The 144,179-nt window shown below is 46.3% G+C and overlaps 1 protein-coding gene and 1 non-coding gene across 4 annotated transcripts; both read right to left on the bottom strand.

The window, feature by feature from the left end:
* Positions 1-1,697: 1,697 nt before the first annotated feature.
* On the bottom strand, positions 1,698-1,835 carry LOC114817764. Its single transcript, XR_003765616.1, has one exon. It is a non-coding gene; the product is annotated as a small nucleolar RNA SNORA7 (small nucleolar RNA).
* A 47,912-nt stretch (positions 1,836-49,747) lies between these two features.
* On the bottom strand, positions 49,748-141,749 carry ATL2 (atlastin GTPase 2). 3 transcript variants are annotated; one of them, XM_029061301.2, is made up of 14 exons: positions 141,548-141,749; positions 90,087-90,322; positions 67,382-67,516; positions 66,088-66,192; positions 62,952-63,002; positions 62,583-62,639; positions 59,878-59,970; positions 59,618-59,756; positions 58,575-58,702; positions 57,640-57,696; positions 56,162-56,233; positions 54,351-54,782; positions 52,297-52,311; positions 49,748-52,206 (listed from the first exon to the last, which is right to left on the bottom strand). In XM_029061301.2, exons 1-14 carry the CDS (start codon positions 141,708-141,710, stop codon positions 52,099-52,101), a joined length of 1,791 nt encoding a protein of 596 aa, XP_028917134.1. In that variant the 5' UTR covers positions 141,711-141,749; the 3' UTR covers positions 49,748-52,098. The 3 variants fall into 3 exon arrangements, with proteins under 3 accessions (XP_028917134.1, XP_039768183.1, XP_028917141.1); XM_039912249.1 differs by lacking the exon at positions 52,297-52,311; XM_029061308.2 differs by lacking the exon at positions 52,297-52,311 and having other exon boundaries at positions 49,748-51,640.
* Positions 141,750-144,179: the final 2,430 nt, after the last annotated feature.

Genomic DNA, 144,179 nt, shown 5'->3' with positions numbered 1-144,179 from the left:
AAAAAAAAAATCCAGAGCATCAGGGGAATGGTCACTTCACTTCCCATGCAAGGTCCAACATGTGTGATTTTATCAGCAAGAGGGGCCCAGCTGAAGAAGTCCCAAAGTGGTGTGGCCAGTGGCTTCAGGTCACCATGAAGATATGCTGGGACAGCGATGGAGAGCCAACTCCGCATCTCAGCGTCCATCCCATAGGTCAGACAAACAGTTTATCCCTCATGGTTCATCAGCTAATGCAGGTTGGCTTTAGGGGCCACTGAAAACACCCAAAAGCCCCAGACACGGAGACCCACGAGATGTCATGCAAGTACAGGCACGGGACAGCCACGTACGCTTAGGAGTCAGCAGGCCCACTGATGGATTGGTATTTCTTGAGCGCTCACTTGGTGCAGAGCGCTGTACAGAGAAGATAATCAGGTCGGACACAGTCCCTGTTCTATATAATAGTAATAATAACGTTGGTATTTGTTAAGCTCTTACTCTATGCAGAGCACTGTTCTAAGCGCTGGGGGAGATACAGGGTAATCAGGTTGTCCCACGTGAGGCTCACAGTCTTCATCCCCATTTTACAGATGAGGTAACTGAGGCACAGAGCAGTGAAGTGACTTGCCCACAGTCACACAGCTGACAAGTGGCAGAGTCGGAATTCGAACCCATGACCTCTGACTTCCAAGCCCGGGCTCTTTCCACTGAGCCACGCTGCTTCTCTTGAGCCACACTGCTTCTCTATGAGGCTCACAGTCTAAAGTTCCTAGGGGGTAGGACTGTCTATTAATTCTATTCTACTCTATTTTACTCTCCCAAGTGATTAGTACAGTCCTCTACACTCATTAGGCATTCAATACATACTATTGATTAGTCAAATGATTGAGAAAGTATGGGGGGTGGGGGAATGTGTGTGTGTGTGTAACCTAGATACTGCTATAGTAGTTTCCAAAAAAGGCTGAAAACTCCTGCTTGAAACATCAGACCACATGGAAACAAGACTCTCCCTGTGATTTTCAATTGCTAAATCCTATTATTCCAACTGACGGCATCTCCTCCCAGAAGAAGTCGGAAACATCATGGCCTAGTGGAAAGAGCACGGGCCTGGGAGTCAGAGAACCTGGGTTCTAATCCCGGCTCTACCGCTTGTCTGCTCTGAGACCTTGGGCAAATCACTTCACTTCTCTGTGCTTCAGTTCCCTCATCTGCAAAATGGGGATGCAATGCCGGTTCTCCCTCCTACTTAGACTGTGAGTCCCATGTGGGAAACGTGGTATCTACCCCAGCGCTTAGTACAATGCTTGGCACATATAAGCGCTTAACAAATACCATTACTATTATTATTATTTATACACCTGTGCATACCCATTGGCTATTTGGCCTCCATTCTAGTGCTCCACATAACTTCCTTTTCCCACTCCCTTCTTCTTCACCCTAATTTGCTCCCTTCATTCACAGTCCCTCAGCCCCACAGCACTTGTGCCTTGTCTTGTGTTATGCCGTCAAGTCATGTCCAACCCACTGGGACTCCATAGACACATTTCTCCCCGAACGCCCCATCTCCATCTGCAATCGTTCTGGTAGTGGATCCAGAGATTTTCCTTGGTCAAAATATGGAAGCGGTTTACCACTGCCTTCTTCCATGTAGTAAATTTGAGTCTCCACCCTTGACTCTCTCCCATGCCGCCGCTGCCCAGCACGGGTGAGTTTTGACTTGTAGCACATTGCCTTCCACTCGCTAGCCACTGCCCGAGCTAGGAATGGAATGGGGAGGCCTCTGCCTGACTTTCCCTCCCACAGCCAAAGCTGGTAGAGTACCAGAAACTCTCCCAGTATGATCCTGAGAAGTTACAGTACTTGTGCTCAATAAACATGATCAATCAATTGATTCACTGATAGCAAATCATCAGATTGCTGCCAGAGTGGAGGAGTTCAGTCTTAGCTGGGCATAGGAGAAATGCTAGAAAAGGTTTCTTCTAAGCACAGAGTAAGCACTTAGTGCAAAGACAGATTATTACCAACAGAGTAAGTACTTAGTGCAAAGACAGATTATTACCAATCAGTGGTATTTTCTGAGCCCTTCCTTTGCGTAGAACATTGTGCTAAGCACTTATTGTTATCATTATCACTAGAAACGCCCAGCACGCCTTGCCCGATGAGAACATCGAAATGACAGCTCCATCTGTGTTCGCCTTTTCCAAAGCCGATCCAGTGGCCAATCCTAGACTAAGAAGTCCATAACGTAGAAGTTCCAACAACTGATATTAGCGTGGCCTAGTGGACAGAACACAGGCCTTGGAGTCAGAAAGACCTGGATTTGAATCTTAGCTCCTCCATTTGTCTGTTGTGGGACCTTGGGCAAGTAATTTCACTTCTCTGGATCTCAGTTACCACATCTATAAAATGGGGGTTAAGACAGGAGCCCCATGTGGGATAGGGACAGTGTCCAACCCGATTTGCTTGTACCACTCCAACGCATTTAGGTGTTTGATAAATATTGTTACTATTCTCTGGGATTGGAGGATGTGGATAATCGGGGGTAAAGTTATATTGTACTCTCTCAAGCACTTAGGACAGTGCTCTACATAGAGAAATCACTCAATAAATACTACTGATTTACTAATAAAGTTGGGCCAGCCTTTCGAACAAGCTTAAAAGCCTTCTTCTGAGGATCTCCCAGCTTTTCCCTGGCTAGAAAAACTCCCAAAGCTCCCCCAGTCCTGCAAGATGGAGGGTGGGCAGAAGTTAAGCAGACTGATCTAAGCCTTTGACCACTGGACTACCATCATGGACCTCCAGGGCCACATTCTCTCTAGGGAAGCAGCAAAGCTTAGTAGTGAGCAAGAGTGAATCCAACTTATAACGCAGCAGTCAAAGTGACTGTCCTTTGACCCCGTGAACAATGATATCAAAGGTGGAATTTGAGGAAGAACTGAATTGCTGAGAAAACTGAGGAGGAACTGAATTGCCTTTCTGTCAGGCAATTCAGGAGAAAGACAGACGGATGCTTCTTGCAAAGATAACTCGGGGGGTGGGGACGGAGGGGAGGGGTCACCGCCTCCCTGGCTTTACCCTGGAAATGGCTTGAGACAACAGACAATTGGGGCAGCAAATCAGGACCCCCGCTCTGATCCCTCCTCCCCCACCCCCCCAAAACAACAGCCATGGCTGGTTAAAAGGGGGAAAGAACCGGCACCTGGCCTGCGGCAAAACCACTGCAATGAGATGCCTACAGTGGCTGCTGGAAAACACCTAAGACCTGAGCCAGGATGATGTGCTGCGGGCAACCAGGCTCTTTGAACTTCTCAGACTGGGACCATCTTCAAGGACTTGGGGCAAACAGTCGGATGGGTAGCTATGTTCTTTGTAATAGAGTGTGTTTGTGTGAGCGTGTATGTACACAGTTACCTCTTCTAATTAGATTAAGCATGGAATAAAAAATTTCCGCTGTATACAGTGGTGGTTTGGTTTCACTTTTAACTTGTCACTGAGAACCTGAAAGCGTTCGGCTCCGTGGTAGAGGACGATGTGGGAGGGCAATCCGCAGAGACAGACTCACAAAAGTGGGTGCCTGATAATAGGAGGAGGTAAACCCCCAGAGATGGGCTCATAATTTGAGAGCCTGATAATAGGGGGAGGTGAATCCCCAGAGATGGGCTCATGACAGATAGCTCATGGGCTTGGGAGTCAGAAGGACCTGGGTTCTAATCCCAGTTCCACCACATGTCTGCTGCGTGATGCTGAAAAAGTCACTTTGCTTCTCTGGGCCTCATCTGGAAAATGGGGATTAAAAGTATAAACCCAGTGCAGGACAGGGACTGTGTCCAACCTGCTTAACTTGTAACTAGCCCAGTGCTTAGAACAGTACTGGGCATATAGTAAGCGCTCAGCAAGTACCATAATTATTACTGTTATCTTGTTCCCTACCTGTCCGAAGAGAGAGTGGGCCAAAGTCTAATCAACCTCATATCATTGTGCCAAAAATAAAGAATCAATGGTATTTATTGAGCGTTTACTAGGTGCAGAGCACTGTAATAATAATGTTGGTATTTGTTAAGTGCTTACTGTGTGCAGAGCACTGTTCTAAGCACTGGGGTAGACAGAGGGGAATCAGGTTGTCCCACGTGGGGCTCACAATCTTAATCTCCATTTTACAGATGAGGTAACTGAGGCACAGAGAAGTTAAGTGACTTGCCCACAGTCACACAGCTGACAAGTGGCAGAGCTGGGATTCGAACTCATGACCTCTGACTCCAAAGCCCATGCTCTTTCCACTGAGCTAAGCGCTTGGGGGAGTACGATACAAAAGAGTTGGAAGACATGCCCAAAATGAGCATACTGCCAAGTCGGGGGACAGACATTACTATAAATCGTGGCTCAGTGGAAAGAGCACAGGCTTTGGAGTCAGAGTTCATGGGTTCGAATCCCGGCTCGGCCACTTGTCAGCTGTGTGACTTTGGGCAAGTCACTTAACTTCTCTGTGCCTCAGTTACCTCATCTGTAAAATGGGGATTAAGACTGTGAGCCCCACGTGGGACAACCTGATTCCCCTGTGTCTACACCGGCCCTTAGAACAGTGCTCGGCACATAGTGAGCGCTTAACAAATACCAACATTATTATTAGTATAAATGAGATATATATAAATATATATAATATATAATTTATATAGCATATAATTTATATAATATATAATTTGAAGACAGGTACTCAAGTGCTGGGGTTTGCAGGCGGGGAGAATATCAAACACCCAAAGATCACAGATCCATGTGCATAGATGACATGGATGGGAGAGGAAGCCAGGGAAAAGAGTTGCCGAATAGTATTTTCCAAGAGCTTTAAGTTCAGTGCTTTGTGCAGAGCACACAGTAAGTGCTCAATAAATACGACTGAATGAATTAATGAGTGAATGAAAAGAGGGCTTAAATGGGGAAGGCCTTTTGGAGAAGATGTGAACTTAACAGTGCTTTGAAGATGGGAAGAGTGGAATTGTACAGGAAGGAAATGTTCTAATGTTCAGTGGATAAAAGGCAGCCATCCTGGTTTCATTTGACTCTCTTACTGTGTTGTTGGATCATGACTGATGGCCCAATTTTAAATGCACAGGGGTGAAATGATCTCTGTGTTTATTTTCTCATTCATTCATTCATTCAATAGTATTTATTGAGCGCTTACTATGTGCAGAGCACTGTACTAAGTGCTTGGAATGTACAAATCGGTAACAGAGACAGTCCCTGCCCTTTGACGGGCTTACGGTCTAATCGGGGGAACACTGCTAGCAAAGGTCCCATGTTTCAAGGGGGTGTGACCCAGGCAGAGTCTTACACACATTCTCAGAGTCACAGACAGAGCCACTCAAGCGGGGAGGGATTGTCTGTATATATGAAATTTATCCCACCTCCGATCCTCTTTTTAATTTTTTTTAATTGGTATTGTTAGGCCTCACTATGTGCTTGGCACTGTAGTGAGCACTGGGGTAGAGTGAAGCTCACTCAGGTTGGACTCAATCCCTGTCTCACATGGGGCTCACGGTTTAAACCCCATTTTACGGAGGAGCAACTGAGGCACAGAGAAGTGAAGCGCCTCCACCAGTCGCCCTGTAGACAAGTGGTGGAGTTGAGATTAGAACCCAGGTGCTCTGACTCCCAGGCCTGTGCTCTTTCAACTAAGCCACGCTGCTTCCAACTTCCTCACGTCCTAGTTGCCCCAGCCAACCCCCGCTTGGGAGCTTTTTCTCAGCCAGAGTGCACAATGGCTGCAAGAAATACTCTGGAAGGCAGGGACCGCATCTAATTTATTTTGCTGTAATCCAATGCTCGGCCAAAGTGGACCCTCTATAAATACTCCATCCATCACCCTTTCTCCAAAGGGTTCATTAAAAAAAATACTCTGATCATGCAGCTGTTCGCGTAGCTTTGCTCTAATGTAACCATCAAAAGATTTGAATGTATTACTTATATCATCTGATTCCCAGTCTCTCCCAGGGGATTCCAGTCAGGCCTGCATTCAAGTGGTTGTGATGTAACGGCACACCGTGGCTCAGGTTTGAAAATACAGCACTCGGGGCAAGTGATTTTTGCCACCTGGAAAGAGTTATCATGTCCTGAAAAATACTTGCACTGAAATGTTCAGAGCGTCTCTCTGTCTTACACAAAGACCCTTGTTCTCTGGAGATTGTAAGTGAGATTAGCAACCTCTTGACTTTGATGGGAATTTATAGGGCCCTGTGGAGTCAGAGAAGGTGATCTGAGAAGCAGACTGAGAAGCAGAGTGGCCTAGTGAATAGTTTGCTGGCCTGGGAGTCGAAGGGCCTGCGTACTAATCCAAGCTCTTCCATTTGGCTTCTGAGTGACCTTGGACAAGTCACTTCTCTGTGCCTCATTTTCTTTCTTGAATGGAGATTCAATACCTGCCCTTTCTCCAATTTAGACTGTGAGCCTCACGTGAGACGGACTGTCCCCGATCTGATTACCCTCTATCCTAGAGCTTGGTACATAGTAACAAAAACCACAAAAATTACTATCTGATCCCACAGAAAGGCAGGTGAGGACCTGAAATTTCAAAGCCTAGTATGATGCTATTAATGGTCATGTGGTCCCTTCCCAGCCTGTATCTGACCCAGAGAATTTTGCCCTGCTGCCGATGCAGTCAGTTTGGACAATCAGGTGAGTGGGGAGTGAGGGAAAGAGGAAGAAGAGTGAAGGAGACACCTGAGAAGGTTTAGAGGCAAAAATCTCCAAGGGGGCCAGGAAGTAAGGCGGCTCTTAATGGTGCTCAAGAATATCAGACACAAGGACGTGCATGACATCACATCAGTTACACCGGGCCTGCCGGGTGATGTAATTTGCTGTTTTGTGGGAGCGAAGCCGAGCCTGCCCAAACCTAGATCCTCTCTCTGCGGGATCTTTGATCCAGTTCCCAACTTACTCCAAGGCTCTTACATCCCCTACCTGCATCCGTCTAAACACGAGCATTACTGCCAACCTGAAGAACATGACCGCAGGAGCCATACGGGAGGGAGGCCGTGTCACTTGAAATAAAAATAGTGGACTTCTGCTTTCAGTGCCCTGTTTGTCCTGGATATGGGGCAGAACAACAGATAACTGGACTGTCCAGTAGAAAATGTGTCCGTTAGATTGCTACATTGTACTTTCCCAGGCATTTATTACAGTGTCCTGCACAAAATAAGTATTCAATAAATATGTCTGAATGACTGACAAACTGACTGACTGAAAAGCTGGCCATCCTACCAGGAAGTCTTGGGTGGCAGCGGGGGCTGAAGCGGGGTCGGGGGCTTCATGGGCGGATGGAGGGAGAGCCAGGAAGGTCGACAACCAACCAAGGAAAAATTGAACAGAGACAAAAAAAAGATGCACATCCGTGGGCAGGAAGAGGAAAGGGAAGAAATGCTGAGAATGCAAACTCTTTGTGTGATTCAACTTACAATAACTTATCAGACCACTGGTTGTTAACCGTTCCAAATCACAGTGCCCTGAGATTTCAAGTACAGAGAAGTGAGGGAAGAAGAAGAAGGCTCAGGAGTGAAGCCTTGAGCTTCAATCCCACATAAGATTCTTCATCTACACTAGGACTGAGCTGAGAGACCAGGTCTCTACCACTAAAACCCAAAAGGAGGTGCCTGTCCCAGCTCCTTCTCTCCAGAGGAGAAGCAGCGTGGTTTCATGGAAAGAGCCCGGGCTTGAGAGTCAGAGTCAGAGGTCATGGGCTCTAATCCCGACTCCACCACTTGTCTGCTGTGTGACCCTGGGCAAGTCACTTCACTTCTCTGTGACTCAGTTCCCTCATGGGGATTAAAACTGTGAGCCCCATATGGGACAACCTGATTACCTTATATCTACCCAGTGCTTAGAACAGTGCTTGGCACATAGTAAGCACTTAACAAATACCATCTTATAATTCTTTCCCACCCTGCATCCTTCAAGGGCTTGGTGCGTCATATAGTTAAGACACTCACAACCATTGAAGCACAGTGGCCTAATGGATAGAGTGTGGGTCTGGGAGCCAGAAAGCTGGGTTCTTGTCCTCAGTCTGCCACTTTCCCACTGTGTGATCTTGGGCAAGACATTGAACTTTTTTGTGCCTCCATTTCTTCGACTGCATAATGGGGAGTCAATACTTATTCTCCCCACTACTCAGACTGTGAGTCCAATGTGGGACAGGGACTGACCTGTTTAACTTGCATCTACTCCAGCACTTAAAATAGTGCTTGACACATAGTAAGCACTTAACAAATGCCATTTTAAAAAAAGAATGACTTGCAACAAAAGATTCCCCACCGTAAGCATTGGGAGTCTTCTGATTCTCCAAAGATCAATGAGGAGAGGAAATAATTAGGACACCCTCTGTAGCCTTACAGATCTCTTTCTGACACCTTTGGAGACCTCTCAGTTGCAGGAGACCTCTCAGTTGCAGGAGACCTTCCAGGGAAGTAATAATAATAATTATAATTGTGGTATTTGTTAACCGCTTATTATGTACCAGGCATATTATTGGGGTGGCACTGGGGTGGATACAAGCAAACTGGGTTAGACTGTAAGCCCGGTGTGGGCCAGGATTGTCTCTCTTTACTGCTGAATTGTACTTTCCAAGCACTTAGTACAGTGCTCTGCACACAGTAAGCGCTCAATAAATACTACTGAATGTCCCATTTGAGCTCGCAGTCTCAATCCCTATTTTACAGATGGACACTGAGGCACAGAGAAGAGGAGTGACTTGGCCAAGGTCACACAGCAGACAAATGGCGGAGCTGGGATTAGAACCCATGACCTTCTGACTCCCAGGCCTGTGCTCTATCCGCTACACCATGCTGCAAAAAAAGCATGATTATCTAGACCAAGGTGCGCTAGCTGGAGAGCTTTCGGGAGCACTAATAATCTCTCCCTGCCTCTCAGAAACGTTACGCTATGCTTTAAGAGCTCCCACACACCTCAGCTTCTGCCAAAATATATAAACTTCTTTCAATTTCGCTCCTTCACTTCCAGAAGCAGCTGACTGCAGTTGGATATAATTTTCCTTTGTTTGTTTTCACTTGCAGACGACCTAAAATGCTGCTGCTTTGTTTGGGTTTTTTAGCTTTCTTTTTTTTGTTCTTTGTTTTCTTAATTTCTATGAGAGATTCCCCTCTGTATTTTCAGCTTTTGTTCTCTGGAAATTTTAAATAAGAATGGCTGCGGCTAGGGCCAGATCTTAAGGGGAACTGAACGCAGAAAAGGTCATTAAGGACATTCTCTGACTCACGGTCGGATAATAAATCTCTCTCGATGCTGGGGAAGAGAGGATTCTGGTTGGTTCTTCCAGAGGCTGGTGGGTCTCATACCAAGATGACAGCCGCCATAAAGGACATGCGATTTGAGGAATAGAGAAGCGAAGCCAAAAGCCGTAAACACATCTTTTCATCTTGCAGCCAACACCTGTTATTTTGCAAACTTAGCAAATGGAGAGGATCAGCTCTTCCCAAAGAATGCATTCCCAAGAAAACATCTGTGCTGAGTGCTTGTCACATAGGCAGACTGAGGGGACTTTCTCCTCCCCCCTAATTAGAAGGCAGCTTTCTGCTGAGGTGTCCCCCTAAAAGGGCTAATTTTACCACAGCCTTTCTATTCTGAGTGGAAACATCATCGACTCTGTCCTGTTCTCTCAACTTCAAAACATTTAACCGTACCAGACGTCACCTCTCGCACCCTACTCTCTTCGATCCAGAAAGGGAAAGGGAAAATGTGACTCCCTTCTGAGCTTTCTGGTTCTGAGAGACTTTTGGGAGGAGACGCGGAGGTTAGGTGGGAAGTGAAATGGTGGTTGGGGTCTGAGTCTCTGTCATGTCAGCACCCCCAGACTCGCTTTGTGGGATGCTACCTGGGATGCTCTGAGGGGTTGTGAATGAACGTGGACCTGGAAATTTGGGTACCTTGTTTCTAGCTCCTGCTCTGTCATCTGGCCTGCTGGATGACCTGAGGCCAATCCTTTAAACTCTCCGGGCCTTATTTTACCCCTCTGCAAAATGCAGATAATAATGCCTTTGCTACCAAGTAGGGATGTTGTTCAGGCAAAAAGAGAAAGTTGAAGCAGCCTGCCCTAGAGGAAAAAGCAGGGGACAGGAGTCAGAGGACTTGAGTTCTAATCCTGCTTCCTCCACTTGTCTGCTGTGGGAACTTGGGTAAGTCACTTCACTTCTCTGGGTCTCAGTTTCCTTATTCATAAAATGGGGATCAGATACCTGTTCTCCCTCTTATTTGGACTCACATGTGAGACAGGGACTGTGTCCAACCTGATTATCTGGTATCTACCCCAGTGCTTAGTACAGTGCATGGCACATAGTAAGTGCTAAACAAGTACCATAAAAAGATTTGCTGTGAAAAGACCTCTACAGTGATGAAGGATTTGATGTCAAGAAGGCTACTGTCACATGATTTCTCTGAATCCCCTGCTGCCCGTGTTCCAGAGAGAATATCGGGCTGGGTGGACCAGTGGTCTGACAGTAATATCTTTGCGTATGTTCCGATGTTCTCTTGATTTCCCGATAGACACCTTCACACAATAGAGAGCAACCAACTCTATGCACCACATACGTGGCAAAGTGTTCAGAAAATGAAAAAATTAGTGTTGTCAGGACAATCTGTGAAACAGATGATAATCTAAAATGCACATGCAGAGTATGTTTTATGTGGTTCTTTAATGGAAACAAAGATTTCGTTCCTGTCCCTCAAAGGCTCTGTTTATTGTAATGCTTAACAAATGGACTTCTTGGAATAAACATTTTAAAACCAAAAAAAAAAAAAAGGCTCCATGTGGAACCTTGTAGAGCTCAAGTTATAATTAGATCCTGGCCCCGTAGATCAGGTGTGAGAGCATAGCAAAATGTATTCATTCCTGGAAAGTCAACTTCTGCCTTTCACTTTTGAGGCCACTGGGATTTCTCTGGTGAGGGTGGAAAGGAAAAGGGACAAAGATTTTCACTGAGACCCCTGATCCCCTGCCCCCTGCCAAACCTCAGCTCTAGCACCCATAAACCAATTCAAAACTCCTTGTGGGAAATGGAAACTCTCCTGCCTTCAAGTCTTGAAAAACAAAGTAAAGATGGAAATTCAACAGCTCATCCTCATCCTGTCCACTAGACTCTTACCTCCTAGAGGGGAGAGAACATGTGTTAAACTCTGTTATACCTTCTCAGATGTCTAATACAGTGCTGTGCACTCAATATGTCCAGTTGGTTGAAAAGTGGGATGGTATGATTCTAAACGAGTATCAGGTGGCCAGCCCTTGTGGCTGGAGGGTCTACTCTTTCCAGCCCTCAAGGGTGTCTTCCATGCTTGGCTGGCAGGAACAAACGGGATTGGATGGATGAGAGGGTTATTATCATGGGATTTGTTAAACACTTACTAAATGTCAAACATTGCTCAAAGCCCTGGGATAAGTATAAGTTAATCAGGATAGACACAGTCCCTATCCCACTTGGGGCTCACAGTCTAAGTAGGAGGGAGTGGAATTGCCTGTTTACTTGTTTTGTTTTGCTGTCTGTCTCCCCCTTTTAGACCGCAAGCCCATTGTTGGGCAGGGATTGTCTCTGTTGCCGAATTGTCCATTCCAAGCTCTTAGTACAGTGCTCTGCACACAGTAAGTGCTCAATAAGTACGATTGAATGAATGAATGAATTTAATACCTATTTTAGAGATGAAATTCAGGCACAGAGAAGTGAAGTGACTCGCCCAGACAAGTGGTAGAGTAGGGTTTAGAACCCAGGTCCTCTGACTCCTAGCCCGGTGCTCTTTCTAACCAGGCCATGTCTAGTAAAGGGTGGGAGTAAACTGGGCTGGCAGATCAGGGAATGGGTGCAGTCTGGGGCTGAGGAACTACTCATGTACCCTCTTGGCAGAAGGAACTGCTGTACCCTTATTCTGTTCACATACCATTGTTGAGTGACACCCGTGCCCTGTGTCAATCACTGGGGTGTTCACATGATTCAGAGCTTTGTCAGTTCTTTCAGAAGGAATGGCATATTTGCCTTGAAATGGAAAACAGCATCTCCAAGGCCCAAAGGTTTTCAATTCTGCTTAGGAGGAGGTGATGTCTACCCCTAGACTGAATCATCTCTATTCTGGGATTGATGCTACCTGGAAGCAGGGCAGAGGAAGGCCAGGAAAAGGACACGGTAAAACAAGTCTCAGGCTATGCTGCATCCACGACGAAAACTGGAAGTGAGTTGTGGATGATAGACCAGCGTGGAGTAGAGTTAATCGAGGCAGGAGAGGCTCTTTTTGAGCAAAAGTGAAAAGTGAAAGTTCTCCTGGTTCTGCAAACATTTAAAAATGACTCTCCCCCTCTAACGTGTAAATTCGTTGTGAGCAAGGAATGTGTCTAACAACAGTGTTATATTTTGCTCTCCCAAGCACTTAATAAGTGCTCAATAAATATGATTGATTGATTGGCTGGAATGTGCCACCCAACTCTGTTACATTGTATTCTCCCAAGAGCTTAGTTACAATGTTCTGCACACAGTAAGAGCTCAGTAAATACAATTGATTGGTTGATTGATTGATGACAACATATCAAGGGACAACATTTTTGGGTGCACAGTACAGCCAGGGGGTCCCAAGTTGGTCTTTTCAACCCCCTGATAACATCAAGCTTATTGTGGGCAGGGAATGTGTCTGTTAACTGTTATATTGTACTCTCCTAAGTGCTTAGTATAGTGCTCTGCACACAGTAAGCACTCAATAAATACGATTAAATGAATGAATGAGTTTACAGGTGAATTTCACCCTCAGCGTGGCTCAGTGGAAAGAGCCTGGGTTTTGGAGTCAGAGGTCGTGGGTTCGAATCCCAGCTCTGCCACTTGTCAGCTGTGTGACTGTGGGCAAGTCACTTAACTTCTCTGTGCCTCAGTTACCTCATCTTTAAAATGGGGACTAACTGTGAGCCTCACGTGGGACAACCTGATGACCCTGTATCTACCCCGCGCTTAGAACAGTGCTCGGCACATAGTAAGCGCTTAACAAATACGAACGTTCTTTGAATCCGAAGTTTAACTAGATCTACGTATAATAGAAATACCTGCCACTGATTGAGTTTTCCTCCATGCCTGAGATATGATACATTTTGCTTCCATTTTTTGTATCACCTCAATCCTGGGGATCATTTTTTCCATCAAGAATTTGACCCCTTTTTGTACAAATTCCCATTAATTTCCTCTTCCACAAATGCTCCAACCCCATTAGAGTGTGAGCTCCTTATGGGCAGGGCATGTATTCCTTAATGTTGGTATTTGTTAAGCGCTTACTATGTGCAGAGCACTGTTCTAAGCGCTGGGGTAGACACAAGGGAATCAGGTTGTCCCACGTGGGGCTCACAGTCTTAATCCTCATTTTACAGATGAGGTAACTGAGGCACAGAGAAGTTAAGTGACTTGCCCACAGTCACACAGCTGACAAGTGGCAGAGCTGGGATTGGCTATTCTGTTCCCCCAACTGTCTAGTACAGTGCCCCGCACCAATAAATACCTCAATAAATACCTCTACTACTGCACCTCTCTCGTTCCCCTGTATTTTAGAGCATATTTAAAGTTTTACCCTGTCCCGTTCGTCAGCCCTGAATCCTACCCTTGAGATCCCATTGCCTCGGGCCAATGAGATGAGCTTCTGTTGGTCAGGACTTTGCTTGTTTTTCCCAGGCCCCTGACTCTGTAGCTTGCCAAGCCTCCTTGCCCAGCCTGCTCCTCCTTTTCATCCCTCCTCCCAGCCCCACAGCACTTATGTAAATATCTGTAATTTATTTATTTATTTCGATGTCTGTCTCCCGCTTTAACTGCTGCCATGCTAATTCAATCACTTACCCTGTCCCTCCTGGATTCCTGGAGCAGCCTTCCTTGCTGTCCTCCCGGCCTCCTGTCTCTCCCCACTCCAGTTCATACTTCATGACGCTGCCCAGATCCTTTTTCTACAAAAACGTACAGGCTACGTTTCCCCCCTCCTCAAAAAACTCCAGTGGTTGCCCAACCACCTCTGCATCAAACAAAAACTCCTCAGTGTTGGCTTTAAAGCACCCAATCACCTTTCCCCTCCTACCTCACCTCACTCCTCTCCTACTACAACCCAGCCCGTACACATCGCTCCTTTAGTGCAAACCTTCTTACTGTGCCTCGGTCTCACCTATCTCGCCAGGGAACCCCAATCTACATCCTGCCTGTGGCCTAGAACGCCCTCCCTCCTCAAATCCAACAGACAATTACTTTCTCCCGCTTCAAAGCTTTATTGAAGGTATATCTCCTCCACGAGGCCTTCCCTAAGACCTCGTTTCCTGTTCTTCCTCTCCCCTCTGCATCACCCTGACTTTCTCCCTTCATTCATCCCTCTTCCAGCCCTAAAGCACTTATGTACATATCTATTTATTTATTTATTAATAAATAAATATTTATTTCTGTCTCCCCCTCTAGACAGTAAGTTCACTGTGTGCAGGGAACGTGTCTGTTACATTGTCGTCCACTCCCAAGCGCTTAGTAAATACAATGGACTGACTGCTCTGCACGGGGTATATGCTCAACAAATGCCAATGATTGCTTGATTTTGTATTCTACTCTCCCAAACATTTAGTATAGTGTCCTGCACACAGAAAGTACTCAGTAAATACCATGTATTGTTGACTGAGAAGCAGCATGTCCTAGTGAAAAGAGCAGGGGCCTAGCAGTCAGAGGACTTGGGTTCTAATCTCAGCTCAGCATGTTTGCTGTGTGATCTCAGGCAAGTCATTTCACTTCTCTGGGCCTGGGCTACCTCATCTGTAAAATGGAGATTAAATCCTTCTCACTCTGATTTAGCCAGTGGGCCCTATGTGGGGCAGGGACTCTGTCCAACTTGATTATTTTGTATCAACCCCAGCACATAGAATAGTGTTTAACACACAATGATTGCTTAACAAATACCATAAAAAGTTATTAGTGTATTTGTTAAGCGCTTACTATGTGCCAAGCACTGTTCTAAGTGCTAGTGTAGATAGAAGCTCATCAGCTTGTCCCATGTGCGGTTTATAGTCTTAATCTCCATTTTACAGATGAAGGAACTGAGGCACAGAGAAGTGAAGAGGCTTGCTTAAGGTTACACAGCAGACAAGTGGCAGAACGGGGATTAGAACCCACTTCCTCTGACTCTCAGACCCATGCTCTTTCCACTAAGCCAAACTGCTTCTCCTTGGAGTTCTCCTTGAAGCTGAAGCTTGGCAGCTCAATCTCCTTGCTCCTCACCTCCCCAAATCAGGGCCCCCTCCCCAGATGGCAGTGCCCAAGCTAGACCTATTTCTTCCAGCATCCTTGGTGATGCCAAGGGCATAGAGGTTCATTTCTTAGCAATCTCAGGCCCAGTAGGCAAGGCTGGATACACATCTGGATCTCTTCTAAGGGTGGAAGCAAGGGAGTGATGCTGATCCTCCCCCAAGCAACATTGGGGAAGACAGAATTCAGTCATAATTACTGAGTACTTACTGTGTGCAGAGCTCTGTACTAAGTGCCTGTCTCCAGCTGAAGACTGTAAACTGCCTGTGGGCACATCTACCAACTTGAATATATTGTACTCTCTGCTGAGGTAGAGACAAGCTAATCAGGCTGGACATCATCCTTGTCCCGCATGGGGCTGACAGTTTTAATCCCCATTTTGCAGACGAGGGAACTGAGGCCCAAAGAAGTTAAGTGATTTGCCCAAGGTCATACAGCAGACTAGTGGCAGAGCTGCAATTAAAACCCGGGTCCTTCTGACTCCACCTCTCAGGGTCGCACCTGCAGAGTTTCCAGTACTCTACTAGTCTCAGCTATGAGAGGGAGAGTCAAGCAGAGGCCTACCCGTTCCATTCCTAGCTTGGCCAGTGGCTAGCCAGTGGAAGATAAAAGTCAAAACTCACCGTGCTGTGCAGCAGCGGCACGGGAGAGAATCGAGGGTGGAGTCCCAGGTTTACCGCGCGGAAGGCGGCAGTGATCAACCACTTCTATATTTTGACCAAGAAAACTCTGTGGATCCACTACCAGAGCGACTGCAGATGGAGATGGGGCGTTCGGGGAGAGCTGTGTCCCCGGCGTCGCTATGGGTCGGAGACCACTCGACAGTACAAGACAACAACAACACCCTTCTGACTCCCAGGCCCCGAGCTCTATTCACTAGGCCAAGCTGCTTTCCCTGGAACCAGTCAGTCAGTCGGTCAGTGGTATTTATTGAGTGCTTACCGTGTGCAGAGCACTGTACTATGCGCTCGGGAGAGTACATAGAAGCAGCGTGGCTCAGTGGAAAGAGCCCGGGCTTGGGAGCCAGAGGTCATGGGTTCGTATCCCAGATCTGCCACGTGTCAGCTGTGTGACTGTGGGCAAGTCACTTAACTTCTCTGTGCCTCAGTTACCTCATCTGTAAAATGGGGATGAAGACTGTGAGCCTCGCGTGGGACAACCTGATTACGCTGTATCTACCCCAGCGCTTAGAACAGTGCTCTGCACACAGTAAGCGCTTAACAAATACCAACATTACAATACGGGCCCCTGCTCTCAGCATGCTCTGTGCTCACTGAGCCAGGGATAAAAGCTGCTCCCACACATCCTCAGACTCTCCCACCCACGGAGACTTTGAGTCTATTACGTGTTTTTGTCTGTGCTGTGTTTTAATGTTTCATCACTCCTGTTGCGTCTGTCTGCAATCCCTTCTCCCAACTTGTACTTATAGATTGTGAGCCTCTTGTCTATTCCCCCCTAAATATTTTCCCCTGGCATATGTAGAGTGCTCTGCACCCAGTGAGAGCTTAATAAATGCTATTATTGCTATTGCTATTACTTCTACCAGTACTAGCAGCATGACTCAATGGAAAGAGCCCAGGCTGGGAAGTTAGAGGTCATGGGTTCGAATCCTGTCTCTGCCACTTGTCAGCTGTGTGACTGTGGGCAAGTCACTTCACTTTTCTGGGCCTCAGTTTCCTCATCTGTCAAATGGGATTAAGACTGTGAGTCTCATGTGGGACAACCTGATGACCCAGTATCTTCCCCAGTGCTTAGAACAGTGCTCCGCACATAGTAAGCGCTAACAAATACCAACATTATTATTATTATTCTTAGCAGTAGCAGTATTAAGCACTTACTATGTGCAGTACCCTGTAGTAAATTCTTGGTGACTCTTCAGTCAAAAATCCTTCAACCACCCCCCACAGCCCCAGCAGATGGTCCCCTACATTCATAGCCAGGACTAGACACTCTAGACTGCGAGCTCCTTATGGACAGGGAACATGTCTACCAGCTTAATTATAGTGTCCTCTTCCAAGCGCTTAGTACAGTGCTCTGAGCTAGCAAGCGCTCAATAAATGCCACTGATTGATAGAACCCAGGCCTCTCGATCCCCAAAGCTGTGCTCTTTCAGAAAGAGAAGCAGCGTGGCCTAGTGGATAGAGCATGAGCCTGGGAGTCAGAGGGTCATGGGTTCTAATGTCGGCTCCACCACTGGTCTGCTGTATGACCTAGGGCAAGTCACTTAACTTATCTGTGCCTCCGTTCCCTTAACTGTAAAATGGAGATTAAGACTGTGAGCCCTGTGGGGGACAGGGACTGTGTCCAACCAGATTATACTGTATCTACCCCAGTGCTTAGAACAGTTCCTGGCACATCGTAAGTGCTTAACAAGTAGCATCATTATTATCATTATTATATCCTAGCCCAAGCCCCCTGGCCCCCCAGCAACGTTTGGCTGAGATCAAGTGCTTGTACAGTGCTCTGCACACAGTAGGGAGACTGTAAACCCGTCGATTAGACTGTAAGCCCGTCAATGGGCAGAGATTGTCTCTATCTGTTGCTGAATTGTACATTCCAAGCGCTTAGTACAGTGCTCTGCACATAGTAAGTGCTCAATAAATACTATTGAATGAATAAATACGATTGAATGAATGAATGAATGAGATGGGCTAACTAAGAAGTTGGAGGAAGGTGTTTCCAGGGGAGAGAAAACGGGGGGGAGGCTGTCATTCATTCAATAGTATTTATTGAGCGCTTACTATGTGCAGAGCACTGTACTAAGCGCTTGGGATGAACAAGTTGGCAACAGATACAGTCCCTGCCGTTTGACGGGCTTACGGTCTAATCGGGGGAGATGGACAGACAAGAACGATGGGAATAAATAGAGCCGAGGGGAAGAACATCTCGTAAAAAACAATGGCAACTAAATAGAATCGAGGCGATGTACCATTCATTAACAAAATAAATAGGGTAATGAAAATATATACAGTTGAGCGGACGAGTACAGTGCTGTGGGGATGGGAAGGGAGAGGTGGAGGAGCAGAGGGAAAAGGGGAAAAAGAGGGTTTAGCTGCGGAGAGGTAAAGGGGGGGTGGCAGAGGGAGTAGAGGGAGAAGAGGAGCTCAGTCTGGGAAGGCCTCTTGGAGGAGGTGAGTTTTAAGTAGGGTTTTGAAGAGGGAAAGAGAATCCCCAAAATGGATGAAGATTTCATTTTTCCCAGTTTTCTTGTCATCAGGGATTATTGTCGCCTCCTGACTGGGTCTCTTAGAGCAGAGATGTCAGCAAAGAATTAGTCTCATCTCACCAGGCTAACGAGGATGTTTCCTCACCCTGTCATGGATTTCCCCAAAGTTGAAGATTTCTCATCCCGGCAGAAAGTCATAATGTTTAGACAGAGATATTTTCATTGAGAAAGCAAGAGGCATTCACATCTCATTTATCATGAATGTGAGTTGCTGGGATGGCGTGTGTGTGTGTATGTGTGTGTACACGCGAAGCAGCATGACTGCTGTGTGACCTTGGGTAAGTCACTTCACTTCTCTGGGTCTCAGTTCCCTCATCTATAAAACGGAGATTGAGACAGTGAGCCCCACATGGGACAGGGACTGTGTCCAAGCCGATTTGCTCATATCCACCCCAGAGCTTAGTATGACCCCAGCACATAGTAAGCGCTTAACAAATACCATTACTTTTTTTTCTGGTAGCCATCATCTGTGTATCCCACAGAACTCCTCAGGGGAGTGACAATTCCCACATGAATCCCTATTGCCCATTAGACTGCAAGCTCATTAGGGGCTGGGAATGTGTCTGCTAATTCTGTTGTACTCTCCCAAATGCTTAGAACACTGCTCTGCACATAATAAATGCTCAATAAATACAATCCAGTGAATGAGTGAGTGAGGAAGATGCTGGGGTGTTCTGACATGGTTGGTGAGTGGTGGGAGAGAAGCAGTATGGCCTAATGGAAAGAGCATGCTCTAGAGAGTCAGAAGGATCTGGGTTCTGATTCTGGCTCCGCCACTTGCCTGCTTGTGAACACAGGCAAGTCACTTCACTTCTCTGGGCCTCAGTTACCTCATCTGTAAAATGAGGATTAACACTATAAGACCCATGGGGGACAGAGAGTGTATCCAACCTGATTACCTTGAATCTATCCCAGCAGTGCTTGACACATAGTAAGTGTTTTACAAATACCATCGTCTTCATCCCTTGAGAAGCCAAGGGAATTGGGCCTCTGATGATGCTTTCCATGATGCTGGCTTTTCCTTGGTCAAGTCACTTCACTTCTCTGGGCCTCAGTAACCTCATCTATACAATAGAGATTAAGACTGAGTCCCATGTGGAACAGGGACTCAGCATGGCACAATGGACAGAGTATGGGTCTGGGAGTCAGAAGGTCATGGGTTCAGACTCCGCCACTTGTCTACTGTGGGACTTCAAGCAAGTCACTTCACTTCTCTGTGCCTCAGTTACCTCCCCTGCCAAATGGGGATTAAAACTGTGAGCTCCATGTGGAACGGGGACTGTGTCCAATCTGTTTACCTTGAATCTATCACAGCGCTTAGACCAGTGCTTGGCACATAGTAAGTACTTAACAAGTACCGTAATTATTACTCCAGCTAATATAGACTGTGTAGGGTGCCACGGGAAGGCAGTGCTGACTGATCTCTTTTCCCCAAGAATGTGTTTTTCTCTCTCGATAATCAAAGATGGGTTAGAACAAATGCAAGTCTCGAGCGCAAGGCGGAGGGAGCTGAGAGCCAGCTGTTAACTGGCTTCCCTGGCTTTCCTCAGGCCTGGGGCATCTCCTAGTGGTGACCAGCCCAAAGCAGAGCATCTGTGCTCCCCTCTCAGAAATAGGCTCTTGGCAAGGACTTGGAGTAGAGGGAGGCTGGCAGATATCAAGGAGGCTCTAAGAGGCCTAGGCTTTTGATGCTGGGCTCATGCGCTTCCTCAAGTGAGCCAGGTGACTGGAAAATGATCAACTGAAAGGGAGGTTTCCAGTCAGTCAAACAGTCACTTGTATTTATTGAGCATTTACCATGTACAGAGCACAGTGTTTGGCACATATTAGGTGCTTAACAAATACCAATATTATTATTACTGATCGCTTGGGAGAGTACGATACAACAATAAACAGACACATTCCCTGCCTACAACAAGAATAATAATAACAATAATTGTGTTTGTCAAGCACTTATTATGTGTCAAGCAATTTTCTAATCACATTCTTAATCCCCATTTAACATGAGGTAACTGAGGCCCAGAGAAGTGAAGTGATTTGCCAAGGTCACACAGATGATAAACGGCAGAGCCGGGATTAGAACCCCCGACCTTCTGACTCCCAGGCCCGTGCTCTATCCATCCAGCCACAGCCACCAGTGACCCCAGGGGTTTGTGGAGGCTTCATGCCGTGGGTGGGTGAGGGAGGAACTTTTATCCACGGGCCTGTGGGCATAGACCATGCGGGGAGCTGGACCTTTGGTGAACAGAAAGAAGATGACAATTACCTTGGATGCTTTTCTCGGCAGCGATTGCAGAGTCTAAGCGCACCTAGGAGCATGACTTTTATCCCTGGCCCAGCGGATACAGAGCATGCTGGAAGCAGGAACTTCGCTGGTGGAAGGGAAGGCGCCAATACCATGGATGCTTTTCTTGGCGGCCCTGGAGGGATCTGAGAGCACATGGGAGTAGCTTTTATCCCTGGCCCAGTGGGCATGGAACACAAGGACCGACTACACGATCAGTTGCCTGCCAAGACCCAACCATGTGGTTGGAGGATCAGCTCGGGTAAGGTTCTGGCTTCCGTAAGGCCATCGGTCTCTGGAATGGCTGAAATTTCAGTAGGGGAGGCAGGTGGAGAGTTCATTCTTTTAAATTGTATACAGTTGCTACTCAAGCAGCATGGCTTCGTGGTTGGAACTCGGGTTTGGGAGTCAGAAGGACGTGGGTTCTAATCCCACCTCTGCCACATGCACCAAATCTGCCGTGTGACTTTGGGTAAGTCACTTCACTCCTCTGAGTTTCAGTTACCACATCTGAAAAATGGGGATTAAGAGTGCGAGCCCCATGTGGGACAGACTGTGGTCAACCTGATTGACTTGTGTCTAATCCAGGGCTTAAAACAGTGCTTAGCACATAATAAGCACTTAAGAAATACCATTATTATTATTATTACTATTTCATAGTGCCAACTAAACAGTTTTAGGACCTCACTACCTCCCAGACCCTCCCCTGTAATGAGCACGGCACAGTTAAGATGCCTGCAGAGGAAGCCCGTTTCACATTTGTTGTTAATAATAATAAAAATAATTTTGGCATTTGCTAAGCACATACTATCTGCCAAGGATTATAATAAACTCTGGGGTAGATACAAAATAATCAGGTCGGCACAGTTCCTGTCTTAAAAGGAGCTCAGAGTCTAAGTGCTACTATTATTGTTGGTTCTGACTTTTGTCACGGGCTGACGCTGGGCCAGACTTGAACTGAGGGCTGGGAAAAAATAAAATCATAAGATGATGTGCAATGCCTTGACTGAGTCAGTCCAATGTCCCATCCAGTCCAGGACTCTATCTCTGGCAAGATACTTGGAGGAAGCCATATGTCAATTTTGCTCTTGGACACCCATCGACACGGTTATCGATGGACCGTTTAATAGCACTGACTTTTCCCTTCTGCTCTCTTAATATTTCCTCTTCTAAGCCATTATATGGACCACTCATCAATCAATTTATTGAGAGCTTACTATGTGCAGAGCACTGTATTAAACACCCGGAGAGTACAATACGATAATAAACAGATGCATTCCCTGCCCACAATGAGCTTTTGAACTGATCCACATTTTCAGGCTGCACAACTCTTTTGGGAAACAAATTCCACATTTCTTAGCCAAGTTCAACAGAAAGACATGATGTCTTTTGTGTGTTTCAAACCTGATATTTTCAAGCTTCGGTAGATGTCCCGTTAGTCATGGGGTTCTGAGATTTGGTGTACAACAATGCTATTTTCGACCAGTCAGCCCGTTTCATGATTTCCTAAATCTCAATAAAAGTCTGCTCTCAGCCTTTATCTTCCCATGCTGAAGCTTCCTATTTCAGTCTTTCCTCATTCATTCGATCATGTTTATTGTGTGCTTGCTCTGTGCAGAGCATTCCACTAAAAGCTTAGGAGAGTACAACACAACAATAAAAAAATGTTTTGCCAAATTTCATTATGGGCAAGGAACATCTGCTAATTCTACAGTATACGTACTCTCCCAAGGACTTAGTACTGTACTCTGCACTTAGTAAGCGCTCAGTAAATACCATCGATTGATGGATTGATTGATTGATTGGAAGCTTCTCTGCCTCTCTGAGAAATGCAGGAGAAGGACAGGGTTTGGGTGAGAATGGGAGGGAAGATGAGTCTGTTTTGGTCTTATTAAGTTTGAGAAGATGTCAGGACATCCAATAGAGATGTCTTGAAGACAGGAGGAAATGCGAGCCTGCAGAGAGGGAGAGAGATGAGGGCTGGAGATGTAGATTTGGGAAACATTCACATAGAGGTGGTAGTTGAAGCTCATTTGGAAACAAATGAGTTCTCCAATGAAGTGGGTGTAGACAGAGAATAGAAGGGGACCAAAAACTGAACCTTAAGGGACACTCACAGTTAGGAGGTGGGAGGCAGAGGAGGAGCCTGTGAAAGAAACTGAGAATGAGTAGCCAGAGAGATAGGAGGAGAAGACAGGGTCAGTGAGGCCAAGATTGGATTATGTTTCCAGGTGAAGGGAATAGTCGACAGTGACGAGGGCAGCTGAGAGGTTGGGGAGGATTAGGATAGAGTAGAGGCCACATGGGGCTCACAGTTTTCATCCCCATTTTACAAAGGGGGGAACCGAGGCAGAGTACAATGTAAGAATAAACAGACACACATTCCCTGTCCACAACAATAATAATGTTGGTATTTGTTAAGCGCTTACTATGTGCAGAGCACTGTTCTAAGTGCTGGGGTAGATACAGGGTAATCAGGTTGTCCCATGTGAGGCTCACAGTTAATCCTCATTTTACAGGTGAGGTAACTGAGGCACAGAGAAGTGAAGTGACTTGCCCACATTCACACAGCTGACAAGTGGCAGAGCTGGGAGTCGAACCCATGACCCCTGCCTCCGAAGCCCAGGCTCTTTCCACTGTGCCACAAGCTTACAGTCTAGACCTTTAGCCTACAAACCTGCAGTAAATTCCTCCTGCTCTGGCTCATCAGTGAAGGAACAGACCTCACAGACTTCTCAGGCCTGTCGTTCTCCAAGCCAATTACCCCCGTGCTGTTGGGATACAGATAAAAAAGGCATCTTTTTCTCCCATTGAGTCCTTTGGGCTGTAAGATACCGGAGGTCAGAGGTAATCTATCAGAGGTCATGGGTTCTAATCCTAACTCCACCACTTAAACCTGCTGTGTGACCTTGGATAAGTCTTTTAACCTCTCTGCCTCAGTTCCCTTATCCGCAAATACGGGGATTCAATACCTGTTCTCCCTCCTACTTAGACTGTGAGCCCTGTGTAAGACCTAATTATCTTGTATCTACCCCAGCACTTAGTACAGTGCTTGGCACATAGTAAGTGTTTAACAAATATCACAATTTAGTATTAGTAATAGTAGTAGTATTAATAACAATAATAACAATAATGATGACATTTGTAAAGCGCTTACCATGTGCAAAGCACTGTTCTAAGCACTGGGGAGGATACAAGGTGATCAGGTTGTCCCACATGAGGCTCACAGTCTTAATGCCCATTTTACAGATGAGGTAACTGAGACACAAAGAAGAAGAAGAATGGTGGTATTTGTTAAGCGCTTACTATGTGCAAAGCACTATTCATTCATTCAATAGTATTTATTGAGCGCTTGCTATGTGCAGAGCACTGTACTAAGCGCTTGGAATGGACAAATCGGCAACAGATAGAGACAGTCCCTGCCCTTTGACAGGCTTACAGTTTAATCGGGGGAGACGGACAGACAAAAACAATAGCAATAAATAGAATCGAGGGGATGAACATCTCATTAAAACAATAGCAAATAAATAGAATCAGGGTGATGTACATCTTACTAACAAAATAAATAGGGTAATGAAAATATATACAGTTGAGCGGATGAGTACAGTGCTGAGGGGAGGGGATGGAAGAGGGGGAGGAGCAGAGGGAAAGGGGGGAAAAGAGGGCTTAGCTGAGGAGAGGTGAAGGGGGGGTAGAGGGGGAACAGAGGGAGCAGAGGGAAAAGGGGGAGCTCAGTCTGGGAAGGCCTCTTGGAGGAGGTGAGCTCTAAGTAGGGTTTTAAAGAGGGGAAGAGAATTAGTTTTGTTCCAATATCTCTTCCTAAGAGCTGGGGGGATACAAGGTAATCAGATTGTCCCACGTGGGGCTCACAGTTTTAATCCCCATTTTACAGATGAGGTAACTGAGGCACAGAGAAGTTAAGCGACTTGCCCAAAGTCACACAGCTGGCAAGCGGTGGAGTCCGGATTTGAACTCATGACCTCTGACTCTCAAGCCCGGGCTCTTTCCACTGAACCCCGCTGCTTAAGTGACTTGCCCAAAGTCACACAGCTGATAAGCAGCGGAGCAGAGATTTGAACCCATAACCTCTGACTCCCAAGCCCGGGCTCTTTCCACTGAGCCACGCTGCTTCTCTAACCAGTAGTGGTAGTAGTATAATACTTAATACAGTGCTCAGTGCACAAAAGGTACTTAAGTTCCACAATTATTATTTTGAACACTTTCAGGCTTGCAGTTTAGGCTGGCATTTTTATACTTACTTTCTCTTCCTAGAGAGCTGTATAGAGATAAATATCCCATCAGTCAGTCCTACCAATGTGTCATTATGAAGCTTGGGGTAGAAATAACCTGGTGTGAACCTAGTGGATGATTTAGGAACCGGGTGGAAAGAGCAGGGGCCTGGAAGTCAGAAGGACCTGGCTTTTAATCCCAGCTCTGCCACTTGACTGCTGTGTGACCTTGGGCCGGTTGCTTCACTTTTCTGGGCCTCAGTTACCTCATCTGTAAAATGGGGGTTAAGACTGTGAGCCCCATGTAGGACATGGGCTGTGTCCCACATTATTACTTTATATTTACCCCCGCATTGTTAAGCCTCCCCATGTGTCAAACACTGTTTAACTGCTGGAGTGGATACAAGTTAATCAGGTTTCACAGTCCTTGTCTCACATGGCCACAGTCTAAATAGGAGGGAGAACCGGCATTGAATCCCAGTTTTACAGATAAAGAAACTGAGGTCCGTAGAAGTTAAGTGACTTGCCCAGGGTCTCTCAGCGGGCAACTGGCATAAACAGGATTAAGATCCAGGTCCTGTGACTCACAGGCCCATGCCCTTTTCACTAGGCCATGCTTCTTCTCAGTATCTATGTAGCAAGGAATCAGTCGATCGATAGGATTACTATGAGCAGAGTGCTGATTCATGTACTAATCTCGGCTCCTCCACTTCTCAGCTGTGTGACCTTGGGCAAGTCACTTCACCTCTCTGGGCCTCAGTTACCTCATCTGTAAAATAAGGATTAAAATGTGAGCCCCATGTGGGACAGAGACTGGGTCCATCCTGATTTACTTGTATCCACACCAGTGCTTAGTACAGTGTCCAACCCACTTTTTAATGGCATCTGTTAAGCACTTACTATATGCCAGGCCCTGTTCTAAGCACTAAACAGTCATTCATTCATTCAATCATAATTATGGAGTGCTTACTGTGTGCAGAACACTGTACTAAGATCTTAAGCACATAATAAGCGCTTAACACCCCTCTCAGGGTCGCACCAGCAGTGTACTAAGCTCTTAAGCACATAATAAGCGCTTAACACCCCTCTCAGGGTCGCACCTGGAGAGTTTCCAGTAAGCTATCAGTCTTAACTACGAGAGGGAGAGTCAAGCAGGGGCATATCCATTCCATTCCTAGCTTGGGCAGTGGCTAATGAATGGAAGGCAATCTGCTACAAGTCAAAACTCCCCTGTGCTGGACAGCAGTGGCATGGGAGAGAGTTGAGAGCGGAGACGCAAGTATACTGCGTGGAAGGAGTCAGTGGTAAATCACTTCTGTATTTTTACCCAGAAAATTCTATGGATCCACCTCCATAACGATTGCAGATGGAGAGTGGGGCGTTCTGGGGGAGATGTGTCCATCCGCTATGGGTCGGAGACGACTCGATGGCATAAAACAAGCGGTTAACAAATACCATTATTATTATTATTGTGATTACTTGGGAAAGTACAGTACAAGACAGTTGGTAGATGTGATCCCTCCCCACAGAGAGCCTCCACTCTACAGGAACTCTCTTTAATTTGAAAGGATTATTGGCCATGCACTGATATTTCTCATTCACACTGATGCTCAACAATCCACTCTCATGGTCAGTTGCACCATTTCCAAAACTGAAGCTCCCAACAAAGGAAAGTAAATGCTGCTAGTAAATAACTGGACATCAAGGCAAGTTCTTGAGGGATGACACCTCTTTTGTCCCTGTGACTGAGGAATTGGGTGACTCTGAACATATTTGGTTTATTAAAACAGCCGCTGAGATGCCAAAAAGAAAAAGAAGATGGAAATATCGTTTGACGCCAGGAGCCACAATAAAATTCCTATCCATCCCCGCAATGAAATGTGCTTGGGCTGCCCAAATCAGTAATCATAATAAGGAAGCATCTGTTATCATTCTGTCCCTACCAGCCCAGCTGATGAAATCTAAATAGAACTGGACGGAAATCATCCATTTAACACCTCATTTATTCAATATTCACACCATGGATGCAGACAACTACCATGACAAAACAAAATGAACATCTACAAGAAAAAAAACAAATCAAAATTAACTCAAATAGGCCATCTTTATCCAAGCTGAATCCTGTGAGTTGTAGCATTGATTTTTATTGGATTTGAACGATTTCCTTTTGGAAGGCCAATTTAATCTAAGCATTGCTTATCTCTGATTAGCAGAGCTACCTGTCTAATCATATTAGAAAATTGACAAACATGGAACAGAGTATCTTATGGATTTCTGTGGCTGAAATTGCACTCCAGGTTTGAAGCATGTGGAATACGCTGTTTGTTTACAAGACTCAATTTAAAATTTCCAAAAAGGCTCTGATGCAGTTCAAAATCGCGTAAGGAACAGAAATTTCAGACTGAGGAATCATTTAGTAATTGTGGTATTTATTAAGCAGGCACTGGGGTAGATACAGCAAATCAGGTTGACACAGTCCCTGTCCCATGTGGAGCTCACAGTCACAATCCCCATTTTAATGAGGTAACTGAGTCCCAGAGAAGTGAAGTGACTTGTCCAAGGCCACACAACAGACAAATGACTGAGCCGGAAATAGAACCCATAACCTTCTGACTCCCAGGCCAATGCTCTACCCATTACACCATGCTGCTTCCCATTTATACCTTTTCTAGTACTTAAGATCTAAACTTGTAATCATATATAGCTGTACATCACTGGAGCAATTCTCTCTTTCGAGACTGTAAGATCATCCTCTAGAGTGTAAGTTTGTTGTGGGAATGTGGCTGTTTTATGTTGTATTCTACTGAGCGCTTAGTACAGTGCTCTGCACACAGAAAGCACTCAATAAATATTGATATTTAATATTCAATGAAGATTGAATGACCTTCCAGGTTCAGTCAGCCAGTAAATCGTGTCACATTTTCCTTGACACAAGCTTCAGACTCTGCCTCTGCCTGTCCATCCCAACTGCCATCGTCCTGGTTTAAGCATTCGTCACCTCCTGACTCGATTACTGCATTCAGCCTCTTCACAGACGTCCAACCTCCAGCCTCTCCCCTCTCAGGTCCACATTTCATTCTGCTGCCCGGATCATTTTTCTAAAACATTTCCTACAGCTCCCCACCCCTCAGAAGCCTCCAATAGTTGCTCATTCCTCTCCACGTTGAGCAGAAATTCTGAGCATTGGCTTTAAAGTGGTCAATCAACTCTCTCGCCTCTATTTATCCTTGCTCCCCTCTCGCCACGCTTCAGCTCGTCCACTTAGTTCCTCTCAAGCCAAACTATTCACTTTGCCTTTTTCTCATCTCTCGACACCAACCTCTTGCTCACAACCTTCCTCCTATCTGGAACTTCCTCCCCCTTAACACTGAGCACACTACTCCTCTCCACATCTTCAAACCCCATCTCCTCCTGGAGGCCTTCCTGATTAATCTCTCATCACCCCCCATTTCCCACACTCTCTGCCACTTCAGGACTTCGCCATGATCTAGGCACTTGGGTGTTCACACCCTACTCTCCCACAGTACTTACGCACATTTTTTATCTATTACATTGTTCATTCACTCATTCATTCAGTCGTATTTATTGAGCGCTTACTGTGTGCAGAGCACAGTACTAAGCACTTGGAAAATACAATTTGGCAACAGAGACAATCCCTACCCAATGATGGGCTCACAGTCTAGAAGGGGGAGACACACAACAAAACAAAACAAGTAGACAGGCATCAGTACCATCAAAATAGATAAATAGAAGTATAGATATATACACTTCATTGACAAGATCAATAGTAATAAACAATATATAAAAATAAACCCAAGTGCTATGGGGAGGGAAAGGGGGTAGAGCAGAGGGAGAGAGTAGGGGAGCGGGAGGGGAGGAGGAGCAGAGGAAAAAGGGGAGGAGGGTCAGTCTGAGAAGGCCTCCTGGAGGAGGTGAGCTCTCAATAGGGCTTTGAAAGGGGAAGAGAGCTAGTTTGGCAGATGTAAGGAGCAAGGGCATTCCAGGCTAGTGGTAGGACGTGGACCAGGGGTCGAAGGCAGGATAGGCGAGAACAAGGCACAGTGAGGAGTTTAGTGGCAGAGGAGCTGAGTGTGGGAGTTTGGCTATAGACAGAGAGAAAGGAAGTGAGGTAAGAGGGGGCACGGTGATGGGGAGCTTTGAAGCCAAGAGTGAGGAGTTTTTGCTTCATGCGAAGGTTGATAGGCAACCACTGGAGGTTTTTGTGGAGGGGAGTGACATGCCCAGAGCATTTCTGTAGGAAGATGATCCGGGCAGCGGAATGAAGAATAGACGAGTGGGGAGAGACAGGAGGAAAGGAGATCAGAGAGGAGGCTGATGCAGTAATCCAGTCGGGATACGATGAGAGATTTTACCAGCAAGGAAGCAGTTTGGGTAGAGAGGAAAGGGCGGATCTTGGTGATGTTGTGAAAGTGAGACCGGGAGGTTTTGGTGACAGATTGGATGTGTGGAGTGAATGAGAGAGCGGAGTCAAGGCTGACACCAAGGTTGTGGGCTCATGAGACAGGAAGGATGGTAGTGCCGTCCACAGTGATGGGAAAGTCAGGGAGAGGACAGGGTTTGGAGGGAAGGTAGGGAGCTCAGCCTTGGACGTCTTGATTTTCAGGTGGTGGGCAGACATCCAAGTGGAGATGTCCCGAAGGCAGGAGGAGATATGAGCCTAAGGGAGGGAGAGAGAACAGGGTGGAGATGTAGATTTGGGTGTCATCTGCGTAGAGATGATAGTTGAAGCCGTGGGAGGGAATAAGTTCACCAAGGGAGTGAGTATAAATGGAGAACAGTAGGGGACCAAGAGCTGACTTTTGAGGAACCCCTACATTTAGGGGATGGGAGGGGGAGAAGGAGCCCAAAAAGGAGACCAAGAATGAACAGCCAGAGAGATAAGAGGAGAACCAGAAGAGGACAAAGTCCATGAAGCCAAGCCATTGCTGGTCCCTACTTGTATTTTATTCATTCAATAGTATTTATTGAGCACTTACTATGTGCAGAGCACTGTACTAAGCACTTGGAATGTACAAATCGGTAACAGATACAGTCCCTGCTCTTTGACGGGCTTACAGTCTAATAGGGGGAGAAGGACAGACAAGAACAATAGCAATAAATCGAATCAAGGGGATGAACATCTCCTTAAAACAATAGCAAATAAATAGAATCAAGGAGATGATGATTTTATCCGTGTCTGTCTCACAACTAGGCTCATAAGCTCCTTGAGAGCAGGGATCATATAATGCTATTGTATTCTCTTAAGTGCTTAATGCAATGCTCTGCACAAAGTAAGCTTCAATAAATACTACTGATTGATCGATTGATTGATTATAGGTCCAAAGGGAAGCCGTACTGCCTCGTGGAAGAAGCACGGGCCTGGGTGACAGAAGACCTGGCTTCTAATCCTGGCTCCATCATTTCTCTGCTGTGTGACGTTGTGAAAGTCTCTCACTTCTCTGACCCTCCATTTCCTCAACTATGAAATTAAATTCAATACCTGTTCTCTCTCCTACTTAGACTGCGAGCCCCAGGGGGAACAGGGATTGTGTCCAACCTGATTGATTTGTATCTATCCTACACTTAGAATAGCGTTTCATACATAGGTAAGTACTTTATAAATGACACAATAAAGGAAGTAAATTCTTAAACCCTAATTATCCCAAGTTTCATTATCCTTTCAGCGGACTTAAAATTCATGTTTCTATATCCATCCTCAGTATTTGTGTCTGCTTGATGTTTCTCTGTCTGCTCCCCCTTGGAATGTAAGCTCCCTTTGGGCAGGAAATATATCTTGTACTTCCCAAGTGTTTAGTATAGTGTAATGCACCCAGTGGGAATTCAATAATGCCATTATACTTTTATTACTTCTACTTCTATTACACAGGCAGTTCTTTGATCAGTGTTTATTTATGTCAAATGCCCGGATGAAAGAACTGGGAAAAACATTATTTCTATCAATTATTAGAAGGTATTCTTATTATTATTAGTCATATTAGAAGCAGTGTGGTTTTACTGAAAAGAGCCCGGGCTTGGGAGTCAGAGGTCATGGGTTCTAATCCCGGATCCACCACTTGTCAGCTGTGTGACTTTGGGCAAGTCACTTAATTTCCCTGTGCCTCAGTTACCTCCCATGCAAAATGGGGATTAAGACTGTGAGCCCCACATGGGACAACCTGATTACCGTGTATCTACTCTAGTGCCTAGAAGAGTGCTTGGCACATAGTAAGCACTTAATAAATGCCATCATTATTATTTATTTATTTAGTCAAAGATTTCTGGTCTATGCATGTTGCGGCAAAGCTCTTTCCTGCAAAATGTTGAGTCCCTGGTCCTTCAGAGTAAGTGGTTGGGGCCCAATAGAACCAACTGGGGAGAAACACTTAGTACAGTGCTGTGCACACAGTTATGGTAATTATTAAGCACTTACTATCTTCCAGGCACTCTACTAAGCGCTGAGGCAGATCATCAGGTCAGATTCAGTCCATGTCCTAGACACAGTCCATGTGCTACAGGGTCTCACAGCTTTCATCCCCATTTTATAGATGAGATAACTGAGGCACAGAGAAGTGAAGCGACTTGTCCAAGGTCACAGAGCAGACATGTGGCAGAGCCAGGGCTAGAACCCAAGTCCTCTGACTCCCAGGCCTGGTCTCTTTCCACAAGACCACACTGCTTCTCCAAATAAGCACCAGTACAAACCATTGACTGGTTAACTGGAAAAGGTGGCGTGGAAAAGTGGATAGAGAGAAAAGCTGGAGGGAGAGCTCTAGGAGGCTTCAGGGCAGGACATCAAAGGCTCGGGATGGGTTTAAGATCGGAAGGACTTGAAATGAGAAACTATGTGTGTGTCATGCCCACCTCTGGTTCAAATGGACATGCATGGCTCCTGGCATAGAGTTGCCCCCAGAATAAGTTTCCCTTTATTTTATGGTATTTGTTAAGCACCTACTTTGTGTCAGACACTGTGCTAAGTGCTGGAGTAGATGCAAGCCAATTGGTCTGGACACAGTCTGTGTCCCACATGGGACTCACAGAATTAATTCCCATTTTAGAGGTGAGGGAATTGAGGCACAGAGAAGTGAAGTGACTTGCCCAGTACCACACAGCAGACTAGTGGCAGAGCTGGGATTAGAACCTGGGACCTCCTGACTCTCAGACCAGTGCTCTGTCCACTAAGCCACTCTGTGTCATGCTGCTTCTCTGTCACACAGATCTGCTCTGGCATATTGAAGCATGAAGTGCTGGCCCTGGTTTCATTCATGACCAAGACCAAGAGGCAATTAGGCAAGCTGGAGAAAAATCAGCCTCGCTGGGTCAGGTTGTTTGGTCATATGAGTCAATTCCAGGTCCTTTCAAAATTATAATAATAACATTGGTATTAGTTAAGCGCTTACTATGTGCCGAGCACTGTTCTAAGCGCTGGGGGAGATACAGGGTCATCATGTTGTCCCACGTGAGGCTCACGGTCTTAATCCCCATTTGACAGATGAGGTTACTGAGGCACCAAGAAGTCAAGTGACTTGCCCAGAGTCACACAGCTGACAGGTAGCGGAGCTGAGATTAGAACCCATGACCTCTGACTCCTAAACCCAAACTCTTTCCACTGAGCCACGCCTTTCTGGATTACTCAAGCCATAGTGTTTTCCCAGATGTTAACTGGTGACCGGGATGAGGACAATCAATCAATCAATCAGTGACACATATCGAGGGTTTACTGTGTACATTGATAATAATAATTGGGATATTTGTTATTTGGGATATGGTCATTTTATGCCCAAACACAGTACTAAGCACTGGGTTAGACACAAGATAACCAGGTTCTACACGGGGCTTACAAACTAAGTAGGAGGGAGAATAGGCATTGAATTCCCAGTTTACAGATGAGAGACCTGAAGTATAGAGAAAAAAAATAGTAATTCATGATGAGGGTATTTGTTAAGCGCTTACTATGTGTCAGGCAGTGTACTAACCACTGGGTTGGATACAAACAAATCGGGTTGGGCATAGTCACTGTCCCACTTGGGGCTCACAGTCTCAATCCCCATTTTACAGATTAGGTCACTGAGGCACAGAGAAGTGAAATGACTTCCCCAAGGTCACACAGCAGTCAAGTGGCGAAGCTGGGATTAGAACCCACGACCTTCTGACTCCCAGGCCTATGCTCTACCCACTACACTGTGCTAAGAATAATAATAATAATAATTGTGGTATTTGTTAAGTGCTTACTGTGTGCCAGGCACTGTACTAAGCGCTGGGGTAGTTACAAGCAAATCAGGTTGGACACAGTCCCTGTCCCACATGGGGCTCACAGTCTCAATCTCCAGTTTACAGATGAGGTCACTGAGGCCCAGAGAAGTAAAGCGACTTACCCACGGTCACACAGCAGACAAGCAGCAGAGCCGGGATTAGAACCTCTGACCTTCTGACTGCTTCTCACTGCACCATGCTGCTTCTCAGAAGTTAAGTGACTTAACCAAAGTCACACAGCAGACTAGTGGCAGAACTGGTATCAGGTTCTCTGACTCCCAGGCCTGTGTTCTTTACACTAGGCCATGCTGCTTCTCTGCTTCTGGGCTGTAGAGCACTGTAGAAAGCCATTGGAAGCATTGCGGCTCAGTGGAAAGAGCACGCAATTAGGAGTCAGATTCTATTTATTTACTACTGTTTCAATGAGATGTTCTTCCCCTTGATTCTATTTATTGCCATCGTTCTTGTCTGTCCGTCTCCCCCGATTAGACCGTGAGCCCGTCAAAGGGCAGGGACTGTCTCTATCTGTTACCGATTTGTGCATTCCAAGTGCTTGGTACAGTGCTCTGCACATAGTAAGCGCTCAATAAATACTATTGACTGAATGAATGAGTCAGAGGTCATGGGTTCTAATCCTGACTCCGACACTTGTCAGCTTTGTGACTTTGAGCAAGTCACTTAACTTCTCTGTGTCTCAGTTACCTCATCTGTAAAATGGGGATTAAGACTGTGAGCTTCATGTGGGACAACCTGAGTACCTTGTCTCTACCCCAGTGCTTAGAACACTGCTTGTCACATAGTAAGCGTTTAACCAATGACATTATTATGGTTATTATGATTATTATTACTATTATTTGGAAAGTACAATATGAGTTAGTAGATATGATTGCTGCCCACAAGGAACTTACAGTCTACAGGGAGAGATGGGCATTAAAATAAATTACAGGTAGGGGAAAGAGTAAGGTATAATTGCCTCCCCCTTTTAGACTGTGAGACCGTTGTTGGGCAGGAACTGTCCCTATCTGTACATTCCAAGTACTTAGTACAGTGCTCTGCACACAGTAAGCGCTCAATAAATACGATTGAATGAGTGAATGAATAAGGACTGTGGGGCTGGGACGAGTATCAGAGCGCTTAAGCGGCACACAGCCAAGGGCAGAGTCAATGCAGAAGAGAGAGTGGAGAGGGGAAATGAGGGCTCAATCAGGGAAGGCCTCTTGGAGGAGATGTGATATCAGGAGGGCTTTGAAGGTGGTGGATTGTCAAATATGAAACGGGGAGGGAGTTCCAGGCCTGAGGGAGGATGTGGGCCCTTGCAAGGCCTGAGCCATTCATTCATTCAATAGTATTTATTGAGCGCTTACTATGTGCAGAGCACTGGACTAAGCGCTTGGAATGTACAAATCGGTAACAGATAGAGACAGTCCCTGCCCTTTGACGGGCTTACGGTCTAATCGGGGGAGATGGACAGACAAGAACGATAGCAATAAATACAATCAAGTTAAATAGAATCAAGGCCCATGACCTCCTGCCCCAGGGCCCAGGTTTCCAGCTACTCACATCCTGTCACTGTCTCCTCGCCACTTAGAGGAAGTGAACTGGGACTTGACCAAAGCTGTGGAGAGGAGGCTGCAGCAACAGCAGCAGGAACCACCACCACTGGAAACTTTCCGAGAACAAGTTTGCGGAGACCGGAGCTCAGGCCAAGGTCAGCGGGTTTGGCCCCGTGGGGTGCCAACCAAAGAGGACATGGGTGAAAACAAAGGAGAAAGGGGCTTCTGGGAAGCACCATGGCCTAGTGGAGAGGCCATGAATCCATTGTTGGGTAGGGGTTGTCTCTACCTGTTGCCGAACTGTACTTTCCAATCGCTTAGTACAGTGTTCTGCACACAGTAAGTGCTCAATAAATACGACCGAAAAATGAATGAATGAGCCCGGGCCTGGGAGTCAAATGGATTCTAATCCTGGCTCTGCCATTTGCGTGATGTCTTACCTTGGGCAAGTCACTTCACTTCTCTGTGCCTCAGTTTCCTCATCTGTAAAATGGAGACTAAGACTGTGAGCCCCAGGTGGGACAGGATTGGGTCCGATCTGAAAAGCTTGTACCTATCCCAGAACTTGGCACATAGTAAGCACTTAACAAATACCCTAAAAACAAATGCCACCTTACCAACAAGCAAAAGAATTCCATGCAAGTCTAGCAGTGTGACCTTGTGGATAGAGAATGGGAGTCAGAAAGATCTGGTTCTAATCCCAGCTTTGCCACTTGCCTGCTGTGCGATCTTGGGCAAGTCACTTCACTTCTCTGTAACTCAGTTACCTCAGCTGGGGATTAAGACTGTGATGGGATGTGGAACGGGAACTGTGTCCAACCTGATTACCTTGTATCTACCCCAGTGCTCAGTTCAGTGTCTGACATATAGTAAAGCCCCTAACAAATATAATTTAAGAAAAATTAAAAAACAAAAACCCTGGGTCCAGTCAATCATCCTAGTTAGTGAGCTGTCATGGAGAAAATCCAGTCAATCATTCTAGGTAATGAGCTATCATGGAGGAAATAAAGGGTAAAATCCATGAAGGGGTTTGGAAGAACTCTGTCTGCCTTCTCCAGTTTGGCACTGACCAGACCAAAATATGCATTGCATGAAGTTGGGAAATCAAATTTCTGAATTTCACACTTTAGTCTGGACTTGCTGAAGGTCAGCCCAAGCTCAGAATTGGTTGACAGAATTCCCTCTCCTTCCAGGAGAACGCAGACTCTCTTGGGGTCCGTCTTCTGCTTTTCAGCATCTGTGGCTTCTGATCACCACACCGATTCTTCGTTTTAAGACCAACAGCTGAAGTTCCTGCTCTCCAACTTGAGGAGGGAGGAGTTGACAGACAGCAAACCCATAAATGGCTCAGTAGAACGGGGGTAACGCCACAAAGCAAGGATGGCTGTTGAATTCAAATACTTTCACCCCACACGATGCCATTCACTCAAATTCAGTAGCTAGATTTGCAACACCGTTTCCCTTTTTGGTTTAACCAGTGTTGGTCTGAATAGGATTTGCAGAGGCCTGTAAATGCAGTCAAATCACTGGGAAAAGTTCGTATCTAAAGAGCCCTTAAAGAGCATTCCAAATCATCCCCCAAACCCCGAGTCCCTGAGCACTAGAAGCTGGGGAGTAATGAGCTTGGTTTATTGCCCAAAACATCAAGCTCCTATGAACATATCCCCTTAACAATTAAAAAAGTTAATAGAAGAGACATCCTACATCCCTAAGGAAATCTGACTTGGATTCGGACTAGATCATTCGGACAACATTTTGGTTTTTAAGGGTTGGTAACAAGCAGTGTTTTCTGGGAAAACTGGAAAAATAAATCCACTTTCACTTCCTATCCAGATTGGGCAACTGGATTTGAATCAGGCTGGCCAAAACTATTGAGACAGTGATATGGAAAGGTAGTGAATCAGTGAGAACCAGAGAGGTCCCGAACTCTCCATCCAAATGGCCATCACCCAGGTCCAGGCACTTTTCATATATCCCAGCCTAACTAGCCCATCAGCCTCCTCACTGGCTTCTCTGCCTCCATTCAGCCTCTCTCCTCTCCAGCCCATACTCCACTCTGCTGCTTAGATCAAAAACTCAATTAATCAGTGGTATTTATTGAGTAATTATTGTGTGCAGAGCCCTCTACTAAGCGTTTGTGAGTGTAGGATACAACAGAGTTGGTAGATATGCTCAATGGCTCCCCGAGGAACAATTCTATTGTCATTATTATTATCATTATTATCATCATTAGCTGCTAACACTATTATCATTATCATTAGCTCCACACGTGTTAATACTATTAGTATTGTTTTTGTCCATCTGTCTCCCCCGATTAGACTGTAAGCCCGTCACTGGGCAGGGACTGACTCTATCTGTTGCCGATTTGTACATTCCAAGCGCTTAGTACAGTGCTCTGCACATAGTAAGCGCTCAATAAATACTATTGAATGAATGAATATGCTCCCTGCCCACAACGAGCTTACGATCTAGAGGACAAGCTTTTAGTTTAGAGGATTCAGATCATTCTAAAATGTCATTCTGCAGATATTGCTCCTTTCCTCAAAAATATTCCACCTTTACTCAATCTTCTCCCCAAGAAGCAGCATGGCCTAGTGAATAGACCACAGGCCTGGGAGTCAGAAGGCCTTGGGTTCTAACCCCAGCTCCTTCACTGGTCTGCTGTGTGACCTTGGGCAAGTCACTTCACTTCTCTGTGCCTCAGTGACTTCATCTGTAAAGTGTGGATTGAGTCTGTGAGCCCCACGTGGGAGAGGGGACTCTGTCCAATCTGGTAAGCTTGTACTTACCCCGACACTTAGTTCAGTATGTGGCACATTAGTAAGTGCTTAACAAATATCATCATTATTAAACACAACTCACTATGATCTTTAAAGTCTCTCATCAGCTCACTTCCCCTTACCTAACCACTCTCTGCTCCCTCACCCCAGCTTGCAATCACCATTCCTTCCGAATTCACCTTTCCCCTGTGCCCCTTTCTCAACTCTTCCACCTCTGACCCCAGTTCATTCTCTTCCTCCTCCCTGGAACTCCCTCCCCTCCTTCAAGGGGCTTACAGTCTAGAAAATTACCAAGGAAGATCTTTGGCTATGTGAAGATATTTCTTATTGCCAGTCTACAGAGTCTGGCTAATGCCACAGAGCAGTTTACAAATCTGCCAGACCTTGGCTTTCCCCATCTTCAAAGCCCTTCTGAAATCCCACCTCCTCTATGAAGTTTTATTATCATCATTAGTAGTAGAAATAATAATTCTACTTATTATTATAAGCACTTACTATGTGCCAAGCACTGTACTAAGCCCTGGAGGAGATACAAGTTTAGCAGATGGGAACTTGCCCTGCATCACATAGGGTTCCCAGTCTAAGTAAGAAGGAGAACAAGCATTTAATTCTTATTTTACAGATGAGGAAATTGAGGCCCAGAGAAGTTAAATGACTTGCCCAAGATCACATAGCAAGTAAGCAACAGATGTGAGATGAGAACTCAGATCCTCTGGCTCCTAGACCCATGCTCTTTCTACTAGGCCACGTGACTTCCTAAATTAATTTTTCTCCTCAGGCAACATCCTCCCAACTATCATCTCGCTACCTCCTTATGCACTTTCTTCAGACTGATGTATGTTAATTACTATTTAAGCAACCCTTCCTTTATCAGTCAATCATTCGATGGTATTTATGGAGTATTTACCATGTACAGAGCATTGTACAGAGCACTCGAGAGAGTACGCTCTAACAGAATTGATAGACAGGTTTCCTGCCCCCAAGGAGCGTTCAATCAAGAAGGAAGGCGGGCTTAAAATAAATTAAGGATGTATATGTAAGTGCATGTGGGGCTAAGGGTGGGGTGAATATCGTGTGCTTAAAGGGGACAGATCCCAGTACAGAGGTGATGCAGAAGGGAGAGGGAGAGTAGGGAAAATACAGGCTTAGCCAGGAAAGGCCTTTTGGAGGAGATGTGATTTTAATAAGGCTTTGAAGGTGAGAAGAGTGGTAGTCTGTGAATTTTCATGTGTATGTCTCTTACATTAGATTATAATCTCCTTGTGAGCAGAGATCGTATATTCTTCAATTGTGGTACTCTCCTAAACACACATAAACCTCTGAACACAGAAGGCACTCAATAAATACTATCGACTGATTGACCGAAGCAGCCAAGCAGTAAGGCAGAGAGTCACGGAAGCAGTTAGACAAGTGAGTCCGCCCTGAACAAGTGAAATTTGGAGTCTAGAATTATTGGGTCACCAGGTCTTCGGGCAGTTTTGTCCCTCCTTTTACCATGAGCATCTCTGTCCTTAGAGTCGGATTCGCTTTGGGGTAATTCTGAAAACCCATTTGGAGAAAATGAATCTGTGAGAAATCATGTGGTAGTGATGCCCCCGGCTGGCCATATCAGGTTCTTACTGAGCTAAGGCCTGGCAGCCACCGTCAGGATAAATCATATAATAATAATTACAATTATGGTACTTATTAAGCGCTTACTATGGGCCAAGCACTTTACTAAACACCGGGGTAGATACAAGGCAACCAGGTAAGATACAACATGTTCTACATTCCCCTGTGGGTCCCTAATTCCATCGAAGGTGGAAGCCAAGGCCGGTCCCCCCTCTACCCACCTGCCTCCTTGTCTCCTTGTTCCCCCCGCCCCCCCAGAGGGGCAAAGCAATGTGGCTGTTCACCTTTAGCCACATTGTGAGGGAGGTAATAATAATAATAATAATAATGTTGGTATTTGTTAAGCGCTTACTATGTGTCGAGCACTGTTCTAAGCGCTGGGGTAGACACAAGGGAATCAGGTTGTCCCAGGTGGGGCTCACAGTCTTAATCCCCATTTTACAGATGAGGTCACTGAGGCACCGAGAAGTGAAGTGACTTTGCCCAAAGTCACACAGCTGACAAGTGGCCAAGCCGGCATTTGAACCCATGACCTCTGACTCCAAAGCCCGTACTCTTTCCATGTCAGCAGGGTGATTTATCGTTATTCGATTTCCTTTTATGGGCCAGAAGCAACAAAATGTAATTTTGTTCTTGCTTTCCAACCGGAGAGCAGACAGAGACTTAGGCCTCACTGACCCTGAACGTGCAGGAACCCCAGGAAGTGACCATTATAACAGACCCCACTGAACCTCAGTAGTGCAGTGTGGTCTAGTGGAAAAAGCACAGGCCTGGGTTCTAATCCCAGCAATGCCGCTTATCTGCTGCGTGTCCTTGGGTAAATCACAGCTTTTCTGGGCTTCAGTTTCCTCAACTGTAAACTGGGGATTAAATACCTGTTCTTCTTCCTACTTAGACTGTGAGCCCCATGTGGGACAGGGACTGTATCTGATTTGTTTATTTTGTATCTACTCTAGTTTTTAGAATAGTACTTGATATACAGTAAGTAGCAGCGTGGCTAAGTGGCAACAGCCCAGGCATGGGAGTCAGAGGGTTCGAATCCCAGCTCTGCCTCTTCTCAGCTGTGTGACTGTGGGCAAGTCACTTCACTTCTCTGTGCCTCAGTTACCTCATCTGTAAAATGGGGATTAAGACCGTGAACCTCACGTGGGACAACCTGATGACCCTGTATCTACCCCAACGCTTAGAACAGTGCTCTGCACTAAGTAAGCGCTTAACAAATACCAACATTATTATTACCTAAACAGCACGGTCAGGATAATGCATTTGTTTTGAAAGGTCCTAGTATTAGTGAGGGCCCAAAGTCCCAGTGTGAGCACGGGTTTGGGAGTCAGAAGGTCGTGGGTTCTAATCCTGACTCCGCCACATGTCTGCTGTGTGATCTTTACCTGTACCCACCCTAGAGCTTAGTATAGTGCCTGGCATATAGTAAGGGCTTAACAAATGTTATTGTTATTATTATTATTATTGTTACCTTGCATCTACCCCAGGGCTTAAAACAACGTTCGGAGCACAGTAAGCGCTTAACAAATTAAACCATTTTTTTAAGGTATTTGTTAAGCACTTACTGCGGACCGGGCACTGTACTAAACACTGGAGTAGATACAGATCAATCAGGTTGGGCCCAGGGCTCACAGTCTCAAACCCCGTTTTCCAGATGAGGTAACGGTGGCCCAGAGCAGCGAAGTGACTTGTGCCAGGTCCCGCAGCAGACAAGGGGCAGAGCTGGGACTGGAATCCAGGTGCTCTATCCACTAGGCCAAACTGTTTCTGTTTCTCATAGGACAGTGGTGTCTGCACACAGTAAGTGCTTAATAAATAGACTGAATGAATGAGAATGAATGAACAAAGGAACTTCCCTGCAAAGGCCCGGGAAGGGGGGTGAGGAGGGGTGGCGGGCCAGCTGCCGTTCCCGTCCTGGCCGCGAGGGGGCACAGTGAAGCGCTCCCGCTCCGGCAGGGCTGAGCTGCCCGGGATGACCGGCAGGGGGCGCTCCGCGCGCGGCCATCGCAGGGGCGGGGGGGGGGGCGGGGAGAGGAGGAGAAGGGAGAAAGGGAGGGATGGAGGAGGAGGAGGAGGAGGAGGAGGAGGAGGAGGAGGAGGGGAGAGAAGAGGGAGGAAGGGGGAGAGTGAGGAGAGGAGGAGGGAGAGAGTGAGGAGGAGAGATGGAGGGGAGGGGGACAGGAGGGAAGAGGGAGGAAGGGGAAAGTGAGGAGGAGGGGGGAGAGGAGAGGGGAGAGGAGAGGAGGAGGAGGAAAGGGGAGATTGGGGGAGGGGAGGGAGAGGAGGAGGAGGGGGGAGAGAGGAGGTGGAGGATGGGGGGAGAGGAAGAAGGAAGGGGAAGAGGAGGAGGGGGGGAGAGGAGGGGGGGAGAGAGGAGGAGGGAGGTGAGAGGAGGGGAGGGGAAAAGAAGGAGGGGAGGGGGAGAGGAGAAGGGGGGAGAGAGAAGGAGGAGGGAGAGAGGAGAAGGGGGAGAGAGAAGGAGGAGGGAGAGAGGAGGAAGGGGGAGAGAGGAGGTGGAGGGAAAGAGGAGGAGGTGGAGGGAAAGAGGAGGAGGGAAGGGGAAGAGGAGGAGGAGGGAGAGAGGAGGAGGGGAGGGGAAGAGAAGGAGGAGGGGGAGAGGAAGAGGGAGAGAGGAGAAGGGGAAGAGAAGGAGGGGAGGGGAGGGGAAGAGAAGGAGGGAGGGGAAGAGAAGGAGGAGGGGGAGAGGAGGAGGAGGGGGAGGAGAGAGGAGGGGGAGGGGGAGAAGGAAGGGGGAGAGAGAGAGGAGGAGGGGAGGGGGAGAGGAAGGAAGAGGGAGGAAGGGAGAGGGAGGAGGAGGAAAGGGGAGAGTGGGGGGCGGGGGGGGAGGGGAGGGAGAGAGGAGGAGGTAAGGAGAAGGGGAGGGGGGAGGAGGAGGGGAAGAGGAAGGGAGGGGGCACCGGGGAAACCCTCATCCACTAGAGCTCCGATGCCCCTGCAGCCACAGGGATGGGAAATGGGACCAAAAGACTTAGATGAGGGATAGAGCACAGGCCTGGGAGTCAGGGGACCTCGCTTCTGATGTCAACTCTGCTCCTTGTCTGCTGTGTTGGCGAGTCACCTCACTTCTCTGCGCCTCGATTCTCTGTAAAACGGAGGTTAAGACCGTGAGCCCCACATGGGACAGGGACGGTGTTCGACTCAATTTGGACCCACCCCAGCACTTAGTACAGTGCCTGGCACATTATAAGTGCTTAACAGATACCATGTAAAGAATAAATAAATAAGCTCAGAGGCAAAAAGCTTCCCGCTCTGGGCATGGATGGGGAAGATCTTTCTTTCCCTCCCTCCTCCTTCTCCCTCCTCCCCATCCCTACCCTAGAAAGAAAGCAGTGTATTAAAATAAGTCAGGGTCTCTGCCCTCCTCCCCAAGTCCTCGTGCACTCACGCAGCAGCCGGGGTAAAGAGCGGATGAACAAATCGGTCATTCAGGCCTACTTACTCAGCTCTTACCGTGCGCTGCACACTTCACTAAGCACGTGGGAGCGTATGACATAACAGAGTTGATGAACACGCTCCCAAATTGGCCCAGCACACGACTTGGGTTTGTTAGAGGGGTGAAAGCCCAACCCCCCACACTGACTCCCCTTCCCCACCCCCCACCCCCCAAGACACTGCTCTGGCGGCTTCTCTGTTGACCCCCCACCCCCACCCCCGTCCCCCCCACAAGACCTTCTCTGGTAGAGAAGCAGCGTGGTTCAGTGGAAAGAGCCTGGGCTTCGGAGTCAGAGGTCACGGGTTCGAATCCCAACTCTGCCACTTGTCAGCTGGGTGACTGTGGGCAAGGCGCTTCGCTTCTCTGTGCCTCAGTGACCTCATCTGTAAAATGGGGATTCACTGGGAGCCTCACGTGGAACAACCTGATGACCCTGTATCTACCCCAGCGCTTAGAACGGCGCTTTGTACATAGTGAGCCCGTTAGACTGTAAGCCCGTCAATGGGCAGGGATTGTCTCTATCTGTTGCCGATTTCTACATTCCAAGCGCTTAGTACTGTGCTCTGCACATAGTAAGCGCTCAATAAATGCTATTGAATGAATGAATAGTAAGCGCTTAAACAAATGCCATCATTATTATTATCATTATACAAAGTAATCAGGTTGTCTCAATCCCCATTTTACAGATGAGGTCACTGAGGCACAGAGGAAGTGAAGTGACTTGCCCAAGGTCACTCAGCAGACAAGTGGCAGATTCAGGATTAGAACCCATGACCTCTGACTCTCAAGCCCACGCTCTTGTCACTAGGCCATGCGATCTCTGCTTCTGTGTGAGGAACCAGCCTGGGGAACATCCCCCACCCTCCCCCCTCCTGCTACCCCCTTTGCCACAGGATGAAGAGATATGGTCACTGCAGCGTGAGAGGCAGTGTTGCATAGTGGATAGAACACGGACCTAGGAGTCAGAAGGACCTGGGTTCTAATCCCGGCTCCTCCACGTGTCTGCTGTGTGACCTTGGGCAAGTCACTTCATTTCTCTCAGTTCCCTCATCTGTAAAATGGGGATTAGGTTTGTGAGCTTCATGTGGAAGACGGACTGTGTCCAACCTGATTGATTTGTATCTACCCCAGCACTTAGAACAGGGCTTGGCACATAGTAAGGGCTTAACAAGTACCATTATTATTATTATTAGATTCCTGCCTTGGTCCAGTCATGGAAAATTCAAACATTCATATTTATTGAGTGCTTACTATGTGCAGAGCACTGTCCTAACTGCCTGGGAGAGTACTACAATGTAATAAAGATGGTTAGACACATTCCCTGCTCACAGTGAGTTTACAGTGTAATAATAATAATAATGTTGGTATTTGTTAAGCGTTTACTATGTGCAGAGCACCTTTCTAAGCGCTGAGGTAGATACAGCGTAATCAGGTTGTCCCACGTGAAGTTCACAGTCTTAATCCCCATTTTGCAGATGAGGTAACTGAGGCACAGAGAAGTGACTTACCTACAGTCACACGGCTGACAAGTGGCAGAGCCGGGACCTCTGACTCCCCAAGGCCGGGCTCTTTCCACTGAGGCACTCTGCAGTGTACAGAGGGAGACAGACATTAATATAAATAAATGACAGATACATACACAAGTGCTGTGGGGACTGAGAGGGGTAAAAAACTAGGGTACAAATCCAAGTGCAAGAGTGATGCAAAAGGGGAAATGGGCTTCAGTCAGGAAGGGCCTCTTGGAGAAGATAATAATAATGTTGGCATTTGTTAAGCACTTACTATGTGCAGAGCACTGTTCTAAGCGCTGGGGTAGATACAGGGTCATCAGGTTGTCCCAAGTGAGGCTCCCAGTTAATCCCCATTTTACAGACGAGGTAACTGAGGCCCAGAGAAGTTAAGTGACTTGCCCACGGTCACACAGCTGACAAGTGGCAGAGCCGGGAGTCGAACTCATGACCTCTGACTCCGAAACCCAGGCTCTTTCCATATGACTTCAGTAAGGCTTATTAGGTAGGGAAGCTGATCGTCTGTTGGATATGAAGAGGGAGGGCATCCCAAGCCAGAGGCAGGATGTGGGTGAGAGATTGGCGGCAAGATAGGTGAGATTGAGGTACAGTGAGAAGGTTGGCATGAGAGGAGCAAACCGTGTATTCCTGGGCGGGCTGGGTTACAGTCGGAAAGCAGCAAGGTGCGGTAGGCGGGGGCAAGGTGATTGAATGCTTCAAAGCCAGTGGTAAAGAGTTTCTGTTTGATGCAGAGGTGGATAGGCAACCACTGAAGGTTAGAATTAAGATTACAGACAGAGGAAAGAATAGAGTCTTGTCTTGTCCCGTCTACTACTGTCGAGTCGTCCCCACCCATAGCGACGCCATGGCACATCTCTCCCAGATCGCCCCACCTCCAACTGAAATTGTTCTGGTAGTGGATCCGTAGTTTTCCCGATAAAAACACAGAAGTGGTCGACCAGTGCCTTCTTCCACGCAGTAAACTGGACTCTCTCCCTTGCTGCTGCTGCCCAGCACTGACTGATGGGAGTCAGAGGATGGGAGTTCTAAACCCGCCTCTGCAACTTGTCTTGCCGTGTGACTTTGGGCAAGTCACCTAACTTCTCTGTGTCTCAGTCACATCATCTTGATTCCATTTATTGCCATTGTTCTTGTCTGTCCGTCTCCCCCGATTAGACTGTAAGCCCGTCAGAGGACAGGGACTGTCTCTGTTACCGATTTGTACCATTCTAAGCGCTTAGTACAGTGCTCTGCACATAGTAAGCGCTCAATAAATACTACTGAATGAATGAATGACTCTGTAAAAAGGGGATTAAGATGATGATCCCCATTTGGGGCAGGGACTCTGTCCAGCTTGATTAGCTCGTATCAGCCCCAGTGCTTAGTACAGTACCTGGCACATAGTAAGTGCTTAACAAAAAAAAAAAGTGCGAAGGAAGGGGTGAGCCGATTGAGTGCTTTACAGCCAGTGGTAAGAAGTTTCTGTTTGATGCAGAAATGGATAGACAGTCATTGAAGGGTCTTGAGGAATGGGGAGATATAGACTGAACACATAATATAGAATAGTGACCCGTGTAGCAGAGTGAAGTATGGACTGGAATGGGAAGGGACAGGAGGCAGGGAGGTCAGCGAGGAGGCGGATGCAGCAGTTAAGGCGGGATAGGATAAGTGTTTGGATCAGCTTGGCAGCAGTATGGATGGAAAGGGTAGATTCTAGCAATGTTGTGAAAATAGAACCAACGCGATTTGGTGACAGGTTGAATATGTGGGTGTAATGAGGGAGGTGAGTCAAGGATAACACCAAAGTCACAGGCTTGTGAAAGATGGTGGTTTTGTCTACAGTGATGGGGAAAAGAGGGAGGACAGGGTTCGGGTGAGAAGACGAATTATTTTGGACATGTTTAGTTTGAGGCGTCCTCTAGACTAAGTTTTTTCTGTAGACCGTAAACTCACTGTTTATTGTCATACAAGTGCTTAGTACAGTGCTCTGCACACAGTAAGTGCGCAATAAATCTAATTGAATGAATGAATGAAGGTGTTGGTGGGATATCCAGATAGAGACACGTCCAGAAGGCAGGAGGAAATGTGAGACTACAGGGATGGAAAGACTTGGGAATCGCCCGCAATAGGGGTAATAGTTGAAAGCATGAGAGCAAATGAGTTCTTCAAGGGAGTTGGTGTGGTTAGAGAATAAAAGGTCAATCCATCTCTGAGTATCTACAAGTCAAGAGTATCTACAAAGTTGTCAGAGTGGAGAGCAGAGCTGAAGAGGCTATTTGTTAACAAACCGCTCTTTTCCTTTCTGTAAAAGGTGCAGAGTCATAAAAAGATGAGAAGATGGTTGACAAACTTCATGTGCTCTAGTGCACCTTTCTCAATCTAGTTCCTTGGCCCCACTCCCTCCTCTGAGTTGTAACATCATCTCATTCCGACCAACTGGTTCTCCAGCCCTGATCTCTCTCCCTCTCTGCAGTCTCGCATTTCCTCCTGCCTTCAAGACATCTCTACTTGGATGTCCTGCCGTCACCTCGAACTTAACATGTCCCAAACAGAACTTTTTATCTTTCCACCCAAACGCTGTCCTTCCCCTGAATTTCCCACCACTGTAGATGGCACCACCATCCTGCCTTTCTCACAAGCCCGCAACCTTGGTGTTATCCTTGATTCAACCCTCTCATTCAATCTCTCACTAAATCCTGTCAGCTCAGCCTTCACGACATCGCTAAAATCTGCCCTTTCCTCATCATACAAACTGTTACCACATTAGTCCAAGCACTTATCCTATCCCGCCTTGATTACTCTATCGGCCTCCTTGCTGACCTTCCTGCCTCTCGTCTCTCCCCCCTCCAGTCCATACTTTACTCTGCTGCCCAAAATCATTTTTCTACAGAATAGTTGAGGCCATGTTTCCCCATTCCTCAAGAATCTCCAGTGGTTGCCCATCCACTTCCACATCAAACAGAACCTCCTTACCATTGTGATCACCTTGCCCCTCTTACCACAACCCAGCCCGCACACTTCGCTCTTCTAATGCTGACCTCACTGTACTTCAATCTCATCTATCTCACCAATCTCTGATTCACATCCTGCCTCTGGCCCGAACACCTTCCCTCTTCATTTCCACTGGACAATTTCTCTTCCCCACTTCAAAGCCTTATTGAAGGAACATCTCCTCCAAGAGGCCTTTCCTGGCTAAGCTCTCTTTTCCCTCTTCTACTCCCTCTTGCATCACCTGACTTATTCCCTTTATTCATCCCCCCTCCCAGTCCCACAGCCCTTTCATACATATATTTTTATTTATTTACATTAATATCTGCCTCCCCCTCTAGACTGTAAGCTCACTGTGGGCAGGGAATGCGTCTGTTTATTGTTATAGTATACTCTCCCAAGCATACACCCAGTAAGTCCTCGATAAATGATTGGCTGACTACTCAAGATCTCCCTAAAACCCATTGCTTCAGATCAGAAAATTTAGTTTGCTATTTTATTATTAATGATAACGACAATTGTGGTAATTGTTAGGTACTTACTATGAGTCCAAACATTCATTCATTCATTCAATAGTATTTATTGAGCGCTTACTATGTGCAGAGCACTGTACTAAGCGCTTGGAATGTACAAATCAGTAACAGATAGAGACAGTCCCTGCCCTTTGACGGGCTTACAGTCTAATCGGGGGAGTTACAAGAGGGTTCTACAACTTTCTCCCAGAAACCCATTTCAAAATTCCTCCTTTAGTTTCTAACCTACATCATCCACACTTGAACTTTGGTACTCTTTTTCTTGTCAACACTTCCTTCTTTCCTTTTCTTTGCATCTAACCTAGAAGATGTTTGTAAGTTTTTCTTACAACCACCTCAATATGTAGACCCTTAAATGGCTAAATCACCTTGCGGGTTCCAAGAGTTCCAAAATGGAGTTAAATACTCAGTCCTTTCCCACACAATGGACAGAGCCAAACCAAGGCTAAAGTATGATGGACTTCAAATCAGTTGTCCTTTACTTTGGCAAAGGTTCAATCAGAGAAGGACAATTGAGAGTATCAGTGGAATGGAACACAAGGTAAAGTGATCAGGCCCCTTCAGTTTGATAGACAAAGTTTGAGAGAATACTTGAATGAATGCCACAAAATTATGAACGTTGTGAAAAGGGTAGATAGAGACTGTTTGCTCTACCTGCTAGAGTAGATCCAAGATCATCAGGTCTCACACATAGGGCTCTCAGGCTAAATAGGGGAACAATCAATCAATTATATTTACGGAGCACTTACTGTGAGCAGAGCACTGTAGTAGGAAAGTAGAGGTGAAGTAGGAGGGGGTAAGACAATTGAGTACTTTAAAGCCAATGCTAAGAAGTTTCTATTTAATGTGGAGGCGGATGATCAGCCATTGGAGGTTCTTGAGATGGGAAATACGACCTATGCAGTTTTGTAGAAAAATGATCCGGGCAGCAGAGTGAAGTGTGGACTGGAGTGAAGAGGGAAAGGAGGCTGATACAGTAATCAAGGCAGGATAAGATAAGTGCTTGGATTAAAGTGATACTTTGAAAGGAGAAGGGCCATGAAGGTTAAACTGACAGGATTTAGTAAGAGCTTGAATATGTGGGTTAAATGAGAGGAGTAGAGGATAACACCACGGTAACGGGCTTGTGAGACAGGAAGGACGGTGGTGCTGTCTACAGTGTTGGGAAAGTCAGAACTAGGACAGGGTTTGCATGGGAAGATGAGTTCTGTTTTGGATATGTAAAGTCTGAGGCGAAGGGAGGATATCCAAGAAGCAACACGGGTTAGTGGATAGAGCAGTGACCTAGGAGTCAGAAGGACTTGGGTTCTAATCCCTTCTCCGCCACATGTCTGCTGTGTGAGCTTGGGCAAGTGACCTCACCTCTTTACCTTATCTCACCTGTAAAAGGGGGATGAGTGTGAGCCCCATGCGGGACAGGGACCATGTCCAACAGATTATCTTGTATCTACCCCAGCTCTTAGAATAGTGCTTGGCACATAGTGCTTGACAAGTACCATGATTATCATTGAATATCTTAACAAATACCATGATTATTAATACTCTTATTAAGTGGAGATGTCTTGAAGGCAGGAGGAACTGTGAAACTGCAGAGAGACAGAGGGATCAGGGGTTGAATCCCCATTTTTTCTCTCAACATCTGAGCAATAGTGTCCCACACGCCTATTTGTTGGGGCAAACTAACATCTAGACCGTAAGTTCATTAGGGACAGGGAACATGTCTACCAACTCTGCTAAACTGTACTCTCCCAAGTGTTTCACACGGTACTCTGCACACAGTAAGCTCTCAATAAATTTGAATGAGAGACCCTGAGACTTACGGGATAGTTTCCAAGGCAAAAATGTTATGTAGCTCGGTTTATTTTCTTTGATTTAATCTTCCCACATCAAACTTCCAACCCCATCTTGCTTAAATGCTTTGTTCTTGAACAAGAAAGGCTTTGAAGAGACTTAAGTCGCCTTCGCCGGGTGAAACTACCTCTAAGAATGGACTCTTTACGAGCTCCCAAGTCCAGACTCAAAAACCCTGAACCGTTTTCATTTGGAAAAAGGTGAGATGCAGCATCCCTTGATTTTGAAAGCTTTGCTTTATACAGCAAATTTTTATTTTTCTCCATCATTCATGAACAATCCATATCACAGACAAAGTGATAAAAGAAAAAAAATCATCAAGGTAAAGTCTGTTTCTGGGAAGGGGGAGTTGGCTGCTATTAATTTAATATATAGGAAATTAATACAAACCATAACCAAATTTTGGTGAGGGGGCGGTGGGGAGGGTGTACAGATCAAGGCAGGTTTGGAAACGTCACAGATGCCACAATCCCCACATTCTCTTCATTTAAACACTAAGCAGGATGCTCACAAGAATCATCACACAACGCCAGCCTTAAGGCATACCACCAGAAACAAACCCCAGACAGGAAAACACAACTCCCAAAGACAGTTAAACCATCAAGACGGAGTTCTGAGAACAGACGGACACACAGGGAAGAATAGTTGGACTATTCTTTCCCCGACTTGGCTTCTTTCCAGAGTACAGCACCTCTATGCTGTCCCTCAGAGAGGTGATTCCTGTTCACAGTCCTTTCAGGAGAAACACCGTTTATGTAGGGGAATACATACTTGATGAGTTCCTTGAAAAAGAATCACGAGTTTGGTTTCATAGATACACAACCCATTTTAATAAGGAACTGAAAATAAATTACAGGAAAGAACTTTAAAATGCCAACGGAGGGCAAAGTTTCACGACAAACATTCCCGCTGATTTCCCGAGGGGGAGGAGGGGTGAGATCGCAGGGCTCAAGGCAGGTAGATATCACAAATATATCAAAAACTTCAAATCGTTTAATGCATTCACACACTTAGAGGAGCCACAGACGGTCCTTTACAGGGACTGTACTTAGCCTACCACAGAACCAGATTTTGCCATAAACTACAAAACTTTTGATACAAAATTGTATTTATATATTTATATTTCATATACATGCCCTATCTGTGATTGTAGAAAATAAAAGCTACACACTGTACAGACGATCCTAACTCATAGCTGTAGGCAACATTTCTGGATGGAAATCTTTCTCCCCCGATAAAATTAATGGCATATTTTTTATGTACATGAAGGCTAAACTGCAGAAAAGACAGTTCAGGTTCCCAGATATGCACCTCCTTTTAGGGCAGGTTGGTGAATTTAAAAAGGCAAGACAAATGTGCGCTTTAGAATCACTTCCCTAGCTACAATAAAGTCTAATGTCATTTCTGTAAGGATCTGATACATGCATTCGTGTAACACTGGTGTCAAAGGCAGGAAAGCAATATATACTTGTAACTGGTGATGAAGTGGCTCATAAAGGCTGCTGCCTCGATTCGATTCTAGATACAGTGATTCATCGATACACCAGAAATTAAAAAAAAAAACACGCAAAGGGACATTGGGTTTACATTCTGTTAAAAGATTCTCTCGAGTCGATTTCTCGAAATACGATTTCCCTGGAATATCCCTTCACTGAGGACAAATTTCTAAGACAGGCCAGAGAATGATTAAAAATGAAAAACAACCAAAAACGGGAGAACACGACACGGCACAAGATGTGCACGATGACCTGGGGCTCCATTTAAGACCCCTCTGCCGACAGCCTCCAGGGCACTAGCTTGGCTGAGAAGCACATGCGGAAGAGAATGCTCAAAACCCAACAAGCTATGTTCACGCCGAGCCGCGGCCCTCCGTGAAGCCAGCTGCACTTAAACTACATCTACAGTTGATTGTAAACTTTGGTTTATTTTATTGAAGTTCTCATTGTATACAGCGAGCGTGAACACGAAGGCAGAGCCGCGAAGAGGAGTGTCAGTCTGTCTTTAACCTCGCGTGATGAGACACCTGGTCGGTCAGGCCTGCTACGATAGAGTTTGTTACAGACTGCCTTATGTTTTCCTCCATTATATATTCCCCCAGAGGCTTCAATACCTGTGGCATGAGAAGTGTGCAAAACAAGACAAAAATATAAAATGAACGTGAGGGAGGCGGGGAAAAAAAAAATTAAAGTCACATAAAGAAATATACAGCTAAAAATTCAAAGGAAATAGACACAAAAGTGGATTTATGGAAAACGAAAAAAAAAAAAGATGAGCTAACGGCAGGGAAGTTAAGCTGCTACAAATGATGCGGTTATTTTACAAAGGAACGAAAAAGGAACGAAAATGAGCTTTATCTTCCTTCTATGCAGTAAGATTTCATCGAGTTCAAACCCCTTTAAAGTTCCTACAAGATGGACGTAGCATTCCATACCCTATATGCAGCATTCTGGTATGTATACAGCGTTTACGCAGACCGGCCCAGACGGTCCAGCTTACTGTCCTACATGTAAGTGTCAACACTTCAGATACAGGAGGGAGGGGAAAAAAAAAAAAAGGTAAAAATACTGTCTAATTTTTCTTCTTGTTATTGTTGGAGGAAAGTCTCTGTCGCTGAGCCGAAGAGAAAGCATGCTGGGTCACGCGGCGTCTAATAACTTCGAACAGTTTGGAAAACACCTAGAACATGGAGGGAGTCGTTAGGAAAGGGGTTCAGAGGGACACCCGGTTGAAAGAGTTTAAGAAAACTAAGAGTTGGGGTCTCCTCACCTTCCTGGGACTCCTCTGAAGCAAAGGAAAAAAAAAACAAAGACATGAAAGCAAGATCTGTTAACAGCACCGTCCGTTCGTGTTCTCTCTCAAGCATCAACTCGGCCTGAGAACCCGAAACCCATTTAATCGGCCATTTAAACATCCGCAGTGACCTGGCTGTTTTCCTGGCAGTACAAGGTTACAGCTACGATGGGACGGATGCTCCACAACTAGCAGAGGAAGTGAAATGACGATTGAGGCTGACGACTAGAGAAAACAAAATCCTGGGGTTATCACAGCTTCCAGGATCAAAGCTGAACTGAGTACGATGCTGAGAGACAAACACACACATACACACACACAATCAGTAAACAACAGACATGAAAAGGGAAGGTTGGGGTCAGTTCAGGGAGCTGACCAATGAGTCCTCGTGGAAATATCCAAGGACCAGGAGATAAGTTTGGAAACTTGGAAACAGGTCAGAATTACGAACAGGCATCGTTGTACCAACAGACACTCCCCCAAATCAGCACCAAACATGTAAAGCGGTTTCTGGGAAAAGGTCGAGGTTTGGTCTTGATCCATACGGTGACTCGTTGAAACGAGGCGCTCGCTCTCCCAGGTGGTATTCTCGCAATCGCGGCAATGAAAACCATGTCGGTTCTTTTCTTTGCCGGAAGACGAATTGATTTCTTTGGGCTCTGTGCATGAGGCGGAAGCTCGTGACGGCTTCAGAGTGGCTGAGGGGTCAGGCAAGGGCCGGAACTGGCATGGGCAAGGACCACCCTAATTTCCTCCTGTGCCCAAGCAATGGTGCCTAGTTCCTGGCATGGGACTTCGCTTATCTAATGAAAGCTTTCTTTTGCAATTCACAGTCCCTAGACATTTTGTGCCTTGATTTCTCATTCTCAACTAGTCCATAAGTGATACGGTGACGGCAGAACTTGTCCCTCATTATAAAAGGTATTCACTGCTTGTCGCTTGCCTTGTAGAGCCTGGGACAACTTCCTAACTCCCAAATCCACACAGCCATGGGTTGAGAATGGCTTATTGTTTAGGGATTTTTTCTTTCCCCAGAGATAATTCATTGACACTTGCTTTGGCCAGAGAACTAGCATTTGACTCTTGAATTTTTCCTTGCAGCTCTCCAGATAAGCCGGGGGCGCTGAGGGAACTGCAGAAAATCACTGGGAAGAAGCAAGTCTAGTGAATAGAGCATAGGCCTGGGAGTCAGAAGGACCCAGGTTCTAATCCCAGCTCCACCACTTCCCTGCTGGGTGATCTTGGGCAAGTCACGTCAATTCTCTGGGCCTCAGTTCCCTCATCTGTAAAAAGGGGATTAAGACTCATCTGGCTTTTCAATGCCATAAAAAAAAAAGTTGTGCCGTTTGGCCACAATTTACCACAAAATCACAATCCAGGGAATGGGCAGGGTGATCAACTATTTGTGCTTGACTGAGGTAAAAATCCATTTATTCCTGTGTCACTCCACTCAGGCTTCTTGAAATGACTATTGCACTTACCTTCAGAAATGCTTTCCTAGCCTTAGAAACACCAACAGCACCTGTGTCCTCCACAGCTCTCTTGGGGAAAGAGCCAACTAGTTCGTCAAGTCCTCTTTGGTCTATGGGCCCAATTCCCTCTCCCTGCTCTGGTGAGTCTCGAGAAAAGTCCCGGGGCTGCCGCCTCAGTTTGAGGGCTTGGTGTGACTTGCTTTTTCAATCCACGATCCACCATGACATCTTGACTACATCCACTGGCCGACCGACAGGCACGGCAACTCTCAATCGGTGGCAGATCGCCTCAAGGGGAGGAGAAAATGGCCCCGGAATCGATGATTATGAAGGGCTGGGGTTGTGGGGCTTGGGCGATTTAAGGATGGAACAATGGCACCAGCCGATATTTCCTTCTTTAAACACACCCCGTCGCCCCCTTCCCAGGGAACCAATGGCCCCGCGTCGCATGCCAGGCCCTGGATTTCCCCGGGGTTCTGTGGCACCCTTTAGAGCTTCTGGGAAGAAGAACACCTTGATCAAATAGGGGCAGATCAACCACGAGAGAGAGATACCAACCTGTTCCCATAGCATTTCGGCAATTTGATCGATCATTGTTCCGATTTCTCTGAACTCCCCAGAGTACTTTATATACGCCCAAAGACAGAAGGAAACCAGCGCTAACCCCATGACCACATTACAGAAGAGAGCTAGTGAGCTCAGGCCAATGAAGCTAGTCAGTCCTGCGATGATATACATTGCGAACATGATGGCGAACAGCGTGGCCGGGGTGCGGGCGGCGTAGAAGATGTTTTTGCCGTCGTTGTGCTTTATGAAATTTGCATAGGTGTCTTCGATCTCCGCTTCGAGCTGGTCTTGATAACGGCGGCAGAACTCATCTCCTCCCATTTTTTTCACGGAACAGAACTGCTTGACGGCCACCTCCTTGAGACGCAGGTGTTTCCTCTCCAAGTCCGAAGGTGCGATATACGGCTTATCTCCACCACAGACCTGGGAACAGAGAGTTGGGGCAGGATCAGTTTAAAGTGCCAGAGAGGGAAAAAAACACCGAGTGAGAAAAGGATCATGCTCTTTCTTAATGGGAGCTGATACCAAGACACGGCCGTTTCCCTTACCTCCACCCCATCCGGAGTATGTATCTGTACGTATATATGATGTATATGTGAGTATGTTCTCTTCATCTATGGCACTCCTGGACCATGGGATTTCACTCACATGCCCAAGTGATGTCACTTAAAGGGCAGTCACCACTGCAGTTAATACCTTCTCAGCTGCATTCTGAGAAGCAGTGTGGCCTAGAGCGTAGAGCACCAGCCTGTGAGTCTGAAGGATCTGGTTTCTTAACTCCAGCTTTGCCACTTAACTGCCGAGTGACCTTGGGCAAGTCGCTTGCTTCCCTGGGCTTCAGTTACCTCAACTATAAATGAGGATTAAGATTGTGAGCCCTTTAGGGGACAGGGACCATCCGACTAGCTTGTACCTATGTCAGCTCTGAGTACAGCACCCGACACGTGGTAAGTACTTAATACCATATAAATAATAATAATAGTGGTATTTGTTAAGTGCTTACTATGTGCCAAGCACTGAACTAAGCGCTAGAGTAAATACAAGTTAATCAGTTCCCATAAGGGGCTCACTATCTAAGCAGGAGGGAGAACAGGTATTGAATTCCCATTTCATAGGTGAGGGAACTGAGGCTCACTGAAGTCACAGTCAAAGAGCAGTAAGTGGCAGAGCCGGGATTAGAACCCAGGTCCCCCGTCACCCAGGCCCGTACTCTTTCCACTAGACGACGCTGCTGCTTCACAAGATAATGGGGCATACCTGCCTAGTCCCTTGCCCCGTGAGAATGGTATTCCGTTAGAGACGACAGTAAGAAGACTGGCAGAGACTGCAGTTTAAGAACATCACTCTGAGTAAGGCTTCCCTTCGATTTCAATCTGGAGATAAGGCTGGAAGGTGTTTACCCTCTATTAGGATCCTTTATATCAAAGGGTTTTCCTGGTGAAAACCACTGAAGTTCGCTTTGCCAAGCTATTTGCTACCAGATCTTTTTTCCCCTTCCCGGTATTTTACACACTATCTCTGTAATAGGGCTGAATTCCAGTGGACATAAAGGAGGGGAAGACAGGCCTGCTGGGACACCTGGGTTAAGGGGCAGAAAGTAGCTCAATTATAGACACCCCTTACCGTAAAACCACGGAAGGAGACACACGTTGTGGTGGGGGTGGGAAGGTGGGGTGGGGAAACGATTCTACCAACTCTTTTCTGCCATACACTCCCAAGCGCTTAGCACAGTGCTCGGCACCCATTAAGCACTCAATCGATACAACTGCTTGGTCTGTAGAATATTCCGGTGAGATACCAACCTGTTCCATTCCCTTGCTGTAGCTGTCTCTTGCTCCTGCAACTGCGGCCAGGTTGTTGGCTTCAGCCGTTGCCTTCAGAAAGAAAGTTCACTCAGCCTTAGACAGAAATGCCTCAGGACGCGCCATCCCCCCAACCAACCCTGGTCTCTAGGCCATGTAAATCCAAATCTGGGACAAGGACTGGTTTGTCATCTAGTATTGGAGCGTGAGCAAAGCGAGCAAGCAGAGGCCTAAACATCTACCACAATCTGCAGGTCTGTGTTCTCAGACTGGTCTAACAAGACATAAACCCAAGCTCCTCTATATCCCAAGCTTCCAAATGGAACAGCCTTCCTGGGAAAAGTCACCCATAGGGATCTTCAGGAAGAGAGAAAGGTGGGTCAAAGCAACTAATCCTCGTGAGATAAAATGGATCTCAAATCCAATTGTTCTGAAATCCCCAGATGATCCTAGTCCTACAAAAGCAGCTCAGGATCATTAATGCCCAGAGCAAACAGCCAAGCTTTCTCATTTTATAGGCTTCCTTCCCATAGCTCCATGCCCCCTACTTGTCCTCCACACTCCAACCAAAAGAATGGGGATGTGGGAAGAACATATGATCTCCAAGAAACAGTACCTTCTCTTTAGGAAAAAAGGGGAGACCAACCAGTGTTACTAAGGGGGAGGGAGGAGGCTAGGCAAATATAACACCTCCCCACCAACCACTGCTGGAATTCCGTTTTTAATTTTTTATTTGTGTGTGTGTTTGTTTTTTAATGGCATTATGTTCAGAGCTTACTGTGTGCCAGGCACTGTACCAAGCACTGGGGTAGATACAAGCTAATCAGGTTGGACACGGTCCATGTCCCACATGGGGCTCACCATCTTAATCCCCATTTTACACACGAGATAACGGGCACAGAGAAGTGATGTGACTTGTCCAAGATCACGGAACAGACAGGTGTTGGAGCTGGGATTAAAATCCCGGTCCTCTGACTCCCATACCCGTGCACTATCCACTAAGCCTCGCTGCTTCTCATTGTTTCATGCTTCGCACGGCTCCTTCGACTCCGCCACGATCCAACCCAGGGAGACCATCTAAAAGTCTCATCTAAAAGGCAGGCTCTTAAACTAAAAGACTCAGTGTGGATTTATATGCTTCGAGAAACTCTTCATTCCTTTAGCATTATACCTCAAGTGGTCCTAATCGACCAAGCCCCAAGACTCTAAACTGCAGAGAGTCAGAGGGCAGGATCTGCATCTTCCAGGACTACTTTGGGCAAAACACGGGTTGCTCACCTTTGCAATACGTTCACGACAATGACCCACGGTAACCTCCACCCTCCAATAATCATAATCAAGAATGCACTCGAAAAGGCTCCAGAAGCCCAAATTCAGTACAGAGTGTTTGTCCCCCCAAGTGACAATCACGACGGTCCTCAACCACCCCCACCAAGAAAGATCTAGAACAGGATATGAATTTTAAAATGCCCCACTACCTGAAGCATTGACTTGGGATGTGGCAGCTCCTCTCCTTGATAGATTTTAATGTAAGCCTAAACACACAGAAACAGCTTGATTACTTTTAATACTTTTAAAAACCCAGAGACAAGATAATGAGAGATAAGTTCAAAAACATGGCTTTTTGTCGCCTCGACTACTGAATGTGAGGGGGACTCAAGTGTGGTTAATTTTGGAAAACCTGTTATTAATCCTTCCATCCCCCTGGCACTCAGCACTTTGGCTTGTACGATACATCACAGTCAAACGTATTTAAAAAGTTAGTGTTACTGAATAGGAACTCATTGGCCGAGGACACCGAATACCGATCCTCCAGTTTATTTTTAAAATGACATTTTACCTAAGGCTTATTTGTACCGAGAGATCCTGGTATTTTTTAGAATGATATTTCCTTAAAGATCCCACCCTCACTGGTACTCCAGGAAAAAGGACAGTACAGGCAATTCTAAGAAAATTTATGAGGACAGTGAGGGAGGATCCAAGGGGAGACTACTAAGCACCAATTCTTGGGATCGGAGATGGGGAGAGAGATCTGAAAACACATTTCACATACAAGATGTTAAGACTACATTACTAATGTGCACGAGTATAGTGACAGACATGCTGGTTTAAGAGACTACTTCACAGATAAACAGCTGCTTCAGGGAAGAAAACCACAGCTTTATCACCCACTATGTACTAGATGTGATTGCATAGGAGACTTGAGCTTCAGCCTTTTGAGGCCGACGTCTGTAGCACACTCTACACAAACATCTAAGAACCTGATTTTTGTCCTTCTTAGGTTATTACTTTTTGGAAAAAGGGGTGTCTCTTATGCAAATCCACACAGCAGTACACCCCACTCGAGTGAGCTATCGCTTCTAATTTAGGAAATTAGGTTTTTAACACTTCAATGAAATTGATCTTTGCCTACCTTAAAGTATTCTACAAGGCCTCTACAAGTCACTTTGGATCCACTTATCTTTTTCTCTACCAACTTTTCAGGGGCAAGCAGTAATGGAATCAGATTTCGCAGCTCTTTTTTAAAGTCTTCATCAATATCTAGTAGAGATGGAATTAGTCAACACTGAATTAGTTACAAAGGAAAAGGCAGTAAGTCCCCACTGGCGCAAAGGTTTCATTCGGTAGCTCTTTTGAAAGGGAATACATGAACAGAAATAGCCCCATTAATGTGACAAAGTTTCTTCATGAAGACCCATGGTATTCCACATGCTCTTTAGGAATATTCCCTTCAAATTTTCTGATAAAGAATTAGGGGCCTATAAAAATAGGTATCGATTTTCTGTTAGAACTGGTTCCACATTTTAAATTTAACATGACTATCCCTATAGTGCACGATTTATTTTCTGTAAAAGACAAAGGATTACAGCAAACTTGTGTTTTCTTTATTGATGACTAGTGCCCTTTCAGTGCTCCTAAGAGTTAATTTCTCCAAAATCCAAATCTCTGCCTTCCTCTTCAAACAGGGCAAGGTACCATCTCCTCCAAGGGCTGGGGTGGGGAGGGAGGGAGGGAAGGAGCCACCCCAAGTCTCCATCTGTTAGTACATTAATTTGATAAAGCTTTTAGTGCATTATAAGTAATCTTTAAACAAACTGTACTTCACCTTTAAAATAAACCCTTCACAGTATTAACTCAGCAACAAGACCACATCATACACAAATACAAAGTTTTGACTATTTCATCTAAACCAACAAAAACACGGACAACATACAGGATGGCCAAATCAATCCCCTTTTACTATACTTAGCAACCAAAAACTAACAAGGCATACGATCCGAGTTTCTAATTAATCCTCCCACAGGAAACTAGAAAACCCAAATTAATCTTCTATGCTTAGGAGATTTTTAAAAAATGGCTCTCCCCCCACCCACCCCCAACCCCACTCCCCCCACCCCCAACCCCACTCCCCTGCCAAAAAGCCCTCTAACATGAATAAGAACAGGAAATTCTTACCATTCAATCTCCCATCAAAATTTGGATTAGTCGCAACTTTAAGACCAGGATGTGGCAACAGGAAACAGTCAAGATTAGAAAAACAAGAGTGAATGTGCTTCCTTACGTTTTGGAGCTCTTCGTGTTGGTTCTGTTTTATCTGCGGATCGGGATTGGGGGGTGGGGAGAGGAGGCAGGGTGGAGAGAGAGGAATCCAAGTGAGTGACAGTGTGAAATATGAGCCAAGATCAAACTCAAAGCAAAAGAAAGCCCAGACTCACCTGCAATCTCTTTTCAAGGAATTGTTTGCCTCCGTTCAGCCCATATGCATGTTCATAAGGGTAGCTCCAATCTCTAATCAAGAACATTAGTGTCTACACAGGAAGTAAAAACTGTCAGCTTACAAATCACTCTTTCCTTGAGCCCCTCTCCAGTACCTCCCTTCCCTCCTCTCGTACAGCTCATATAATAATAATTATGGTATTTGTTATGCACTTACTCTGAGCCGATCACTCTACTAAGCACTGGGATAGATGCAAGCAGATCGGGTTGGACACAGTCCCTGTCCCCTGTGGGGCTCAGGCTCAAACCCCATTTTACAGATGAGGGAACTGAGGCCCAGAGAAGTGACGTGACTTGCTCAAGGTCACACAGCAGACAGGTGGCAGAGCTGGGATTAGAACCCATAACCTTCTGACTCTGAGGCCTGTGCTCTCCGCAGCTGCCCAGCTAAGAATAGCCCCTCTCTAGCTCAAGGGGGGACTGGATCGGTGTGGCAAGCTACATTCCTGCAGGCATGTTACTGAACTTCAGAGGAGCGGGGGTGCCCCTCCACTGCTTCTAACAATATTTAAAATGAGCTTCCCATCCTGGCATGGTGGGGAGAAGAGGGTGGATGGAGGACATCCTCTCTGAGCATGAGCATCAGGAAGGTGGGAGGGACGGGGCATTCTCTCAACCCCCCAGTGCTCAGGATTTTAGACCACTTGGAGCTATGAAAGACACTATAGAACCAAACCGCCCCACCTTCCACCACTTGAAGCTTTATCACAGCCCGGCTTCCACCTAGAGCAGAAGTCCCTAAGTACGGTCGAGGGAATCACACATGGCCCTTAATTTTGGTGCAGCCTTGAGTAAAATAACCAGATGATCTTTGACCAGAATGTCAAATGACCAGATGCGTTTGACAGTCACGCCACTCTCTTATCCCACAGACCTTATGCATGTATCTTTAAATTAAACATTATTTATAACTTCGGCTGTAAGTTTGTTATAGGCAGGGATCGTGTCTGCTATTCTATTACTCTCCCAAGTACTTAGTACGGGTCTCTGCACATAGGAAGCGTTCAATAAATACCAATGATTGATTGATGACCTGTATTTTAAACTTTCTGAAGGGCTAGATGTTTTTCATTTAAGGTTCTGTCATTATTAGACGGGTTACAAATTGGGTAGCCCCAAAAATGTTGGGGGCAGGGGGAGGGGTCATGGGAGCATCTAAGTCAAATAGTCTGAGAACCACTGCTCTGGAGGAGGCAACTTTTGGAGGGGATTTCATGAGGACATGAAGTATATTCCATATATAATACTACATTATGGCTACAACAGATTTAGTAAGTTAATAAATTCAGCTAATCTGTTCTAAAGCTAAGTGACTGAAGAATGATTAGAGTTTAAAACAGATACCCCACTAAATCTAATAAGAATTGTATAAGCTGTAAATCAAATAATAATAATTACAGTACTTAGTGCTTACTTCTGTTGTCAAATTGTACTTCCCAAGCGCTTAGTACAGTGCTCTGCACACAATAAATGTTCAATAAATACGATCGAATGAATGAATGAATACATGCCAAGCACTGTTCTAAGTGCTGAAGTAGATACAAGTCAATCAGGTTGGACACAGTCCCTGTCCCAAATGAAACTCACATTCTTAATCCCCATTTTTACAGGTAAAGTAACTGAGGCCCAGAGAAACTGGCCAAGGTCACACAGCACACATGAGGCGGAACCGGGATTAGAATCCGGGACCTTTTGACTCCCAGGCCTGTGCTCTATCCACTAAGCCGCACTGCTTCTCTAAACAAATCCAATGCCTTTATTTTACACTAGCCTGAAATTCAAGTGTGAAATGAGCAAACACGTTCCTGAAATTCTGTTTCGCTCTGATAAGAAGATAATGAACTATGCCTTCATTCAGAAGTTCTGGGATCCATGAGGTTATGGTTACATTCACACTAGTAGATGGACTCCTAACTACAAAGAAATGAAACCCCATTGGGTTGGAATAGGTTGAACAGATATAAACAACCTAAAACAAACTTACTAACAAACAACTCAGTTTTTGAACTCTGCTAGCTGCATCTGAACAAAAAAGAATCAAGAACTGAAAAGTCTTGCTATTTACCAGTCACCTGAATGATATCCAATTCTATTCTGAGCATATTAAAAAAGATCATTAAACCTGGAAATTGGGGTATTTGCATAATTTCTGCAAGAGAACATTTCTTAAAGCTCATCTGTCTCTGAGTATTTGAAATCAATAGTAATTGAGTGCTTACTGTGTGCAGAGCACTGAACTACACATTTTAGGGAGTACAATTCAACAGATTTGGTAGACACATTTCCTGTACATAAGTATTAGGAGGAGGAGGAGTAAAGGTATTTACTGAGGTCCCACTGGGCGCAATGCATCTTACTAAGCACTTGGGAAAGTAAAATAGAAGCATGAGACACATTCCCTGCCCATAAGGACATTACGCCCTGAGGGGGAAGGCAGGCATAAAGAGAGGTAAATAGTTAAAAGTAGAGATAATTATTTGCTATTGTTTCAACTCCAGAGAATCTGATGCTATAAACAAATCAGCTTGCTCCAGTAGTACTAGGAAAGTCAAGCTAAGGAAACACTCTCCATAAATGCAAGCTAAAACAAGCTGACAAATTTTAAACAGAGAGGCCTAGTTACTTTTTAAGTAATGTATGTTACCTGAAACGGCTTTTGGTAGATTTCTTCCATTGCAAGTCTTCCGTACTCTGTAAACAACTATGGAATCAGATTATTACAAATGAAGCCATAATAAGGTGCAGGAATTGGGTCCTGTTTAGGCAAGAATCCCAATATAGTCAGGATTTTGGCTTACAAAAGCTGAGCAGTGGTTTTTTCCAAACAAGTTCTCTATATTGAAATTTACTCCATTTAAGAATCAAGTTTAGACTGGATTAAAACTGCATTTACAAAATATAATACTTGGGCACCGGCACAATGTGGTGCTTTTCTTCCACTGAGTTCACAAAAGATCAAGGAAAGGACAATACAGTAAGAGCAGTTGAGCATAAAATTCTTCCTTGTACATACCTGCAAATGCTGCAGATCATCTTCTTGAATGTTCTGAGACAAATTGTATACCTGTTTAGATGGAATAATTTTTTACATGGATTTTAATTTTTCCACAACACTTTTTATCTTTTTTAACCGTAATACCAAAGACTTCACTTATCTATTCCACAGAACAAGCGATTCGCCACTTTCTTTACCCAGCTATTCTGCACCACTACCTTAAGCAGCCGAGCTGTAGGCAAACAACTTGCTCTTGTACAAATTTGTGACTTTTCAACCTACTGAAGTGCAGTGGGTTGTACGTCCACAGAAAGGCAGCTCCAGTAGATAGACTCTAACCTCATTACGGGCAGGGAACGTGTCTGCTAATTCCATTGTATTGTACTCTCCCAAATGCTTAGTATAGTGCTCTGCACAAAGTAAGGTTTGGTTAATTCCGGATTGGTTGATCGAATAGGTGAAATTTGCTGACAATTCTAGCTGCAAAAATCAGGCCATGGGAGTATATATAAAGATGTGTTCTTATTATAACTCGTTGTTGTTTTGTGATTGGAAGGCGAGCTGCCTAATCAAAGTTCAGTGTTTGCTCTATTCTCACCCAGTCTTTACAGGTTACAGATTCATAAGAGGATGGAGGAATGATTTAAGGTGGCAGGCTCAAGGTATCAGTTCACTTTGTTAGGGCTTCTGGTCTCCAAGTGGAGACGTGGGTTCGAGTCCCACTTCCGACCCTTCTTTACATAAGCAGTATGGTCTAGTGGATAGAGCATAGGCCTAGAAGTCAGAAGGATCCAGGCTCTAATCCCAGCTCTGCCACTTGTCTGCTGTGTGACCCGATATCTCAATTCTCTGTGCTTCAGTTACCTCATCTGTAAGACCAAACCCCATGTGGAACTGGACTGTGTCCAACCTGATTTACTTGCATCTACTCCAGAGTTTAGTATAGTGGCTGGCACATAAGTGCTTAAAAACTTGAATTACTATTATTATTATAATTACATGGACATTTCTCCAATACCCCGATATCTTCATCATCTATGGTATTTATTAAGTGCTTATGGTGTGCACAGCACTGTACTAACTACTTGGGAGAGTAAAATACAATAGAGTTGGTAGATATGCTCCCTGCCCACAACAATCTTACAGTCTAGAGGGTCTGTATCTTGGTTGTGTTTCTCCAGCTCTAGCGTGTACTTCCAAAAAGGTGGCAAACAGAACAGTATTCATGATTCCAGATCTGGAAATACCACTTTTTTATTAAATGATAGGCTCTACCTAGTGTTTCATTCTCTATCCCCTTTGGTGCGCTTTTTGGGGATTTAACACATCCATCAATCACCGGCAGCTTTCTTGAGTGGTGACCAATAGCTCAGAATCATCGTGGTGCAGTTGTAATTTGGATTTCTTTTCCCTAAGGGCATATCCTAGCACTTCCTTACAGTGTGATCCATCTAGCATTTTTCAGTCCGTAGGCTTCCTCAGGGCTGGGGATCATGCCTGCTATCATGTTCTTCCCAAGTGCTTAGTGCAGTGCTCTACATACTCTAAGGTGCTCAAAATTCCTCATGATTAAACCATTCACTCAGTCTTTTTGCAGTTTGGCCTCATTCGCATGTCACTGCATCACCTGAATTTGGTGCTCTCTGTTCACCTGGTATTTCAAAATACACTCTCTCAGTCAATCGATGGTATTTACTGAGCACGCGTACTGTGTGCAGAGCCCTGTACTAAGTGCTTGGGAGAGTTCAATATAGGAGAGTGGGCAGACACTTTCCTTGGCCCACGAAGAGCTTACTCTTCAGTATAAGTAAGATGACCCTTTGGCCCAAGCACCGGCTCTGGGGAACCCCATGACAGACAGAACATGATGGTTCTTTTTTTAAAGCCTTTGATAGGGAAGCTTGTCAGCAGCTTTGTAAAAGAAAAAAATCTAAATATTTTATGTCCATTGGTTTCCCCTCTATTCGCTTGTCTACTGACCCCTTCACAGAACATCAATATCCTGCCTTTGAAGAGGTTATAATCTAGAGAAGCAACGTGGCTCAGTGGAAAGAGCTTGGGCTTTGGAGTCAGAGGTCATGGGTCCGAATCCCGGCTCTGCCACTTGTCAGCTGTGTGACTGTGGGCAAGTCACTTAACTTCTCGGCCTCAGTTACCTCATCTGTAAAATGGGGATTGAAATTGTGAGCCTCACGGGGGACAACCTGATTACCCTGTATCCAACCCAGCGGTTAGAACAGGAGCAGCGTGGCTCAGTGGAAAGCGCCCGGGCTTTGGAGTCAGAGGTCATGAGTTCGAATCCCAGCTCTGCCACTTGTCAGCTGTGTGACTGTGGGCAAGTCACTTAACTTCTCTGTGCCTCAGTTACCTCATCTGTAAAATGGGGATTGAAATTGTGAGCCCCACGTGGGACATCCTGATTCCCCTGTGTCTACCCCAGCGCTTAGAACAGTGCTCGGCACATAGTAAGCGCTTAACAAATACCAACATTATTATTATTATTACACATAGTAAGCGCTTAACAAATACAGACATTATTATTATTATTATTATTACTAGAGATAGACAGTAAACATGCAAAACTGGTAATAAAATGGTAACAAAGTGTGTCTTCTCCCCAGATGAGGTAGGATGGGGCAAAAGTTAAATCAGTTTTTCTATTTCCTTAGCATCACTGGTGACAGCGGAGTAAGCAAGTTGAAATCAATAGTCAGAATAAGACTGGGATCATGTAGATTTTGTGTCTCCACGCTCAGACGTTCTTTAAGGCAGATCAAGAGTTAGCTATAACAGTAAGGAAAACCATGAAGGCCTCCGATGCTAAAAGCTTTATTCTCCTCCAAAGGAGTAAAACTTAGAGATGTATAGCCAATTCTGATTCAGACTACCAGACATTACCATCTACCCATATAAGCTTAGCAGCATGACTAGGGATTTTAGGATAAGCCTAGCTGCCTTCAAGGTAATCACAAAGTCTGGGACTTCCCAGTATGGGGTATAAAGTGGGAAACAGAAGAGTTTAAGGGCTGTACATATGAATTTCCACACTTGAAATTCTTTCTTTTACAAAAGTGCATGCAAAATGAGAATGAAATGAAAAGACCCTGGGGGCACACCGAGAGGAGGTTACTACTACTTTGCGATAGCGGCTCACCTGTACAGAACTTGTCATGGTGCTCAAAGCAAACACCGTTGCACAGTCTTTAATAGTTGATTGGCTATCAAAAGCACCTTGGGTATCCATTAGCAGCACAGCAACCTAGAGATGTAAAAGGCCAGAGTTTTAATTTCAGTAAAATTATATCGAGGTACTGAACGATAAAAGCCACTCAAAAACCATGACGACTATCTGGACTAGCAGCCAATCAAATCAACTTTGCTCCTTTCTGGGTCTTCCATTACCATGGGCATTTCTACCTACCTAACCTCAAAAATCTTTGGTGCTTCCCTGGAATCATACCACTCTGACAAGCAATTGCAAGACCAGACTGATAGACTTAAACAAGGAGTCATACTTGGAATTAATTCACTCATTCAGTCGTATTTCTTGAGCACTTACTTTGTGCAAAGCACTGTAGTAAGCACTTGAGATAGTACAGTACAACAACAAACTGACATAGTCCCTTCTCACAACGAGCTCACGGTCTAGAGGAATCAACCTGAACATTTATATGGCTAAATTATTTGTTTTCTCCTATGGGTGGATTAAAAAAAATAAAATACAGTGGTGACCAACAAAATTCAGGACACAAGAATCTTTTTAGTATTCAACTAAGCCACCAACAAGCGAGCACTACAAACTGTATAACCCAGCCAATAACACTGTCAGTGTCCCCTTGAGTATCTGGCAGAGCAAAATAATATTACCAGCCAAGATTACTGTGGGAATGGCACGAGGAAAGCACCCTGTTCTTTAAGAGACCGAAATCTCTGTTGCCAGCCACGACTGCTCACTTCTCTGACAAAAACGGAGTTACAAGTCGATACGGAGCCAGCATTAGAGCCCCAAGGAGTCATCTGGACCATTCAGAAGATATTGAATTTATCTGAGTTTTTCCAGAAACACCTGCAATCGCGTAGAGGGCACTTTCAATGAAACTCCCTCACTAATGGACTTCGCACATCCACACCACCTTTATGGTGCATTATGAGCACAATCAGAAGGGGATTACGAGGCTGTTGAGAAAAGGCAATAATGTGTCTTCAGTCGTTCATTTATTTATTCAGTCGTATGTACTGAGTTCTTACTGTGTGCAGAGCACTGTACTAAGTGCTTAGAAGAGTACAATACAACAGTAAACAGTCACATTCCCTGCCCTCGACGAGCTTACAGTCTAGAGAAGTTGTGTTCCAGAATGCTTGGGAAGGAAGAGGAAAGGTAGGAGCAGGACCTCGCCGGAGGCGAAAAGGGAGAGTGAACAGAAGATGGCTTGTGTTTGCTTTTTTACCTTCGTTCCATCAGGCTTTTCGATTACAAACACTTCACTCCAGACCTGAATGCCGGTTGTTTCTCTCTCACAGCCACCTCGCCACGTAAAGCCGGTTAATGGTTCGTCAATTCCACCAATCCAGCAAGAGGAGTCCTAGGGAAGCGGTGTAAATTTAGTCCCCCGAACAAGTACAAGTAGCACTGGCCTGCTAAGAATAGTCTTAGCCTACAACATTTTAGCTGGGTGCTATACTGATCTAAAAAAGGAAAGCTTAGCATCAAAATAAAGTACTATGAATTTGGAAAGCCAAGACACCACTTAAGTTCACAGCATTTTGCAAACCCTGCCTGTTTGGAAGAACCACTTTTTCCCAGAGAACACTTGTTTGACAATACATCAAATTTAGTCCAAGGTTGGGTCATTTCAGAATACAGTGTAAGCTCCCTGTGGCCAGGAAACCAGCCTATCAACTCTGGTCTACTGTACTCCCCCAAGGGCTTAGTACAGTGTTCTGCACAACAGTAAGCACTCTTTATCATCAATCAATCGTATTTACTATCTGTACAGCACTGTACTAAGCGCTTGGGAGAGTACAAAAGAATTACCAGTCACGTTCCCTGCCCTTAACGAGCTTATGGTCTAGATGGGGAGGATCATCACCAATGGCACTTATTGAGGGCTTACTGTGTGTAGAGCACTATATTAAGGGCTTAGGAAACTACAATAAAACAGAGTCGGTAGACATATTCCCTGCCCATAACAAGCAATAAACGTAACTAACCAGTGGATTGATGGGAGGCTGCTCCATTACGACACCCACTTCTACTGGAAATAGGGAGCAGGAAAGGGGCGGGGTGGGGAGGGTTTAAGAAACAGAAGAATCCATACTTCAGTCCATCATGGCTCTTGACTCCAATGAACTCCCTAACCAATGGTGTCCACTCCCCAGGGGCAGTGGTCTCCTCAACTTCGAGTCGGCCTCCTGGCCTTGCTCATCCCATGTCTCAACAAGACTGATGTGTTTCCCAAGGTGGACGCTTTGGGGCCTATTATCTCCTTGAAGACCTCCCTCTTCCACTCATTCTCCCTGCCTCCTTTTTGCCCCCAAACTCAAAATGGAAGGTTGGACCCCTTGAGCTCAGTCCCTTCCCACTATCACTTCAACAGCAGCGGAAACTAGATCTAGATCCTTACTCCTTCCTGTTATTGTGGAGACAAGAACAAAAATACACAGGTAATATTTTTCACAATTAAGAAAAAAAAAATAGTTCTGGCCAGGACACGTTTTCATCATGTGTTTCTCATACAAGAAGACAGGAGATTTGGAGGGTGTTCTTCTGACAACTTGCTTGGCTAAATATCGCACGACGTAGTGTTGGAAGAAACAGTTGGATGAATGTGCCCGGTGATGGACAGAAGAAAAGACCGCAGCCCAATCCTCTTGGTAGAGAACTAGGTGTAACCTTTATTAACTATCACCATATTAGAATTGGCTCCTAATCCCGGCTCTGCCGTTTGAATGTGTGTGACCTTGAACAAGTCACAATTTCTCTGGGTCTCATTTACCTCATCTGTAAAATGGGAATGAAGACTGTGAGTCTCATATGGGACAGGGACTGTGTCCAGCCCAATCTGCTTGTATCCACCCCAGTGCTTAGTACAGTGCCTGGCACGTAGTAAGCACTTAACAAATGTCATAATTATCGTTATTATTACAACAAAAAATCTTCACACATTCAATTGCGTTAACGGCTGTGATGGAACAAAGGCAGACAACATACAGATTCTACCAGTTAGCCCAACCAAAAAAGCCAGGATCAGTGTAGTCCCAAAGAGATCCTTGTTCTTCAGGATAGGACAAAATCCCCTGTAGCCTACTGAAGCAATAGTTTGGTTAGTTTCATTTAATTTTTATTTGATTTCATTTTACTTCTAGAAAAGACAGATTACTTTCTTCCTTAAATCCTCAGCTAAGAAATGGTTCTAATGCTGACTGATGATGTGAGAAAGGGTTAAAGTGCTGAAGTTATGAGAAGCAGCATAGCCTAGTGGAAAGAGTCAGAGGACCTGGGTTCTAGTCCTGGCTCTGCCACCTGTCTACTGTGCGATCTTGGGTAAGTCATGACTGTGCCTCAGTTTCCTCATCTTCAAAATAAGGATTCAATACTTGTTCTTTCACCTTAGACCTTGAGCCCCATGTGGGACCTGATTATCTTGTACAGTAGTTGCATGTAGTAAGCGCTTAACAAAGACCATACTTCTTCTTACGAGGGAATTCCCCTTTATACTTTTGCTTATTGCAATAATCTCCCAGCCAGTGAGTTCAAAGTTTTGGCTACAGGGAAATTAAAGAGGAACCAGAGAAGGGACAAAAATCATTCAAGGGACAGGAAATGAGGTTTCTGCAGACAAATTCAAGTATTAAAACAGTTTGTTTAGTCTGGAGAAGTGGCGGCTATGGGTGACAATTTCACAATTTCAAGTATATTAAGAGGAAGATGTGGTTGAGTTTTTTCTCCATGACCTTTTAGAACTGAAAAAGAGGAAGGTGTTCAATAGCGTTGACGATGGGAACTTCTTGACCGGGCAGATGATCAACTACTAGAAGAGGAGCTGGAGGGTGGGTTTGCTCAGTAGGGTACGTCATTAAAAATACCTTTCTAATTACACTAGTGAGGTGCAGCCAGTACCCCAAAAGTGAGGGGGCTTAAGTTCTCGATGAAGCCTTCGTTGAGGAAGACTTGTGTCTGGATATTCATGCTTGGGCCGATGTTTGGCACACGTGAAAATTATCTTCTTATGATGTCACTAGTGGATGGAAAGTACTGGGCTAAAATAGTTTGACCAAGTAGATCTCATGCTTGTTGTGGGCAGGGAATGTATCTTCCAACTCTGTGCACTGTACTCAACAAAGCGCTTAGTACAGTGCTCTGCACACAGCGAGCACTCAACAAATACCACTGATGCCGATGACGTTGCTTATATTCCTACATTCACTTCCTACCTTAATTGCCCCTTTGCTGTTTATAAAAACACCAGCAGTTTACGAATATGAGTATACTTCCGAACAGCTTTAAGACCCCATGCTGGTAGCCTCCTTAAATTTATGAACCTTTTTTTGAAAATGAAGGTTTCCAAAGCTAAACTGAATCTGCCTTAGTATAAGGCTTTCCGATCAACAATCCCACAGTGGTTAGTGGTTCACTAAAACTAGAGTTGAGGAGAAACTACTGAATAAACAATGGGGCTGTTAAACATCATATTCTTTCCCTTCAGAGAGGGCCTCGATCACTTGAAGCCACTTCAATGAAAAGTCATCTGGAAAGACAAAAGCACCTAGGACGTAATTCCCAAATTACTGCAGACAGCAATTACATCTCCTGGTGTAATATACATTCAGAAGTGGCACTCTAAGAAGGTGATATTTAGTCAGAGCTTTGAATTTCCTATATTCCTACTACGTTATGACACCTAAATTAAGTGTTTAGAAACCCTAGTTAAAAAATAAAAGCGGCAATAACTCTTTTGCTTTTGAAATTTAGAAGCATAAACTTTTAGACTGTAAGCTTGCTGTGGGCAGGGAACATGTCTACCAACTCTTATATCATAATCTCCCAACACTTAGTACAATGTTCTGCATCCAGTAAGCGCTAAATAAATACAACTGAATGCCTGAACTTCTAAGAGGGAACGTGGCCTAGTACAGCAGGGGCCGTACTACAGGGAACCCATTTCTATTAAAGTTGCCAGCACTTCCAGATAAAAAGCAACTGCAGGAGATTTGACAGTTTGCAGTGTTTGGGATATGGAATTATTCAAATAATAATAATTATTAATAATCCTGTCCCTCGGGACGTGGTTTGAACAAACTGATCAGACTTTGCTCCCTAAGTCAGAAAGACTAGACCTGCCTGGATCAACAGGGCAGACTCCAAAGCTGAAAATAATCAACCCACGGATTTTCCCCCAGCTCTTCTATAACACACGCTAAGGCAGGACAGTGATTTTGAATTTTTAGATGGATTCCTTAGGGAGCGAATCAGTTCAAGATGCAAATGAGAGTTTAAAAGTGAAGCCAAATGAAGAACGTGAGAAATTGTATTACTGGCCTAGGCCCATGGTCTGCCCAGTCAAAATATCTCTAATGGGGGCACCAAAAAAAAAAAAAAATCCAGGAAGTGGGATAATTTCCCACCATCATCATCGATAGCTTTTAAGGATCATTCATTTTGTGCACAGCACTGTGAGAACATACACCAGAAATAAAGTCATGAACCCTGTCTTCAAGGCGCTTACAACCTTACGGTGGAGTTGGTAAGGAGGGAGTGAGGACAAACAAATTGCCAAACACCAGGACCTGGGCACTAATCTCAACCCTCACCTGCCTGAAATCTCTCTGTGCCTCAGTTTCTTCATCTGTAAAACTAGGTTTCAATACCTACTCTCCATCCTGCTTAGACTGTGAGCTCACAAGGGATAGGAACTGTGTGTGTCCAGTCTGATTATTTCGTATCAACCATCCCAGCGCTTTGCACAGACAAAGCACACAGGCACCACTATTATTTTTTAAAAGGCACGTGGGGCATAAATGATAACAAAATTAAACTGACATATACATAACTCTTGTGGCTGATGGGGTGTCCAGATTTCCTGAGCATTTATTCTAATTACCTTTCTCATCTTATTAAAGATAATATCTCTCTCTTATCTCTCTTATTAAAGAGAAACATTTAATGAAAGCTAGCAAACACTCTTTCTAGATCTCATCAACGCAAAGAGAAACAAAAAAAGGTATATTTGATCAAAGTCCAATGGAAATGTTTTAACCAACCTGAGAAGTTATCAAAACTCCCTTTAGTTCAAAGGTATTTGAGCTCCTAAGCGCTTGGAACAGAGTTGATAAATGTTTCCTGCTCACAACAAGCTTGTGGTTCAGAGTTGATCTGAAGTTTGGAAACCAAGGCAACTGTCAGGACAGCTAACTCCCTGATTGGAAAGATAACCGTGACCTGTTCTAGGCTTCCCAAAATCTGCAGAGGACTTGAAAATTGTAGAACATAATAGCTAACGAATTCCTTCTCATCCCATTTCCTCCAAGGGGTCTTTCCTGACTGAGTGCTCATCTCCCCAATCCACCCTCCCCTCATCCTCAATTATGCACTTGGCTGTGGACCCCTTAAGCACTTTCATAACTCAACTTCACATCACTTAGATATCCTTACTCTAAAAAAAGTTACAGATGGGAGAAAATAGTTGTCTGTCTCCCCCTGTGGATTGTATGTTCCTTGAGGGAGGAACAAGTCTCATCTCTATTATACTGTACTTCCCCCAAGCACTTAGTACAGTGTTCTGTACACAATAAGCACCCAAATACCACTGAGTACAGAATCAGAACTTGCCTTCAGGATGCTGGATATGCCCAATTTTCAAGCAGTATGGCCTAGTGAAAAAAACACGAGCCTGGGAGTCAGAAGAACCTGGGTTTAATGATGATGGTATTTGTTAAGCGCTTTTACTATGTGTCAGGCACTGTACTATTCCTACTCCAGCTCCGCCACTTGTCTGCTGTGGGACCTTGGGCAAATCACTTCACTTCTCAGTACCCTTCTGTCATCTATAAAATGGGGATTAAGACTGTAAGACCCATCTGGTCAACCTGATTAGTTTGTTTACCCCAGTGGTGGGTACAGTGCCTGGCACATAGTAAGTGCTTAAATTCCATAAAAGAAAAAAAAAAGCTGAACAGATTTTAGAATGCAGGAAAGCCTGGGGCAATCTGTCACCATGGACTGCTTTTGCCTGGAGCAGGGAAGTTCCCAAAGACCCTTCCTCTCTTCACCTTAATTGTTCTACTAGTAATTTTGTAACTTCTGACTTTTAACTTGTTTTATTTTAACTGGCTTAATCTGACATTCGAAAGATCTTATTGCTCTATCTGTCCTTCCCTTAGATTTATGAAGCTCCTTAAAGACCAAGGTTTATGGCAATAGATTTTCATGTAATAAACCTCCAGCATTTAATATGGTGCTTTGCAAGTTGCAAGCAACTAATATGTGTCAAGAAGAAGAAGAATGTGTCAAGAATGTGTCAAGGAGAAGGAGTGTGAGGTCTAACAGGTGTTAAGTAGGGTTCTCATGTTTTTAGTTGCCAAAAAAGGAAAAAAAAAAGGTCACAGAAGGCTCTTTTCTGCTTTTGCTCCACCTCCAAAAAATTGTGGGATCCAAATACTTACTTTACTTACTTATTACTTATACTCATTTATCTCAGAGCTAATATATTACTGAATACTAGTCCAATCGTGACAATCAGATTACAATCCGATCATGCCCAATCATGGCAATCAAATGGAAAATAGACGATAAATTGAGCTTTATGCTATAGTTGAGGTACTGCATAATGTCTTCCTTCAAGGGGCACAATGATTTCAGGATCAAAGACTCAGAATTTTGGAAAGTGAAGCACAGTGCTGGGTTCTTAATGGCAGTCTACAGAGAAACATTGCCAAAGTTATTCTGAACTCTTAAAATAGAAAATTGTTAAGCTAGTTTCAAGCATATCCAGTTCAACACCCCAGTATTTTCCATTAATTTCTCTTCCTAGTATAAACAGACATTCCACTTTCCCTAAACCCTGAAATTCTCAGAGCCAACCAATACTGTCTCAACAGTTTGTGTAATCTGGGCAAGGAACACTCTTGCCGTTAGCGTGCATGTTTTGCTTTCAGTGAAAACAGGGTTGAGTTACCCGTGACTCCGTTGAGCCATTCAAGATGGAGAATGCCCTTCACCAGGACAAATGCAGTAGCCATTTAAGGACCTGAAGGAAAGAAATTCCTCGGTAGCGAAGGAATCCAGCAACTCAGCGCAGCCTGCTTAAGCTTGATATCATTCCTACTTCACTGACAGCAAATTCCACCGTGTAAGCCAAAGCTGGGGCCTTTCCAGGCTGAGAAAACCTTTGTGAGCCATCTTACAAGAACTAAGACAACTGAGTAAAGAGAATCTCTGACCAACTGTCCTAAGCCTGTTCTAAAGCTTTAATAATCCATGTGCGGCAGTCACCTCACACACTTAAATCACAAATGCATTTAACTTCTGCCATATTGGTTTATGGCAATTTAAAACTGCATAATCATGGAATATAAAAACAAACATAATTAAATGAAAATTAGTCACTGCAATCCTTGGCACCCAACCTTTTGGGGGGTGCTTTATAATAATTATGGTATATGTTAGATGCTTACTATGTGTCAATCACTGTCCTAAGCGCTGGAGTAGATACAAGGTAATCAGGTTGGACACGATCCCTGTCCCACAGAAGGCTCCGAGTCTTAATTCCCATTTTACAGATGAAGTAACTGAGGCACAGAAAAGTTGAGTGACTTGCCCAAGGTCAAACAGCAGACAACTGGTGGAGCTGAAATTAGACTCCACATCCTCTGACTCCCAAGCCCGTGGTCTTGCCACTAGACCATGCTGCTTTCCAAGATAATATCCACGATAATATAAGAACCTTCTGACTTCTGGTCTGTAAAAAAGAGAGGCAGTTTCAAAAAAATTCATAAAGTTTGTGAACTTGTCCCTTCTTGATTTGGTGGACCAAAACTATGTAACTTTCATTAGTTGCAGTATTTCCTGCTACATCATTTTCCATTAGAAATATATCGATAGCAGCTTTCACGGAGATAAAATTGGGCTCTGCCGTTTCCCTTCCAAAATATTTGGTCTAGCAAGTTTGACGGACAACGGATAAAATCCCTCACAGGCTTTTGATCAATCTAGGTTTTTCCTCCATCCAAGTAACTCCAGGCCAGAGAGCAGAAATATTTATATTTGCCATAAAATATGCGAAGTTCACTTTCTGTTTAGCAGACATAAGACTCTCCCCTGGTAATTTTGTCTCTCGTCAGTCAATCAATGGTACTTATCGAGCGCTTACTGTGTGTACAGCACTACACTAAGCACTTGGGAAAAGTACAATATAACAAGAGTTAGTATGGATATTCCCAGTCCACAACAAGTTTATAGTCTAGAGAGGGGGTCAGTTCTATTTAACAGTGCTTGGCACATAGTAAGCGCTTAACAAATACCATTATTATCATTATTATGGCAATGTATGTCCCTGGACACAGCACGACATGAAATTGGTAGAAATGTTTTTGCGTATTTAGGTGGCAGTGAATAAAATGTGAGTTTTCTGTAACGTGAAGGTTCTGTAGGAATAAAAGTCATGAATAAGGAATAAAAGTCCACACCTCCCTGTTAAACTACAAAACCTGAATCCCTCAGAATTTAACAGATCTTACTACCCCGTTTCCACTGTTTGCATTCTCTAAGGTCAAGAGTAACATCCTTTTATCGATTGATCACATTTATTGAGTGCTTACTGTGTGCAATTCACAGTACTAAGCACTTGAGTGAGTACGATATAACAGGTGGAGGACATGTTCCCTGCCCTCAAGGAACACAGGCATTAAAACAAATTAATTATTGAGAGGTCCAAAGGGCAATACTCTGTCCTAATCCTCCTCGGCCAGTCTTCCCTCCTCATCTTCCTTGAAACCCTATCAGGCCTTGGTTTTGCTGACCCTATTAGCCTGATTCTCCTCCTACTTCCCTGACTGCACTTTTACTGCTCTTGTATTGATCGATCATATTTATTGAGTGTTTACTGTGTGCAGACTACTGTACTAAGCGCTCAATAAATGTGAGTGCAATATAACAGGTGGAGGACATGTTCCCTGCCCTCAAGGAACACACAATCTAAATAATAATGTTGGTATTTGTTAAGCGCTTGCTTTGTGCCGAGTAATAATAATTATGGTATTTGTAAAGCACTTACTACGTGCAGAGTACTGTTCTAAGCTCTGAGGTAGATACAGGGTAGTCAGATTGTTCCATGTGGGGCTCACATTTTTTAATCCCCATTTTTACAGATGAGGTAACTGAGGCACAGAGAAGTTAAGTGACTTGCCCAAGGTCACAGAGCTGACAAGTGGCGGAACCGGAATTAGAACCCACGAGCTCTGACTAAACCCGGGCTCTTTCCACTGAGCCACGCTGCTTCTTAAGGGGAAGACAGGCAATCAAAAAAAACTACTTGCAGAGCGGATATTCTGTCCTAATCCTCCTCGACCATTCTTCCCTCCTCATCTTCCTTGAAACCGTATCAGGCCTTGGTTTTGCTGACCCTACTAACTTGATTCTCCTTCTTCTTCCCTTACTGCTCTTTTACTGCCCTTTTATTCATTGGCTCTTCATCTACCTCTCATCCCCTTACTGTGGACATTCTGCAAGGAGATAATAATAATGATAACAATAACGATGATGGTAATAATAATGATAAAATAATCTGTTAAAGTGCTTACTCTGTGCCAGGCGCCATCCTAAGCACTGGGGTAAATACAGGATAATCGAGTTGGACACAAAGACCCTGTTTCACACAGGACTCCCAGTCTTAATCTCCATTTTATTCGTTCGTTCACTCAGTTGTATTTATTGATCACTTACTCTTGGGAGAATTCTACAAATACTACTGAATGAATAAATACAACCGACACATTCTCTTACAGATAAGGCAACTGAGGCACAGAGAAGTTAAGTGACTTGCCCAAGGTCACACAACAGACACCTAGCAGAGCTGGGATAAAAATAATAATAATGATGGTATTTGTTAAGCACTTACTACGTGCCAAGCACTGTTCTAAGCACTGGGGTAGATACAAGGTAATTGAGTTGTCCCACGTGGGGCTCACAGTCTTAATCCCCATTTTATAGAGGAGGTAATTGAGGCACAGAGAAGTTAAGTGACTTGCCCACAGTCACACAGCTAAGTGGCGGAGCTGGGATTAGAACCCAGGTTCTCTGACTCCCAGGCCCAGGCTCTTTCCACTAGGCCACACTGCTTTGAGTCTCCTTCTCTACAATCACTCGAGTTCATTCATTTATTCATTCATTCAGTCAGTCATATTTACTGAGCACTTACTGTGTGCAGAGCATTTACTGAGCACTTACTGTGTGCAGAGCACTGTACTAAGTGCTTGGGAGAGCACAATACAGCAGTAAACAGTCACATTCCCTACCCACGACGGGCTTACAGGCTAGAGTTGGGGAGACAGACAATACAAATAAATTAAATGACAGATTTATACGTAAATGCTGTGGGGCTGGGAGCGGGGAAGAGCAAAGGGAGCAAGTCAGGGCGATGCAGAAGGGAGTGGAAAGTGAGGAAACTGAGTTCCCTGCCATCTCTACACAGACGACTCCCATATCTACCTCTCTAACCCTGATCTCTCTTCTAGCCTCTCCTCTGGCCTCTAGGACATCCCTGCCTAGATGTTCTGTTGGGGCCTTAAACTCAGTGTCTAAAACAAACCAATCTTCCTCCTATGTTTCCTCATCTTGAAAATATAGAATATCTTTTCCCTCTCCCTCAGACTGAGCCCGACGAGGGATGGAGCAGCATGAGAAGCGGTATGGACTAGTGGTTAGGGCAGGGGCCTGGGAGTCAGAAGGACCCGGATTCTAATCCCACCTCTGCCACCTGCTGCTGAGGGACCTTGGGAAAGTCACTTCACTTCTCTGGGCTTCAGTTACTTCATCTGTAAAATGAGAATTAAGAGCGTGAGCCCCATGTGGGACAGAGACTGTAGCCAATCTGATTAACTTCTATCTACCCCAGTAATAGTAATAATAATGTTGGTATTTGTTAAGCGCTTACTATGTGCAGAGCACTGTTCTAAGCGCTGGGGGTAGATACAGGGTAATCAGGTTGTCCCATTTGGGGCTCACAGTTAATCCCCATTTTACAGATGAGGTAACTGAGGCACAGAGAAGTTAAGTGACTTGCCCACAGTCACACAGCTGACAAGTGGCAGAGCGGGGATTCAAACCCATGACCTCTGACTCCCAAGCCCGGGCTCTTTCCACTGAGCCACGCTGCTTCATAAACTTCGAACAGTGATTGACACATAGTAAGCACTTAACAAGTACCATAATTCTTAAAATTATTATGGGGATTCTGATCATATTTCACCTACCTTCACACAGCATTTTGTACACAGTAAGCACTTAATGCTTTATTCTTTTTATTATTTTCTGAGTTTTGGAAGTGCATAGGGTAACCTTCACAGGCTTTTGAAAGATGCAAGACACCAGTCACTAGAAGGCAAAGAAGAAGTGTTGAGCTCACAGGAGTGCTTTTTATCTACAAAAATAGAACTCAGAACTGTTGACTTCCCTCAGCAAGTAGAGGTGGGAGGTCAGAAGGGCTGGTGAGGACAGGACTACACCCTGCTGGTCCTACAGAAGTAGGGGGTGGGGAAGAGAAACCTCTGAAAATCTTTCTGCCTTAGCAGGTACAGTTTGCCTTTCTTTTTTTAAAAAAACTGTCCAATCAGGGATATTTATATTTATTCAGCGATTACTCTGTGGCGAGCACCGTACTAAACGTTTGGGAAAAGCCAATACAGCAGAGTTGACAGACCCATTCCCTGCACACACACGCTTAGTCCGGGAGGCGGGGGGAGCGGAGACTAACATTCATATAAATAACTTACTATTTATAATTTAGATACGTACCTAACTCCCTCCTGCTTTACTGACACTTCTGTCTCACTCTTCCCCTAGAAAAGATTATTCTTTTCTTGTGCCTTTGTACAACCCCACTCCTTATATAAACACAGAGATTTATCTACAGTAATATTAACCTAGGCTTTTATGTCATTATATCTTTCTGAAGATTGTCAGCTACGGTTGCCGGATTTCCCAAATACGCAAGATCGTTCCTTTCAATTCGCTGCCTTATTCCACTGCCTGGAAAGGTGTAAATGAATATTAGAAGGATCGAGTATGTCATTTATTTCTTATTCTTCCGGTTTTATAATGCTGCATAACAGTTTCTGAAATCACCCCACTACCAGATAATCAGTGTTCCCATGATTGCAATGAGGCAGAAACCAGAATTCTCAAAACTTACGGCCAGCATCCCTAGCTGTCAATACTTTAATTACTAAAAACTCATCAAACGCATAAACTTGGAATATCCTGATCAAGGTTCACCTGAATAAGAAACTGTCCAACCCCTAACCAATAAACTGATATCCTCGTAATTCCATATTATTCTCAAATTACTTTTGCCTCTTCTTCCAAAATCTGAGGTCATTCTTTATGTTAAATATTTCTTGGGCACTGAAAAGATACAGAATTTTTTTTTTAAAGAATGTAATCCTCTGCCCCACAGGACACCTCATTTACTCACAGGACACCTCATCTGCTCACAGGACACCTCATTTGCTCACAGCCAACTAAATTACCCAGAAAATGGAGATAACACAGACTACAAAGTCATTCAGTCAGTAGTTTTTATAGATTAAGTACAGAGAACTGATACCAGGCCTGTGGAGAGTACAGTAAAATGAACAAACACATTATCTGCCCTTTAATGGAGACAGGCACACACACTGTATACAAAGAAAAATTGATAAAGCAGAAATATGGAAAACATGCTCTGCTGCTTGCCAGCTGTGTGACTTTGGTCAAGTCACTTCACTTCTCTGTGCCTCAGTTCCCTCATCGGTAAAATTTTTATTTAAAAGTTAAAAAATTAAAGTTTTTTTAATCCTGTGATCCCCACATGGGAAAACCTGATCACCTTGTGTTCCCCCCCAGTGCTTAGAAAAGTGCTTTGTACATAGTAAGCGCTTAACAATTACCACCATTATTCTTATGATTATGAATAGACAAATTAAGCAACCAATCAGTGGTATTTATTGAGCACCATGTGCAGAGCACTGAACTAAGCCCTTGGGAAAATAAAATACAGCAGAATTAGCAATATTTTCTGCTAATCTTCCCTGCCCATAGTGAGTTTACAGTCTAAAGGGGGAGACAGGCATTAATATAAATAAATTAGCTAATGAAAAAGTAGCTTAAATACATGGAAAAGGTAAGTGAGTTTATAAATGAATGCTGAGGGTGGGGCTGGGATGAAATGACGTGGGGGAGGTGGTAATTAGTTGGGGAAAGCCTCCTGAAGAAGGTGGTTATTCAGGAGGACCTTGAAAATGGGGAGGGGCGGGCTCTGATGAAACAGAAGCAGGGGGCGGATGATGGGAAGGGCCCAGACACTGAGTCAGGGAAGAAAGAGTCGAAACCAAGGGACAATAAGCAAGTTGGCTCAGGAGGGCAGAAGGGTGTGAGCTGAGATGTAGCAGGAACAGACTCCAGCCCCACAGCACTTATGTACATATCTATAAATTACTTATTTACACGTCTGTCTTCCCCTCTAGACTGTAAGCTCACTGTGGGCAGAGAACGGGTCTACCAGCTCTGTTGTATTATATTCTCCAAAGTTCTTAGCACAGTGGTCTGTGTACAAGAGGCACTCAAATACCATGGATTGGTGGAATAATAGACAGCCTGACTCTTCCTCTGTTTCCCACCCTCTACCTGCGGGAGTCTCTCAAGGCTCACTTCTGGATCTCCTTCTACTCTCCATCTATACCCACTCCTTTCATGTGGTGATTCCCAAATCTACATCTTCAAATCTGACCTACCTCTTTTTTTCTTAATGTATTTAAGTATTTACTATGCGTCCAGCACTGTTTGAAGTGCTGGGGTAGATACAAGTTAATCAGATTGGAGAGATCGTCCCTGTAGCACATGGGGCTCAGAGTCTAAGTAGGAGGAAGATCAGGTATTGAATCCCCATTTTTCAGACAAGGAAACTGAGGCACAGACAAGTTAAGTGACTCGCCCAAGGTCACAGAGCAAATTGGCAGAGCTGGGATTGGAATCCAGGACTGCACTCTTTCCATTAGGCCACAATGCATCCTTGCCCCCTCTTTCTCTGTAGTTTCTTATCTCCTCCTGCCTTCTGGACAATCTTTACCTGGATGTCCCATCAACACCTCAAACTTAACATGTCTAAAACAGAACTCCTCATCTTCCCATCCAAACCCTGTCCTCCCCCAACTTCCCTAACACTGCAGACAATAACTTCATCCTCCCCATCTCACAAGCCCGTAACCTGGGCACCGATCTGTCACTAAATCTTATCGGGTTTACCTCCACGACATATCTAGAATCCATCCTGTCCTCTCGATCCAAATGGCTATTAGGCTTGCTGACCTCCCTGCCTCCTGTCTCTCCCCTCTACAGTCCTTACTTCACTCTGATGCCCAGATCATTTTTCTAGAAATCATTCAGTTCACATCTCCCCACTCCTCAGAGAAACCTCCAGTGGTTGTCCACCCACTTTCTCATCAAAACTAATGCCTTACCATCTCCTTTAAAGCACTCAATCAGCTCACCCTCTCCTACTTGATCTCGCTGATTTCCAATTACAACCCAGACCATCCACTTCATTCCTCTAATGCCATCTTAGTCGCTGTACCTCGGTCATCTCATCTCACCGTTCACCTCTTGCCCAAATCTTCCCTCTGGCCTGGATCTCTGTCTCCTTTCACATATGATTGCCCACCTTCAAAGCCATATTAAAAGCATATCTCCAAGAGGCCTTCGGCAACTAAGCCTTCATTTTCCCTCCTCCCTCTCCCTTCAGTGTCACCTTTGTGCTTGGATCTGTACCTTTTAAGCACTTGTTATACACTCCACCCTCAGTCCCACAGTAATAATAATAATAATGATGATGGTATTTAAGCCCTTACTATGTGCGAAGGACTTGTGCACACAGCCGTAATTTATTGATTTCTATCAATGCCTGTCTCCCACCAGACTGTGAGCTCCTGAAGGGCAGAGAATATGTCTACCAACTCTGTTCTACTGTACCCTCCCAAGCACTTAGGCCAGTGCTTGGCACACAGTAATAGCTCAATGAATACCACTGATCGTCTAAGATTCACTTGGCCTAATCAGCAGAAAATGCTAAAAAGTTATCTACTTCTGTAGCTTAGTACAGTGCTTGACATAAATACCAGAAAGATCCTTTCTCTTTTAATACAGAAGACTGTGATAGCATGAGTAGGGGAATTCTGCCCTTCAAACCAAAGAGGACGAACCATATATATTTATAGACCATTAGCTTTATTTACAGTATTGGAGTACTGGTCTGCTCACCAAAAAAAAAAAAAGTTTTTATTCAGTCGTATTTATTGAGTGCTTACTGTGTGTGAAGCACTGTATTAAGTGCTGGATAGAACCTGTGTCTTCGTGACTCAATGGAGAGAGGAAAAGGCCAAGTTTAGGAAACAGTTAACCACCTCACGCTTAAGCAAAATAATGGTTTCTTTTGTAGTGGAACCATGAACCAAGCCTTCGGCTCCACAAACTGACATCTTTGCTTAATCTACTATCTAATTGTGGAACTATGAATATATTTTAGGGAGAGTGGAGGCTCTGGCAAATTCAGCAGTCATCATTTTGAATATCATCTCTCAAAATATCGATTGCCCTCGTCACCTCATAAAGTATTAAACGAATTCGCAAACAATTGGTTCCACTTTCAGAAGCTATAAAACAAAGTGTCTCTTTTTAGACACACGCCATTGGAAGAAAACCTCTGTTTAAACAGAGTGCTCCAATTTTTCTGCACTTCCTTTGCTCACTCTGGAAAGCAGGATTTTCAGTTCCAAAGATCTGGGTTTGGGTTTTACACAGGCCAATTAAAGAGTTTCTCGCAAGTGCTGACATTTCTTTATTTGGGTAACTTTTGCAAAATCCATAGGAAGACTCAGAAATGACCATCTTCAATGCAAGGCTTGCAGTTCCAACCAACCTCACTTCTTAAATAAATGTCTCTGGTTATGGAAGATAAAATAAAGCATATTACTCTAAGAAAACATGGCATAGTGGATAGAGCACTGGGAGTCAGAGGGTTATGGGTTCTAATCTCAGCTTTGCCACTTGACTGCTGTGTGATCTTGGGCAAGTTATTTCACTTCTCTGTGCCTCAGTTTCCTCAGCTGTAAAAAATGAGAATTAAGACTGAGCCCCATGTGGGACAGGGACTTTGTCCAACCTCATTTGCTTTTATCCACCCCAGTGCCTAATAGAGTGTCTGACACAAAGCACTTAGATACTAGAATTATAATTATTATTAATAATAATTATTAAAATCTGTTTTTTCAAGCATTTTCTAACCTATGAAACTTGCACATTGCCCCTGCTCTACTGTGTTAATTTTTTTAATATGAGGGTAATATCATGACTAAGCTTTCATATTATAGAGGAACCCCTTCATTTTCAGTTGACAACTTTTACAAAGTCATTTGACTCCCACATCCCTTTTTGATTTTCCATTAGTCCAAATAAATAAACTTCAGCACCTCCCCTCAAGCGGTTCAGAGATGTAGCCAGAAAGACGACTCCTGGGTTCTTTCTTTTTCCAAACCTAGGAGAGGTTTCCAGGGACCACCCAACCTGTGCACAGGGGGCTGGTGGGGGGCAGGGAGGAGGTAGTCTCTCTTGCCAAGCAGCCTTATATCCAGGGAAAAGAGGGGAAGAGGAAAGGATGGATGAGAGAAACAGCTAAACTTAAGTTTTATGATCTAGAAATACCCTACCAATTTCTTAAAAGAATAATTTCTAGAAAGAGAAGCAGCAGGGCCTGGTGGAAAGAGCATGAGTCTGGCAGTCAAAGGAACCTATGTTCTTATCCCAGCATGGAGCTCACAGTCTAAATAGATGGAAATATAGGTATTTAATCCCCATTTTATAGTTGAAAAAACTGAGGCACCAAAAAGTTACTTACCCAAGATGACAAAGCAAGCAATTGGCAGAGCCAAGATTAGAACCCATAATAGTAATAATAATAATAATAATAATAATAATGATGGTATTTGTTAAGTGCTTACTACGTGCAAAGCACTGTTCTAAGCGCTGGGGGGATACAAGGTGATCAGGTTTCCCCTCGTGGGGCTCACAGTCTAATCCCCATTTTACAAATATGGTAACTGAGGCACAGAGAAGTGAAGTGACTTCTTCACTGATTCTCTTTCCCTCTTCAATTCTCTTTCCCTCTTCAAAACCCTACTTAAAACTCACCTCCTCCATGAGGCCTTCCCAGACTGAGCTCCTCTTCTCCCTCTACTTCCTCTGCCACCCCCCCTTTACCTCTTCGCAGCTTAACCCTCTTTTTCCCCTTTTCCCTCTGCTCCTCCACCTCTCCCTCCCCATCCCCACAGCACTGTACTCGTCCGCTCAACTGTATATATTTTCATTACCCTATTTATTTTGTTAATGAATTGTACATCGCCTCGATTCTACTTAGTTGCCATTGTTTTTATGAGCTGTTCTTCCCCTCGACTCTATTTATCGCCATCGTTCTTGTCTGTCCATCTCCCCCGATTAGACTGTAAGCCCGTCAAACGGCAGGGACTGTCTCTATCTGTTGCCGACTTGTTCATCCCAAGCGCTTAGTACAGTGCTCTGCACATAGTAAGCGCTCAATAAATACTATTGAATGAATGAATGAATGAAAGTGACTTGCCCAAAGTCACACAGCTGACAAGCAGCAAAACCGGGATTAGAACCCATGAACTCTGACTCCCAAGCCCGGGCTCTTTCCACTGAGCCATGCTGCTTCTCTATATTTGTCCTATTCCCTGCTCTCCCTTTTCCCCAGAAATGAAATGAAATGAAACTTGAATGTTTCCACTTCGGTTAAAATCTATTTATGTTTTTCAAAACAAGGCTAAGTCTTCCAACAGGAAGGCACTTTCTTTCAGAGAGAAAAAAACACACATTTCTCCGAATGGGAAATAGGAAATAAATTCACAGCTGTCTCAGTTTTGCAAACGTAATGACAACTCAATTGAGTTGCAGCAAAATCCCCTGCATTCAGCCTCACCTAATCGTGATTTAAACTGCACGTATGCCTTCCTTACTTATTCAACTATTCGATTACGTTGTCATTTTTTCCATGGGTGTAAAATAAAAGACCAACTTATACACAATCTGGGCAACTAGAAATTGGAGCCATTCGGAAATAAAGTAGAAGGATCTACGGGTAAATTTCTAAACCTCGTATTATTATTGATATGTGTTAATTGCTTATTATGCATCAAGTACTGGGGAGGTGTAAGTTTATCAGTTCAGACACAGTCCCTGTCCTACATGGGGCTCAGGGACTAAGTAAGAGGCAGTAACAGGCACTTAACATTTGAGGGAACTGAGGCCCAGAGAAGTTAAGCGACTTGCCCGAAGTCACACACCGGGCAAATAAATAGCAGAGCTGATATTAGAACCCAGCTTCTCTGTCTCCCAGGCCCACACTATTTCCATTAATCCTCATGTTTAACCTGTTTTAAGTGGCAGGAGTAGGTTTCTATACTCATTCCTCAAGTAAAAATTAAGAAACCAGAAATGCCCAGTGTGTTAACAGTATGTTAAAATAAAGCAGTTTTTTTACCAGTTTCTGTCCTGGGAAGGGTCGGTGTTGTACCACCCCTATGCTACCCAGCGTGGCTCAGTGGAAAGAGCCCGGGCTTTGGAGCCAGAGGTCATGAGTTCGAATCCCAGCTCTGCCACTTGTCAGCTGTGTGACTGTGGGCAAGTCACTTCACTTCTCTGGGCCTCAATTACCTCATCTGTAAAATGGGGATTAAGACTGTGAGCCCCACGTGGGACATCCTGATTCCCCTGTGTCTACCCCAGCGCTTAGAACAGTGCTCGGCACATAGTAAGCGCTTAACAAATACCAACATTATTACCCAGAGTGCACCCTATTCTCAATGGGGGAAACCAATCAATGGCATTTACTGAACGCCTAATGTGTCCAGAGCACTGTACTAAGCGCTTGGGAGAATACAGTACAACAGAATTGGTAGGCATGTGCCCTGCCCACAGGGAGATTACAATCTAGACACTGAGTTTATACACTAGATGCGCAGAGATGGGGAATGCTCAGAGGACAGGAAGAAAGTATGAAGGCAATGGGATGGGAGTGTGCCCTGTTAGTCGAACTGGAGGGCCGGGGGGAAAGGGGGTCCCAAGGCACCATCCCAAACTTCTGATAGCCTACCAGCGTGGCTCAGTGGAAAGAGCCCGGGCTTGGGAGTCAGAGGTCATGAGTTTGAATCCCGGCTCTGCCACTTGTCAGCTGTGTGACTGTGGGCAAGTCACTTCACTTCTGTGCCTCAGTTCCCTTATCTGTAAAATGGGGATGAAGACTGTGAGCCTCAAGTGGGACAACCTGATTACGCTGTATCTACCCCAGCGCTTAGAACAGTGCTCCGCACTGCTTAACAAATACCAACGTTATTATTACCAGGTTGCTGCTGCTGTGCAGACAACCTGTCAAGTGTTCAGGTCAATGAGGTCAAGTTCCTGGACCCAAACAATAATAATAACAATAATAACAACTGTGGCATTTGTTATGCATTTACTATGCATCAGGCACTCTTCTAAGCGCTGGCGTAGATACAAGCAAATTGGGTTGGACACAGTCCCTGTCCCATATTGGGTTGGACACAGTCTCAATCCCCATTTTACAGATGAGGTAACCGAGGCAGAGAAGTGACGTGTCTTGCCCAAGATCACACAGCAGACAAGTGGTGGAGTCGGGATTAGAATCCATCACCTTTTGACTCCCAGGCCCCTACCTCTATCCACTAGGCCACGCTGCACTTGGGGCTCACAGTCTTCAGCCCCATTTTACAGATGAGGTAACCGAGACCCAGAGAAGTGACCTGGCTTGCCCATGGTCACACAGCAGACATGTGGCTGAGCCGGGATTAGAACCCAGGTTCTTCTGACTCTCAGACTCTCGTTGCTTCTGTTTTTAGACCCTAGTGACTGAAGCTCTTCTGGGCCATGCCCAGCTTCCTCATAGCCCTTCTCTGCTTTCAAGGCAGCTCTGGAGAGGACAACTGGATGAAACATCAGAATGAGAGTTTATGGAGGGGGCAAAGCATTCCTTTCAGCTTGGCAAAAAAGGAATGGGGATGAATTCTGGGCTGTTCTGGTTATTTAAGTCTTCGGGGCTCTAACGCACATAAATCAGAAGCTCCTAGAATAAACGGGCTGGAAAGAACCTGGAAACACAATCTGGAATCAGGGTCGCCCGAGATCCTCTTCCCCACTGGGCCCAAAGTAGCTCACCCACCTAGCTCTGCCACTGGCTTTGCCCAATACACTACAGCAGTTTCATCTGGGCTGCGCAAAAAGCAACACCTGCTGCCACTACTATAGACTGTTTTAAAAATAATGGTTTCTGCCTTGAGTGATTTAATTAAACGGTGCTTTATGTTTTGATACTGCTAAAGGAAAGCTCAAATGAGTCTACCGTAAGGAGGCAAAGAGTTAATGGCAAAGTCCCGTCTTATTTGCTCTAAATGGTGGTACGCTAAGACACTTCAGAGATAATTATTTGCTCCAGGTCCAGAGGGGTTGTAACCAATTGGGATTAATACTAAACTGTAATTCAAGCGGTCAGCTTCCAGCAGGATGGATGGCATTTGTGGTAAATACTCTGCAAACAGTAAGCACTCAATAAATACACCGCTTGATTTTTGACTGTCAGATTAATAAAACTGTAGGCTTAAAAATGACGGCTTCTGACTCTATTTAAACTATGTTTTATGTTATTTTTTATAATACGAAAGGAAAGCTCAAATGAGCCTATTGTGAGGCGACAAAAAGTTAATGGCAAAGACATGCCTTTAATTGCTCTAAACGGTGCTAAAGACATTTTAGAGACAATTATTTGCTCTAGTTCCAGGGGAGTTGTAACCAAATGGGATTAATACTAAATTATAATTCAAGTGATCTAACTTTCAACAGGATGGCATCTGTGGTAATTTCTTGACTGTCAGTATAATAAACTTTGGAACAGGCTACCAAGGAAGGTGGTAGAGTGCTTCATCCCTTGAGATCTTAATTTTAATAAAAAAAAATCTATTTCCTGGAGAGTTTAATCAGATGAAATGGCTTCTTAAGATTCCTTTCCAGTATTATTTCTCTAAGAGGCAATGATTTACACTTGTTACAGCCCTGAGGACTGAATAGCCAGAACCATTTAGAATTAAATGTCATTGAGAATTGAATGCATTACTGCTGAAGTCAGTTCTATCCCCCCCTTGGCTACCGCATTAGCCTCCTCACTGACCTCCCTGCCTCCAGTCTCTCTGAACTCCAGTCCATTACTTCACTCTGCTGCCCTGATGGTTCTTCTAAAAAAAGTTCAGTCCATGTTTCCCCCACTCCTCAAGAACCGCCACATCAAATAGATCCTCCTTCAGCTTTACAGAAATCACTTCACTGATTTCCTACTTCTACCCAGCCCACACACATCACTCCTTTAGCGGCCAGCTTGTTCACCGTACCTCGATCCCATCTATCTCACCGTTGACCCCATCTCCACATCCTCTCTCTGACCTGGAACTCCCTCCCCTTCTAAATATGACAGACCATCACTCTTCCTACCTTATTAAAATCTCATCTACTCCAAGAGGCCTTCCCCAGTTAAGCCCTCTCATTTCCCGGCTCTGCCACTTGTCAGCTGTGTGACCGTGGGCAAGTCACTTCACTTCTCTGGGCCTCAGTTAACTCATCTGCAAAATGGGGATTAACTGTGAGCCTCACGTGGGACAACCTGATGACCCTGTATCTACCCCGGCGCTTAGAACAGTGCTCTGCATTCATTCAATAGTATTTATTGAGCGCTTACTATGTGCAGAGCACTGTACTAAGCGCTTGGAATGAACAAGTCGGCAACAGATAGAGACAGTCCCTGCCGTTTGACGGGCTTACAGTCTAATCGAGGGAGAGAGACAGACAAGAACAATGGCAATAAATAGAGTCAAAGGGAAGAATATCTCGTAAAAACAATGGCAACTAAACAGAATCAAGGCTCTGCACATAGTAAGTGCTTATTATTACTATTATTTCCCCTATTTCACTGTGCACTATACCCTTTAAAACACTTAATTTTCACCTGACCCTCAGCCCCATCGGCACTTGGGTTCATATCCATAATTTATACTGATGTTGGTCTCCTCTTCTTGTGCTGACCAGCTTGATTAAAGGCTTCAAGGCCCACACAAACTTTCATGCCTAAGAAATAGGAGCATGTGTTCTAAGTCTTCTGAACTCAACCAGTGCTCTGCATACAGCAGGGGGTCAATAGGGCTATTGATTGATTTCCCAGGCCTTTCTTCCCCGCAGATTAGGCAACACCCAGCATAACAAATCCTGTTCCAGGAGTTTGGGCAATCCGGTTAGGCAAGCACATTTGGGTGAAACTGGATTAGATTCATTTTCCCTGAGGGCACACACACTCAAGTACATATTCATTCTTCTTCTGTCCCATTTTGACTTTTTCTCAGAAGTCCACCAATTGAATAATAATAATGATGGTATTTGTTAAGCACTTACTATGTGCCAAGCTCTGGGATAGATACAAGGTTATCGGGTTGGATGCAGTCCCTGTCCCACATGGGGCTGACAGTCTCAGCCCCCACTTAACAGATGAGGTACTGAGGCACAAAGAAATGAAGTGACTTGTCCAAGGTCACACAGCAGACAACTGGCGGAGCCAGGATTAGAACCCAGGTCCTTGTGGTTGCCGGGCCCGTGCTCTAATCTCTAGGCCACACTTCTTCTCAACTGAAGAACAATGACAGAGGCTGGAGAAGTTCCGGGGAGGGAGAGAGTGCATTCACCAAGAATCCCAGGCGGTGACTGACTGAATACACGTTCTTAAGAGTCAGCAACACTTTATGTATTGAGTAAATGGGGCTCAACTGAAGAGAAACACTCCTCACCTGGTTGTACATATATCGAAGCATGAAATCCAGTAGGAAAGATTTCCCTTTTCGAAATGCTCCTGCCACAGACACCACAACAATGTTGAGATCCCGTAAGTGCTCCTGTAGTAAAATGTCTTCCAAAGCCTTTTCATCTAGTTCAAAGTCATGGTCATCTTCATGTGCAAGGACAATCTGAACTGGATATGGCTTCTTCATAACCTCGGCAGAATTCACCAGGTCATCCTCCTCTCCTAGTAACAGAAGAAAAATCAATTATTTCTTCCCCCCTCGGGCTACTTACTGAAGCACAAATTCAATATGATTAAATGTCTGCTAGTGGTGACTCTGCAGTTATTGGAGATCATCTGAGGCTAGTTATATAAAGCCACGCTCTCCGTTACTTGCTGATTTCCCACTCCCTAAAACAGCAGGGTCACTTCTCCAGTAAACTAGACGAATTTTCCACAACTACGCACAATGCACTTGCAAACTGCACCTAAAGAAGCACAAGTACCACACCTGGGTCATGTTTATATTAAGAGTGAGATTCCTAAATATTCTTCGTAGATGTTATTAAACTTAAGCTGTACTATAATGGCACTTTATATTTTTGATATAAAAGGTAACAAGAGAGTGTGAGGGGGAGGAGGGGAAGGGAAGGAAGAGGAGAGAAGGAAAATTGAACAGTGACATTTCAGTAAGGATTTACTTCCCCAACCTATTCAGAGAGTTGTTCTAGACCTCCCACATTTGAAGGATTGAAGGATTCATTTAGTTGGTCAGTGAGCAACTGGTCTAGTGGATTTTTCAAAGTTGCACTAGTATACTAGGAAATTGTGACTTTTACTGCCAACCTATAATTCCAGCACCAAACAAGAACCAAACTGAAACATCAGATTCTGGGGTGTTCTCAAATTTCAAGGGAGTTTGGGAACAGTTGACATTGAAATCAAATAGATTTCCAAGGGTTTTTAGGGTCACTTGCTCTGTGGTTTTGACTTAATCACCTAATTAGCCACTAGTGTGGCTTTCCCAGCTAGGAGTCTGAGTTTAGACATCTCTGAAAATGGTGACAGTGCAATATAAAAAGCAATTTACAGTGCTTAAAAATAGAAATCTTTAGTTTTCATATTGATTGTTTTTAGTCTCAAAAGGCAATGTTCCCCTCCTACAAGTTAAACTTTCCTTGGACAGTATAAGCTCCATCGACCTGTGCTTTGGCAAAGTCCCGAGGAAAGTATTTTTGAAAATCCCCTTTAGAATTGAGGCAAAAAGGGGTTTTAGGAAATTATACCTTTTGGGACCAGTACAGGGAGCCTTCTCTCGCTCCCTCGGCAGGATGACAAGAGTGACAGCAGGGAAGTTGGAATTCCTCACGTCTTTCTGGGCCATATAGCTCTCACGGGTGGACCAATAAGCATGTGTGAATTACTTAGCAGCATGCTCCAAATAGGAGTCCAGAAATCCACATCCTCACCCAACATCCCAAGATCCCTTTGCTTACATTAGCCCTCCCAGGACTGGATTAGTTGGCACCAAGAGGGCACAGTCCACCTTTAGGGATGGAGATGATTCAACATGTCCAAAACACAAATCAAACCTTGCCCTTACCATCACTGTATAAAATGCTACTGTATACTGACAACCCCATAATCTTGGCAAGGTCCTTTACTCATCTCCTTCACATAGCACGCATATTCAACCCGTCACCAAATCCTGTCAGTTCTACCTTCACATCACTAAAATCGGCCCTTTCCTCTTCATCCAAACTGCTATTACTTTAACTACTGGATCAGCCTCCTGTCACCTTATACTTCTCTCTGCTGCCCAAGTCATTTTTCTGAAAAACTGTTCAGTCAATGTTTGTCCCACTCCTCAAGAACCTCAAGTGGTTGGCCATCCACCTCCCCATCAAACAGAAACTCCTCACCATGGGCTTTAGGGCACTCAAATCACCTTGCCCCCTCCTACCCTGCCTTACTGATGTATTATAGTCCAGCCCGTAAACTTGGCTCCTCTAGTGCCAGCTTGCTGCCTCAATCTCATCTACCTCACCGTCGACTCCTTTCCTACATCCTCCTTCTGGCCTGGAACTCCCTCCCCTTCTATATACGCCAGACCACTGCTTTCCCCTCCTTCAAAACCTTAAGATCACATCTCCATCAAGAGGTCTTCCCCGATTATCACTCTTTCCACACCCTCTCCTTCTGCAGCACTTGAATTTTTGCCCTTGGGACATTGGTATTCACCCCATCTTCGGCCCCATGGCACTTACTAAAATATCCGTAATTTATTTTAATGCCTGTCTCCCCATCTAGACTATACCAGGAACATGTCCACCTCTGTTGTACTGTACTCTCCCAAGTTCTTTGTAGACAATAAGTGCTCAATAAATACCACTGATTGATTGATTGAAAGAAGGGGAATCAGTACCTGCTATCATTGCCATTTCCAGTACAGGAAAAGATGAGAGACCTAGTTATCCCGCTTCAGTTTCACCCCTAGGTACAATAACAATTGGGACAACGGGGAAAGTTTATACCATGGCAGTTCTGCCTAGGAATATTCAGAACTTCATTTCAGCAGGATAATTTTTCAGTACTTCAGTTTAAGCCTGAAGAGTCAAAAGCCCCCATTTCATGTACAATATTTACTCAACTAATTGCCTCTGTCCATATAAATGCCCCATTCAGATTCTCGGGGAGGAAATAGATTTTTTTTCTGGGTTGTCAGATAGGGGCCCACACTGGGAGGAAGAGAGGGGTCAGAACAAGACAATGCAAACCTTCTCTAGCGCCAGCTTATCCACCGGGTCCTGATTTCGACTATTTGGTCATTGAGCCCTTTTCCACATCCTCTCCCTAGCCTGAAACTCCCTCCCCCTCCACATATGCTAGACTACCACTCTCTTCACCTTCACAGCATTATTAAAAGTCACATCTTCTCCAAGAGGTCTCCCCCAATTAAGCCCTCTTTTTCCCAGCTCATTCTCCGTTCTGTGTCATCTAGGCACTTCAATCTATGACCTTTGGACACTATTTGCCAACCTCACAGCACTTATGTTCATATCTTTGAAGTGTAAATTATAAATTGCTTATATATTCACAGTTATGTCTGTCACTTCCTCAAGATGCAGAAACAGGGTGGCCTAGTGGATAGAGCATGGACCTGGGAATCAGAGAGATCTGGTTTCCAATCCCATCTCTGCCACTTGTCTGAGCGACTCTGGGCAAGTCATTTAACTTCTCTGTGCCTCAGTTACCTCATCTGTAAAATGGGGATTAAGACTGTGAGTCGCATGTGGGACAGGAACTGGGTCCAATCTGATTATCTTGTTTATCTTGATTATCCCAGGGCTTAGTACACTGCCTGGCACATAGTAAGCACTTATCAAATATTATTTTTAAAAATGCAAGTCCGTTATAGACAGGTAATATGTGTGCTAATTCTGCTGTATTGTGCTCTCCCAAGCACTCAGTACAGTGCTCGGCACTTAGTAAGTGTTCAGTAAGTACCACTGATCGAATAAGAAGGGGAATTTTCTACCAGATCTCATGCTGAAGCTGCTGTGGCATTAGTGGAGGTGGTTTGCCTAGAGTCATCCACATTCTCTTGGCCAACCCTCGCAAACACCTAATGGCCTGCACTGTTTAAGACCAGGAGAACAGGTGCAGTTTACGATCTCTGACTGGAATCTCTTTACCACCTGACCAGCAGCAGTCACCACAATACCCTCTCACTTCTAAGCCACGGTTGAGTAGGATACTCAGAACAATAAAGGGGAAATGCAAAAACAAGACATGAAAACTAAACAACAAACAGGAAAAAAAAACCACACTTGTCCTCTGCACAGATCAAAGCCAGAATAATACTAATCCTGGTACTCACAAAGCACTACACGCCAAGCACTCTTCCAAGCTATATGGCAGAACAATCAATGGTATTTATTCAGCACTTACTATATGCAGAGCACTGCATTAAGCACTGGGGAGAATTGGCAGGCACATTCCTTGCCCACAGCCACTGTACAGTACAAGTTAATCAGGTTGGACACAGTCCCTGTTCCACATGGAGCTCATAATATAAATAAGGCGAAAGCAGAAACATCAGAACGGAGCACATGCAGGCAAGGGTGGTGGCTTTGGAGATCTGCAGGGAGACGACGGACTTCTACCCCTGGAAAGATGTGGATGGCAATGGTCGCCTCCTTTGACTGTAAAACCACTCTCCTATTAACTAATAAAATTTACTGAGCACCTAATGTGGGTGGAGCGTTTCATGAAGTGCTTGGAGAGCACTAACTCTGTTGCGGACACGGTTCTTGTCTTCAAGGAGGTGACATTCACTGTCAACAGATTATTCATTCATTCAATAGTATTTGAGTGCTTACTATGTGCAGAGCACTGTATTAAGTGCTTGGAATATACAATTACACTCTGTGCTCAATATATACCACTGATTGAGTAAGGTGGTAACTGAAGCCATTGGTGTGGGAGAGGGATAGCATGAGAGGGTAGCTATCATTCTGATAACTGTATTAATTGTGGTCTTTAAGTGCCTACTATGTGCTGAGCACTGCATCGAGCATTAGGGTAGATAAAAGGTATTCTGGTTGGACACAACCTTTGCCCCAACCAGGGTTCACATTCCAAGTATGAGGGAAAACGGGCACTGAATCTCCATTTCACAGATGAGGAAACTGGGCACAGAGGAGTTAAGCAACTTGCCCAGGGTCACACCGCGCACAAGTGGCCAAGCCAAGATTAGAAGCAGTGTCCTCTGATTCCCAGGGCCTTCCTCTTTCCACCAGGTCACACAGTATTCTGAAGATGGAAAGAGTTCCCTAAAAAAAAGCTGCCTCCAGACAAAAGTGATAGTAACAGTGGTGTTTCTGGACTTACTATGTGCCAAGCACTGTACTAAGCACTGGGGTAGGTACAAGATAATCAGGTTGGTTGCAGTCCCTGTTCCACTTTGGGCTCCCAGATTAAGTTCTTCTATTCTTCACTCCGCTGCCCGGCTCATCTTCCTGCAGAAACGCTCTGGGCATATCACTCCCCTTCTTAAACACCTCCAGTGGTTGCCTATCAACCTCCGCTCCAAACAAAAACTCCTCACTCTGGGCTTCAAGGCTCTCCATCACCTTGCCCCTTCCTACCTCTCCTCCCTTCTCTCTTTCTACCGCCCATCCCGCACGCTCCGCTCCTCCGCCGCCCACCTCCTCACCGTCCCTCGGTCTCGCCTATCCCGCCGTCGACCCCCGGGCCACGTCCTCCCGCGGTCCCGGAATGCCCTCCCTCCTCACCTCCGCCAGGCTAATTCTCTTCCCTCTTCAAAACCCTACTTAAAACTCACCTCCTCCAAGAGGCCTTCCCAGACTGAGCTCCCCTTCTCCCTCTACTGCCCCCCCTTCACCTCTCCGCAGCTTAACCCTCTTTTCCCCCCATCTCCCTCTGCTCCTCCCCCCTCCCTTCCCATCCCCTCAGCACTGTACTCGTTTGCTCAACTGTATATATTTTCATTACCCTATTTATTTTGTTAATGAAATGTACATCGCCTCGATTCTATTTAGTTGCCATTGTTTTTACGAGATGTTCTTCCCCTCGACTCTATTTATTGCCATTGTTCTTGTCGGTCCGTCTCCCCCGATTAGATCGTAAGCCCGTCAGACGGCAAGGACTGTCTCTATCTGTTGCCGACTTGTTCATTCCAAGCGCTTAGTACAGTGCTCTGCACATAGTAAGCGCTCAATAAATACTATTGAATGAATGAATGAAAGTTGGAGGGAGAGAAGAGGAAGAGCCATCCATCCCCCATCAGACTGCAGGACTCCCTCAGTGCAGGGATATCAACATCACACTTGTCAGGGGACGACAGACTTTCTAGGTGATGAGGTCTCATCACGTGACATAGTGTGGGAAGGACATGTGTCCATTTATCATTGTATTATATTCTCCCAAGCGCTTAGCACAGTGCTCTGCACACAGGAAGTGCTCAGTACAATTGACTGAGCCCTCCATTCAGAGGGGTGCAATCTCAAAGTGATACTTGCAAAAAGTGATGAGCCCAGACTGAACACAGTTGATTTTCTTCTACTTCAGTACTTAGGCTTGAAGTGCTCCAAATATATATGTATATATATTTTTTAAAAAGAGAGTAGGATGGGAAAGGTTAAAATATTTGTTTGAGCAAGCCCCCTTCTCTAATTTCTCAACTTGGATTCTGGCAAATGAATATAAAACATCACATACTTCGTTATATTTAACTATTTAAGGAACTTCAATTAAACATGTAAGATTTCCAACAGAAGAATGTTTTAAGTGTGTGACTCAATACCAGGGGTTACATTTCAGCTTGAAATGAATTTGGGAAGAAATCTATTTGTGATCAATTACTACAAAGAGATGCTACATAAAGTTTCTATCCTTCCAGACTGACAGAAATGTTGTCACCTCTAACATGCTGAGTGATTTTTGATATCTTTCCATTTAAAAGAATAAGTTTTATAAATTGTACGTAAAAGGGGAAAAAGAGATGGAGATTCCTCTCCTTCCAGACTGAATAGCATGGCGTAGTGGATGGAGCACGGACCTGGGAGTCAGAAGATCATGGGTTCTAATCCTGGCTCTGCCACTTGTCTGCTGTGTTTCCTTGAGTCAGTCACTTAACTTCTCTGTGCATCAGTTCCCTCATCTGTAAAATGGGGATTGAGACTGTGAGCCCCATGTGGGACAGAGGCTGTGTCCAACCCAATTTGCTTGTATCCAGCTAAACACTTAGTACAGTGCCTGGCATATAGTAAGCACTTTACAAATATCAGAATTATTATTATTACTATTAATATGTACAGCCATTCCCAGCTCTACGTAGCTTCTTGGCTGGGCCACCATAGGGATCTCAGGACCACCTGAAACCTGACCATGGCTAGATCTCCCTCTAGACTGCAAGCTCATTAGGGACAGGGAATATGTCTATTTATTGTTGTACTGTACTCTCCCAAGCACTTTGTGCACAGTAAGTGCTCAATAAATATGACTGAATTGATTATGTTTTATTTTAGACCTAGTCTTCCCACTACATAAAAACCTCTTATTCTCCTGGTCTCCCAATATGGACTAACAAATACACAACACAGATGAATCCAGAAATACTTGTTAGAATTTGAAACCGGATTACTCTTCCTCCCAAGGGCAAAATAAATCAGAATTATAGCCTATAGATATAAGAAAACAAAAGGCAAGAGAGAAAATTGCCACCTTTAAACTGAATAGAAAAAAGGTCCACAAATATTCCCTTCTTCTTCCCACGGAAGGGCTGTAATTTCAAAAGAGAGCAAGTTGGATCTGTATCCTTTCCACTCCTGAGGGTTACTAATAGATCACAACCAAAGAGTAAATATTGATGTTACATGCTTCCTGCTGTTTGTCGTGAACAAGCTAGGAGAAAAAAAGCTCTTAGGTAGCTGAAAGCTATAAGTTAATTCATTGAAAGTCACGAGTTAATTCACAGAAAGTGCATTTTAGAAATTCCACTAAAAGCCAACACGTGGTCTAAGGCACTCTTTGGTGCTAACGATCAGAAACCTGCAGCAAAAGACTTGTAACTTTGAAGGGAAAGTGCTAGGTTCTGCAAAATCTTTGTATAGCAAAGACATCTTCCTCTCCTTCAATCTACTTCTTCCCAGGGCCCTAGAGAGCTCAAACAGGTGGCTGGTGACTTTTGCTAATTCTGGAACACTTCTTTTACTTCAAGCCAGTTTGTTTGTTTTACAGTACTCATTAAGTATATACTACGTATCAGGCACTGTTCTGAGCCCTGGGGTAGATACGCTGAATCAATCAGTCTTTTACTGAGTACTTACTGTGTGCACAGTACCCTGTCCACAACGAGCTTATAGTCTAGAGACAGGACACATTCCCTGTCCCGCACGGGGCTCACAGTCTGATCAGGCAGTGCCAGCTTCCTCACTTACTGCCTGTCTCCCTTCTAGATTATATGCTCATTGTGGGCAGGGAATGGGTTTGTTTTATTGTACTCACCCAAGCACTTAGTACTCTGCACACAGTAAGCGCTCAGATATGACTGAATTGCCCCCAGTTTCAGCCTCCTGGTAGAATGCAGCGGAGCTTTTCCTTTTAAGAGTGGTTCATCGTGCAGCTTTGATTTTGACCTTTAACTGAGGCTTTTCTTATGACCTTTTACAACACTGAAAGACAGGTCGAGTTACAAGTTGGGTAAGAAAAAGCAACCTGCTGAGAAACCAACCACCTCACCACAGAAGTAATCTTTGTGAGGGTGCCTATAAATACAGCTTCTGAATGGGTTAGATTCTAAAGTTTGTGTGGGTTTGGGCAGGTGGTAGTCTACCACAACTTCTGTTCTATTCGTTTATTATCGTCTTCCAAGCACTTACTACAGTGCTCAGTAAATATGATTGACCGACAGCCTGACAGTCAGCACAGCTATAAGCGGCGGGAAGCATCCCAAGAATGGCGGACCTGGGAACGTCAACCGATAAAACAGATTAGGCTCCATCCCTAAATTTGTTACGTGTGCTGGCTCAAAATGGGCCCTTTCACCCTGAACTTCATTTACCAAGTGTTTCAAAAAGAGAATTTTAAGTTATGTTCCATTCTGGGTCCCAAAGTGATCCTGGTCTCACGCTAGCCATCGGAAGCAATTCAGTCGGGGGTAGTGAAAGAATCTGCTCTGGGAACAAACGTTAATGGCTGTGTTCCTAAGTTCACTTGTGTGTTCTCTGCAAGCAACTTTTGGAAGCCTCTCCTCCCACTGCTCATCTATCTCAAGACTTTTGATATAGAAATGAGCCCCAACTTTTGGTATTCATCATTCGTTTGAATCTAAAAATAAATGATCAGCTGTCAAACGACCTCAGGTTTTTCTCATTCTCTCAATAGGCTGAGATTTCACAATCAAAAAATCCCTTTTGGCACCTCTGTTTCAAATGCATATCTTGGATATGTGCAAAGCGTTTCAGAAACTGGAAACTAACGATGCTCACTATTTAAGAGACCGTATGCCTCTTCTGTTCTTCAAGATTGTTTTTAGGTGCAAAACTAAAACTGAACAGATTAGGCAAGATACTGTGATCAACGGATTTTTACAGATTTTTTTCTGTAAAAAAAAAAGAATGAAAAAGAAGGGAAGCAGCATGGCCTAGTGGAAAGAGCACAGGCCTGGGAGTCAGAAGGACCTGGGTTCTAATCCCAGCTCTGCCACTTAACTGCTGTGTGACCTTGGGCAAGTCACTTTACTTCTCTGGGCCTCAGTTTGCTCATCTGTAAAATGGGACTAAAGACTGTGAGCCCCACATGGGGCAGGGACTGTGTCCAACCTGATTAGCTTACATCTATCCCAGTGCTTAGAACAGTGTTTGATACATAGTAAGCGCTTACCAGTTATTATTTCTTCAAAGTTGATTTTCACAGAACTCATCTCCCCACCCCCCAGGCCCGGCGTTTCTGTAAAGATACCTGTTTTCATTGTCATTCTAGGGCTAGCAAAATCTGGAATGCTGAACCACATGTACTTGGACACAAGAACCCAGCTGTCCCTACCCCGCCTCCCTTCAGGCCAGCTCCAAATCCTTTAGGTCTAAAGTTGCAAAATTCCTTTTCCTTTGGCTCCAGTCAGCCACCAGGCCCAGGATTCTAAGCATAGAAATTTCCAGACAGTCTTCTGGCCAGGGGAGAGGGTTTTTTTGTTGCTGTTGTTTTCCGGGGGTTTGGAGACCTGTCCCACATGGGGCTCCCAATATAAGTAGGAGGGAGAAGGAGAATTTAATCCCCATTTTACAGTTGAGAAAACTGAGGCAGAAAGACTTGCCCAAGGGCAAACAGGAAGCAAATGGCAGAGCTGGGATTAGAACCCAGGTCCTCTGACTTCCAGGCCCTGGCTGGGAGGGAAGGGAGGGGGAAGGAAGGGGAAGGGAAGGATGGAGGAGGAAAGGAATTCTGAAAGGCCTTGTCCCCAGCAAAACCTTTACTCTGGAACTGGACCAGATCTGATTGCACCCTTCAATCTCAGTTATATCAGGAGACCATTAGAAAGGTGTTCCCTAAACAAAACAGACCTTAGGGGACAGGAGATTAACAACTCAATAACAATACAACAATTCTGGGAAAGGCAAGGTCCCAAATTCTCACCCAACCTCGGAGGGCACCACAACCTCTTTATCCTCCTGGTAAATAAACCCAAAATCCAATCCCAGAGCAGTGGGGTCTGGTGGCCTAGAGAGCCACTCTGGTGGCCACCAGAGTCACTTCAGGGGAGGAGGTGGGGCAAAAGAAAGCCAGCTGGAGATAGCGAGTTGACTGGAGCCAGAGAGAGCCTGTTGAGGCCTATATCTAATGCATCCACAGACACTGCCATGCGTCCCCCAAGAGAAGCCCTAAACTATATGCTGAGTTTCTCTGACAACTCCAGGGCATAAGTGCCAACTTTTCATTTTAAGCACAGAAATGCAGATGAGGACTAGGAAGGGACAACCTTCGTGAATTAACAGCCTAGAAAGTCAACATTTGGTCTCTCCAGCCCTGATTGGAAACTCTCAGGTCACTGGAAAATTAACTGGCTTCGGTTTTCCATCTCTCATCATCTCCTCGCTGTGTCATGCTCTCGAGTCACCTCCGACCCATAGCGACGCCACGGACACATCTCTCCCAGAACGCCCCACCTCCATCTGCGATCGTTCTGGTAGTGGATCCATAGAGTGTTCTTGATAAAAATACAGAAGTGGTTGACCGTCACCTCCTTCCGCACAGTAAACTTGAGTCTCTGCCCTCGACTCTCTCCCGTACCGCTGCTGCCCAGTACGCGTGAGTTTTGACTTGTAGCAGATTGACTTCCACTTGCTAGCCACCAACCAAGCTAGGAATGGAATGGGTAGGCCTCTGTTTGACCTTCTCGCCCAGTCAAGACTGGCAGAGTACTGGAAACTCTCCAGGTGTGACCGAGAGGGGCACCATCTTCTAGTGGAAAACAAAACGACAATAATAATAATAATAGTGGTATTTGTTAGGCATTTACAACACGCCAGACACTGTGTTAAGCCCTGGGGTGGATACAAGCAAATTGGTTTGGACACATGAGCCTTATTTCTCCAGACACCTGCCAATCTTTCTGCTTACTTTTTCTAGTCAATTAAGGATCCAGCATGAATCTCACATAAACAGTTGGAGTGGGTATATAGCAAGTGTGATCCCCTACTAGGAAGTTAAAGCCTGACAGTCTAAACACAGAATATAGTTTCCTGAAAATGGGCCAAAAGCAATGAGTTAACAAGCAGCTGCACACAGCTTGACCCTATCACGGTAAAAGAGTAGCATCATATTTCTGACACCAGGCAGTTACTCTAAAAGGCCAGCAATTCGTGGCCTTACGGCAGCTTGGCCTAGCGAGTAGAGCACGGGTCTGAGAGTCAGGAGGACATGGTTCTAATCCCAGTTCTGGCACTTGCCTGCTCTGCGACTTTGGGCAAGTCTCTTCACTTCTCAGCCTCAGTTACCTCATCTGTAAAATGGGGATTAAGACTGAGTTCCCATGTGGGACAGAGACTATGTCCAACCTGATTATCTTGTATCTAGCCCAGCGCTTAGAACAGTGCCTGGAACATAGTAAGCACTTAATAAACACCATGTAATAATAACAACAACAGTTTTCACCCTTATGTAGTTACATAATCTATGCCTGTCCCTGCCCTCAGAGTTTACAATCTAATGGAGATGGTCTTCTTGCTCTGCACCCACTAAGAGCTCAATAAATACAGACGATGATGATGATGATGATAACTGTGGCATCTGTTAAGCACTTACTATTTGCCAAACACTGCATTCAGTTCTGGGGTAGACGCAAGATAATCAGGTCGGACACAGTTCCTGTCCCACAGGGGGCTGACAGTCAATCTCCACTTTACAAATGAGGAAATGGAGGCCTAGAGAAGTTAAGTGACTTGCCCAAGGTCACACAGCAAACGGTGGGGGAGCCGAAATTAGAACCCAGATCCTCCTGACTCCCAGGCCCATAATCTACCCACTAGATTATGCTGCGATAATATTTATTTAGCTCTCACTGCATTCAGAGCACTGTACTAAGCACCAGGAAGCACTCAGTGAATGTTATTACAACTACTAGGAGGGAATTAGACGCAGACCCTGTCCTTCAAAGGGATCACAATCTGTGAGTGGACGTGGGGGATGGGACCAGAGACAGATACATCAGGAGTGATGAAATAGAGCATTTCATCAGCATAAAAGTCAAGGACGAACACTCTGTACAAAAAATGCAAACTAGTAAGTCAGTAGGGAGCTGTGGCTAGAAAAGCAGAATTTCAGGCTTCTCAGGGTTCGGAGTCCACGGCACACCTGTGGCCACAGCAGTGGCTACTACGGCCGATGGCCTTCCCGAGGATATACGGAGGCCTCACGTTGCAGGGAGGTGCCGTTCTCCTTCTCGCCAGGGTGACGGGACGCAGGTTGGGACGGGGGTGGTGCCGGAGCCTGTTCCCGGGTGTGGTTGGCACAGAGAGCCCGTCCGACTCTGGATGACCGGGAGGGAGGGCAACTCCCTCAGTCGCAGCGGAGAGGGGCCGAGAGCACGCAGGGAGGCGTGAGGCTGCCGTAGCCGCCCGTCTCACTAGGCTGCGGTGGTGAAGCGGGGTCAAGGAGGCTCAGCGGTGACATTTAGTCCCGACCGGGTGTGTGCAGAGAAGGCCGAGAACAGGAGGGGCCTTGAGTGATGGGGGGGGTGGAGGGAAACAGCTCAGACACGATAGGGGTGGCCTGAGAACGCACAGGGAGAGGCGCCAGGCAGAGAAGCAACATGGTGTAGCGGCTAGAGCATGGGCCTGGGAATCAGGTGGTCATTCGTTCAAATCCTGGCTTCCCCACTTGTCTGCTGTGTGGCTTGGGCAAGTCACTTCATTTCTCTGGCCCTCAGTTACCTATTCTGTAAAATGGGGATTGAGACTGTGAGCCACATGTGTAACAGGGACTAGATCCAATCTGATTTGCTTGTACCTCTCCCCTCGTGTTTAGTATAGTACCTGGCACATATGAAGCACTTACATACCACTATTATTATTAATATTATGTCTCGTTCATATGGAACCACACAGAACACATTGTTTTCCCAATAGGCTGCTCAATCTAAAACCCCTTACATTCACCTAGCATCACAGTCTGAGGCAATAAAGTGGATTATTATCTCACTAAAATATTACAACATTAAAGGAAGAAATTCCAGTTCCACACTAACTCCATTCAATCTTATATATGTGCATATGTGTTGTAACTGTTCAGGCATCTATTTAGCTATTCAAAAACCTGCAGAAACACTGAACAACTGGAACTTCTGATTTGAACTACACTTTGAGAAAAGGTTTTAGACACTCAAACAACTGGTCCTCAAATATCACCACCCTTGACAAGCCACCTCAATCAACCAATGGTATTTGAGTGCTTACTGCATACCGAGCACTGTACTAAGCGCTTGGCAGAGTACAATACCATGAGCTTACAGTCTAGAGGGGGAGACACACAGTAATATTAATAAATAATTTCTAGCTATGTTACCTAAATGCTTTGGGGCTGAAGGTGGGGCGAATACCAGATGTCCAAAGGACACAGATTCAAGTACATCGATGAATTTTCAAGAAAAATCAAGACAAATTAACCTGGTGGAAAGAAAATGAGACTGGGGGTCATTCAATCGTATTTATTAAGCACTTACTGTGTGCAGAGCACTGTACCAGGTACTTGGAAAAGTATTATAATACAACAATAAACAGGCACACCCTGCCCACAACAAGCTTACAGTCTAGAGGGGCTGAGACTGGTGGTCAAGCCTCAGGCCTGTCAAGTGGCTTAGTGTGTAATCTTGGACAAATTACTTCACTGCTCTTGGTCTCAATTTTTCCACCTCTAAAATGGGGGGCAAGACAGGGACTGTATCCAAACTCAATCTTGTACTTATCCCAGTATTTAGCAAAAGACTAAGTACCTAATAACTGCCATTTAAAAGAAAACGACGTGAAGTATCTCTTACACGAGTTGAATCGATGTCTTTTAAACTTGTTGCAGTGGATTCTGGGTTCTGGATTCGAGAGCTCAGCCACGGGATTACTACTTATTTCTCCGGAACATTTGGTTCCGGCGGGACTCCCGTGGGGAGGGCTGTAACAGTGCATCCAAGTAAATGAAAATCAAGCCATCAGCTTTTTTAAAATGACGGATCTTATGTGTAGCGGCAGTCAGAGTGTAATACCGTACTCTTGCATCTTCAGTTTTCTGGTGCTCGCTGACATTTAAAATTAATCTTACTATCTTTGGGAGGGGGAAGGGGAAAGGGCTAGGAGGGTTAGTCTTACCAGTGTGGTGACTACAAAGACAGACTCTACTCTTTTCGGCTTTATGAAAGAATTCTCAAATGAAATGTCCCTTGTATAGTAGCGCCTGACCCCACAGCTAAAAGGTAATTTGGAATTTTTCCGCTGGCCGGTAGAAGTCACCAAATCATAGCCAGAAGGATCCTTAAAGTTGTCTAGTTGCCAGCATCCTGCCAAAAATCAGCCTGGTGAGAAGTCTGCCAGTGGGCTCTAGAGACAGATGAGGTGCCAAAAGTGACAAGACAAAGCTATCTGTCAATCAGGGGCATTAATTGGGCACTTCTGTGCAGAGCACTGTACTCAATGCTTGGAAGATAAGAGTTGGTAGACACATTTCCAGGCTTCAGAGAATTTACAGTACATCCTGCCAAGAAGTTCCATCTGTCAACCAACCAATCACTGGTATTGAGCGCTTACTATGTGCAGAGCACAGTACTAAGCGCTTGGGAGAGTATAATAAAACAAAATGAGCAGACACGTTCCCTGCCATGAGTTTACAGTTTAGAGGGGAGCTTCTCTGTCCTATCGCCTTGGTTTATCCCCTCCAAAAATAGAGGAAGAGGCGAGGGCAAACCAGGACAAAAAGGGAGGAGGAAGGGAAAATCAATTTCTGCTGGAGTCTCTTCTCTTCTCTGAACCCCTTAGCTCCTCTGAAGATCTTTCCTTCTCTGAGGGGGCTGCAATCCCAAACACCCTAGATGTTTACAAAGCAGATTCCTCCAAATTCTTTGAATAGCCTTTTCCACTGTCCAGCAAATAATGTCATGAAATTCTTCCTCCTTCCTCTCCCCCTTCAACCCGGCAGCACGTTTTATCTCCAGTAGATATGAAGGATGGAGGATTTACCCAAAATCTGCTTTCATGTACTTGACCCTGTTTATTCATCTTCTCGACCTCAGGAATGTGACAAAATAATCTGGATCCCACCAACTACTCAATTGGCCTAAACAATTTCAACTCCTGGGTCTAGAATATTACCTCATCACCTCCTCCAACTCCCTTAACTTGCAACTTTCAATTTTCTTCCCCCAACCAACAGGCAAGGAAGAAACAAAGATTTTGGTTTAGAGTGTAAATTGACCTTTTTCATGTTTATGCAGTTAAGCACAATCAAAGTCTGGTTGCAACTAAACCATATCCCTAAAGATACCTTGAAGGTGTTTCACATGCAAATGAATACAAGGAGTGTCCATTTGCATTTATATCTGGTAATCGATAGAAACAGCATGGCTTTGTGGATAGAGCACAGGCCTGGGAGTTAGGAGGAGCTGGGTTCTCATCCCAGCTCTGTCATTTCTCTGCTTCACAAGTCACTTCACTTTTCTGGGCCTCCATTACCTCATCTGTAAAATGGGGATGAAGACTGTGAGCCCCAAGTGGGACAGAGACTGTGTCCAACCTGCTTAGCTTATATCTACCCTCGCCCTTAGAACAGTGCTTGACACACAGTAAGGGCTTAGCAAATACTATTATTTGAGAAGCAGCGTGGATCAGTGGAAAGAGCATGGGCTTTGGAGTCAGAGGTCATGGGTTTGAATGTCAGCTGTGTGACTTTGGGCAAGTCACTTAACTTCTCAGTGCCTCAGTTACCTCATCTGTAAAATGGGGATTAAGACTGTGAGCCCCACGTGGGACAACCTGATTCCCTTGTGTCTACCCCAGTGCTTAGAACAGTGCTCGGCACATGGTAAGCGCTTAACAAATACCAACATTATTATTATTATTATTTAGTGCTCCTGCGATTAAGTTTTTCTAGCTGAAAACTGCAAGTGGGTAGGAGCTGGTGAATCTTCTAGCAATGGGGACACAGTAGATTAGCTATGGCCTACATTCTTTGCCAGCAATTTGACTGAATCGACCATTTTACCCCTCTCCAAAAGTTGGTAGCTCAAACACAAGACAGAGTATAACATAATTAGACCCCAGAATACGATTCTAATTCCCTGAGCTGAGTTAGCCTACTTGAATTGCAAGTGATTGAGCAAGGAAACGAAAGTGTCACTGACTTCCTCCCTTAGATTTTCTAGGACTGGTTAAAAATCTACCCTTTGTAAACTGGACTCTGAAGGCAACAAATTCTGGGTTTTGGTAATGGGGAAGGGGACGGACCTGCAAAGGGAGAGACACAGGGTTCATGCTCAGTAAGGGTTTTGGAGATGATGAAAAGAGCCGTGATGACAACCCCAGCTAATTCGGTCCTCTCTCTAGTTGGGTCTGATGGAACTAGAACAAACGAAAGGTATGTTCTCAGATATTCTGACAACACCGGTGACTAAATATAGTAAGAAAAAAAATCAGTGCAAGTATACCTTTTGAAAAGTGATGATGGAACAGCTTTAAGTTATTTGACAAATAATACAGATTAAATTACTCAGAACATTATAATAATAATAATAATAATAATAATAATAATGTTGGTATTTGTTGAGCGCTTACTATGTGCAGAGCATCGTTCTAAGTGCTGGGGTAGATAGAGGGTAATCAAGTTGCCCCATGTGAGGCTCACAGTCTTAATCCCCATTCTACAGATGAGGTAACTGAGGCACAGAGAAGTTAAGTGACTTGCCTACAGTCACACAGCTGACAAGTGGCAGAGCTGGGATTCGAACCCATGATTTCTGACTCCCAAGCCTGGGCTCTTTCCCACTGAGCCACGCTGCTTACCAGTGTCAGAACTAGAGGAGAATAACATCAGCAATGAAACGAATCAACATGCTTGTGTAACATCTTCCAAACTGCGAGAAGCAGCACTGCCTAGTGGATAGAGCACGGGCCTGGGAGTCCAAAGAGCTCTGCCACCTGCTTGCTGGGTGACCTTGGGTAAGTCATTTCACTTCTCTGTGCCTCAGTTACCTCATTTGTAAAATGGGATTTACACTGAGCCCATGTGGGACATGGACTGCCCACATGCTTGCAGTCTAGCAGGCGCTCACAATCCCTGCCTCAAGCATGTTATACTCTAAATAAATGTTACAGGGTTTAAAGATATGTTCATAATCTCTAGTAACTGTGCAATTCCAAACAGACCACAACCTCCTCTCTCGCTCCCTTCCCAGTACACCCATCCCCTGCCGATCTTTTCCCCCAGACATACACCTCCATTCTTTTGACCCTCTCCAACATTATACCTCATCCTACCCTCTCCATACCCAAACAACTTTCTCTTAACGCATAAATCGACACAGTGAACACGGAACTCAACTTCCTTGCTCCCCTGTCCGGCCAATCTCATACCACTAACCCGCAACCTTCGATCACCTCCACAGCTCGCTTCCTCTGCTCCTGTGCCAGAGTTGCTGAGTGCTGTTGGTGGAAATCCAGATATCTCTGACCTTGTCCCCCTCAAATTCATTCTTGCCTTCTTCAATTTGGCCCTCTCAACTGCTCGACAACAATACTTCTTCCTAATTCACTCCCATACCCACTGGCCCCAGCAGCTGTTTTAGACATTTAGCTCCCTCTTTAAACCTCCTGTCCCCCTGCCTCACCATCTCTTTCCCCTAATGACCTGGCCACACACTTCATCAACAAAACTGAAACCATCGAGCGTGATCTCCCTAAAATCCGCTTGCTCCTCTTCCACCACCCTCGACTGACCCTATATTCCCGACAGTAATTCAAGATGAGATCTCTCACCTCCTCTCTAAATCTATCCCCTCCATCTGTGCTTCTGACCCCTTCCCGTCATACCTTTAAAAACACTCGCTCCCTCCCTTCTCTCCTCCTTGACTGCTCAACTAACTGTTGACTTTCCAAAAGCTTCTTCCCCACCTCCTTCTAACATCCTCACGTGGGATGATGTGACCCTGTATCTACCCCAGTGCTTAGAACAGTGCTCTGCACAAAATAAGCACTTAACAAATACCAACATTATTATTATCCTTATGTATCCCCTATCTCCACCCTCACCCCCCCCCCAAAAAAAAACTCCCTTAACCCCACAGTTCCCTCCAGGTATGACCCCATCTCCTTCCTACAATTTCTCTCCAAACTTCTTGAGTTGTTTATACCTGCTGTCTCCACTCCTTCTCCAGTTCTCTCCTAGATTCCCTCCAACCTGACTTCAACCCTCTTCACTCTAAAGAAACAGTCCAAAGGTAACCATTGACCTGCTTGCCATATCCGAGGGCCACTACTTTATCAATCCTTCTAGACCTCTCAGCTGCCCTCAACACTGTAGACCACCACCACCTTCTTGAAACTTTATCCAACCTAGATTTCACTGGCAATGTCCTCTCTTGGTTTTCCTTCTATTGCTGTGACTGCTCCTCCTCTGCCTTCCACCCTCTGACAGTGGGAGTCCCTCAAGGCTCAGTTCTGGGTCCCCTTCTTAGCTCCCTCTACACCCACTCTCTTAGAAAACTCATTCACTCCCATGGTTTCAGCAACCATCTCTTTGCAGATGACTCCCAAATCTATAGCTCCAGCCCTGATGCTCTCCTTCCCTGCAAGCTCTGCATTTCCTTGCCTTCAGGCCATCTTTCATTCATTCAAGCGTGTTTATTGAGCATTTACTATGTGCAGAGCACTTTACTAACTGCTTGGGAGTCTACAATATAACAGCAGACACATTCCCAGACCACAACAAGGTTACAGTCTACCTGGACCTCAATCTAAACATGTCCAAAACTGAACTCATCTTGCCACCCAAACCCTGCCCTCCTCCATCTTTCCCACGACTGTAGACAATACCACCATCCTCCCTATCTCACAAGCCCATACCCTTGGCATTGTCCTCGACTCATCTCTCTCATTCCACCCACATATTCGATGACACCAAATCTTGTCAGTTCTACCTTCGCAATGCTGCTGAAAATCTGCCATTTCCTCTCCATCCAGAATGCTTCCATGCTTATCCAAGAACTTATTCTACCCCGCCTTGACTCCTGCATCTGCCTCCACGCAGCGTGGCCTACTGGACAGAGCAGGGACCTGGACGTGAGAAGGACCTGGGTTCTAATCCCAACTCTGCCACTTATCTGCTGCACAAGCTTGGGCAAGACGCTTCATTTCTCTGTGCCTCCGTTACCTCAACTGAAATATGGGAATTAAGACCGTGAGCCCCATGTGGGACAGGGACTGCGTCCAACCCGATTTGCTTGTATCCACCCCAGCGCTTAGTACAGTGCTTGGCACATAGTAAGCACTTAAAAAAGCCACTATTATTATTATTCTTCCCAGCTCCCTGTCTCTTCCCTCCAGCCCCTACTTTGCTGCACAGACAATTTTTTTAGAAAGAGTTCAGCCCCTGTCTCCCCACTCCAGAATCTTCAATGACTACCCATCCACCGGTACATCAGACAGAAACTCCTTACCGTCAACTTTAAAGCAATCGGCTCACCCCATCCTACCTCACCACAGTCATCTCCTACTACAGCCCAGCCCACATTTTGCTCCTCTAGCATCAGCTTGCTCACTGTACTCCAAACTCATCTCGCTCAACTCTTTTCCCACATCCTCCCTGAAGATTCAAACTCCCTCTCCGCTCCACGTACTTCAGATCACCACTCTCCCCACCTTCCAAGCATTACTAAGGTCACGTCTCCTCCAAAAGGCCTTCCCCAACTAACCCCTCTTTTTTCCCCAGCTCCCTCTGGGTCATCTCTGCACTTGGATCTGTGGTCTGACTTGTTCATTCCAAGCGCTTAGTACAGTGCTCTGCACATAGTAAGCACTCAGTAAATACTATTGAATGAATGAATGAATGGCCTTCGGGCATTTGATATTTGCCGCACCAACAACTCCACAGCATTTATGCACATGCCATTATATAGTATAAATTATGTATTTATACTAATGTCTACCTCTTCCTCTAGAGTGTAAGCTAATTCTGCTGTATTGTACTCTTCCAAGGGCTTAGGACAGTGCTCTGCACATAGTAAGTCTTCAATAAATATCAATGGTTGACTGATTATATGCCGGGTGCTTAAGTGGTGAAAAAGTGTTGGAATGAATGACAGTGGAGGAGGAAACTGGGTGGGGAGATGAGAGACTGATCAAGCAGGACCTCGTGGAGATGTGATGTTAGAAGCATTTTGAAGCTGGGGACAGCAGTGGTCTGCTGGACCTAAAGGACGAATTCCAGGCAGAAGTCAGGGTGGGAACAAGAGGCTGATGGCTAGAGAGATGAAAACAAAGGCCCACTGAGGCGGTTGGCTTGAGAGGAGGGAGGATAACAAGAGATTCATTGTGGGTGCTTAGTACAGTGCTCTGCACATGGAAAGTACTTTAAAAAATACCATTAATTGACTGAAGTGGAGAGAAGGCACTGACTGAGTGCCTTAAAGCCAATCGTCAGGAGTGCATATTTCATGTGGTGAGGAATAGGTAACTACCAAAGAGTTGTTGGGTTTTTTTTTTTAAAAAAAGTATTTGTTAAGCATTTATTATGCACCAGGCACTGTAGTATTAATAATAATAATGATGCTATTTGTTTAGAACTTACTATGTGCCAAGCATTGTTCTAAGCACTGGAGTAGATACACGGTAATTAGGTTGTCCCACGTGGGACTCACAGGCTTCATCCCCATTTTACAGATGAGGTAACTGAGGCACAGAGAAGTTCAGTGACTTGCCCAAAGTCACACAATAAGTGGCAGAGGCAGAATTAGAACCCACGACGTCTGACTCCCAAGCCCATGCTCCTTCCACTAAACCACTCAATGGGGGAGATGCTAGATAATCAGGTTGGACACAGACTTCACAGTCTTCATCTCCATTTTACAGATGTAATTGTATATTTTACAGAGGTAACTGAGACACAGAGAAGTGAAGTGACTTGTCCAAGGTCACAAAGCAGACACATGGCGGAGCCGGGATCTGAACCCAGATTCTTCCGACTCCCAGGCCTGTCATCTCTCCACTAGGCCTCGCTGCTTCTTGGAGTTTTGAGGAAGGGGAAGAAATGCATAAAACAATCTTTTACAGAAATGATCCAAACATCGGGTCAACAGTGGACAGGAAAGGCAGGAGGGCAGGAAGGCAGGCTAATGTAATGGGTGAGAATTAGGAGATGGGGGGGGAAAGCCTACTTTTTATAGTAGCAAAAATATTTTTATCTTCAAAGTTGCTTGAAAATAGAAGGCATAGGAGTAGGGAGAGATAAATTATGAAAATCCATAGACATCCCAACTACTTTGTACATCAAGGGCCTAACCTAATGATAATTGTAGTATTTAAGTGCTTACTATGTTACAGGTACTGTTCGGAGCACTGGGGTAAGATACAAGATAATTGGGTTGGACACAGTCCTTGTCCCACATAGGGTTCATAGTCTTAATCCCCATTTTACAGATGAGGGGATTAAGAAGTGAAGTGACTTGCCCAAGGCCACAAGGGGCAGACAAGTGGCAAAGCCAGGATTAGAACTCAGGTCCTTCTGACTCCCAGGTCCATGCTCTAGGCTATGCTGCTTCTCAACCTCCATACAGTTCTCCATTCTGTCCTGCTGTCTGTAATTATTATTATTAAATGCCATAGAGTCATTTCCGATTCACAGCGACTCCATGGATAGACTTTCTCCAGAACGTCCTGTCCTCTGCCACAATCCGCAACCTTTCTAATGGCTCTTCTGTTATTGATGTTATGGTCTCTATCCATCTAGCTGCGGATCTGCCTCGTCCATGTTTATCCTGGACTTTTCCTAGCATTAGTGTCTTCTCCAGAGAATTAGTCCTTCTGATTATGAATCCAAAATATGCTAATCTAAGTTGAGTCATTTGGCCTTCCAAAGACCACTTTGGTTTAATTTGCTCTAAAATCCATTTGTTTGTCTTTCAGGAAGTCCAGGATATTTGCAAAAGCCTTCTCCGACACCACATTTCAAAAGAATCAATCTTTCTATCCTGTTCTTCACTGTCCAGCTGTCAGATCCATACACTGTCACTGGAAATACTATAATTACTACCCATATAAGATGCTGGTTATGGTAAAAACTTGGTTATCCAAACTGACAGAAATACAGCTTGGTCAAATAGCTGTATTGACAGAACTTTCAAGCTAAACCCCAATTTGGAATCTCAAATACCCAGTGCTGAGTCTGAGCCTTTTCCTCCATCAGCGGTCACGATTTTCAGTTCCAGTATCCAGTCACTGTGGATAGGCACATTCGGGTGGTCGACTCAGCAACTGTAACATCACCGTTTCCTCGCTCTTTACCTCTTTTACACTTCCTTCAGCAAAACCTGTATGTCTTGGGCAGATATGGAGTGACCTTTGCTGAAGCCATTCTGGTCACGCTTGCCTGAGCTTGTTATAGGCTGAAAGTCCTTGGACAGGCAATTTCCAAATTCCAAAGGAAAAAGAGAAACCTACCCTACGACTGGGAAAAATCACTCTCCGATTCCACCACAGAGTCGTTACCCGGTGGACTGAGGAAAGTGAGAAATGTTGCAAAAAAGAAGGTCCCTATTGAGAACCATGCAATCATCTCTCTCTTCTAGATGAGATCAAGAAGGGCAGAGTAGATGTTTCTGCCCAGGTTCCCACAACTACGTTTATTCTCCTTGCCTTCTGAAACGTGCATTTCAATCCATCAGTGGTATTTGTTGACAGCTTACTAAGTGCAGAACACTGTACTGAGCAGTTGGGAGAGTACAATACAATAGAATTGGTAGGCACATTCCCTGTCCCCAAGGAGTTTACAGACTTGAATCTATGGTTCTCTTGGAAACATTTGCATTCCCAAATTAGCAATCCCCCTCTCTGGGGCTTTAACAGGTTTACACCTATGCAAAATCAAGGAAAATCAGCTGGAGAGGAGTAAACCTTAGCATTTTAGTTATAATTGCTTTTCTTCGACTCAACGTTCCCGAAGGCACATTATCTGAGTTAATGAGAAAGCTTAAACTAAACTAACACCCATATATACAAGATACAATTTGGACTATGACAGAGGGTTAATCATTTTAAGGTTAGTTTTTAAAATTGTATTTTTCATTCCAAAATACTTGGCCACCATTACAGCCTATAGCACTTGTGTACATATTTTTAAATTATATATTATAAATTACTTATTTATATTAATGCCTATCTCCCCTCTAGACCGTAATCTCATTATGGGCAGGGAATATATCTGCTAACTGTTACATTATACTCTCCCAAATGCTCAGTACAGTGCTCTGTGCTTAGTAGGTGTTCAATAAATATACCATTGATTGGAATAAATGTTCACTTAGAAGCTATGCTATGTTTCCCTCCTCTGTTCACTTTATTACAAGAGTTAGGAAATCTGTCCAAAAAAACCAAATCTTTATTGCATAAGATTCATCTGCTCTGCTCCTTCTCCCCACCTGAAGTCAACTCTGTTTCTATAGCAACCAGTCATGAGGTCACAGGTTTGACTTCTGTTCCCACCAGAAGAATTTACAAGCCACAAAAACACCCTGGCTTCCTGCATTTGTCCACAAGAGAATGAACCAAAAAAAAAAAAGTTGCTGCAGCTATAGAAGACAAATCAAAGCTAGCCACCATCAAGTGTTATCAGATTTTCCTGGCCCTTGGGGTTGCTGAAGTGAGATGCAGTTTGTGACGAAGTTTATTCCCCTAGAGAAGAAAGCAAAATGCTCCCAGACTATATAAAACAAAACAGACATTTGGAGCTCTTAATTTAGCTTAAGACCTAAATTTGCTTTCTCGCCCTTCATCCTGAGACTCATTAGGTACAAGCCACTTTTCTGGCGCCTTTGATCAAATTATAGCACCACAGCACTGCTAGTGGATTTTGTGAGGCTTATTTCGGACACTAAAATTTCACTTCCTTTATGCCAGTTAGAGACCTGTAGGCTAATCAAACTTCACAAGTATTTCTTTAATCAAGCAATGGTATCTACTGAGTGCTCACTATGCGCCGAGCACTGTGCATGGCCTGGCGGATAGAGCGTGGGCCTGGGAATCAGAAGGTCATGGGTTCTAATCCTGCCTCCACTACTTGTCTGCCGTGTGAACTTAAAGCCACTTCACTTCTCTATGCCTCAAGTTACCTTATCTATAAAAACGGAGATCACGACTGTGAGCCTAATGTGAGACAGGGACTGTGTCCAACCAGATTTGTTTGTATTCCCCACCCCCCATCAGCTCTTAGTACGGTGTCTGGCACATAGTAAGCACTTAACAAATGCCATGATGATGATGATGATGATGATGATGATGATGATTATTAAGCGGCTGGGAGAGCACAACCCAACAAAATTAGCAGACACCTTCCCTGCCCGTAATGACTTTACAAATCCTTGACATATCAAAAGGTTGACAACAGTGATGGCATAAAACAATTAAGCTACATCCTTGAAGATGAAATTAAATTACATCACCAATATTGAACAAGCCACACTCCAGGGGAAGTAAAATGTGGGAACCATTTACTGCCAAGAATATTACTGCCCTCAAAGAAAGGAGTTTAAAAAAAACAAACCCTACTGCAATATCTTTGCTATTCTCACTCCTTTAAGTGATTGATTTAATAAAGGGATCCTAAGAAGTCATCTACTGCTTGATGTTTATTACCAAATCAATAGTGATTCTGGTGAACACGGGTATTGAATATTTATATTATATATTTATTTATATTTAGAAAAGAAGCTTGGCCTGGAAGTCAGAAGGACCTGGGTTCTAAACCTGACTCTGCCACTTGTCTGCTGGGTAACCTCGGGCAAGTCACTTAAATATCATTAAAAAAAAATCATTAAAAAGTGAACATCTTTCTCCCCCTCTAGACTGTAAGCTCACTGTACGTAGGGAACATAGCTACCAACTCTGTTCCCCTCTGCTCTCCGAAGCACTTAGTACAGTGCTCAGCACACAGTAAATGCTCAATAAATACCATTAATTGATTGAATATTGTAAGAAGCTGTAAGAATTGCATTGTATTGGGAAAACAGACGATATTTTCTTCCCTGGTGTACACAGGACCTGAAATGTAATAATTTTTCCTCAGAGCTAACAGATGCAGAGTTTGACACATTCAAAATTTATAGTAAATTACACTTGGGGAGGAGATGCAATATCTGCAGCCCATGCTTTCGTTTACTTGGGTTAAATGGGCTAGGGAAAATGGCATTTGTCCACTTGACAAGAGATCTATGTCTTTCCCTTCTTTTCTCAGTCAAGAATTCTGTCGGGTATACAGTCTAGTCCAGGGCATAGCGGCTAGAGTATAGGCCTTGCAGTCCGAAGGTTGTGGGTTCTAATCCTGGCTCTGCCACTTGTCTGCTGTGTGGCTCTGGGCAAGTCACTTCACTTCTCTCTGCCTCAGCTTCCTCATCTGTAAAATGGCAATTAAGACCGTGAGCCCCACGTGGACCAGGGACTGTCTCCAACCTGATTTGCTCATATCCACCCCAGCGCTTAATGCAGTACCTGGGACAGAGTAAGCACTTAACAAATGCCACAGTTATTATCATGATTTGGATAGGAATAGCAGGCGTTGACGATCTTGCATCGCCAGGCTGGCCTGGGAAAAGGAGGAGGCTGCAAAGAACGGTCAGTCACCCCTCAGCGAGTGACACCAGCAGCAGCGGTGAGGTCTCGGCACAGCTTCTGGTGGCCTATTGAGGAGTCTGGCTCTAGGGTTACGTGACAGCGGGGAGGAATCGGGGGGACCAGAGCATCAGATTCCCCGGGGCGGAGGGGGCAGCACAGATGTGTGGAGGAGCCAAACCCAGTGACATTTGCGGTCAGTTGGTGCGCAAAGAGCCAATCGCATAAATCATGAACTGCCAACACACCTCCCCACCACCAACTTGTGACCCGTGTCACGACACCACAGAGCTGACTCAGAGCAAAAGCTGCCGAGGAGGGGAGGGGCTCAAGAGACCCACACGGGCACGGGTTAGTCTCCCCGGCTTGCCCTCGGCACGGATGCCGGTGCCCACGAAGCCAGTGGTCGGCCATGAGGACGCGGTCCTTCCCCAGTTACCTCCAGCGGAAGGCAAGACCTCCTCCTTTCCCCTTCCCCTACAGGAGAGGGCAGCTGCAACGTGCCCATTCTACCAGTGTCCCTGTAATACTGCTCTACTGTAATAATAATAATGATGTTGGTATTTGTTAAGCGCTTACTATGTGCAGAGCACTGTTCTAAGCGCTGGGGCAGACACAGGGTCATCAGATTGTCCCACGTGAGGCTCACAGTCTTCATCCCCATTTTCCAGATGAGGGAACTGAGGCGCAGAGAAGTGAAGTGACTTGCCCACAGTCACACAGCTGACAGGTGGCAGATCTGGGATTCGAACCCATGACCTCTGACTCCAAAGCCCGGGCTCTTTCCACTGAGCGACGCTTCTTCCCATAACTCTTCCAAGTTTTTCATACAGTGCTCTGCCCGCAGTAAGCGCTCAATAAATACGCCTGAATGCTTCACTGTGGAATGAATATTCTCTTTCCTGGAGCATTTGCCCCGGTAGGTTTGCTAGGTGAAACAAGTTTTGCAGATGAAAAAGAAAAAGACTAAAATCAGAATATGACACTGATTGTTGTCACCCGTAGAATTAGATCTCCTCCCTAAATACTGTTCTCCTACCGCTTACAGACCCAAGTTCACGTACTTGAAAAAAGGCCAAAAATTCAAACTGATTGCCTTAACCAAGTTCAAATAGATAACTGCTAATAATAATATTAGTTGTGGTATTTGTTTAGCGTGCTGTTCTAAGCTCTGGGGAAGATACAAGATATTCGGGTCAGACAGTCCCTGTCCTGCATAGGGCCACAGTCTAAGTAGAAGGGAGAACAGGTATTGAATCTCCATTTTACAGATGAGGTTACTTAGGCCCCAAGAAGTCAAGTGACTTGCCCAAGGTCACACAGCAGGCACGTGGCAGAGCCCAGATTAGAACGCAGGTGCCCTGACTCCCAGGCCCGGGCTCTTTCCACTAGGCCGTGCTTTTCCTCCTCTGAGAAGATGCCAAGTCCCACCTCATCTCTTCAACCCAGATGATCTGATAGAACAGCAGTTAAAAAGCAGCATAATAATAATATCTATGACATTTGTTAAGCGCTTACTATGTGCCAGGCCCTGTACTATGCGCTGGGGTGGATACAAGCAAATCAGGTTGGACACGGTCCCTTTCCCACGTGGGGCTCACAGTTGCGATCCCCATTTTACAGATGAGGTAAACTGAGGCACAGAGCAGTGAAGTGCCTTGCCCAAGTTCACACCGCAGACAAACGGTGGAGCCGGGATTACACACATCCTCCAGATTTAGCTCCAGAAGTCAGACAAATCCCTCCCTGCAGAAGAGTGGTTTTAAAAAGAAGAGAGTGCAGTGATGAAGGCAAATATCTCATCCCGAAGGAAAGCTTCATCCCCACTTTATAAATCCCAAACCACAAAATAGCAAAGTCTGAGATATAAGTGAATGCAGACTGTAAGCTTATTGGGTACAGGGAATGAGTCTACCAAGAGCCCGGACTTTGGAGTCAGAGGTCGTGAGTTCGAATCCCAGCTCTGCCACTTGTCAGCTGTGTGACTGTGGGCAAGTCACTTCACATCTCTGTGCCTCAGTTACCTCATCCCTAAAATGGGGATTAAGACTGTGAGCCTCATGTGGGACAACCTGATGCCCCTGTGTCTACCCCAGCGCTTAGAACAGTGCTCTGCACATAGTAAGTGCTTAACAAATACCAACATTATTATTATTATTATTATTACTGTACTCTCCCAAGAGCTTAATGGAGTGCTTAACACGTGGTAAAGTGCTCGATAAATAGCACGGATTGACTGAAGCATGTTTCTTTGAAGGGACAAGTATTGATGCCAGAGCCACCAAGAAAGAAAGCGGAGACAATTAGGATAGTTTGGGCTAAAAGCCCACTTTGGCCTAAATTACCTAGATATTAGTTTCAATTCATTTTGATCTACTGGGAGTGCAGCGTTATTATCCACTCCACTTATGAGGAGTGGAGAGCTGCTCTCTGTAGGATTCTTCAGCTAGTCTCTTTTTTCTGAGCTTGATCATGACTGCTAATGGAAACCTAAATTTTTTACAAAGCGGGTCAGAGGAAAAACCAAAACAGGAGATTTTCTTTTTTTAATGGTATTCGTTCAGCACTTACTACACGTCAAACACTGTTCTCAGGACTGACACACATGGGGTTCATAGTCTAAGTAGGAGGGAGAACAGGTATTGAATCCCCATTTTACGGTTGAAGAAACTGAAGCACGGAGAAGTTCAGTGACTTGCCCAAGGTCACACAGCAAGCAACGGAGCCCCACATGGGACAGGGACTGTGTCCAACCCGATTTGCTCGTATCTCAGCGCATAGTACAGTGTGTCTGGCACACAGTAAGCACTTAAATACTAAATTATTATTATCGTTAGGATTAGAACTCAGATCCTCTGACTCCCAGGCCCGGGCTCTTTCCACGAGACCACGCTGCTTCAATCTTACATGTCTTGGGGAATCCTTTTTGTGACTTATGTTCTTAGAAAGCAGAGGGGCTGCATCCATCTACAAGGTTCTGAAAAGAAATCATAACATTATGGGCATGAGATGGATCATCATTTTGACTTCAAGAGAAGGAAAAGAGGATAGGTTTTCCAGGCTTGTTCTCCAGTCAGGCCTGTGCTATCGCTTCAAGACATCTTGGCTATCAATTCCGAGTCCTGAAAGCAGTCTGGACCAAAGTGGAGAGGTTTCCAGAGGGAGTGAGAAAGTGCCAAAAAGAATTCCCCAAGGTATTCCAAAGTACAAGAAGTCTTCCACGTACACAACTGTTGAAATTGCAACAAACGACACCGCTGACATCTCTGAACTTATTTCACCCCCATTTGGGGCTTATGACATCGGCTCCAACTTTATGATATTAGGTTAACTAACCCTTTCCTCTCCCTTCTCAAACTATATCATATCCCTCCCTTGACTGTGGCATCACAGCCTCCTCATTGCCCTCCCTCCTGCGTCCTGTCTTTCCCCACTCCAGTTGATACTTCCCTCTGCTCCTTTAAAAAAAAAAAAAAACCAAAAAACACCATCTCCTTACTCCTCAAAGATTTCCAACGGTTATCTATCCACCTCCAAACAGAAACCATTGCCTTTAAGGCACTCAAAAGCTCTCCCCTTCCTACCTAATCTCGGTAATCTCCCACTACAACCCAACCCGCACGCTCCACTCCTCTAATGCCAATCTGCTCAATGTATCTCCGTTTCCTCGTTTTGCCAACATCTCCTTGCTCACGTCCTCCCTATGGCCTGGAATTCTCCCCGCCTCCGTACATGACAGACCACCTCTCTCCCCCTCTTCAAAGCCTCACTAAAAAAATTTTTTTTTAAATCACACCTATTTGCTCTCCCTTCTGTGTGGCCCATGCACTTGGGTCTGTCTGTACCCCTTTAGCACACTGATTCTCTCCCCCTCGGGCACTTTGATATTCACCCCACTCTCAGCTCCACAGCACTTTAGTATATCTATAAATTTTATATTACAACTGATTTATTTATATTAAGGTCTGTCTTGCCCTCTAGACTATAGGCTCATTACGGGCAGTGAACGTGTCTACCAATTCTGTTATACCCTACTCTCCCAAGCACTTAGTACAGTGCTCCGTGCATAGTCAGCACTCAATAAATACTGTTGACCGATTGGATACTCACCCAATCTCACAGCACTTATGTACATCTCAGCCTCTGCTGCTTCCCCCATCTGTAATTTAATGTCTGTCTCCCCAAATAAAAGTGTAAGCCTGAGGACAAGAATAACGTCTACGAAATCAACTCTCCCAAGCATTTAGTACAGTGCTCGGCACAGAGCGTGGATGTACTCAAATACCACTGATTCCCGCCAATCCTCTGCTTCCCCAGCCCCTCCCAGCTCTGCTCAAAGTTACTTCTGTCACAGCTACCAGCCACTGTCAGTCAATCATATTTATTGAGTGCTTTCTGCATGTTTGTTTATGGCATTAGTTAAGCACTTATTACGTGCCGGGCCCTGTACTAAGTGCTGGAATAGACTAGTCAGGTTAAACACAGTCCGTGTTCTACATGGGGCTCAGAGCCTTAACCCCCGTTTTACAGATGAGGTAACTGAGGCGCCGAGAAGTTGAGTGACTCGCCCAAGGTCACAAATCGGACACGGGGCGGAGCCGGCATTAGAACCCAGGTCCTCTGACTCCCCGGGCTGTGCTCTTTCCATTAGGCCACGCTGCACTTGAGAGTGCAATTTAACAGTATAACAGTCAATTAAAAATTTAAGAAAATAACAGGAGCAGGGGACTGGGCCAAGGCAGGTCAGGGGTCGGGGGACTGGCAGCCCAACTTCCCCACTCCCGCTGGTAGTTAATGTTGGTATTTGTTAAGCGCTTACTATGTGCCGAGCGCTGTTCTAAGCGCTGGGGCGGATCCAGGGTAATCAGGTTGTCCCACGTGAGGCTCACAGTCTTAATCCCCATTTTACAGATGAGGTAACTGAGGCACAGAAGAGTTAAGTGACTTGCCCTCAGTCACACAGCTGACAAGCGGCAGAGCGGGATTCGAACCCATGACCTCTGACTCCCAAGCCCGGGCTTCTTCCACTGAGCCACGCTGCTTCTCTGACAGCAACGGCAAGGGCCGCTTCAGGAGCGGCCGGGTAGTCCCCTCTACACTCAGGCCCCAGAACCGCGGCTCCCTGGCCAGCAGTAGCGGCGGAAGAGTAGGAGGCCGGAAGGGAAAGCAGAGGTCCATCCGCTTCGTGTCGGGCTCAGGAATGGTCTCTCAGAGAAGAGACCTTGGGGAGCCGGTGCTGGAGGAGGAAAAGGTGAAGGAAGCACAACGGCCATCTGTTGGGTTACCACCTCGGGCCCAAGAGGTCACGCCGAGGCCCGGGGTCCAGGGAGGCCGGCAACCGCTGGAGCAGCCACCGGAGCAACCCCGGAGCGGCCGCTGGCCAGGGGCTCCCCCGCAGCAGATCCCAGCGGGAACCCCCGGCCCAGATGGGAATTGCTCGTTGCGGCGACGTGCTCTCCTCCAGGCCCGCCGCAGCCGGCTTCCGATGCCCTTCTAGGCTTCCCCACCCGCCATCTCCTCCTTCTGCGTCCACCGGCCTGGGTGGGAGAGGACTTGGCCGAGAAAACGCTGAGCATCCCCGGGCTGGTGTTCCCCCCGGGGTCTGCCCTCTGCCTGGCTTGTCTTAATTTAGGAAGCAGGTCCACCCAGCCGTAACCCCACTTTTTCATTAAAGAGATAAAGAGGGTAAACTGTATCTACGGTATGTAGATCATTTGCTGGTAGGGGTGTTGTACTTTGCACCACAACTCCCTCCCCATCTTCACATCTCCTCGGGAAGCGCTCTAACTTCTAATCTTCAAACCTTCTATTCCCCCGACCGCCACTTCATCCGCTCCACTTCAACATTCAAGTACTTAAGCTGCCTGGCCTAGTGGAAAGAGCACAGGCCAAGAAGTCAGAGGACCAGGGTTCTAATCCCGGCTCCACTACATACCTGCTTAGTGACCCTGAGCATGTCACTTCACTTCTCTGTGCCTCTTTTTCCTCAACTGTAAAATGAGGACTAAATATCTGTTCTCCCTCCTACTTAAACTGTGAGTCCCATGTGGGACAGGGGCTGACCCACTCCCATTTTACAGTTGAGGAGACTGAGCCTCAGAGAAGTGAAATGACTTGCCCTAGGTCACAAAGCAGGAAGGTGGCAGAGCCGGAATTAGAACTCAGGTCCTCTGCCTCCCAGGACCCTGCTCTTTTACAGCAGGCCACGCTGCTTTACTGATTTAACTATATTACTCATTTATACCGAGTACGCAAATCACTTCTCTGTGCCTCGGTTCCCTCCTCTGGAACACGGGGATGAAGACTGAGCCCCACGTGGGACAACTTGATTACCTTGGATCTCCCCCAGAGCTTAGAACAGTGCTTGGCACATAGTAAGCATTTAACAAATACCATCATCATCAACAATTCATAGTAACCTTAGTCCACTTGTCGGCTGTGTGACTGTGGGCAAGTCACTTAACTTCTCTGTGCCTCAGTTCCCTCATCTGTAAAATGGGGATTAAGACTGTGAGCCCCACGTGGGACAACCTGATCCCTCTATGTCTACCCCAGCGCTTAGAACAGTGCTCGGCACATAGTAAGCGCTTAACAAATACCAACATTATTACATTACGGTATCCATCCTAATTCAGGAACAATTCCCTAAAACACCGTCCTTAAGGGACAATTGGTTTCGACTTCTGAGTTTTCCGGAACTGTAATTAGTACAGTGCATTGCACACAATGAGTGCTCAGTAAATACAACTGAATGAAGTGAACGTTGGCTGTCCACGATGCCGGCCTGGTTGTCTATTTCCTACTGGAGAACTTACGACCTTTTTAGTTTGACTGCACATTAGTTAGCAAGCTGCAAATAAAAAGCTTTCCTCACCATGTTCATCGTCACATGGACTTATAAAATAAAAGTACTGATAACAAAAAAATCAACTCTTTTGTCATGATCTTCAGAGAACTACTTCCTTCACAGGTGATTTCTCAAGTCCAGATTTGCTCTGAACAGTCTATCGCTCTGAGGTGAGCGAGGGGCAAGGGAGAGGAGGAGTAACCAAGAGCCCCAAACACTTGGGTCAGTCACGCGGTATTAAAGGTTCAGGTCACTTGGAAAGTGTTTCCGCTTTGAGGAATTCCTCTGCAGGGCAGGCAACAAAGAGACATGGGGAAGAACAAGAAAAATGTTTTTGAAAGAACAAGAAAAGCCAGCTTAGAGCCTAAAAACGTGTCTTTGAGCACTCTTTAAGCCTATTATAATTCCCAACATTATCCTAGCTACTGGCAACGGCAGATGACTAGCTCAACGCTACCATCACCTATTTTTACACTGAAGTCCATCAATATTTACTTATTGTCCATTCCAACAAGGGACTCCATTAAAACTCCTAAAAAGTGTAAAATTATTCATCAAATAAACTATTCCTAAAAGTAGCTGGGGTCTTAACGAAACAGTGACTTATGGTCTTGAATCCCCTATTGGGATGATACTGTCTCTATTGCGATATCACTCATGGGCACCAGTTTTAACTGTGAGTTTCCATCACTGGTATATAAAAGAGAAGCAGTGCAGGAGGACCTGGGTTTTAATCCCGGCTCTACCACGTGTCTGCTGTGTGACCTTGGGCATGTCACTTCTCTAGGCCTCAGTTACCTCACCTGCAAAATGGAGATTAAGAGTGTGGGCCCCATGAGGGAGGGGGACTGAATCCAACCTGATTAACTTACATTAACTTACTTAACATTAACTTACATCATCTAACCCAGTGCTTGGAACAGTGCTTGGCACATAGCAAGCACTTAACAAGTACCATTATCATTACTGTGCTCCTGAAAGCAAGGCACAATTCTAATTAGTTGAGAGTACACCATAAGCAATCAGTGGTATTTACTGAGGACTTACTGTGTGCAGAGGACTGTACTAAGCACTTGGGAGAGAACAAAAGAGTTGGTAGACAGGTTCCTTGACCATAAGGGGTAGCGTGGCCTAGTGGAAAGAGCACACACCTAGGAGTCAGAGGACCTAGATTCTAATTCCAGCTCTTCCACTAGTCTGCCGTGTGACCCTGGGCAAGGCACTTAACTCCTCTGTGCCTCAGTTACCTCATCTGTTTAAAAAAAAAAAAGGAATTAAGACCCTAAGCCCCATGTTTGACACCTACTGCATCCAACCTGCCTTGTACCTAACCCAACACTTAGTACAGGCGAGGCATATAGTAAGCTCTTAAATACCATTTGAAAAACCACAACAAATACCATTGAAAAAGTATTTACAATACCCCCCATAGCATTTAGCTTTATGTTTTGATTCTTTATCACTTCCAATCAAAGGCATTTACTGCATGGTTATTTTTGTGCACAATACCGTACCAAGCGCTTGAGAGAGTATAATACAGTTGGTAGGCATGATCCCTGCCCCTGAAGAGTTTAATCTAACTTCCTCCGACTAATTTAGAGTCTGTCTCTTCCTTCTTCACCCTTGGACAGCCTTAGTAAAAAGCGCATCTCTTCCAAAAAGCCTTCCCCAACTAAGTCCTCACCTCCTCTTCTCTCATATCCTTCCTTGGATTGGCACCCTTATTCAGCAATCCCACAGCATTTAAGTACATATCCATAATTTATTTCTTTATATTAATGCCGATCTACCCCTCTACGCTGCAAGTTTGTTGTCGGCAGGGAAGGTGTCTACCACCGCTTATATTGTACTTTGCAAGCGCTTAGTACAGTGCTCTGCACAAAGGAAGCTCTCAAATATCATCGACATTGTAAAACTTTTGAGGGAAGGGATCATATCTCCTATTGTACTCTCCTGCTTAGTATAGAGAAGCAGCGTTGCTCTGTGGAAAGAGCCCAGACTTGGGAGTCAGAGGTCATGGGTTCTAATCCCGGCTCTGCCACTTGACTGTGGGCAAGTCACTTCACTTCTCTGTGTCTCAGTTACCTCATCTGTAAAATGGGGATTAAAACTGTGAGCCCCATGTGGGACAACCTGATCACCCTGAATCTCCCCCAGCGCTTAGAACAATGCTCTGCACATAGTAAGCACTTAACAACTACCAACATTATTATTATTACAGTGCCTGACATACGATAATGGTTCAATGAATACTGAATGATCAGCCCCATACCCATCTCAAAGTCAATCCTGAGCCCCGCCCCTGGATCAAACCACTCCACTCCCACACTGGAGTTGCACGGGGATGTCACGGGGAAGCAGCATAACCTACTGAAAAGAGAACTGGCCTAGAAATAAAAGGACTTGGGTTCTAATCCCAACTCTGCCACCTGTCTGCTGTGTGGCCTTGAGCAAGTCACTTCACTTTCATTCAATAGTATTTATTGAGCGCTTACTATGTGCAGAGCACTGTACTAAGCGCTTGGAATGAACGAGTCGGCAACAGATAGAGACAGTCCCTGCCGTTTGACGGGCTTACGGTCTAATCGGGGGAGATGGACAGACGAGGACAATGGCAATAAATAGAGACAAGGGGAAGAACATCTCGTAAAAACCGATGGCGACTAAATAGAATCGAGGTGATGTACATTTCATTAACAAAATAAATAGGGTAATGAAAATATATACAGTTGAGCGGACGAGTACGGTGCCGAGGGGACGGGAAGGGAGAGGGGGAGGAGCAGAGGGAAATGGGGGAAAAGAGGGTTAAGCTGCGGAGAGGTGAAGGGGGGGGGTGGTAGAGGGAGTAGAGGGAGAAGGGGAGCTCAGTCTGGGAAGGCCTCTCAGAGGAGGTGAGTTTTAAGTAGGGTTTTGAAGAGGGGAAGAGAATCAGTTTGGCGGAGGTGAGGAGGGAGGGCATTGCGGGACCGCGGGAGGACGTGGCCCGGGGGTCGTCGGCGGGATGGGCGAGACCGAGGGACGGCGAGGAGGTGGGCGGCGGAGGAGCGGAGGGTGCGGGCTGGGCGGTAGAAAGAGAGAAGGGAGGAGAGGTAGGAAGGGGCGAGGTGATGGAGAGCCTCGAAGCCTAGAGTGAGGAGTTTTTGTTTGGAGCGGAGGTCGATAGGCAACCACTGGAGTTGTTTACGAAGGGGAGTGACATGCCCAGATCGTTTCTGCAGGAAGATGAGCCGGGCAGCGGAGTGAAGAATAGACCGGAGCGGGGCGAGAGAGGAGGAAGGGAGGTCAGAGAGAAGGCTGACACAGTAGTCTAGCCGGGATATAACGAGAGCCCGTAGCAGTAAGGTACGTCTCAATCACCTCACCTGTAAAATGGGGATTAAGACTGAGTCCCACTGAGTCCAACCTGATTATCTTGTATCTATCTACTCCAATGCTTAGTACACGGCCCACCTAATAAGTACTTAAATTAAGTACTTAGAGAAGCAGAGTGGCTCAGTGGAAAGAGCCCAGGCTTAGGAGTCAGAGGTCATGGGTTCTAATCCCAGCTCCTCCACCTGTCAACTGTGTGACTTTGGGCAAGTCACTTTGCTTCTCGGTGCCTCAGCTTCCTCATCTGTAAAATGGGGATTATGACTGTGAGCCTCACGTCCGATTACCCTGTATCTACCCCAGGGCTTAGAACAAGTGCTTGGCACATAGTAAGTGCTTAACAAATACCAGTATTATTATTTAAAAAGGGGGGGGGAAGCACACTCCAGCGTCATTTTATTTCCCCGGTAGCCCCAGGCCAACCCCTCTGTAGCCCGGCTTTCCAGGCACCATTCCCAAGACTGGCTCTAGCCCTGGGGCTCTGAGGTAGCTAGTCTGGGGAGTAGAAGAAAAAAAATATTAGCAAACAAAGCTGAGCCCATATTCTGCATACCAAACAATTATTTCTCCCCTAAGGTTTTTTCTCTTTTACCCCAAGTCCTCTTTCTGGCCTTGAACTCCCTCCCCCTTCACATGAAACAGACCACCACTCTCCCCAGCTTCAGAGGAGATGAAATCACATCTCCAAGAGGCCTTCCTCACCCTCCCTCTCTCTTCTGCATCACCTATGAACTTGGATCTATATCCTTGATACAGGATATCCTTGATATCCAACACTTGCTATGCCCTCAGTCCCACAGCACTTACGCACATATCTGTAATTTATTTTAATCTTTGTCTCCTAATCCAGACTATCACTTCCTTGTGGTCAGGGGACTCATCTACCATCTCTGTTGCACTGAACTCATTCGAGTGCGTAATACAGAGCTCCGCACACAGTAAGTGCTCAATATAAAAACCACTGATTGACTAAAGTTACAACCACAGCTTACCCTCCTGTACCCAGGCTTGTCAAAGGTTCCAATTTCTTATTTTGAGTTTGGGGAGGTTTTTTTGTTTGTTTTCAAATGGCATTTGTTAAGTTCTTACTATGTGCCATGCTCTGTATTGAGCATGGGGGTAGACATTCATTCAATAGTATTTTTCAATCATTCAATAGTATTTATTGAGCGCTTACTACGTGCAGAGCACTGTACTAAGCGCTTGGAATCAGGTGGGGCACAGTCCCTGTCCCACATGGGGCTCACAGTCTCAATCCCCATTCTACAGATGAAGTAACTGAGGCCCAGAAAAATGACTGGTCCAAATTCACACAACCTCTAAAACTTAGCCCAGGCCTCATACCCCAACTGGACTCTGTACCTTCCTTGCCCTCCCTTGATGCCCAAGTTCACGTTGCCCACACGGCCCTCCCCACTGACCTCAACTCCTTCGCCCCGCTGCCCCTCCACCGATCTCGGATCAGCAACCCCCAGCCCCAGATAATAATAATAATAATAATAATAATAATGTTGGTATTTGTTAAGCGCTTACTATGTGCAGAGCACTGTTCTAAGCGCTGGGGGAGATACAGGGTGATCAGGTTGTCCCACGTGAGGCTCACAGTCTTAATCCCCACTTTACAGATGAGGGAACTGAGGCACCGAGAAGTGAAGTGACTTGATTTGATCCCATGACCTCCGACTCCCAAGCCCGGACGCTTTCCACTGAGCCACGAGATAGCCTCCGGAGTGTGTCTGAAGGCCCATCTCTTCCAAGAAGCCTTCCCTGACTAAGCCCTCCTCTCCTCTTCTCCCATTCCCTTCTGCTCTGCTCTTATTTGCTCCTTCTTTCATCCTCCCTCCCATCCCCACGGCACATATAATAATAATAATGTTGGTATTTGTTAAGTGCTTACTATGTGCCGAGCACTGTTCTAAGCACTGGGGTAGACACAGGGGAATCAGGTTGTCCCACGTGGGGCTCACAGTCTTCATCCCCCATTTTACAGATGAGGTAGCTGAGGCACCGAGAAGTGAAGTGACTTGCCCAAAGTCACACAGCTGACAAGTGGCCGAGCCGGGATTCGAATCCATGACCTCTGACTCCAAAGCCCGGGCTCTTTCCACTGAGCCAGGCCGCTTCTCTATGTATATATCTGCAATGCGTTTATCTATTTACATTAATGTCTGTCTCCCCCGCTAGACTGTCAGCTCACTGCGGGCAGGAATGCATCTATTTGTAACAAAAATAATCTTGAACTCCCCCAAGAGTTTAGTACAACGTTTTGTACACAGTAAGTGCTCAATAAATACGACCGAGTGAGCTAACGTGTCCTCCGCTCTTGCGCTCACGCTGCAGAGTGCTTCCGTTGGAGAAAGGCCAGGCGCCGGGCTGCTTTCGGCCACTTCAGACTCATCTTGGCTTGCTCCAACTCCGCTCCTCCTTCCATCCCGCAAGTCTCTCTCTTCCCCAACCGCCCTGCCGGACCTCGCCGATCCTTCTAGATCTTTAACTCCTCCTGGAGCCTACAATCACCACTCTCCTATCCTGTCTCGCCCCACAAAGGTCTCGCCAGCTACTCTGTTGACAAAAATTGAAGCCATTACACATGAGCTTCCCACCTCAGTATGCTAACACCCCAAACCACTCTGGGGTCTGTGTGTGCAGGTTTTGGGGGATGGAAGGGGGACGGGGTGCCCCACTCAAAGGCTCTGTTCCGGGTCAGGTCTGCTGCTCACAGATGTGCAGATATAAATCTTCATTATCCCCAACCTCTTCTCTTACCAACAGCTATCATCTATATGGATGTCCCAAACGCTTAGTAGAGTGTTCTGCACACAGTGAGTGCTCAATAAATATCACTGATGACGTTCCTCCGGTACTTCTATAATCAACGGTATTCATTGAGTACTTACTGTGTGCAGACCACTGCTCTAAGCATCTTGGAAGATTACCATTCAGAGCTGGTAGACATTCCCCACCCCCAAGTTTACCCTCCAAACCGACATTAAAATAAATGACAGATAGGTACCTAAGTGCCATGGGGTGAACATCAAGTGTTTTAAAGAGTACAAATCCAAGTGCCAGGGTGAGGCAGGAGGGAGAGGGAGTAAGGAAAATGAGGGCTTAGTCGGGGAAGGCATCTTGGAGATGTGATTTCAATTCAAATCCACCATCCATCCGCCCTTCTCCATAACGCTTTCAAAATATCAAATATTCCAGGAAGCATTCCCGATCGTTTTCTTCCCCTTAGATCAAGGTACTATGGAGGCAGGGATCGTGTCTAATTTGCCCTATTACACTGTCTCCAAGCAATTAGTACGGTGCTCTGCACGGCATCCGTACCAATAGAGGTGAGCGACCGACTGCGCAATAGCTTCTGGCTGGGGGAGCACCAACACAGCTCCTTAAACAATCTGCTGCGTGGGTTTGAGAGCTTAGCACATAGTAAGCGCTTAAATACCAACACTATTTTTATCATTAGAGGGAATCAGACAGCAATACTGGGCTCTCCCCACCCTGCCCCACTGTTCCTGGTGGCCAGGGTCCCACGGCCAGAGGGCAATGCAGCTCACCACAGCCAAATGAAAACCTCTGGTCCCAAATCTCGCACCACGCCAGGCTTCCCGAATTTCCGATTCCCCTGATCCCAGGCAGAGGAGGGAAGTGTTGGAACCCAAAGACACGGGGCGGGTCTCAGGAGCAGCGGACCAAACCTCGCCGCCGCCGAACTGGGGGGGCCCTGACCGACCCGCCCCTCCGCTCGACCCCACCTCCCCGACAATGGCACGCACAGAGCAGCAACGGCTTTGGAGAGCCAATTCGAAGACACCATTAAAGAAGTACACCCAGTGCAAGTCTCGTTCACCCCACACATCCGATCCGTTACCAAGACCTGCCGGTTTCACCTTTACAATATCGCCAAGATCCGCCCTTTCCTCTCCACCCAGACGGCTACCTTACTGCTACGGGCTCTCGTTATATCCCGGCTAGACTACTGTGTCAGCCTTCTCTCTGACCTCCCTTCCTCCTCTCTCGCCCCGCTCCGGTCTATTCTTCACTCCGCTGCCCGGCTCATCTTCCTGCCAAAACGATCTGGGCCTGTCACTCCCCTTCTTAAACAACTCCAGTGGTTGCCTATCGACCTCCGCTCCAAACAAAAACTCCTCACTCTAGGCTTCGAGGCTCTCCGTCACCTTGCCCCTTCCTACCTCTCCTCCCTTCTCTCTTTCTACCGCCCACCCCGCACGCTCCGCTCCTCCGCCGCCCACCTCCTCACCGTCCCTCGGTCTCCCCCATCCCGCCGTCGACCCCCGGGCCACGTCCTCCCGCGGTCCCGGAACGCCCTCCCTCCTCACCTCCGCCAAACTGATTCTCTTCCCCTCTTCAAAACCCTACTTAAAACTCACCTCCTCCAAGAGGCCTTCTCAGACTGAGCTCCTCTTCTCCCTCTACTCCCTCTACCGCCCCCCCTTCACCTCTCCGCAGCTAAACCCTCTTTTCCCCCTTTCCCTCCGCTCCTCCCCCTCTCCCTTCCCATCCCCACAGCACCGTACTCGTCTGCTCAACTGTATATATTTCCATTACCCTATTTATTTTGTTAAGGAATTGTACATCGCCTTGATTCTATTTAGTTGCCATTGTTTTTACGAGATGTTCTTCCCCTTGTCTCTATTTATTGCCATTGTTCTCGTCTGTCCGTCTCCCCCGATTAGACCGTAAGCCCGTCAAACGGCAGGGACAGTCTCTATCTGTTGCCGACTTGTTCATTCCAAGCGCTTAGTACAGTGCTCTGCACAGAGTAAGCGTTCAATAAATACTATTGAATGAATGAATGAATGAATCTTAACTGACGCCACTCGGCTATAACCGGTTTCATTTATGAATACGTTCTGACGACTTATTTTGGTTCGGATCACCCACGAAGAGTCAATTACTGAGCATTTTCGGCGCCCACTGCCGTAAGCACTTGGGAGAGTACAATACAGAATGGAAACGTGGAAACAAACACCAGAATGGGAAGACAATTTAAGTGCTTATGGAACTATTAGTGCCTCATATAGGAAGCACTTACTATGTGCTAAGTGCTGGGGTAGATACGAGGTTGTCAGACTGGACACACCGTCTCTGCCCTATATAATGTTGGTATTTGTTAAGCGCTTACTATGTGCCAAGCACTGTTCTAAGCGCTGGGTTTAGATACAAGGTCATCAGGTTGTCCCACCTGGGGCTCACAGTCTTCATCCCCATTTTACAGATAACTGAGGCCCAGAGAAGTGAAGTGACTTGCCCAAAGTCACACAGCTGACAGGTGGCGGAGCCGGGATTAGAACCCACGATTTCTGACTCCCAAGTCCGGGCTCTTGCCACTGAGCCACGCTGCTTCTCTTCTATATTGGGCTCGAAGCTTATCTTACCCCCATCCTACAGATGAGAAAACTGAGCCCCAGAGAGAGGGATTGACTTGCCCGGAATAGTGGCAAAAAGCTGGGATTGGAACTCAAGACTCATTGTCCTGCGTTCCTTCCACTACACCATTCTGCCCCTCTTTCCTTCTCGATTTTAGCATGAACGAGGCCGATACTCAGCCAACGTGTATTTCCTTTCAAATCCCACATCCACTGAGCTACATCTCCCAGCTAACAGTTCTTATTCAGGGAAGCAGCGTGGCTCAGTGGAAAGAGCCCGGGCTTGGGAGTCAGAGGTCTTGGGTTCTACTCCCGGCTCCGCCACTTGTCAGCTGGGTGACTTCGGGCAAGTCGCTTAACTTCTCTGTGCCTCAGTTACCTCACCTGTAAAATGGAGATGAGGACTGTGAGCCCTACGTGGGACAGCCTGATAACCTTGTATCCTCTCCAGCGTTTAGAACAGTGCTTTGCACATAGTAAGCACTTAATGCCATCATTATTACTATTATTATTCAAACTAAGACGGAAAGGTAAATGTGGCCTAGTGGAAAGGTAGAGCACGAGGGAATGGGAGTCAAGACCTTGGTTCTAAACCCAGCTCTGCTGGAAAGAGCACGGGCTTTGGAGTCAGAGGTCATGGGTTCAAATCCTGGCTCGGCCACTTGTCAGCTGGGTGACTTTGGGCAAGTCACTTAACTTCTCGGTGCCTCAGTTCCCTCATCTGTCAAATGGGGATTAAGACTGTGAGCCCCACGTGGGACAACCTGATTCCCCTGTGTCTACCCCAGCGCTTAGAACAGTGCTCGGCACATAGTAAGCGCTTAACAAATATAACAAATACCAACATTATTATTATTAAGTCACGTAATTTTCTGGTGCCTCCATTTCCTACTAAGCAGAACGATGATAATAGTAAAACTGGCATCTATAAAGCATTTGCCGCGGGCCAAGCACTGTACCAAGCATTAGGGTAGTTAAAAGAGGGACCCAGAGGGAGGGACCCAGAGGGAGGGACCCAGAGGGAGGGACCCAGAGGGAGGGACCCAGAGGGAGGGACCCAGAGGGAGGGACACAGCCTACTCTCAGCCAGAGTAGGAGGTATAACAGGTATTTAACCTCCAGTTTACAGCTGAGGGAAGTGAGGCACTGAAACGTAAAGTGACTTGCCCAAATTCGAACTGCAGATAATCGGCAGAGCGAGGATCGGAACCCAGGTCCTCTCATCCCCCGGCCTGTGCCCTTTCCACTAGGCCGCAGTGGGAGGGCGACTGTCAGATCTGATTGCACCGTATCAACCCCAACACTTAGCAGAGGGCCTGACACACACACAAAAAGTCTAAAGGAGAAGCAGCACGGCGTAGTGGATAGGCCTGGCAGTCAGAAGGTCATGGGTTCGAACGGCAGCTCCGCCGCTTGTCTGCCGTGTGACCCCGGACAAGTCGCTTCACTCTGCTGGGCCTCAGTTACCTCATCTGTAAAAGGGGGACTGAAACCGTGAGCCCCACGTACAACAGGGACTGTGTCCAACCCCATTTGCTTATATTCAATAGCATTTATTGAGCGCTTACTATGTGCAGAGCACTGTACTAAGCGCTTGGAATGTACAAATCGGTAACAGACACAGTCCCTGCCCTTTGACGGGCTTACGGTCTAATTGGGGGAGACGGACGGACAAAAACAATAGCAATAAATAGAATCAAGGGTGTAATTATATTCCCCCAGCGCTTAATATGGTGCCTGATACATAGTAAGCGTTTAACGAATATTATTAATTATTATTAACAACTTCCATAATGATCATCAGGCCATGGTTCCACCACCCCCAGCTGTAAAATGGGGATAAAAATCCTTGTTCTCCCCCGCCCCCTTAGGCTGTGGGCCCTCTGTGGGTCAGAGGTTGTGTCTGGATCTGAGAAGCAGTGTGGCTCAGTGGAAAGAGCCCGGGCTTGGGAGTCAGAGGTCAAGGGTTCGAATCCCGACTCTGCCCCTTGTCAGCTGTGTGACCATGGGCCAGTCACTTCACTTCTCTGTGCCTCAGTTCCCTCATCTGTAAAATGGGAATGAAGACTGTGAGCCTCACGTGGGACAACCTGGTTACCCTGTATCTCCCCCAGCGCTTAGAACGGTGCTCCGCACGAAGTAAGCGCTTAACAAATACCTACATTATTATTATTGTGTCCGCCCCAGGGCTCAGCACAGTATGCAGCTCACAGTAAACAAACAATAAATACAGCATTAACAACTCAGGATTGCTTTTTGAGCACTAAGAAGGTAGAAGATTGGTTGCAAGGCAGCCGTGGGGGAGCTGCACTCCGAAGGGAGGGGAATTCTGCTTAGTAATCATGTCTCTCTCTCTCATGATGTCTCTATCTTTCATTTTCTGCCCATTTTTTCAATTCTCTACTTGGCCTTTTTCTTCATTCCCTAGTTCCCTTTTTCCCCCCGGCCTCACTCCATCCCTTATAGTTTTTATCTGGCTGCTCTTTTCCTAGCTTTTATCATATAATATTGGACTCTGTCCTACACGAGTTCAAATTCCATTTACTAAGATCCCAACTGTTAGGGTACGTTAGATAGTACAGGTTGAGTGTGGAAAATAATTTACTCGAGTAATTTAACAACACAGGTGGAAAGAGCAGAGGCCTGGGCGTCAGAGGACCGGGGTTCTACTCCCAACTCTGCCCTGCACGTGTTGTATAATAACGTTGGTATCTGTTAAGCGCTTACTATGTGCAAAGCACTGTTCTAAGCGCTGGGGGGATACAAGGTGATCGGGTTGTCCCTCATGGGGCTCACAGTCTTCATCCCCATTTTATAGATGAGATAACCGAGGCCCAGAGACGTTAAGTGACTTGCCCAAAGTCACACAGCTGACAAGTGGCGGAGCCTGGATTCGAACCCATGACCTCTGACTCCCAAGCGCAGACTCTTTCCACTGAGCCACGCTACTTCTCTATGACCTCGGGCAAGTCACTTAACGTCTCTGCGACTCGGGTCCCACATCCGCAAAATGGGGATTCGATACCTGCTCTCCCTCCCACTCGGACGGCGATCCCCTCGTGGGCCCCGATCATCTGGCACCAACCCCGGCATTTAGTACAGTGCTTGGCACATAAGCGCGTAACAAATACCACAGTCATTATCACTATCATCGCCAGAGATTTTCAAGCTCTTCGTGTTTGTGACCTGCCTAAAAGAGGTGGGTTCACCTTTACCGGGAGGAAATAAACTCGGGTTCCACCTTAAAAACTAGATTGCCGACAAAATTAAAGAAAGAAAAATCAGAACAGGAGCCGACAAACTCAGAGAAGAAATGACCAGCCAAAAATCAAAGCCAACAATTCCAGGGTCATCACTGCCCCAGGCACACAATTTTAAAAGTTCCCCGCTCTCTCTCGTCTCGTACGGCCTCTATTTTTGGCCCTGACTCGAGCGCCGGCTTGGCTTCAAAAGGGGCTTTCGTCTATCAAGCCGTTCTTCGGCCAGTAAGCACGGCCTTGCGACTGAGACAGCGTCTCTAGACCGTCAACTCCCTCTAGACTGTGCGCTCGCTGTGGGCAGGGAATATGTCTGTTGCCGTACCGTACTCTCCCAAGCGCTCCGTGCAGCGCTTTGCACACAGTAAGTGTGGCTCCGTGGAAAGAGCCCGGGTTTAGGAGTCAGAGGTCCCGGGTTCTAATCCCGGCTCTGCCCCCTGTCAGCTGTGTGACTTTGGGCAAGTCACTTGACGTCTCAGTGACCTCAACTGTAAAACGGGGATTAATAACAAGGTTGGTATCTGGTAAGCGCTTCCTATGTGCCGAGCACTGTTCTAAGCGCTGCGGGAGATACAGGGTAATTAGGTTGTCCCACGTGAGGCTCACAGTCTTCATCCCCATTTTACAGGTGAGGGAACTGAGGCCCAGAGAAGTCCAGTGACTTGCCCACAGTCACACGGCTGACAAGTGGTAGAGTGGGGATTCGAACCCGTGACCTCTGACTCCAAAGCCCGTGCTCTTGTGAGCCCCACGTGGGACAACCTGATTCCCTCGTATCTCCCCCAGCGCTGAGGACGGTGCTCGGCCCATAGTAAGCGCTTAACAAATACCAACGTTTTATGAACGTCCCACACTGCTAACCGTAGGAAGATGAGACGAGTTGAGAGGGAGCCTCCCAGTCACACAGCTGTCCTGATTTATAAGCTGCTTTTACCAAGAAAACTCTAGGGATCCACTCCCAGAACGATCGCGGACGGAGAGCGGGACGTTCTGGGAGAGATGCTTGTGTCCACCCCAGCGCTTAGTACAGTGCCTGGCACAGAGTTAAGCGTTTAAAAAAATACGATAATTACTATCAGATGCGCCCGTGGCGTCGCCGTGGGTCGGACCCGACTCGACGGCAGGCACGAGACGGGATTCCGAATAAAGCTGCCCGAAACTCGCCACCGGCTACTCACACCTAAAAACCCAAAAGCTCCGTCGAGAAGAAGTAAATTCTTCTTCCGATCCAAATTAAAACCCCAACTCCACTTCATCGCTGAGATAGCGGGGGCTTGACTTTAGCCTGAACTTCTCGGCTAAACGAGGCAATCGATCAAGCAGTGGTATTTATCGACCGCTTACTACCGTGCGCGGAGCACCGTACTGAGCGGTTGGGAGACTCCAAAGTTGACAGACACGCTCCCAGAGCAGTCTTTCCTCATCGGTCATCGCGCCTGCCCAGCATTTGATTTTTTCAGAGGCCGAAAACTCCGAAACGCTACCCTTGAGAGACGTCTGCCTTGAAAAGTCCTTCGGCAGAATCACAGTATCGCTTCTAAGCTTTCACGGTGCCGGTCTCGGAAGCCTTGGAATCAAAGATACGCGACTTGGAGAAGTTTAACCCAGGCCACGAGAATTAAATCTCTTCCCTACAGTAGATTCTTTTAGGCAAACACACCTACAGAAGCCTGATTATCTGCTCTGTCTCAAGTGTTTCGGTTGGCAGGCTAAGATTTAACAAGTTTCGCGGCCAGTGTTTTTCGCCTTTAGCAAAGGGCATCTTAAGTGAAGTCATTCTCTCCCTCCTCTATCTTGTAGCAGCATGTAGGAGGCCGCTGGAGACCGGGATCTTTTTAAAGGTGATCCACCTTTATTCCCCTCCCCTTTCTAATTAAACTCTGCAGGATATTTCACCATTATAGGCCATACCCACTTGGGCATTTTCCAGAATTTCCCAAACTAAATCACTGCGCAGCCCGGATCCGGAGTATGGAAGGACGAGAAAAATACGGGCAAAAGGCTGTAAGCTCCTCGTCACGGGCAGGGAACGTGCCTAATTAATAATAATAATAATAACGTTGGTATTTGTTAAGCGCTTACTATGTGCACGGCACCGTTCTATAAGCGCCGGGGGTAGATACAGGGGAATCAGGCTGCCCCACGGGAGGCTCACAGTTAATCCCCATTTTACAGATGTGGTAACTGAGGCCCAGAGAAGTGAAGGGACTTGCCCACAGTCACACGTCTGACAGGCGGCGGAGCCGGGATTCGAACCCTCGTATCCCAAACATCTGGTAGAGTGCTCAGCACACACTAAGTGCTCGATAAATACCATTGACCGAAAAGGATTTAAAGAGGAAGCAGGGCGACCCCGTGGAAGGAGCGCAGGTCTGGGAGTCAAAGGCCCCGGGTTCTAATCCCCGGTGCGCCAGCTGCCCGCTGCGTGACCTTGGCCAAGTCACTTTGCTCGTCTGTGCCTCAGTTTCCTCGACTTAAGAAACGGGGATTCCGTTCTCCCACCCGCTTGGCCCGTGAGCCCCACGTGCGACAGGGACCGTAGCCGACCCGATCGACCCGTTTCTCCCCCCCGCGCTTAGACTCCTAGTAAGAGCTGAACCGCCACCACGGAACCGAGAACGAAAACCGCCGCCGAAACTCGGGGACGAAACGCTTGGGAAATTTCAGTGTATTTCCCTAAATAGCCATTCAAGTGGGGTGGGGGAACCCGGCAGCTCTGATCCTTTGAAAAACAAAACCAAACTTCACGTTTGCATTTTAAAAAGGATGAGGACCCTCTCCCCCAACAGAATAACTGCTGAAATTTACGACTCCGGAGCCTGGAAGCCGAGTTGCCCCCCCCCCCCCCCCCCCCCCCCCCCCCGTTTGGAGGAGCGGATCCGTGACGCCGGCCTTCTGCTGCACCTCACTCTCCCGAGCGCTTAGTACAGCGCTCTGCACCCTGTAAGCGCTCAAGAAATCCCACCGATTGCTTGAGGGAGGCTCCCCCCCAACCCCGGCGGCGGGGCGCTCGAGTTTGGGGGCGCACGCGAGGTGACACTGGACGTTTGTACTGGACTCTCCCAAGCGCTTAGTACAGTGCTCTGCACCCAGTAAATTCAATCGCAGTGGCTCGGTGGAAAGAGCTCGGGAGTCAGAGGACGAGGGCTCTGCTAGCGGCTCCGTCCCTTGTCTGCTGTGTGACCTGGGGCAAGCCCCCTCACTTCTCTGGGCCTCAGTTTCCTCGTCTGTAAAATGGGGATTAAGACTGTGAGCTCCACGGGGGACGACCCGACTACCCGGTATCTACCCCGGCGCTTAAAGCAGTGCTTGGCACGTAGCGAGCGCTCGATAAATAGTAAGCGCTTAACACCATCACGAGGTACTTTCCGAGCGCTTAGTCCAGTGCTCTGCACACAGTAAGTGCTCAGTACCGTCGAATAAAGAGTAAGCACTTCCAAATATCATCATAATTATTATCTATCGGGGGGGGTCCACCGTGTGCCGAGCACCGTGGTCAGCTAAATCGCACCCACGGCTTGGGGGCGGCTGCCCCGGCCCCTGGTGGGAAACGCCGCGGCATAGTAACGAAAATAATGACGATATCTGTTAAGCGCTTGCTATGTGCCAAGCACTGTTCTGAGCGCTCTGTTCTAAGCGCTGCAGAGTGGACAGAGCCCGGGCCCGGAAGTCAAAAGGTCGTGGGTTCTAATCCCGCCTCGGCCCCTGGTCTGCTTTGTGCGGCCTCGGGCAAGCCGCTTCACTTCTCTGGGCCTCAGTCTCCTCATCGGTGAAATGGGGGTGAAGACCGGGAGCCCCACGGGGGACGGGGACTGGGTCCCACCCGATTTGCTTGTATCCACCCCGGCGCTTAGTACAGTGCCCGGCACCCAGGAGGCGCTTAACCAAAAACCACGATCCTTATTGTGGTTTAGTAGGTGCAGAGCACGGTCTTAAACGCTTGGGAGAGTGCAGGGCGAAAAGGGCTGCCCGCAAGGAGCCCGTTGTCGGGCAGGGATCGCCTCTACTGTTGCCTAAAGAGCCCGGGCTTGGGAGTCGGAGGTCGTGGGTTCCGATCCCGCCTCTGCAAATGTCAGCGGGGTGACCTTGGACAAGTCACTTTGCTTCTCTGGGCCTCAACTCTAAAACAGGGATTAAAGCGCGTGAGCCCCACGAGGGACAACCTCATTACCTTGTATCTCCCCCAGCGCTTAGAAGAGTGCTTGGCATACAAGAATAATAATAATAATAATAATGGTATTTGTTAAGCGCTTACTATGTGCCGAGCACTGTTCTAAGCACTGGGGGAGACAGAAGGTAATAATAATGTTGGTATTTGTTAAGCGCTTCCTATGTGCCGAGCACTGTTCTAAGCGCTGGGGGAGACACAGGGGAATCAGGTTGTCCCACGGGGGGCTCACAGTCTTCATCCCCATTTTACAGATGAGGTCACTGAGGCACCGAGAAGTGAAGTGACTTGCCCAAAGTCCCACAGCGGACAAGTGGCAGAGCCGGGATTTGAACCCACGACCTCTGACTCCAAAGCCCGGGCTCTTTCCGCTGAGCCACGCGGCTTCTCATCAGGTCATCAGTGGTCCCCTGTGGGGCTCCCAGTCTTCATCCCCCTTTTCCGAGTAAGGTCACTGAGGCCCGGAGAAGTGAAATGACTTGCCCAAGGTCACCCAGCTGACAAGGGGAGGAACCGGGATCGGAACCCGCGACCTCCGACTCCCAAGTCCGGGCTCTGGCCACTGAGCCGCGCTCCTGCGCATAACAGGTGCTTCACAAACACCAGCCTTAGGAGCAGTCCTTTCGGAGCGCTTAGGACACCGCTGTGCACCGGGGAAAGCGCCGAATAAACTCTCAAGAAGCAGCGTGGCTCAGTGGAAAGAGCCCGGGCTTGGGAGTCAGAGGTCATGGGTTCGAATCCCGGGCTCGGCCACTTGTCAGCTGGGTGACCGTGGGCAAGTCACTTCACTTCTCGGTGGCTCAGTGACCTCCTCTGTCAAATGGGGATGAAGACTGGGAGCCCCCCGTGGGACAAACCTGATTCCCCTGTGTCTCCCCCAGCGCTTAGAACAGTGCTCGGCACCTAGTAAGCGCTTAACAGATACCAACATTATTATTATTCTCCGGGCCTCCGGGCCCTCCGCCTGCCAAAAGGGGATACGGCCCGGGATCCCACCTGCCGACCTTGTGTCCCCCTCAGCGCTCAGAGCGGCGCTTAGCCCCTAGTCAGGGCAGCGCCTGGCAGCTAGTAAGCACTTAACGAATACCGTTATTATAATCACGAAGTCCCTTCCCCGCGCCGGGCCTCAGTTCCCTCATCTGCCAAATGGGGTTGCGGCCCGGGAGCCCGCCTGCTGACCTTGCCTCCCCCTCCGCGCTTGGAGCGGCGCTTGGCACCTAGTAAGCGCTTAACCCATACCGTTATTATAATTACGAAGTCCCTTCCCCGCGCCGGGCCTCAGTGCCCTCGTCTGCCGAATGGGGATGCAGCCCGGGAGCCCACCTGATGACCCTGCCCCCCCTCCCAGCGCTTAGAACAGTGCTTGACACATAGTAAGTGCTGACGAAACCCCATCATTATTATGATTATGATTATGATTATGATGATTATCATGAAAAAGTCGCTTACCTTCTCCGGGCCTCAGTGCCCTCAACTTGCCAAACGGGGGATACAGCCCGGGAGCCCCCCCGCTGACCCTGCCTCTCCCGCAGCGCTTAGAGCAGTGCTTGGCACCTAGTAAGCGCTTAACCCATACCATTCTTATTATAATTATGAAGTCGCTTCCCCGCTCCGGGCCTCAGTTCCCTCATCTGCCAAATGGGGTTGCAGCCCGGGAGCCCCCCTGCTGACCTTGTCTTCCCCCTCAGCGCTTAGCACCAAGTAAGAGCAGCGCTTAGCACCTAGTAAGCGCTTAACCCCTACCATTATTATTATAATGAAGTCGCTTTCTCGCTCGGGGCCTCAGTGCCCTCATCTGCTAAATGGGCATGCAGCCCGGGAGCCCCCCTGCTGACCTTGTTTCCCCCTCCGCGCTTAGAGCGGCGCTTAGCACCTAGTCAGAGCAGCGCTTAGCACCTAGTAAGCGCTTAACAAACACCCTTAATTAGTATGAAGTCGCTTCCCCGCTCCGGGCCTCGATGCCCTCGTCTGCCAAATGGGCATGCAGCCCGGGAACCCCCCTGCTGACCTTGTCTTCCCCCTCAGCGCTTAGCACCTAGTAAGCGCTTAACCCCTACCATTCTTATTATTATAATGAAGTCGCTTTCCCGCTCGGGGCCTCAGTTCCCTCATCTGCCAAATGGGCATGCAGCCCGGGAACCCCCCTGCTGACCTTGTCTTCCCCCTCCGCGCTTAGAGCGGCGCTTGGCACCTAGTAAGCGCTTAACCCCTACCGTTCTTATTATTATAATGAAGTCGCTTTCCCGCTCGGGGCCTCAGTATCCTCATCTGCCAAATGGGCATGCAGCCCGGGAACCCCCCTCCCGCTGACCTTGTCTTCCCCCTCCGCGCTTCGAGCGGCGTTTAGCACCTAGTCAGAGCGGCGCTTAGCACCTAGTAAGCGCTTAAACCCCTACCATTCTTCTAATTATGAAGTCGCTTTCCCGCTCCGGGCCCGAGCGCGCTCCACCCGCCGAAAGGGGAGGCAGCAGCGTCGTCCCGTCCCCGTCCCCCCCCCGCCCCCCCGGCGCTCAGCGCCGTGTCGGGCCCCGGGCGAGGGGGGAGGCGGGCGTGGCGGGGGCCTGACCTGCGGCGCGCGGGGGCGGCCCTCGAGGCTCCCTGGCGGCCCCGCTCCGGCGGCGCCTCTGCTGCTGCTGCTGCTGCTGTTGCTGCTGCTGCTGCTGCTGCCGCTGCCTGCGGGCGACCCCGGCCCCCGCCCGCCCCGCGCCGCCCGCCGGACCCTCCGCCATCTTGGGACGATTTAAAATTAACTCCCCGCTGACGTCACACCCCACGCTTTATCCGCCCCCCGACGCCCCGACGCGCGCCCGACGCGCCGGGTCCTAGCGCCCATCCCGCCCCGACGATCGGCCGCGCCCTCCGAAGGCACCTTCCCCCCCCTCCGCCCCCGGAGACCACGCCCCCGGACCCGCCCCCTGGCCAATCAGAGGCTCCCTCTGCGAGACCACGCCCCCTCCTCCGCCGCCCCCTGGCCAATCCGTCGTTCCCTCTGTGAGACCACGCCCCCTTCGGGGCCCGCCCGTGACCACGCCCCCGGACCCGCCCCCTGTCAATCAGCCGCTCCCTCCGTCAGCCCCCTCTCGAGAGGCCCCGCCCCCGGACCCGCCCCCTGGCCAATCAGAGGCTCCCTCTGCGAGACCACGCCCCCTCCGCCGCCGCCCCCTGGCCAATCCGTCGCTCCCTCTGTGAGACCACGCCTCCTTCAGGGCCCGCCCGTCACCACGCCCCCGTACCCGCCCCCTGTCAATCAGCCGCTCCCTCCGTCAGCCCCCTCCCGAGAGGCCCCGCCCCCCGGACCCGCCCCCTGGCCGATCAGAGGCTCCCTCTGCGAGACCACGCCCCCTCCGCCACCGCCCCCTGGCCAATCCGTCGTTCCCTCTGTGCGACCACGCCCCCTCCGGGGCCCGCTCGTGACCACTCCCCCGGACCCGCCCCCTGTCAATCAGCCGCTCCCTCCGTCAGCCCCCTCTCGAGAGGCCCCGCCCCCGGACCCGCCCCTGGACGAGCAGACGCTCCCTCTGCGAGACCACGCCCCTCCGGGACCGCACCCTGACCAATCAGACGCTCCCTCTGCGAGACCACGCCCCCTAGGCCCCGCCCGTGACCACGCCCCCGGACCCGCCCCTGTCAATCAGCCACTCCCTCTGTGAGACCACGCCTATAGGCCCCGCCCATGACCACGCCCCGGACCCGCCCCTGTCAATCAGCCGCTCCTTCCGTCGCCCCCCGAGAGGCCTCGCTCCTCCTCAGGCCCCGCCCTTGCCCCCGCCCCCTGACTAATCACCCGCTCCCTCTGTCACCCCTAGAGACGACGTCCCCTCAGGCCCCGCCCATAACCACGCCTCCATTTGGTTGTCTGTCTCCTCCAGGCCACGCCCCCGAACACGCCCCCTGACCAATCATCCGCTCCCTCCGCCAACCCCCTTTAGGGCCCGCCCGTAACCACGCCCCCTATCCAATTATCTGCCCTGTCCCTCGCCCCTCCTTCCGATGCCACGCCCACTTCGGGCCCCGCCCATAACCACGCCTCCATTTGGTTCTCTGCCCCCTCCTTCAGCCCCCCGCCCAGGCCACGCCCCCTGGAGACATCCCCGTCCAATCATCCGCTCCCTCCGTCAACCCCCCCAAGAGGCCACGCCCCTTGCCAGTCACCCACTCCCTCCGTCAGCCCCTCCCCGCTTTCCATAACCACGCCCCTGACCCGCCACCGACCAATCATCCGCTCCCTCTGGCAGCCCCCAGAGAGCACGCCCCCATCCGGCCCCGCCCGTGACCACGCCCCCGGACCCGCCCCCTGACCAATCAGTCGCTCCCTCTGTGAGACCACGCCCCCTAGAGCCCCGCCCACACCACGCCCCGGCCAATCGCCCACCCCCTTCAGAGGCCCCGCCCCCTCGGGCCCCGCCCACAACCACGCCCCCTGCCCGTTTCTCCTCTCCTTCCTTGGCCCCTCACCGAAGCCACGCCCCCCTGACACGCCCCCTGGCCGATCGTCCGCTCCCTTCGCCGGTCCCCGACGAGGCCACGCCCCCAAGGCCCCAGGCCACGCCCCCCACCGTTTCTCCAGTTCCCTCCTCCAATCACCGCCGAGGCCACGCCCCTAAGACCCCCGTAGCCACGCCCCCTAGTGGCGAGGCCCCGCTCCGGTTCTCCCCTGTCTTTCATCGGAGACCACTCCCCCTCGGAGCCTGGCTCTAATAATAATAATAATAATAATAATAATAATAATAATAATAATGTTGGTATTTGTTAAGCGCTTACTATGTGCTGAACACTGTTCTAAGCCCTGGGGGAGATGCAGGGCTCTTATCTTCCTTAGTTCACCTTCCCCACTTTCTGCTAAACAGTAAGGGCAGTTCCCTCATCTGTAAAATGGGGATGAAGACTGTGAGCCTCACGTGGGACATCCTGATTCCCCTGTGTCTCCCCCAGCGCTTAGAACAGTGCTCGGCACATAGTAAGCGCTTAACAAATACCAACATTATTATTATAAGGGCAGGTTAGGGCCTTCCAAGGCATAGAAGCATTAAGGCATCATCATCATAATGTTGGTATTTGTTAAGCGCTGACTATGTGCAGAGCACGGTTCTATAATAATAATAATTGTGGTATTTGTTAAGCGCTGACTATGTGCAAAGCACTGTTCTAAGGGCTGGGGGAGTTACAGGGTCATCAGGTGGTCCCAGGTAAGGCTCGCG

The sequence above is a fragment of the Ornithorhynchus anatinus genome, chromosome 1 (assembly GCF_004115215.2).
Source record: "Ornithorhynchus anatinus isolate Pmale09 chromosome 1, mOrnAna1.pri.v4, whole genome shotgun sequence".
In the NCBI taxonomy this organism is placed as follows: Eukaryota; Metazoa; Chordata; class Mammalia; order Monotremata; family Ornithorhynchidae; genus Ornithorhynchus; species Ornithorhynchus anatinus.
The sequence above is the reverse complement of the archived record's forward strand: the minus strand, read 5'-3'. Positions and strand labels throughout refer to the sequence as shown.

Bases quoted from the DNA above. Each gene is read 5' to 3' on its own strand.
- ATL2 (XM_029061301.2), bottom strand. From the start codon at position 141,710: ATGGCGGAGGGTCCGGCGGGCGGCGCGGGGCGGGCGGGGGCCGGGGTC. The intron at 66,193-67,381 runs GTAAAAAAGCAA...TTACATCTCTAG, and splicing joins AAAAGCCTGATGGAACGAAG to GTTGCTGTGCTGCTAATGGA. The intron at 63,003-66,087 runs GTGAGCCGCTAT...CCATCTAAACAG, and splicing joins CCATGACAAGTTCTGTACAG to GTATACAATTTGTCTCAGAA.